The sequence below is a fragment of the Erythrolamprus reginae genome, chromosome 13 (genome assembly GCF_031021105.1).
Source record: "Erythrolamprus reginae isolate rEryReg1 chromosome 13, rEryReg1.hap1, whole genome shotgun sequence".
Taxonomy (NCBI): domain Eukaryota; kingdom Metazoa; phylum Chordata; class Lepidosauria; order Squamata; family Dipsadidae; genus Erythrolamprus; species Erythrolamprus reginae.
Genome location: NC_091962.1, coordinates 15,086,038 through 15,192,656, shown reverse-complemented (window position 1 = coordinate 15,192,656; position 106,619 = coordinate 15,086,038). Strand labels below are relative to the sequence as shown.

General features: G+C 46.1%; 6 protein-coding genes across 10 annotated transcripts; 1 reads left to right on the top strand and 5 right to left on the bottom strand.

Moving 5' to 3' along the window:
* Positions 1–926: 926 nt before the first annotated feature.
* On the bottom strand, positions 927–8,025 carry LOC139175566 (methanethiol oxidase-like). Of its 2 annotated transcripts, XM_070766725.1 has the most exons (12): positions 7,962–8,025; positions 7,775–7,819; positions 7,353–7,465; positions 6,222–6,407; positions 5,628–5,748; positions 5,211–5,393; positions 4,733–4,911; positions 4,414–4,492; positions 3,137–3,258; positions 1,842–1,934; positions 1,291–1,409; positions 927–1,086 (listed from the first exon to the last, which is right to left on the bottom strand). In XM_070766725.1, exons 1-12 carry the CDS (start codon positions 8,017–8,019, stop codon positions 927–929), a joined length of 1,458 nt encoding a protein of 485 aa, XP_070622826.1. In that variant the 5' UTR covers positions 8,020–8,025. The 2 variants fall into 2 exon arrangements, with proteins under 2 accessions (XP_070622826.1, XP_070622827.1); XM_070766726.1 differs by lacking the exons at positions 6,222–6,407; positions 7,962–8,025 and having other exon boundaries at positions 7,775–7,790.
* A 3,197-nt stretch (positions 8,026–11,222) lies between these two features.
* On the bottom strand, positions 11,223–16,721 carry LOC139175564 (methanethiol oxidase-like). 2 transcript variants are annotated; one of them, XM_070766724.1, is made up of 11 exons: positions 16,709–16,721; positions 16,382–16,494; positions 14,789–14,974; positions 14,124–14,244; positions 13,727–13,909; positions 13,226–13,404; positions 12,897–12,975; positions 12,424–12,545; positions 12,080–12,172; positions 11,627–11,745; positions 11,223–11,367 (listed from the first exon to the last, which is right to left on the bottom strand). In XM_070766724.1, exons 1-11 carry the CDS (start codon positions 16,713–16,715, stop codon positions 11,223–11,225), a joined length of 1,347 nt encoding a protein of 448 aa, XP_070622825.1. In that variant the 5' UTR covers positions 16,716–16,721. The 2 variants fall into 2 exon arrangements, with proteins under 2 accessions (XP_070622825.1, XP_070622824.1); XM_070766723.1 differs by lacking the exon at positions 14,789–14,974 and having other exon boundaries at positions 16,709–16,715.
* A 4,607-nt stretch (positions 16,722–21,328) lies between these two features.
* Positions 21,329–32,082, bottom strand: LOC139175515 (methanethiol oxidase-like). The gene is given in 13 exon segments (XM_070766653.1): positions 21,329–21,933; positions 22,074–22,192; positions 22,410–22,502; positions 23,092–23,213; positions 23,395–23,473; positions 24,370–24,548; positions 24,871–25,053; positions 25,264–25,384; positions 25,626–25,811; positions 27,991–28,103; positions 28,879–28,968; positions 31,978–32,043; positions 32,046–32,082. Coding segments are annotated over 13 exon segments (1,551 nt in total). The 3' UTR covers positions 21,329–21,770.
* Positions 32,083–38,588: 6,506 nt separating this feature from the next.
* On the bottom strand, positions 38,589–57,280 carry LOC139175339 (methanethiol oxidase-like). The gene is made up of 12 exons (XM_070766394.1): positions 56,839–57,280; positions 50,211–50,264; positions 49,881–49,993; positions 46,248–46,433; positions 45,937–46,057; positions 44,706–44,888; positions 43,229–43,407; positions 41,997–42,075; positions 41,421–41,542; positions 41,227–41,319; positions 40,714–40,832; positions 38,589–40,364 (listed from the first exon to the last, which is right to left on the bottom strand). The coding sequence occupies exons 1-12, from the start codon at positions 56,840–56,842 to the stop codon at positions 40,202–40,204; spliced, it is 1,416 nt and encodes a 471-aa protein (XP_070622495.1). The 5' UTR covers positions 56,843–57,280; the 3' UTR covers positions 38,589–40,201.
* A 5,673-nt stretch (positions 57,281–62,953) lies between these two features.
* POGZ (pogo transposable element derived with ZNF domain) lies at positions 62,954–91,444 on the top strand. Of its 3 annotated transcripts, none has more exons than XM_070766306.1 (19): positions 62,954–63,034; positions 70,953–71,076; positions 71,922–72,080; positions 73,921–74,096; positions 75,452–75,560; positions 76,249–76,428; positions 77,250–77,444; positions 77,961–78,070; positions 81,308–81,642; positions 82,076–82,230; positions 83,436–83,536; positions 84,106–84,252; positions 84,367–84,501; positions 84,979–85,151; positions 85,752–85,892; positions 87,242–87,301; positions 87,484–87,596; positions 88,201–88,225; positions 88,315–91,444. In XM_070766306.1, exons 2-19 carry the CDS (start codon positions 70,953–70,955, stop codon positions 89,936–89,938), a joined length of 4,062 nt encoding a protein of 1,353 aa, XP_070622407.1. In that variant the 5' UTR covers positions 62,954–63,034; the 3' UTR covers positions 89,939–91,444. The 3 variants fall into 3 exon arrangements, with proteins under 3 accessions (XP_070622407.1, XP_070622408.1, XP_070622406.1); XM_070766307.1 differs by lacking the exon at positions 62,954–63,034 and adding an exon at positions 63,550–63,675; XM_070766305.1 differs by lacking the exon at positions 62,954–63,034 and adding an exon at positions 68,574–69,882.
* Positions 91,445–92,695: 1,251 nt separating this feature from the next.
* PSMB4 (proteasome 20S subunit beta 4) lies at positions 92,696–96,900 on the bottom strand. Its single transcript, XM_070766311.1, has 7 exons — positions 96,710–96,900; positions 95,735–95,941; positions 94,531–94,677; positions 94,202–94,283; positions 93,205–93,321; positions 92,985–93,073; positions 92,696–92,834 (listed from the first exon to the last, which is right to left on the bottom strand). The coding sequence occupies exons 1-7, from the start codon at positions 96,838–96,840 to the stop codon at positions 92,822–92,824; spliced, it is 786 nt and encodes a 261-aa protein (XP_070622412.1). The 5' UTR covers positions 96,841–96,900; the 3' UTR covers positions 92,696–92,821.
* Positions 96,901–106,619: the final 9,719 nt, after the last annotated feature.

The following is a 106,619-nucleotide window of genomic DNA, read 5'->3' as shown; positions in this document are numbered from 1 at the left end:
TAGGATTTTTTGAAAATTATGCTTAGTGGTTCAGCTACAGTTGAAGAGAATGCCAGTGTAGTATAATGGTTAAAGGTAGTGGATTAGATGCTGGGGACCATAAATTTTAATCCTCTTTTTGGCACGGAAGCCAAGCTGGGTGACTTTGAGCCATTCATCTCTAAACACTTGGGAGAAGGTGTTGGTCATTAAGGGGCTTTTAAAATGTATCGTGAGAAAAATTCATAGACTTGGTCAATGGTTGCCGCCCTCATCTTCAAATAAAAGTTAACCTCAAGAGTTTGTATTATTGAGAAAACTTTATTGCAATGACAATTTCTCTGTTCACATCCTCCTCAAAGATGGAAATCTGTCCAGCAGGATTAAACTACTATAAGGTCCAGCTCTCCCCCTTATTCAAGAAAGTAAAGACTCTTGAAACATTTCAAAAGGAACCTTTTATTGAACAGGGGTGATAGTAGGATGAAATAAAAGGAGACTCTGAGGATCTCAAGCAACGTAAGTAAAATAAATGGAATTAGAACTGCTCCCAACAGTCAGATGTGTATTGAACCAATTGAGAGGTGTGAAAATGTTATTGTACCTGCCGTTCTGAGAATGGGATAAGGGACGTTTCTCTGGGTCATCTTCTGCCAGCTTTCAAATGATGCAACCCACATGACACTCCCTCCCCTTATATTCCCCAAAAGGCAGGAAAAATCCCAAGGTGCCTCGGCACCAGGCAAAAAGGTTATAAATCAGTACCATGCAGGATATAGGGTACCTGAGAAAGAAAGCAGTAGAGTAAATAATACAGACAAGGTTTCCCCCTTCCCCTGAAAAATGGCAGTTCCATGGATCTGACAAATACAAATCAACACCTCTCTGCTTCAATTCCCTGCTCACTAAATTCCAGCGTAGCAAAGGAGTAGGCTCAGAGGAATGTCTCAGATGCAAATGTCCGAAGTACAGTCTCCTGGGTAACTCATTTCATGCGCATGAGCGGGACCCCACGGCTCCTTTCCGAAATCCACCAGAAAATCTGGATTCACACAGAGACCCCCGTTCTCCGTGTCTACGTCAATCTGGAGCATGACTGAGCCTTCACTGCAAAGGGAGGAGAAAGGAAAGTTATCTGAGTAAGGAAGTATTTAGAGAGAAAGTAGGAGAGAGAAAAAATGAGATTCATTTGGCATGTAATACAAGAATGTAAAGACAAGATTCATTTTGCTTGCAATACAAGAAAGGAGGGAAGCCTACTACCTTGCAAATTTGGTCTGAATGTTCTTCGTCTGTTGAGAGATTTCATACCTCAATAGTTGTGGATAAAATTGCTCATCCCACTGTGTGTAGAGACTGTCAGTAACATAAAGCCTTTTTCCATCCGAGCTGAGCTTGAGCATTTGGGGTCCCCCGTAGACTCTCCTTCCCTACGGTGAAAAAATGCAAGGAGTGGTCAAGAAATTTAGGGGATCCAAGGAGGCTTATATATACAGTAGTTCCTCAGCCTAATCTGCTGCAGAAGATTTATTTGTGGACTTTCAAGAGGTCCCATAGAAAAGAAGCCATGCTCTCTGTTGAGAATGATTCCCTGCAAGTGTCTCAAAGCAGGATATTTTCTCGGTGTAACGCATGATCGTGGGGAAGCAGGAGAAGAGATGCTGCCTAGGAAACAGAGAAAGAAACGTAGGAGGGACATATGCAATGGATCAAACAATTAAAAGTGGCAGCGGGAATGTTATATTCTCAGACTTCCAAGATTCTTTTAATGTAGCCTTATATTAAAGTAGAATAGGTTCATCTAATTGTGTAACCTGCCTGGTTTTCCAGGGAGGGCTGATGTCCAGAAAACAGAGGCTTACCTGGATCACGAGGAGATCTGGTTGGCAGTCAAGCTCTTCATCCTTAATCACAGTCACCACTCCACCTTTGGAGATGCTGCCTCCTACGAACACCTGCAGGATCCAAAGGAAGGGTCAGTTCAAGCCAAAGGACAGTTTTCCCTTCCCCAAACGGCAATCTTCTTCAGCCCAGACTGTAGTATTTGGAAGTTCACCCCATCTGAACAGCTTTAGTGCTTTTCTTAACACGTCATTTATTTATTTATTATTTATTATTTAGATTTGTATGCCGCCCCTCTCCGAAGACTCGGGGCGGCTCACAACAAGATAGAACAAATCATAAATAATCCAAATAACATTAAAATATTTAAAGATTTAAAACAACCCCATATACTAACAGACACACACACAAGCATACCATGTATAAATTGAACATGCCAGGGGAGGTGTTTCAATTCCCCCATGCCTGACGGCAAAGGTGGGTTTTAAGGAGTTTACGGAAGGCAGGAAGAGTAGGGGCAGTTCTAATCTCTGGGGGGAGTTGGTTCCAGAGAGTCAGTGCCGCCACAGAGAAGGCTCTTCCCCTGAGGCCCGCCAAACGACATTGTTTAGTTGACGTGACCCGGAGAAGGCCCACTCTGTGGGACCTAATCGGTCGCTGGGATTCGTGCAACAGTTGGCGGTCTCGGAGATATTCTGGTCCAGTGCCATGAAGGGCTTTAAAGGTCATAACCAACACTTAGAATTGTGACCGGAAATTGATCGGCAGCCAATGCAGGCTGCGGAGTGAAGGTGAAACATGGGCATACCTAGGTAAGCCCATGACTGCTCTCGCAGCTGCATTCTGCATAATCTGAAGTTTCCGAACACTTTTCAAAGGTAGCCCCATGTAGAGAGCATTACAGTAGTCGAACCTCGAGGTGATGAGGGCATGAGTGACTGTGAGCAATGAGTCCCGGTCCAGATAGGGCCGCAACTGGTGCACCAGGTGAACCTGGGCAAACGCCCCCCTCGCCACAGCTGAAAGATGGTTCTCTAATGTGAGCTGTGGATGGAGGAGGACGCCCAAGTTGTGGACTCTCTCTGAGGGGGTCAATAATTCCCCCGCCCAGGGTAATGGATGGACAGATGGGATTGTCCTTGGGAGGCAAAACCCACAGCCACTCCGTCTTATCCGGGTTGAGTTTGAGTCTGTTGACACCCATCCAGGCCCCAACAGCCTCCAGGCACCGGCACATCACTTCCACATCCTGGTTCCAGTGGTGGAAAGAAGGGACTCCAAGCCTTCCAGGGCCTTTAAGTGGGAGAGAGCTCACCTGGCCCAATAGCCGAGGGCAGTGGGGATCAGCGATGTCGTACTGTCGAACGTCGCCATGAAACCAGTTGCTCATATACAGGAAACGGTCATCCAGTGAAATAATGAAATCAGCGTTGTATGCTGGAGAATAGAAAGTACCCAGAAATAAGATCAGGAAGAAAGTTGGATGGCTTAATTCTTTGGCATGCAACATTTGCAATAATTTTCATCACCCCAAAAACTGCAGATGACTTTCAGTTATGATGACACTCAGCTTGTTTGCAGCCCATTCTCTGCTAAAAATCCTTAACTTGAAGGAGAGGGTGAAAATATTTTATACTATTGTTTTCTCTCGGCAAAAGCCCTCCAGAGTCTCATGAGAGCAAAATGGGCAGCATATTTATTTATTTAATTAATTGGATTTGTATGCCACCCCTCTCTTCATATAGAGGAAGGAGGTAGAGGGTTGGGAGGTAAGTATAAAAACAAAAGCCCTCCTGTACTATACAGTGATACCTCGTCTTATCAACGACACTTCATACAAACTTTTTGTGATATGAACCTGGGGTTTACGATTTGTTTGCCTTGTCTTAAGAAACATTTTTGTTTTACGAACCTGAGCCCGGGTGTGTAGGCTTTTGTACTGCGCGTACACTTTCTGACTGTCACCGCCGGGATTTCCCATTTGATTACATCTCCCGCCGGGATTCGGCGCTCAGAAAAAGCGCTCTCGCAGCTGCTTCACTGGGAGTGCTTTCTCCAAGCGCTTCCAGAACGCCCGCCCCGCCTCTCCTGCAGCCCCTTCGCTGACAGCCCTGGACGAAAGTGCTCCCAGTGAAGGAGCTGCGATAGGGGTGGGGCAGGTGTTCCCGAAGTGCTTGGAGAAAACCCTCTCACAGCCCCTTCGCTAGGAGCGCTTTTGCTGAGCCAACCCCTTCACAGCTGCCCCTCTGTTCCAGCCCCGCCCTCCCAAAGGGTGGGGCTGCCACGTCTTGGCGGATTCCAACCCTCTTGCCAGGACAAGAGGATAATGGCGGTGGCGGCGGTTTCCCTTTCAGAAGCAGCAGCAGCGCCGGGAATGTCACATCCACCCCCCCTCACCGCCCCCCCCCCTCACAAGGATCCGAATGCCGGCAGTAATGGGCAAAAGGGGTGAGTTTTGGGCTTGCACGGATTATTCGCTTTTCCATTGATTCCTATGGGAAACATTGTTTCATCTTATGAACTTTTCACCTTACGAACCTCGTCCCGGAACTAATTAAGTTCGTAAGACGAGGTATCGCTGTATTTAGTTACCTGGCATTTCAGGTAAGTTCCACCCAGTCACCGTCTTGTCTGGAATCTGTATTACCTTCTCAGTGATCCATGTCCCATCCTGCAAAACACACAAGGTCGGTTGGGACATGCAGAGCTTTTAGTGGGGAAGTTTAGCTTAATAACCATATAATTCACTTAATGACCATGGTGGAGGACTATTGGTATTATGCACCCTCTTTAATACCGCATTTTATCAATTACTTTTATTCTGAGCTAAAGCCTCAGATGCCAATTCTTTCTGATGAAAAAGGTGTGGGGTCACGTTGGCAAAGGAGAAATAAATTCTACTTCTTTTCACCTCCGCCTTGTAAATATGATGCATGGAGCCATCTAAGACACAGCTCACAAAGCCGTGTGACGAATCTGGGTTGTGCAGGAAGCGGACATTGTAAGGGACTGAATCCTCCCCCATGTCAATGGACTCAACAAGGCAGTGGGTGGACCAGTCCCACACATTCAGCCGACGGCCATAGATGTCTGGAGAAGAAAAGAGAAGAATCATCTCAACCACCTCTGGTGAGTAGGAATGCCTCCTGCCAGAGGGTCTTTGGGAGGGTGTGGAGGTTTCACTAAGCAGTTCCTGAGAAGGGTGGTGGGCTTTCTCATGTTGGAGGTCCCACCTCTTGGGGAAGAGCAACTCTAGATATAGAAGAGGCTACCAACCCCCACTCCCCCAATGCCATCCTTTCACCAGGAGTCTTGGGTCCCACTTTAGGTAAGAGTCCAACGCCCCTCACTGATGGACCTTAAGCTCAGGTAATGTTCTGTTTTCTCACCTTTCCTCCGAAATTCGGGGTTGAAGCTTTCTACAATAAATTTGGGGATCCCCATTTCAGTGCTGAATAGGACGTTATGCCTTGGTTTGTACCAGAAGTTGAATCCTAGTGGAGCCTCATCCCCAGGGCGGTTCCAGGTACCCTTCACTTCCCATGTTTCCGTATCCACCAGAATAAATGCGCCTGTGGTTTGGGGTTCAAATGAATTGAAACAGGTGATTCCCAGGAAGGGTAGGGTGAAAGTAGTTTGTCCCATTCAGAATTGTCCAAGAGGTGGCACTAGCCTGGAAGAGAATCCAGGACTCAAATTTCAGGTTTTTGCAGTTTGTGGAGAAAGTTTCTCTCCCAACATCTTCAGAGCCATATCACAGCACCTCAATCTGAACCCCCTTTTGGAAAACATCTGCCCAGCAGTACCTTTTCCATTACCAAATAGGTCCCCTATAGAGCTGATCATGACTTCTCCATTGCCCAGACAGCGTGGGGCAAGTAGTGAAGCTACTTTGGTTTTACAGAAGACCTCTCTGGGCTCAATCACCTGTCAAGATTGTGGAGAGGAAGAGAAAATAAAAACTCTTGCACTTTGTTTTGTTTTTCTTAGAAACTCTTCCAATAGTTTTGATCTAAAACATCCAGAACCTACCTGCAGTCATTGAAACATGAGGCTGTGACAGGGTGAAATAAAAGATTTGAAAATTGGTGTGGGGTTCTTTGTGTTAACTTATTTTCCTTTTCGTTTAAAATCAACAGAATTTGTTGATTTTATTCCTTTCAATCTATACATAATTCTGCTCAACCATTTTGCAGACAGACGTGAGAATCCCAAAAATCGGGTGTATGCATTTTTTTAACCCACTTTCTATGGAATTGATTTTAGCTTGGATTACTTATAAAAAGGTCGAGAGCAAAACTAAGGCAAGGTCATGGGACCAACAGTGGTTATAATCAGAGGTTTAAAGTCCCTTGCACTTCCTCACAGAGACCTATGCAAGCCAAGATGGATGGGCCTACCATGAACAGGGAGGGAGCTTGGGGGTCAGTCTCGGTGTCCACAACATAAATCCGTGAAGAGTCAAAACCTGGAAGGACCAGCTTGTTGCGTCTCTTGGTGGTGTCTCCGAAGGCGTTGCAGCAAGTGTTCCAGCCCATGAAGTGAAGCTCATCGTTAATGTACGGCATTTGCAGCCGGTGAATAACCTGGTTGTGAAAGATTGGATAGGTAGAGATTAAATGTGCATTGCTTTACGTCGTCGGCTCTCGGTGGATTTCTCCATCTATTTTCCAAGAGTTCGTGACTTGCATATCTTTGGATGAAGAACACGGTTTGCAGAATAGAATTTTGTTAGTAGAGAGGTCTACTTCTGCTTGACATTTCTCTATCTGGGAACAATGAGAATCTAGCTGCTGAACTCCACATAGGCGACAGGAAGGGCACCTGGCACTCAGCCTCTTTCAGTTGCCCAGAGTCCACTTCGCAATATTTTTATCACTCAAAGATGATGATGAAAGGACTACTTCTGCTTGTGTTGGCTGTGGATTGTTAGTGACAGAATACAGGTCTCTCTCCCAACAAGCAAGCGGGACAGCGGAAAGACCAGTGTGCCTAAAACTCACAGCCTTTTTCTTCCCTTCCCAGTCTTTGATGCGCCCTCTGCGCAACAGCGCTCCACCATTCCAACCCTGGAGCTGAAGTCCTCACATGTGTGAATACAAGAGCACTCATTTGAGCATCGCCTGCTTACTTTTTGGATTGATAGCAGGCCCAGTGCATTATAGCATAGGAGTCTGCTCTCACATGATGGTTCCTTCCTCGGATGCACCTAGTTAAGGTGTCTTTGCATAGGTGGCAAACCTGGCTGAGGATTCCCATTAGATAAGGAGGAACAGAACGACTAGAAACACACCGGAAGGTGCTGAGCTTTGTTGGGCTTAGAAAAAGATTTACATTGTTTGTTTATAGTAAATTGTTCAATACCCTAAGAGCATGGGTGTGGAAACTAAGAATATGTCGGAACATGTTGGTATAAATTCTCCTCGACTTACGACCCCAATGGGAATGGAAGATATTAAAGAGAGGCCTAAGGAAAGGGAAACCAAGGAAGCGTTTGCAACATTGCCCCAAAGAAATGACTATCCTCGTACTTGGCAATAAGTGGGAGATTCTGGATCCACATCCACCGTGGCGAGATAATCAGGCATTTGGGTCCCCGTCCTGTTTAAGATGCAAACCACGTACATCAACTTCTCTTGAGGTCCTAGGGGAAAGGTCCACATTTTAGGCTCCTAGGCCTGAACCTTAAATCAATTCTGTATAAGCAACAACAGGTGTTACCCCATGCTGTTAAGGTATTGGAATAAGCCATGGTGTGGACTGAGTCATTGGTCAAGGTATTCCAATACCAGATCCATGGTCCCAAACCAAATGGCTCAACTGATTTGCTCCATACATCACAACGAAGCGGATTAATATGAGATGTGAGCCCACCCCTCATCTCTGCAGCTGGAGCTCAACATCCTCTTCCCAGCCCTGCTCTCCAGAATGGGAGGATATGACCCCTTCTTACCTTTCATGGCATCCAAGGGCGTTGGACAGCAACATTCTTCCCCCTCTTTAAAAAAGAAGAGAGAGATTTAGCTTCTGTGCATCAGGAGATAGAAGGGAGACACGGGTGTTTTAAGGAAAGTTGCTGACAGGCAGCATTGACGAAAAAGTCAGATCCTTCGCACCCAAGAAATGGATTGATTTCCTACCTTCGCTCGTCTTCTTCGGAGGCTGCTTCTCTGCGTCCCTTGTTCGTTGTTTGAGCATTTCTGTCTCTCTTGCTGTTTTGCTGTGCCTGTGCTTGCATATCTGAGGTTCCCCTGCTTTCTTACAGACGCTTTATATACCCCATGGGAGTTGACTGAGTTTCGCTTCATGTCCTTTGGGGCTGTTAAAGAACAGAGGCCCTAATATCTTGTTTCAGCTTTTTCTTGTCGCACTTTTGATCTTATCTTCAGAACAGGTTATCCGAACACCCATCACATTTTTCAGTTGTATAGGTTTGCTGACTCAGATCTGGATACCACGATGCAGTTCAGTACACATTGAGAATGACCTGTTGGAGATGGAAGGCCATAAATATCAGAAACTACATAATTTTGGGTGGATTGATGATTTGAGGGCTTTGCAAAAGGTACGGGAGCCTGCCTGCACGTTACCTGCACCTCAGGTTCAGTGAAAAGTTTTTGAATTGGTTTGCACCAAAGTTACTGATTCAGAAGACCAGCAAAAGTGAACATCTTTTAGTTTTTAAAGGCGCTTCATGAATTGAAATTGGAATTGCAACCAATTCCAATTTCTCCAACTTCCAAGCAAGCTCTGTGCCTCCCAACTGCGGTATCACCAAGCACCATCAGCTGTGGCCATCCATCACCTTTATTAAATTTTAATAGAAAATGGAGCTCTGACCACCTACATTCATGGGACCTCAAGGTAGCACCTTCCCAAATAAGGGACCAAGGACTTCCAGTCTGATTCATCTGCATTCCCACACCAGACAAGGGAGTTAGCCAAGATCAAGGCCACATCCAGACCTTGGGATGCTTAGATCTTGCCCGCAGGGTCACCTTGGAAACAATGAAGTACCGGCCTGTTGTGCTACTGACTGTCAAAATACAATTTGGGAGGACCATTTGTGATCTTCTCTAGCTACATTTTCACTGGCACAGAGGGTTGCAGGAGGCCGTCACAGCCCGTTTTGCTGGCAGAGCGCTTGGACCACCACAGGCACCACCAACATGAATGATGTTGAACTGGCCATGCCTATCTTGGCACATCCCCCCCCGTCCCCATCCCCCCGATGTCAATTACAATGCCGACACGGCCCTTTATGAAATTGAGTTTGACACCCGTTGTCTAGGTGATTTCCATTGGCCCTTTCAACACTGACATTCTATGGACTTGGACTGTTCAAAAATTGATTCAGGTTCTGTGGAGGTAGCCCAACTGGGCAATGGTTGTTTAATACAAAAGGCAGCATCACATGTTTCAAAGTCCCATCGCTTTATCAGATAAGATGAAAACAAACAAGCTTCATATTAAGGGTTCAGAAGGAAATTACTGCTTATGGTTGCTTTCATTTGTCTCAGCAAATTACATCTGGAGATTTCAGAGTTTAAAATGAAAGTGTGAACACTGCTAGCAACATTCAGGTTTCAGACCTGTCAGACATGCACATTGTATGAGAAAGGGTCCTTTCTCCTCTTTGCAGGGATTCTTAAAATTCTGGGATAGGGCTGCCACACAGCAAGATGGTGACTGCTTAGACGCAGTCTTCATGTGACATTTTGTGGTCAAACAAGACATGCCCCAGCTGGAGGGAACCACACACACAGGGAAGAAAGAAGTTGTATCTCAAGGAAAAAGCGATTCTACACATTCTTTTTGTTTCCATGAAAGACTTCTATCTGTAGACATTGATTTTTTTTAAAAAACATATGATTCTCACTATTCCTTAGTAAGTAAGCCTTCAGTAGGAGTATATCAGGCGCCAAGATGTAAAAGGAATCAAAGGTTCAGTGTCGATTCAGGGCTTCCCTAGCATCAGGTTAAATGGTTGGAATTAAAATTAATATTTGCAATGTCTAAAGTTGGGGAGTTTCTTAGATGCAGATATCAGAGGTAGTGTCATTGCTGGGAGAAGTGTTTTCAAATTTTCATTCTCTGGCGGAAAGTCCTCCCTTGGGACTTTGTTGTGAGAAACTGGTTCCTTGCCTTGTTGGTTGAGCTTCTGTTGGAACAAATACCTTTCATGTTATGCCTAAATGTCTGTGGTTGAGATGTGTATGCTACCAGCCTGATTGCTGTGGAACTTACATCCTGTGGAGTTGAATGTATTTTTCTGAGAGCTGACAACATCAGAACATCAGGGCCTATCGTGTCTTTCAAATGAAGCCCCCTGACAATGTTGTGTCCTCCCAATTTTGATGGATTTTTCCTCAGTTTGCTGAATTCCCTCTTCCCTTGTACAGAAGATGCATGAATTAAAAGAGCCAGCGTCATCTCTGATTGGTCGGCTGTGGTTATCTAGTAATGCTTGAGGATAGTTGGGTGAAAATTCTTCTGAGCTGACTAGCATTAATTATAGCTTAAATTATGGATGGAATGCCAATGTGGTGTAATGGTTAAAGGTGCTGGATTAGATGCTGGGGACCATAAATTTTAGTTATCTTTTAGGCATGAACGCCAAGCTGGATGACTTTGAGCCCCTCCTCTCTAAACACTTGGAAGAAGGCGTTGGTCATTAAGGAGCTTTTAAACTGTATTGTGAGAAAAAAATATACAGTTGCCGCTCTCCTCTCTAAATAAAATTTACACTCCAGGGTTTGTATTATCGAGAAAGTTTTTTATTGCAATGACAAATTATCTGTTCACATCCTCCTCTAAGATGGAAATCTGTCCAGCGGGATTAAACTACTGTAAAATCTGGCCTCTCCCACTTATTCAAGAAAGTAAAGACTTGAAACATTTCAAAAGGAAACTTTTATTGAACAGGGGTGATAGTAGGATGAAATAAAAGCAGACTCTGATGATCTCAAGTAATGTAAGTAGAATAAAATTAATTGGAACTGCTCCCTACAGTCAGATGTGAATGGAGGCATGAAGATGTCATTGTGATGCCACTTTGAGAATGGGATAAGGGACGTTTCTCAGGATCATCTTCTGCCAGCTTTCAAATGATGCAATCCACATGACCCTCCCTCCCCCTCCACAAAAGGCCAGATCAAGGCCAGATGCCTTGATACCAGGGAAAGAATTATAAATCAATGACATGCAGGATATAGGGTACCTGAGGAAGAAAGCAATAAAGTCAATAATGCAGGCAACGGTTCCCCCTTCCCCTGAAGAATGACAGTTCCATGGATCGGACAGCTATAAACCAACACTTGTGCTCTGCTTCAGTTCCTTGCCCACTAAATTCCACCCTAGCAAAGGGGTCGGCTCAGAGGAATGTCTCAGACCCAGATGTCCTAAGTACAGTCTCCCAGGTAAGTCATTTCACGGGCACGAGCGGGACCCCACGTCTCCTTTCCGAAATCCACCAGGAATTCCGGATTCACACAGAGACCACCGTTCTCCGTGTCTACGTCAATCTGGAGCATGACTGAGCCTTCCCTGCAAAAGAAGATGGATTCAAGGTTAGGAAGGAGGGTCCTTTGCTTGCCTATCATAATGCTGGAAAAAAACAATTAAGGAATTCTAGAGATGGGAAAACTTTGTGTGCAATTCAAGTATTAATAGAGACAATATCAACGTAGTAGAAAGTAGGAACAAGATTCATTTGGCATGAATTACAAGAAAGAGGAGGAGGAGATGAGCCCACCTCCCTGCAAATTTGGTTTGAATGTTCTTCGTCGGTTGAGAGATTTCATACCTCAATAGTTGTGGATAAAATTGCTCATCCCACTGTGTGTAGAGACTGTTGGTAACATAAAGCCTTTTTCCATCCAGGCTGAGCTTGAGCATTTGGGGTCCCCCGTAGACTCTCCTTCCCTAAGGCGAAAAAAAGCAAGGAGTGGTCAAGAAATTTAGGGGATCCAAGGAGGCTTATATATACAGTAGTTCCTTAGTCTAATCATCTGCAGGAGATTTATTTGTGGGCTTGGAAACAATCAGATGAAAGGAAGGAGAGGCTGGTGGCTTAACAGTCAGAGAAAGAAAACAGGTACTCAAGCAATTAAAAGTGGCAGGAGGAATGTTATACTGTATTGTCAGACTTGCAAGATTCTCTTAAAGTAGCCTCACCATAAAGTAAAATAGGTGCATCTAGTTGCGTAACCTGCCTGGTTTTCCAGGGAGGGCTGATGCCCAGAAAACTGAGGCTCACCTGGATCGTGAGGGGATCTGGTTGGCAGTCGAGCTCTTCATCCTTAATGACAGTCACCACTCCGCCTTTGGAGATGCTGCCTCCTACGAACACCTGCAGGACCCAAAGGAAGGGTCAGTTCAGGCTGATGAACAGTCTCCCCTTCCCCAAGCCGCAATCTTCTTTAGACCAGACTGTGGTATTTGGAAGTTCACCCCATCTGAACACCTTTAGAGATGCTTTGCCAATAACTGAGGGCAGGATTAGTGCTTTTCTTAACACATCATTCTGGTTCCAATGGTGGAAAGAAGGGACTTGTGCAAGGACCCCAAACCTTCCAAGATTTTAAGTGGGAAGGAGCTCACCTGGCCCAATAGCCGAGGGCAGTGGGGATCAGTGATGTCGTACTGTCGAACGTCGCCATGAAACCAGTTGCCCATATACAGGAAACGGTCATCCAATGAGATAATGAAATCAGTGATAAGCGCTGGAGAATAGAAAGTGCTCAGAAATAAGATCAGGAAGAAAGTTGGATGGCTTAATTCTCTGGCATGTGCAACATTCACAATAATTTTCATCTCCCCAAAAGCTGCAAGTGACTTTAGGTTATGATGAGACTCAGCTTGTTCGCAGTCTGTTCTCTGCTAAAAATCCTTAATTTGAAGATGGAGGATTCCTTAATACTGTATTTTATATTATTGTTTTATCATGTGAAAAGCCCTCCAGAGTCTCATGACAGCAAAATGGGCAGCATATACATTCATTCATACACATGAAGAATGTAGAGGGTTGAGAGATAAGAATAAAAGAAAAGCCCTCCTGTACTATATTTACCTACCTGGCATTTCAGGTAAATACCACCCGGTGACCTTCTTGTCTGGAATCTTTATTACTTTCTCCGTGTTCCATGTCCCATCCTGCAAAACATACAGGGTTGTTTGGGACATGCAGAGCTTTTAGTGGAGAAGTCTAATTTCGCTTAATAACCATGTAATTCACTTAATGACCACGGTGACAAGTGGAGGGGGCTATTGGTATTATGCGCTCTCTTTAATACCGCATTTTATCCATTTATTTTATTCTGAGCTGAACCCTCAGATGCCAATTGTTTCTGATGGAAATGTGCGGTGTCGCGGGGGCAAAGGATAAAGAAATTCTTCTTTTCACCTCATCCTTGTAAATATGATGCATGGAACCATCAAAGCAACAGCTCACAAAGCCGTGTGACGAATCAGGGTCTTGCAGGAAGCGGACTGTTAAGGGGACTGAATCGTCCCCCATGTCAATGGACTCAACGAGGCAGTGGGTAGACCAGTCCCACACGTTCAGTCGACGGCCAAAGATGTCTACAGAGGAAAGGGAAAGACTTATCTCAACAACTTCTGGTGAGTAGGAATGCCTCCTGCCAGAGGGTCTACAGGAGGTTGCGGAGGTTTCACTAAGCAGTTCCTGAGAAGGGTGGTGGGCTTTCTCATTTTGGAGAACCCCAAGCAGCTGCAGGTGCCACCTCTTGGTGAAGGACTAGCTTTATATAGACTATAGGGTTGGACTAAATAGCCACCCCACCCCACACTTCCACAGGGAGTTATGGGTCCCACTTTAGATAACAGTTCAATCCCCCCCCCAAACAGATGGACTTCAAGGTCAGATAATGTTCTGTCTTCTCACCTTTTCCCCGAAATTTAGGGTTGAATCCATCTACGAGAAATTTGGGGATCGCCAGTTCTGTGCTGAATAGGACGTTATGCCTTGGTTTGTATGAGAAGTCATATCCTAGTGGAGCCTCATCCCCAGGGCGGTTCCAGGTACCCTTCACTTCCCATGTTTCCGTATCCACCAGAATAAATGCGCCTGTGGGTTGGGGTTCAAATGAATTCATACAGGTGATTCCCAGGAAGGGTAGGGTGAAAGTAGTTGGCCCCATTCAGAATTATCCCAGAGGTGGCAACAGCCAGGACTCCAATTTCAGGTTTTTGGAATTTGTGGAGAAAGTTTCTCTCCCAACATCTTCAGAGCCATACCACAGCACCTTAAACTGAACTGGAAAACAACTGCCCAACGGTACCTTTTCCATTGCCAAATAGGTCCCCTAGGGAGCTGATCATGACTTCTCCATTGGTCATACAGTGTGGGACAAATATTGAAGCTCCTTTGGTTTTACAGAAGACCTCTCTGGGCTCAATCACCTGTCAAGGTTGGGGGGAGGGAGAGAAAATAAAAACTCTTGCACTGTAGTTTTGTTTTTCTTTGTAACTCTTCAAATAGCTTTGATCTAAAATCTCAGAGCCTACCTGCAGTCATTGAAACATGAGGCTGTGACAGGGTGAAATAAAACATTTGAAAATTAGTGTGACATCTGTTGTATATTTGGGACGTTTGTCAGGATTTCTTTCTATACTGCAATAAATTGCAGATGTGGGAATGGTAAACTGGTTACTATCCTATGCTGTAGGTAATTTTCTTGTAAAAGTAGGATCTTTTTTGTTAAATTATTCTCCTTTTCGGTTAAAATCAACAATTTTGCAGAAAGACTTAAGAATCATAAAAATCAGGTGTATGCATTTTTTAAAAATCCAGTGTCTGCGGAAATGGATTTTGACTTGGACCACATATAAAAAGGACGAGCAAAATAAGTGAAGGTCAAGAGATCAATAGTGGTTGTAATCAGAGGTTTAAAGTCTCTTGCACTTCCTCACAGAAACCTATACAAGCCAGGATGGATGGGCCTACCTTGAACAGGCAGGGAGCTTGGGGGTCAGTGTCGGTGTCCACAACATAAATCCGCGAAGAATCAAAACCTGGAAGGACCAGCTTGTTGCGTTTCTTGGTGGTGTCTCCGAAGGTGTTGCAGCAAGTGTTCCAGCTCATGAAGTGAAGCTCATCATTAATGTATGGCATTTGCAGCCGGTGAATAACCTGGTTATGAAAGATTGGATAGGCAGAGATTAAATGTGCATTGCTTTACGTTGTTGGCTCGGGTTGGATTTCTCAAGAGTTCGTGATTTGCGTATCTTTGGATGAAGAACACTGATTGCAAAATAGAATTTTGTTAGTAGAAAAGTCTACTTCTTGATATTTATGCCTAAACTCACAATCTTTTTCCTTTCCCAATCTTTCATGTGCCCTTTGCGCAAAAGCGCTCTACCATTGCCACCCTGGACGTGAAGTTCTCACATGTTTAAAGGCAAAAGCATTCATCCGAGCATCGCCTGCTTATTTTATGGATTGATAGCAGATCCAGTGCATTATCGTATAGGAGTCTGCGGTACCAACTGTTCTAGGCATGGCTACGTTTCCCACAAATTCTCCAAAAGATCCCCTTTTATTGTTCTTCATAGCAGTTTATATACATGGAAATATAGTCAGGTAAAATGCAAACAGCACACCTGGGGAATTCTCTCTCGGTGGGAAGCTAATAGTTCTTCTGGCATAGTTAACGTTCCATTCTGAATAGCTTGGAGATAACAAGCTATAAATCACTGCTTTAGGCAAAAGTTTATCGGACAACAGCAGACAGTTCAGCAAAGCATCTTTGGACTCATTTTGAGAAGCCTCTCATAAATCTTTACTCTTGTCTTTCAAGAAAGCCACTAAAATCTTCGCCATTGTCTTTCAGCGCAGTTGTCAGACCACCCCTACATTTCCAGCTAAATCGTGGAAGTGACGTCTACAAACCACAGAGCTAGTAAATGTGGATTAATACCTCTTACCTTGAACCTCTTATCTTCTTATTATTTTTTCCCACATCTTGGACTTAACCACTCATTTTCTAATGCCTCATGATCACTATCTGACAGGGATTAACTTCCCATTGTAACTTCAACTCCATGAGGCACCCCTCAATCACTGTCAACTTCATTTCCCTCTGATAACCTCCTTAACCCAGGATAAACTAAGGAACCCGGCTCATCGTCCTTAAAATCAGACATATCCTGAGGCTGACATGGACCACTCACAACACCAGCTGATGATCCTTTAGGCTCCCTTCAGCTCTCACATGATGGCTCCTTCCTCAGCTGCACCTAGTTAAGGTGTCTTTGTATAGGTGGCAAATCGGACTGAGGATACCCATTAGATACAGAGGAACAGAACGACTAGAAACACACTGGAAGCTGCTGAACTTTGTTGGGCTTAGAACAAGGATTCCTGTAATTTGATTGAAGTCAATTGTTCCTAGGTTTCCACGTCTTTTGGAAACAGAGAATGTGTCTTAACATGTTAGTATAAATACTCCTCAATGCAAGATACTAAAGAGAGGCTTAAGGAAAGGGAAACCAAACAAGCATTTGCAACATTGCCCCAAATATCCGAGTATCCTCGTACTTGGCAAAAAGTGGGAGATTCTGGATCCACATCCACCGTGGCGAGATAATCAGGCATTTGGGTCCCCGTCCTTGTTAAGATGCAAACCACGTACATCAACGTCTCTTGAGGTCCTAGGGAAAAGGTCCACATTATAGGTTCCTGGGCCTGAACCTTAAAGGGATTCCGATACCAGATCAATGGTCCCACGCCAAATGGCTCAACTGATTTGCTCTGCATTCCACAACGAAGCGGATTAATAGGAGATGTGAGCCCACCCCTCATCTCTGTGGCTGGGCCCCTTCCCAGCCCTGCTTTCCCAAATGGGAGGATAGGACCCCTTCTTACCTTTCATGGCATCCAAGGGCATCGGACAGCAACATTCTGGATAGCAACATTCTTCCTCCTCTTTAAAAAAGAGAAATATTTAGCTTCTCTGCATCAGAAGATAGAAGGGAGTCACAGGTGTTTTAAGGAAAGTTGCTGACAGGCAGCCTTTGCAAAAAAAAGTCAGCAGTCTCCCACCCAAGAAATGGATTGACGTCCTACCTTCGCTCGGCTTCTTCGGAGGCTGCTTCTCGGCATCCCTTGTTTGTTGTTTGAGCTTTTTTGTCTCCATTGCTCTTTTGCTGTGCCTGTGCTTGCGTACCTGAGGTTCCCCTGCTTTCTTACAGCCGACTTATATACTCCATGGGAGCTAACTGAGTTTCGCTTCATGTCCTTTGGGGCTGTTAAAAAAACCAAAAACCAGAGGACTTAATATCTTAAAGCTATTAATATCTTAATATCTTTGTTTCATCTTTTTCTCATCAAACTTGATTTTATCTTCAGAACAGGTTATCTGAGCCCCCATGGCATCTTCCAGTTTTATTGTTTTCCTGAATCAGAACTGAATAACAAGATTTTCAGGGGATAAGCCATTTGTTGAACATTTAGAATTACCTACTGGAGACAGAAGGCCGTAAGAAACAGAAACTATGTAATTTGGGGGTGGTTTCATGATCTGAGGGCTTTGTGAAAGGAATGGAGGCCCTCCTGCACATCACCTGCCCCTCAAGTTATGTGAAGGTTTTTTGAATTGGTTTTCACCAAAGGTACTTTTTCAAAAGATTAGTAAAAGTGAACATCCTTTTGGTTTTAAAGATGCTTCCTTTCTCATCCAAGAAGCATCCTCGGTTCTTTTGCAATCTTGAATTGAGGTTAGAATCGCAACCGCCGCCTCTTCTCCAAATTCCGTGAAAACTCTGTGCCTCTCGACATAGTCCCAGCAAGCACCGTCAGCTGTGTCCTAACCTAAATAACTTTCATTTTCAAAACTGGTGGTAACCTTATCCCAGCCTTTTGAAATTTTCCCAGTTTTTGCATTGGGAAGACTGGAAGGAGGGAGAATTAAGAGTTCTGCTGCTCTGGCGATCAAGCTGGGAAAGTACTATCCAAACATAAAAAAAGAGAACACTGGCGCTCTGCCCTGAGCCTCAGCTGCTTTTCAGAGGCTCAGCGCTTTTCATCTGGTGGGCCTTTGTTGTGGTTTATTAGCTTTCTTCTGGTTAGCATTGGCATCCCTTCTCTGCATTTCACCTGCTCAGCTCTTTCTGTTGCTGAGTGCGAGCTATTGGCTAAGGCTTTTGATGACTCCGCAGTTGGCATTTCAGGAGTGATTAACTGAGTCTGAACCTCCCATCTTGTCTGTCTTTCAATCCCTCCCTTCCAGCTCTGACTTCTTAGCTAGACTTTTACATCTTTTTCTTATCCCCTCCTCCTCTTCATAAAGGTTTTACCTTCCTGCCTATGACCCTCGTTGGATTTGGTAGAAAACGGAGCTGTACCCGCCAATATTCCTGGGACTTCGAGATAGCGCCGTCCCGAATGTGAGAAAAAGGACTCCAAGTCGTATCCCTTGGCATTCCCACCCCAGACAAGGGGATTAAGTCTAAGTGACCTCCAAAGCCCCTTTTTCAACTCTCTCATTCTGCGAACTTGGACCTTTCAAAGTTTGATTCAAGTTCTGTGGCGGAAGACCAACCAGGCAATGTTTAACTTCGCAAAAGTTAACTTCACACATTCCAAAGTTCCGTTGTTGTATCAAATAAAGGCTTGTTAAGCGACTGAAGGTGAAAGCAAACCACTTTCATGTTAAGGGTTCAGAGGGAAATTATTGCTTGGTTTGCTTTCGTTTGTCTTGCTTGTCAATTGAACTGCTTAAAATGGAAATGTGAACACAGGAGCATTCCGTTTTCAACCTGGACAGACTCACAAACTGAGAAACTGTCCTTCCTCCTCCTTTGCCGCCTGCCCTTAGTGTTGTGACTGAAGGTGTGACCTCCGATGGCTTATGGCTATTAGTTGGAGACGCTTAAAAGTCCTGGATTAGGGCTGTCCCACAGCCAGGGATATCTATGCTTGGGCACAGTGTGGGATCGCCCCCTTGTGTCAGGACAGGGCATTATTGCCCCATCTGGAGAAAGCCACACATAGGAGCAGGCAAAGAAGTAGCATCTCAAGGAGAAAAGCCTGTTTGTTAAAAAGACGCTGTGACTCTTGCTAGAATGGGTTAATTTATTAACCTTCAGACTAGGAGTGGAAGACCAGGTGCCCAGATGCAGAAGGAATCAAAACTTCCTGAACAGGGAGTTGGACTAGAAGACCTCCAAGGTCCCTTCCCACTCGGTCATTCTGTCGAAACCTCAGTGAGGATTTGTTTGCCTAAGGTTAAATGGCCAGAGTTAAAGTCCACCCTTTGGGAGTCTCCTGATGCTCAGGATTTTTCTACGAGAAGCTTAAGCTGAGTTTTGCTCCTCAATAAACTGACGTTGGAGCTTCTGTTCGAGCAAAGACCATTCATGTTTTGTCTCGATTTCGGTGGTTGAAATGCATGTCCTTACCAACCTCCTCTGCTGTGAAACCTGTACCTTGAGTCCACTTGAACTGGACTTAACTCAAGGGCATTCATTTTCAGAACCGATGTAATAGAAATGTAAGGTGCAAAAGAGTCTCCATGGAATTCCTTCCCAGGCTATTAATATCAGATTGATGTATTTAATAATTTGTCTTCCTTTTCTTGGCGGGCTGTTTGCATTCGCTCCTTCCCTGCCTTCTGGCAGATACCAAGAACAGCCTTGGTTCCTGTTTAACGCAGAAAAAGTTCTTTCCAGAACAGGGTTGCCAAAATCTGGGTAACCAGGAAAACTGGCAGAGAGCCAGCTGGTTCTTCTTTGATCCGTTGGCTGATTACCTGGCAGTGCTTCAGATAGGGGGAAATCCCTCTCCTGCAGCCAACATTAATTATGGCCTAAGTCGGAGCTTTCCAAACTTGGCAATCTTAAGACTTGTGGACTTCGACTCCCAGAATTCACTCTGGCTGGGGAATTCTGGGAGTTGAAGTCCACAAGTTTTTTTTTTTTAAATTATTTTATATGCCTTACAAACATTTAGACATCAAACAATACAACATTAAACATTTACACTTGATATATTTACAAGATTTATTTTTTAACAATTCTATTTACTATACCTTTTTCTTAATTTCCACCCAGTTGTAAATTTTTTCGCACACTTTGTAATAGTCCTTATTTTGTTGGTTTTGAATTTCGTATGTTAATTTGCTAAATTTCGCGCAGTCTAATATTTTTTTAATTACCGTTTCTTTGTTTGGAATCTTATCTTGTTTCCAGACTTGTGCATATGCTAATCTTGCAGCAGTAAGTAAGTGATTTATTAAGTAGTAATTTTCTTTGCTATGTTTGCCTCTAATTATGCCTAATAAATACATTTCCAGTCCACAAGTTTTAAAGTTGTCATGTTTGGAATTCCCTGGACTAAATCCATAAATGGAGGTCCAGTTTGGCATGATGGTTAAAAATGCTGGGTTATTATTTATTTATTTATTTATTCATTCATTCATTCATTCATTTGTCCAATACACAAATACATAGAAAGAAAAATAGACATGTAGTAATATATATAAGGGTAAAGTGAACGTAGAGGAGAGGATATATGAAAGAAAGAAAATATATATGATATATGAGATAAAGGAAAGACAATTGGACAGGGGACGAAAGGCACACCAGTGCACTTATGTACGCCCCTTACTGGCCTCTTAGGAACCTGGAGAGGTCAATCGTGGAGAGTCTAAGGGAGAAGTGTTGGGGGTTAGACAACAGGAAGCCCTACATTTTTAATCCTGTTTCAGGCACAAAAGTCGTTCCCTCTCAGCCCCAGGAAGGAAGCAGAGTTGGTCCTTCAGAGGCTTTCAAAATGCATTACAAGAAAAACACATAAAGATTTTTTTCCCCGCAACCCCCCAGGAGCCAAGATTGAAGCGAAGGATCATGTCAACATAGTTACTGGTTTCATCTCACCTTGCCACACCTATGGCGCGTGTTTGAGGATTATGTAGCAAGTCAGTCATGAGATGAGAAGGAAACGTGGGAGGTGAAGATGGAGATAATTGTCTATTGACGGTGTAATGCAAACATTATTTCCTGATTGAGTCGATTAGCGCATAGAGCAGGTTAAATTGTTCGTCTCTGTATTTAGCCTCCTTTTATTCAGGTCTGAACAGTTCAGGGTGGCAATTTTTACCTGGCAGAAGGCAATTAGGAGGGCTGGAATTCGTGGAGGTGGCTTATGGGTAGGACTGGGTTATAATGGGACCCCAGCTTTTCATGTACCTGGAAGATGTGGAGATTCGCCACAGATATTGAAGGAAATAATTTCCAGGCATTTGTTGTGTCAAATGCTTTTATAGAACCAGCGACAAAGGAACTTAATGAAGATGATATGAAGATATTTGTGAATTTACACACACTACTAGCTACGTGCTTGCAGGTAGAAGATTTCAACTCTGGTCCTGTTTTGAGTGCCATGGGGGTCAACCACTTGATGTTCTCTGCTTCAAATAAAAGATTATCCAACAAAGTCTGTATTACCAAGAAAAAATTTATTACAATGAGAATTTTAATTTCTCTGTTCGCGTATGTCAAGAACTGCCAGAAGAGGGGCCGAGAGGGGCGGCATACAAATCCAATTAATAAATAAAAATCAGTTCCCCACCAATTTGCAAGGGTTGCATCAGAAGGCTTGCAAAATATGTAGAGATGCGCCAGAGTTTTGCACCTGGCAACAGAATGTAGAGGAACTTCCTCTGAATGGAGCTGAGCTTGTAGCATCTGCAGCAAAGCAAGGAGAGAAGAACGATGAAGAAACAAGTGTGCGCCTTAGCTCTATGGCACTGACTGAAGGATGAGTGAGCTAGCTTATTTCCTGATTTTGCACACTGGTTAAGTGAAAAGGTGGAAATTGGTGCAATGGGATTAAGCTACAAATCACCATCCTGGGTTTGTGTTGCTCTTGCTCCATTTCCTGCCCTCTAAATGCTAGCTTAGTAAGACGGTGAGCTCAAAGGAGGATCTCAGACCCAGATGTCCGAAGTACAGTCTCCTCCCGGGTAACGCATTTCGTGTGCACGAGCGGGACCCCACGGCTCCTTCCCGAAATCCACCAGGAAGTATGGATTCAAACACAGACCCCCGTTCTCCGTGTCTACGTCAATCTGGAGCATGACTGAGCCTTCCCTGCAAAGGGAGAAGAAAAGAAGGTTATCGGAGCCTCAAAATAGGCACAGGATTGATCTGGAGGATAACGCAAGAAGGAGGGCAACTCCCTTGCCCCAATTTGCGCAGAGTTTTCTTCATCTGTCAAGAAAGCTTCGTACCTGACCAGTTGTGGGTAAAATTGCTTATCCCATGGTGTGTAAAAAGTGTTGGTGACATAAAGTCTTTTCCCGTCCAAGCTCAGCTGGACCATATTGGGCCCTCCGTAGACTCTCCTTCCCTAAGGTGGAAAAAAAGCGAGGAGTGGTCAAGAAATGTCGGAGGTCCATAAAGAGGTACATGTGGCTCCTTAGTTTTAGTCTGCCTCAGGAAAGTCATTTGCAGCATTTCAAGGTGTCCCACCAAGGAGAAAGAAGCCACACTGTCCGTCGACTATTACGTCCCACACATTTCCCCTAAGTGTCCAAAATCCTGAATCTGAGAAAAGAGACCCTTACCTGGAGCATGACGGGATCTGGTTGGCAGTCCAGCTCTTCATCCTTAATCACAGTCACCACCCCACCTTTGAAGATGTTGCCTCCAACAAACACCTGCAGTACCCAAAGATAAGGTAAGCTCAGGCCTTAAATGTGATACCGACGGAAGGAGAAGTTTTGAAGAAAATGTTGGATTGCGCAGAAATGAATAGACTGACAATGAAAGTTAAAGAAGATTCTGAATTTTACAAAAAGATGGATGAAATTTGATGATGGGTTAGATAGGAAGTTTTAGTTAGAAAAAGAAACAATTAAGTATAACAAGCAGTATTTAGAGGTGGACCCCAATAGAGTGGTGTGGTGGCCTAGAGGTGGAGCCTCTTGCCTCACAATCAGGAGAGAGATTTCTCTCTGGATGCAACAAATAAAACTCTGCATTGGCGACAGGAAAGGCATCCAGACATTAAAACATTCTGCTAGCTCTATTCAGATGCCCAGACTTCACCCCACAAGGGATTATGGGGTTGTTAAATTATGATGATTTGGAGATGGACCCCCTCGAAACATGGATGTTCTTCTACCACGTGCCAATAAATCAGAGCTGGATTAGCTTTCTGATTAACCCAACATCCTAGTTCTGATTCTGGAAGGATCCTAAGTAAGAAACCATGATTTCCCGATCTTTAGGTGGGAGGGAGCTCACCTGGCCCGTCAGACGAGGGCAGTGGGGGTTAGTGATGTCGTACTGCCGGACATCGCCGTGAAGAAAGTTGGTCAGGTAGATGAAACGATCATCCAGTGAAATGAGGAAGTCCGTGACGAATGCTGGAGAAGAGAAGTTGGCGAGAAATAAGGTTGGGAAGAGAATTCTATTACCGATTTTTCACGGATCGTCATTCTCCAAAATGTGTAGATCTCTCTCCGTTCTGAGGGTTCTCAGCTCATTCTCCAAAGGTTCTTAAAATCCTTAATTTAGGGACAACTAGACAGAACTTTATTTACTCACATGGCATTTCGGGGAAGAACCACCCAGTGACCGTTTTGTTTGGAATCTGGATGACCTTCTCTGCTGTCCACGACCCATCCTGCAAGATATTATGCAAGGCTGGTTGGTTGGGGAGTGCTAAGCTCTCCCACGCAAACTAATTTGCACCTCGCCTCCCACTTCCTATTCATAACTGCCTCCTAATTTGAAGACCTGATCTCGGTGGCATTTGAAATACTTCTCTAGTGTGCAAACTACTGAATTTTATCCCAATTCTGTCATAATTCTTTCTTATCTCTGCCAGGCAACTGTACCTATCGGCTCTGGTCTTCAGCAAATCTAACACAGTTTCTCTGCGGTAGAAACAAGATCAACTGGTAAGATTTAAGATTTAATTGGATTTGTATGCCGCCCCTCTTCAAGGACTCGGGGCGGCTCACAGCATATAAACCAGAAAACAGTAATAAGCAATCCAATTAATAATACATTAAAACATTCCTTAAAATTCTAATTTTAAAAAAACTATCATTTCAATTCATTCGACAATCATACTAAAAACATTCATTGGTCAGGGGGAAAGATCTAAAAACCCCGGGCCTGGCTGCAAAGATGAGGTTTTAAACTCTTTCGGAAGGTGAGGAGGGTGGGGGCAGTACGAATCTCTGGGGGGAGCTGATTCCAGAGGGCCGCCCCCCCCCACAGAGAAGGCTCTTCCCCTAGGTCCCACCAGCCGGCATTGCTTGGTCAACGGGACCCTAAGGAGACCAACTCTGTGGGACCTCACCGGACGCTGGGATTCGTGCTACGTTCGTTAGTGCTACATTCAAGTTCCCATTTTGTAAGGATTTCTTTATTGTGATCATAGCATACTCATGATTACATTATGTTTTGTTTTCAATGGCGCACTTTAACCTGTATTTTATTCTGAACTGAAGCCCCCGGACGCCACTTATTTCAGAAAGGGGAAAGGAGAGAGAAATTCTATTATTTTTTCACCTCCTTCTTGAAAAAATGGTGTATGGAGCTCTCGAAGGTGCAGCCCACAAAGCCATGCGCGGCATCTGGGTTGTGCAGGAAACGGATCTCCAGTGGTGCGGAATCTTCCCCCACGTCAATCGACTGGACGGGGCATTGAGTGGTCCAGTCCCACACGTTCAGGCGGCGGCCGTAGCGTTCTGCAGAGGAAAGGAGAAGAATCATCTCAACTTCTTCTGGTGAGTAGGAACGCCTACTGCTGGACGAGGGTACTCAGGAAGGTTGTGCTAAACAGTTCTATAGACAGACAGTGGGCTTCCTCATATTGGAGGCCTCCAAGCAAAAGCTGAGGTGCCATCTCTTGGAGAGAGGCTAGCTGAACAAGAAGATTGGGCTAGATGGCCACCAACACCCCATCAGTGTCGACAAGGTCTTTTCGACCCCTCCTTCGTTTGTAGTCCGGCCCACCCACCCTCCTGAATTTTGGATCCCTTAAGATAACACAGTGTTCTGTCCTCTCACCCTTCTTCAGGTCTTCAGGGTTGAACCCATTCACAAAGTATTTGGGTACGCCCCATTCGGTGCTGATTAAGACATTGTGCCTGGGCTGGTACCAGAAGTCATATCCTTGCGGAGCCTCATCACCTGGGCGGTTCCAGGTACCCTTCACTTCCCACGTTTCTGCATCCACAAGAACAAATCCACCTGCAGGTGGGAAGAATGCATATTAGTTCAGGCAGGTGCAGGGGGCTCCTGGGAAGAGTTGTCTGAAAGGGGTTTCCCTCACTTGGAGAGGCCCGAGAGGTGGCCAAGGCCTGGAAGAGATCCCAGGGCTCAAATTTCAGGTTCCTGGAGTTTGTGCAAAAGGTTTCCCTCCCAACATCTTCCAAGGGAAACAGATCTGCCCAGCGGTACCTTTCCCATTGCCGTACAGGTCCCCCAGGGAGCTGATCATGACTTCTCCACTGCCCAGACAGTGGGAGGTGTGTAATGTAGCCAGGTTGGTTTTACAGAAGACCTCTCTGGGCTCAATCACCTGCCAAGGTTGGGGAAGACAAGACAAGAGACAAGGAAGAGAAGACGACATTGGTTAACGTCTCTGGAAACGGACTTTGGCTTGAATATCTTACAAAGACAAGATCACGGAATCATTGGTGGTGGTAGTATCCTCACATCTGGAATGTCCCTTGGGTTTAACCCACTTCAGGGTCCTTTGTGATCCCTCTGCCACCCATTTCCCAGGCTTGCACCCTCTCACGGTGTGTAGGTGGGCCTACTTTAAACAGTGAGGGAGCCTCGGGGTCAGTCCCGGTGTCCACCACATAAATCCGCGAAGAGTTGAGGCAGGGAAGGACCAGGCGGTTGCGTCTCTTGGTAGTGTCCCCGAAGCAGCTGCTGCAAGCGTTCCAGCCGGTGTGATGAAGCTCATCATCAATGTAGGGCATTTGCAGCCTGTGAATAACCTGGTGGGGAAAGATTGAAGACGTGTTATTTATCTTTTCTCCTGGAGTTGGGCTTCTCCACCGGGGTCATGATTTGCGTGTGTCTGGACACAGAATGCCGCTTGCAGAATGGAATTTTGTTAGCAGAAAGGTTTCCTCCTGCTGGGCGGAAAGGGGTGTGGATTGTAGCTGGCAGAATGTACCATATTTTTCGGAGTATAAGACGCACCTTCCCCCCCAAAAGAGGCTGAAAATTTGGGTGCATCTTATCCTCTGAATGTAGCTTTTTCTAAGCTTTGGTTTTTTTTAAAGATCTAACCAGGTGTTAACAATCTTCCCAGCTCTCGGAAGATGGGTTTTCTTTCCAGCCCTAAATCTTTGCAGGCTTTTTTTCATTGCTACTTGTTCCAAATAATGTTTTTTCCAGCTCTAACAAGGTGCTAACAATCTTCCCAGCTCTTACTGGTTTGCAGGGTTTTTTTTTTTACTGTTACTCTCTCCTAAGGTTTTTTTCCCAGCCATAAGTCTTTGCAGACTTTTTTTCATTGCTGCTCACTCAGAATAAGGTTTTTTTTCCAGCCCTAACCAGGGGATAAAATAATGTGCTAAAGCTGACCAGACTAAAAATGCTAGCCAGATGAATACCTGGTGGCAGATCCCCCCCCCCCATTTTCCTCTCCAAAAACTAAGGTGCATCTTATACTCCAGTGTGTCTTATACTCCGAAAAATACAGTAGGTTTCTCGCTCTTCAAGGTGGCAAGCAGAACCTCAGCAGCATAGCCCATTAAATCCACGCAGCCTCTGCACAACGGTTCCAACCCTTAGGATCGGGACCTGCAGACACCATCGGGTCACAGGAGAGCGTTCTCGGCGTGTGTGATTGCGAGAGCCGGTGTTTCCAATTTTGTGGAATGCGAGCATTCCCAGTGCAGGATAGCACTGGTGCCTCTGGTTCCTGCTAATGACCCTCTCTTGCCTTGAGGCTTCCCATGGTTCCCACATGAGGGTTCCAGCTGGATCTAGGCTATGACCCTGCTGACACAGACATGTGAAAGAGGCAGATCCGCCAACAGACTGACTTGAAACGGTCCAGAAACTGAGAGTACCTGAGCTTTGCAGGGCTCAGAACAAAGCACTCTCTTAATTTGATTTAACTTAATTATTCCCAGGTTTTGATGTCGTGGGATTCTAGTAATTAACAGAAAGTCTTTTAGAAACCGGCAATGTGTCTGAACATGCTGGTAAATGGGGTTTTATTTTTCAGTTTCATAAACAGCGTCCCGTTTTAGGCCTCCAGCCTGGCTTAAAATGCTTGACATCGCAGTAATAATTATGCCTTCTAAGACAAGAGTCTCTTTTTTCAACCAAAGTCATTCAAGGAGACAATTGGCTTGAAACGACTAGTACAGTGATGGCGAACCTTTTTTTATCTTGGGTACTGAAAGCCCAAGCGCACAACCACAATACAATGTTTCCCCATCTGCCCCCATATACGCACGACCCCCGCTTCCCTGCCCCCTGTGCCTGTGTACATGACCCCCATTTCCCAGTAGGCCCATTTTTCAACCTCCCCAAGCTCCAGAGGCGTCCTTTGAGCCCGGGGAGGGCAAAAACAGCCTCCTCTCATCTCCTGGGAGAGACACCCAGAGGCCCTTCGGAGGCCGAAAACACCCTCCACAAGCCAGAAATCAGCTTGCTGGTGCGCACATCCGCGCTGGAGCTGAACTAGGGCAACGGCTTGTGTGCCGACAGATATGGCTGGCACGAGCGCCATAGGTTTGCCATCACAGGACTAGAATTTCTGTTCTTGTGTATTCACGCCTACCAAGAAGGGCATAAAGGGTCCTTCTTCAACCTTTCAAGCAGGGCTGGGGAATGATGGCCCTTTTAGGACGTGTGGACTTCAACTCCCAGAATTCCTGAGCCAGGAAGTTTGCCATCCTTCACTTTCTCTTTAAGAAGCTGCAGAAATTCACAAGAGACACAGTGCTGCACCACAGTTCATGATACGCTGTGGTACCCGTTAGCTTGTTCAATAAACTGTGGTTAAAACTAACCCCAGTTTAGCCTGAGGGGTTTTCATGCAGCTTTACTCCGCTCCCACCCACCCCCCAGCCACCAAATGTGACTTGCGTTCAAGGAAAAGGAAACCGAACAAGCATTCCCAACGTCGTCCCAAAGAACTAAGCAGACTCGTACTTTGCAGTAATTGGGTGATTCGGGATCCACGTCCACCGTGGCGAGATAATCGGGCTTCTGCCTCCCTGTGCCGGTTAAGATGCAAGGCACGTAGATCAGCCTCTCTCGAGGGCCTAGGGGGGTAAAAAATCCCTCACATTTTAGAACCCTGCGTCTGAAACTTAAAAATATCATTTGAACATGCGAGCCTGCCTGCCGGACACTTGGAACTGTGCTCAGAGCACAACATAAATAGGACCCCTATTTAGGAAAATAGCTTGACCCCCTTCTTCCTCTCTGTGGCAGCCCCACAAATATTGGAAGATGCTCTCACGTCTCCCCTGGTCCTCCTCTTCACTCGACTAGCCGTGCCCAGTTCCTGCAGCCGCTCATTGTGTATTTTTCCCTGCACTTTTTCCAAGAGTCTCAACATCTTTTTTATGGTGTGGTGACCAAAACTGGATGCAATACTCTAGGTGTGGTCTTACTAAGGCTTTATAGAGTGGTCACTTGATGTTGATCGAATCCCTCTGTTAATGCAATGTAGGGTTGCATTTGTCTGAAACAGGATAACATTTCCTGCCTGAACCTCCAGGGTCCCTTACAAACTCTGTTATCCTGTTAGTTGCATCAGATCAGATTGAGTGCTTTGGGTGTTAGTGGCTGCCCTGTGGCACTCTGAGTCACTTCCTGGATCTGTGGGATTGGAGCGCATTGGTTGCTGGTCACAGGTCCCCATACCAGGTCGGTTGTCCCTTACCAAAGGGCTCAACATCCATGTTGAGCTTATTCCACACGCCACGGTTCAAATGAGTGGTTTGATATGAAATGTCCTCCCTTTCTGTCTAGTCCCAACATCAGTCTAGTCCATCCTGCCATTCGGAAGGATGGAGGAGCCATGGTACTTACCATTCATGGCATCTATGGGCGTTGGATATCCAGGGCCATGGCAGCCACATCCTCCTCCTCCTCCTGCTTCTTCTTCTTCTCCTCCTCCTTCTTTAGAAATAAATAAATAATATTTAGCAACTCAGCATTAGGAGAGAGAAGAACTGCTGAGACTGACCAGAAGAAACCATTTTGGACCCAAAGGATCCTCCTACTGCCCCTCGGCAGGGCTCATCTTCCCTGCAGCTGGTACGTGGGAAAGACCTTGAGTGGGGAAGAGACACCACCTGCGGAAAAGTCTGATAAGAGACCGCATAGCCTCCAGCTGCATCATGGATGGACTAAGAGTCTCAAAGGGAACCAGACCTATTTTTTTTCTCAGACTGTAAAGACGACGGCAGGAGATCTGTATTTTCAGACCTGCAAAATTCTGTCAGTGGAGCCTCACAATGAGGTGAGGTCAGCTGATCTGTTGGTGTTTCCTACCTGATCTACCTGGTAAGGCAGGTATACCAGCTGAGCCATAGCGGCAGGGGAATCAAGCAGCTCAAGGAGGGCAAAAATGCAACCGCTCGAGCAGTTATGGGCCTTCCAAGGCATACCCATATTTCTCCATCACTCCGTGGACTGCATTGGCTGCCAATTAGTTTCCGGACACTATTCAAAGTGTCGGTTATGACCTATAAAGCCCTATATGACATTGGGCCGGATTACCTCTGGGACCGCCTTCTGCCGTATGAATCCCAGCGACCGTTTAGGTCCCACAGAGTCGGCCTTCTCCAGGTCCCATCAGCTAGACAATGTCATTTGGCAGGACCTAAGTGAAGAGCCTTCTCTGTGGGGGCCCCAGCCCCCTGGAATCAGCTCTCCCCAAAGATTCGCACTGCCCACAACCTCCTCGCCTTCCGTAAAAGCTTAAAGACCTATTTAAACCACCAGGCTTGGGGCCATTAGACCTCAGCCCTTTGGACGATGGGTGTAGTATGTTTTGCTGTGTGGATGGTATGAATGATTTTAAATCTTATTAATGTTTAAAAGTTTTTTACTTATATTAATTGGATTTTTTTTTAGATATGTATATGATATATTGTTTTTGATGTGTTGTGAGCCGCCCTGAGGCCTTGGAGAGAGGGGCGGCATACAAATCCAATAAATAAATAGACCACTTCTCAAAACATTCTTGGGGACAATAAATAATAATAATTAATAATAATTTATTGGATTTGCATGCCGCCCCTCTCCGCAGACTCGGAGCTGATTATCTCTTCTGGTTTGGCTGTGTCATCCTCCCCATTTATTTCGAATGCCGTGATGAGCCTGTGATCTAATTCATTGCTCACCCCTGCCTGGGCATTAATTATCCTGCTGTGGCAACTCATGTCTCTTGATTGCGTGCCCGATACTCCTTCCCGCTTGATGCTGCTGCTGCTGCTGCTGCTGTGGCAAAACACACACACAGCCTGGATGCTTAAAAGCTAGAAGCCGGATGGCCCTGGCACAGGGTGACTAACTTTTGATACGGCTGGCAATTCCATTAATCAGCTCCTCTGATTCCACACCCCTTCCTTTTGGTCCCTAATTAATTAATAGCAGGAAAATAACCCACCAATTTTCATACTAGTCTTCATTAGATATGTTTCTAGGACAGGATGTAAGACAACATCAATCAGGAAGCTGTCACATAATTTGCTTTATGACTATCGACAATAATACATTTCACAACAATGGACCCACATCGCCCACTGGACCCACGTCATGTTCGCCTTGGAAGACACAAACCAGTTTGACCCTCCTCTTTACAATGAAATGAATTCATCATTGGGAATTTGCTTCCCTCTTAACCTATGAGAAAAAAAAACATTTAGAAGAGGGGATGGTAATCAAAAAGATGATGGATATGCTGTCAAGAAAACTAGAAGGGAAGGAGGATTCAGGTTATTACAAAATATGGGAGAACTTTTATAATTGGTTAAAAGACATAAAGGGTAAAAGAAAAGAAACTATATAGAAAGACAGCCCAAGAGAATTAGAATCCAAGTTTAAAGTATGCAAGTATGTAAATACGCAAAGCAACACGTTAAGAAAAACAAGGTAAAAATATACATAACTCCAATCGAAATTCTGAATGAGAAGGGGATGTTTATCCCAAATTTATGTTTTATTTATGTTTTTCCCCCTTTTTTGTTTTTCATTTTGTTGGTCTTTATTATGTCTGTGGGAATTTATTTAAAGGTCAGGGTCTTTGTTGTTTTGGGTTGTGTTTCCGGTTTTTAAATTCAATTAAAATATTTTAAAAGGAGAGAGGAAAAAATATTTAAAACAAATCTGTGTTTTTCCTTCTCTCTCCTGCTTGGTTTTCCTTGTGTGCTATGCTAAACTGATCTCTAGTTTGGTTGATTGTAAGATTGTAAGTCTTTGGCTTGTGCAAATATTGATTTCTGGGAAGCTTCTTTGGCTGAAGAGTGTGATCAAATAGGAGAATAGGAGTCTTCGGAGAGGGGCGGCATGCAAATCTAATAAACTATAACTATAATATAAGCTTGGTTACCTTACAAAATAAGGCAGGAAGTGGAGCTGATAAGAATGGGATTTTGGAGGAGGCAAGAAACCCCTTTTTTTCAAGCATCACCCCCCAAAATCAAAGCGACGGAGTATTGGCAATAATTGGAAATCAAAGAATTGGGGCTTGGTCTTTCTTGAAACGGTCGCTACCCTGAGCTTATGCAGAAGTTTTGGGTGCTCCAACACCAGAGGCTTTTAAGAAGACATTGGACCACCATTTGTCAGAAATAATAATTGAAGATCTGCTGCTTGAGCAGGGGGTTGGACTAGAAGACCTCCAAGGTCTCTTCTGACTCTGACCTACCGTTATGTTATAATCTCAGATCAACTAGTTAATGGAATGCCTGCCCTCCAGATGTTTAGGAAGCTCCATCCCTGGTGATTTTAAAGAAGAGACTGGACAACCATCTGTCTGGAGTGGTACATGGCGACTGGGCTAAAAGACCTCCAAGGCCCCATCCAACTCTGAACCCCTGTGAGGTGTGACCTCTACCTTGGCAAGGGTGACATGGAATTGGGGCAGAAGTCGGATGTCCAAGAGAAGGGACGACTTCCTACCTTTGGTTGGCATCTTCACAAGGTCCTCCTCAGCATCCTTTGTTTGATGTTGGAACATTTTTCCCGCTCTCTTTTCTGCTCCGCCTGGACTCGCACATCTGACATTCTTCCAGGTTGCTTGCGGGCGGTTTATATAACCCAGGAGAGCTGCGGCAAGTCTTGCCCCAGAAGGCGTGGTCTCCGGAAGGAACTCGGCAGAAGAAAGAGCAGGTTCCTGAAACCCCAGAGGGCCAAATAACCCTCCCTCCTTCCCCCCGTCTCCTACCAGAGGAGCTCTGCCAGCCAATTCCACACCCGGGGGGGCTGTTCAGAGCCCGGGGGCCCCACCACACCTGCTTCGACTTCTTCCAGCCTTTTAATTACTCCTGATTCTTATCTGATTCTTATTTGGTTGTTTGCTTCTGCTCTGCCAATCTCACACTACTCACCAGAGCTTACAAAACCTTTGCCAGACCCATCCTCGAATGCAGCTCATCTGTTTGGAACCCATACTGCATCTCGGACATTAACACCCTTGAAAATGTCCAAAAATACTTCACCAGAAGAGCCCTTCACTCCTCCACTCGAAACAGAATACCCTACGAAACTAGACTTACAATCCTGGGTCTTGAAAGCTTAGAACTACGATGCCTTAAACATGATCTAAGTATTGCCCACAAGATCATATGTTGCAACGTCCGCCTGTCAATGACTACTTCAGCTTCAACCGCAACAACACAAGAGCTCACAACAGATTCAAGCTTAATATTAACCACTCCAAATTGGACTGTAAAAAATACGACTTTAGTAATCGAGTTGTCGAAGCGTGGAACTCATTACCGGACTCCGTAGTATCTTCCCCTAACCTCCAACATTTTATCCTTAGACTATCCACATTTGACCTCTCCAGATTTATTTATTTATTTATTTATTTATTTATTTATTTATTTATTTAATCAGATTTGTATGCCGCCCCTCTCCGCAGACTTGGGGCGGCTCACAGCAATAATAATACAATGTAAACAAATCTAATATTTAAGTTAATTTTTTAAAAAACCCAATTTAGAAACCAATCATACATACTAGCATACCATACATAAATTTTATAAGCCTAGGGGGAGGGAAAATGTCAATTCCCCCATGCCTGACGACAGAGGTGGGTTTTAAGGAGCTTACGAAAGGCTAGGAGGGTGGGGGCAACTCTGATATCTGGGGGGAGTTGGTTCCAAAGGGTCGGGGCTGCCACAGAGAAGGCTCTTCCCCTGGGTCTTGCCAAACTACATTGTTTAGTTGACGGGACCCGGAGAAGGCCAACTCTGTTGGACCTAACTGGTCGCTGGGATTCGTGCGGCAGAAGGCGGTCCCGGAGATATTCTGGTCTGGTGCCATGAAGGGCTTTAAAGGTCATAACCAACACTTTGAATTGTGACCGGAAACTGATCGGCAACCAATGCAGACTGCGGAGTGTTGGTGTGACATGGGCATATTTAGGAAAGCCTATGATAGCTCTCGCAGCTGCATTCTGCACGATCTGAAGTTTCCGAACACTTTTCAAAGGTAGCCCCATGTAGAGAGCATTACAGTAGTCGAGCCTCAAGGTGATGAGGGCAAGAGTGACTGTGAGCAGTGAGTCCCGGTCCAGGTAGGGCCGCAATTGGTGCACCAGGCGAACCTGGGCAAACGCCCCCCTCACCACAGCTGAAAGATGTTTCTCTAATGTGAGCTGTGGATCGAGGAGGACGCCCAAGTTGCGAACCCTCTCTGAGGGGGTTAGTGATTCCCCCCCCCAGGGTGATGGACGGACAGATGGAATTGTCCTTGGGAGGCAAAACCCACAGCTACTCCGTCTTATTCTAAGAGGTCAGTAAGGGACGTGCATAAGCGCACTAGAGTGCCTTCCGTCCCCTGCCCTATTTATCTCCTATATCTCCTATCCCTATCTTCTATTCCTATATCTTTTCTTCTATGCTCTCATTGATATATATTCTATTCCTATATTTTCTCCTCTATTCTCCTTGATATATTTCACTTTGGGTATATCCACTATAACCTTCATTGGGTATTATTATGTATTGGACAAAATAAATAAATAAAATAAATAAATTAGATTTATATGCCACCCCTCTCCGAGGACTCGGGGCGGCTTACAACATATAAAAACAATACAAAATGTCATAAATCCAAATAAATTAAAGGCAAGGAGGGTGGGAGCAGTGTGAATCTCTAGGGGCAGCTGATTCCAGAGGGCCAGGGCCCCCACAGAGAAGGCTCTTCCCCTACGTCCCACCATGCGACATTGTCTAGTTGACGGGACCTGGAGAAGGACGATTCTGTGGGACTTGACCGGTCGCTGGGACTCATGCGGCAGAAGGCGGTCCCGTCTTCTTATCCATCACTTCTTCTGGTCTTCTGGCTTCCCCAGCTTTGTGAAAATCCAGATTCAAAGAGTAGATGCAATTTGGGGCACGTTGACAATGGCAACACGTTAAACCGGTGCAAAAGATACCCCAGCATGCATGACGGGTTCTAAGGCCCCATCATGCCCTTGACTCCAGATGTTCACAAAACACATGAAGTCCGCTGGTGGATTTGATCTGTGAAGTCCACCCTCAGTTGGAGACAGAAGTTTAACTTGCAGCTTTGATTTCTCTACTCCTTCCCTTTTACCCAACAATGCAGCAGCATGAACCACAACTCCAGTGAAACATTTGTCCAGGCAGATGTGAATGTGCGTTTAATAATTTTCATATGCAGTTCAAGTGATGAACACTGATATTTGAAAGGTTAAATTAAATGGAGAGATTTGGAGAGAAAGGAATGGAGGCCTTGCCTTCACCTTATCTGCCCCTTGAAGTAAAACAAAGATTTCTCAGTTGCTTTGCAGTCTCAAAAACCTAGAATTGGCTTCATCAGCACGTTTCTTCTCCAAGCCCCAGGAAAGCTCAGAATTTGGGTCCGGCAGACATGGTGGGCCAAGCCTCACCCCAGATATTTGCTTACTTCCCAACTTATCACTGCATTTTAAAATAATACCACTTTTCTTTTTGCATGGATGAGAAGAAGGGGGAACCCAGCCAAGAAACTTGCTGTTCTAGAAAGTCAAGTCAGAAAAGCACCATGAGGGCATGAAACTGAGAAAATTGGAGGTCTGCCTTATGGCTCGGCTTCTTTACTGGAGCTCAGCGTTTTCATTCGGTGTCTTCGTTCCCCACCACTGTGGATTATTGGTTCCGTTTTGGCTAGGATCCCCTCTGCCTCCGACCTCTGCCGTTTGGGGATTTCTAACGATGGATGTTGCCCGACTGAGCGTCTCTGTGCCAACTAAAACGAAAAGAACGTCCTGCCACGTCAAAATCTAAACAAGAGAGTGGATGCCATCATTTGCTTGATTGCCTGTGTGAGTTGGGATGGTGTTTTATTCAGTTCACAAGCCATCCTCATTAGATTTAAGAAGAGCCATGCTGAATCCAGGGTGTCCAACAAACCTGGACATCAGGGAATTATCAGGGAAATCGGCAGTCCGGCAAATATCAATGAATTTATGAAAAAAATGGAATAAGCCGGGGAAAAACCAAACTATTAAAATGTTTAAAAGTCGAGGAAAATCATGTTTTTTAAAAAAAACGTATCGCGCTGCCTGGCAAAGTCAAGCAAAAATGAGCATAACTGTTTGTCCTCCAGCCAGTATCTTATTTGTTGATTCATCTAATCCCTCTGAAAAGCCCAACTCCTCTGGAGTCATGTCAATCGCGCACGCCTGCTAAGCTCTTCCTGATGCTGAGCGCCAGTCAGGTTGGTGTCCTTTGATGACTGAGCATTTTGGGATTTCAGAAGTGATCCACTGGGTCTTAAACCTCCCTCCCATCTTCCCTCTTTCGTTCGGCCCTCCCTTCTTAGCCCAGTGGTTCTCCATTATTTTCCGCTATGCACCCCTCCTAGGAAGAAGTAAACATTTCACCTGCCCCCAACTCTGCGCCGGGACGATTGTTTGCAATATTCAGCATGTTTTCATTGAAAAAACTCAGCATCATTGGGGTGTAATGTGTTTAAGTGACCCCTGAATTTATTTGGCTTCATGCTGTCCATTGCCAACATTTTTTAGACACAATAAACCTACCGGTCTTTCCTTCAGGTCGCATTGTTCTGAATACGGGAGAATGAGGGAATTTATTTATTTATTTATTATTTAGATTTGTATGCCGCCCCTCTCCGCAGACTCGAGGCGGCTCACAACAAGATACAGCAATTCATGACAAATCCAAATAAATTTAAAAGATTTAAAAAGAACCCCGTTTACTAGCAAACACACACACAGATATACCATGCATAAATTGTACATGCCCGGGGGAGGTGTTTCAGTTCCCCCATGCCTGACGGCAAAGGTGGGTTTTAAGGAGTTTACGGAAGGCAGGGAGAGTAGGGGCAGTTCTAATCTCTGGGGGGAGTTGGTTCCAGAGAGTCGGGGCCGCCACAGAGAAGGCTCTTCCCCTGGGGCCCGCCAACCGACATTGTTTAGTTGACGGGACCCGGAGAAGGCCCACTCTGTGGGACCTAATCGGTCGCTGGGATTCGTGCGGCAGAAGGCGGTCTCGGAGGTATTCTGGTCTAGTGCCATGAAGGGCTTTAAAGGTCATAACCAACACTTTGAATTGTGACCGGAAATTGATCGGCAGCCAATGCAGACTGCGGAGTGATGGTGAAACATGGGCATACCTAGGTAAGCCCATGACTGCTCTCGCAGCTGCATTCTGCCCGATCTGAAGTTTCCGAACACTTTTCAGAGGTAGCCCCATGTAGAGAGCATTACAGTAGTCGAACCTCGAGGTGATGAGGGCATGAGTGACTGTGAGCAGTGAGTCCCGGTCCAAATAGGGCCGCAATTGGTGCACCAGGCGAACCTGAGCAAACGCCCCCCTCGCCACAGCTGAAAGATGGTTCTCTAATGTGAGCTGTGGATCGAGGAGGACGCCCAAGCTGCGGACCCTCTCCGAGGGGGTCAATAATTCCACCCCCCAGGGTAATGGACGGACAGATGGGATTGTCCTTGGGAGGCAAAACCCACAGCCACTCCGTCTTATCCGGCTGGAGTTTGAGTCTGTTGACACCCATCCAGGCCCCAACAGCCCCAGACACCGGCACATCACTTCCACTGCTTCGCTGACTGGACATGGGGTGGAGATGTAAAGCTATCATCAGGAATGATCCCTCTGCATTCCCACATTGGACAATGGAGTTAATCTAGGGCTGACATGTGGACTTCAACGTCCAGAATTCCTGAGCTAGCATGATCGGCTCAAGAATTCTGGGAGTTGAAGTCCATAAGTCATAGAAGAGCCAACTTATTTTTATTTATTTATTTGTTTGTTTGTTTGTTTTGTCAAGCGCGTACTGGTGGTATACAAAGATATAATATTTACATACATGATACTAGGGCAAGGGACGGAAGGCACGCTGGTGCACTTATGCATGCCCCTTACTGACCTCTTAGGAATCGGGAGAGATCAACAGTGGACAGTCTAAGGGTAAAGTTTTGGGGGTTAGGATATGATACTACAGAGTCTGGTAGTGAGTTCCAGGCATCAACTACTCGGCTACTAAAGTCGTATTTCCTGCAGTCGAGTTTGGAGCGGTTTACTTTAAGTTTGTATTTGTTGTGTGCTCGTGTGTTGTTGTGGTTGAAGCTGAAGTAGGAAGGACATTGTAGCAGATGATTTTATGTGCTGCGCTTAGGTCGTGTTTAAGGCGACGTAGTTCTAAGCTTTCTAAACCTAGGATTTTAAGTTTAGTTCCCTAGGGTATTCTGTTGCGAGTAGTTGTTTCCCTATTCCTGGGCTAGGTGATCTCAAACGCCCTTTCTCCAACCTTCACGTTCTATGGACTTGGACCGTTCGAAGTTTGATTCATGGAGGAAACCCAACTGGACGATAGCGGTTGGGTGCAGTATTATCTACGGTTGACCTATTCAGATTCCTAAGAGGTCAGTAAGGGGCAACTACAAGTGCACTACAGTGCCTTCTGTTCCCTGTCCTATTGCTCTCCTATATCTCCTATCCCTTTCTTCTATTCCTATATCTCTTCTTCTATTCTTTCATTGATATGTTTTATTCCTATATCTTCTCTTCTATTCTTTCTTAGATATATTTTACTATGAGTATCTCCTCTATAACCTTCATCATGTATTTTACTATGGGTATATAGATATAGACCCACTAAAACCCTCATTGTGTATTGGACTAAATAAATAAGTAAGTAAGTAAGTATGCCTTTTAACACAAAAGGCAGTCTTGCACAATCCAAAGTCACAAAGTAGGTTGTTGAGCTACTGAAGGTGGAACCAAACCGGATTTCTGTAAAGGATTCGGGAGACAATTACTGCTTATTTGGATTTCTGTTTTCTTCTCCGTAGATTAAAGGGCCTAGATGTTTCATAGCTGAAAACGAGAGTGTGAACACCTCCAGGAGCTCTGGGCTACAGACGCTTCACACATTTCGTGAGAAACTCACCTTTGCTAACTGCCCTTAATGTTTATGACCAAAGGGGTGACCCCTGAGGGCTTGTGATGGGCAGGTGGCTTTTAATGGTTATCCCACAGTCAGATTGGAGAGAAAAAATCTGCATAAGCGAGAAAAACTTTGGTCTTGAAATTTATTTAATTTTTTTTTAAAAAAGAAGAGTGAGTAGCAAAGAGAAAGAAAGATATTATTCTATTTCTGAAGCATTATGCCAGAGGGAACATAACACATTTCAAGAATGGTTCTGTTGCTCATTAAATCACAAACAACCCGATCTTCCATGATTTCTGAATCCAAAGACTTGACATTTGCCCCCCACCCCCCAAAAAAATTTCCACGGGATGAGTTTTTATTCCTTCAAATACAGCTAGTGCTTGACTTACAACCATTGGTTTTATTATTATTATTATTATTATTATTATTATTATTATTATTATTATTATTATTATCAATTATATTTGTATGCCACCCCTCTCCGAAGACTCAGGGTGGCTCATAGGATACAATATAAAATAGTGAATACAAAACAAATCTAATTAATTAAAACACTATATAAGCTAAAACCCCAGTACATTAAATTCAATCAAACAATTCAATCACAGCCATACATCACATATATTGGCCAGCGGGCCTGAGATCTAATTGCCCCAAGCCTGGCGACATAAGTGAATCTTAAGACTCTTTCGGAAGGCAAGGAGGGTGGAGGCAGTACGAATCTCCGGGGGGAGCTGATTCCAGAGGGTCGGGCCCCCCACAGAGAAGGCTTTTCCCCTAGGTCCTGCCAAACGACATTGTCTGGTTGATGGGACCTGGAGAAGGCCGACTCTGTGGGACCTAATCGGCTCCTGGGATTCATATGGCAGAAGGTGGTCCCATAAGTAATCTGGCCCGATGCTATGTAGGGCTTTGTAGGTCGTTACCAACACTTTGAATTGTGTCCAGAAACCAATGCAGTTCGCGGAGTGTTGGAGAGAGATGGGTATATCTGGGGAGGCCCATGGCCGCTTGCAGTTTTATTAATGATAGTTCAAAGTTACAATAGCACTAAAAAAAGAGACTTATGACAGATTCTTGCACTTATGACCATTGTTTTATCCTGACGGTCAAGTGATCAGAATTTGGGCACTGGGCAACCAGTTTGAAATTACGATGGTCGCAGCCTCCTGGTTCATGTGATCAATATTTGCGACCTTCCTAACTGGCTTCCAGGAAGTAAGTGGAGGAAATCAGACCAGCAGTGGGTCGCTCCCTATTTGGCCCAGTTCTGTGAACTGGTAGCAGCGATGGTGGGAGGCTCCACCCACCCACCCGGGATGCTTTTGCGCATGTGCAGAAGTGTGAGACATGAGCATGGGCGCGCATTAGAACCCACGACTGAGTCAGACTCATCATGATTGACTTGAATAACCGCAGTGATTTGATTTCATGGGTTTTATGCCCCTAAGAAAATTGCGGGGACAATTATTGCCTAAAATATTTCCTTCTGGGTAAAAACGTGCAATTCCTTAGTTATGCGATGGCGAAAGCGGGGCGAAACTGAGGATGCGGAGATGCTTAAAGTCTTGTGTCAAAAGTGGCGGGGTCAAGACCTGGTCACAGCAAAGAGGATGCGGTAGGTGTGAGCGGCCTCTTGTGGCAGAACAAGGAATTTCCCATCCAGAGGGAACTGCACACAGAAGCAGGCAAGGAAAAAAACCTTAGTCGGCGCGACAGCTTGAAGCTGGGGAAACCATTAGATCCAGATATCAGAGGTGGTGTCGCCGCCCGGATAGCGGATCTCGTGGGCCAGCGCTGGCCCATTTGGCTCTTTCCCAAAATCCACTAAGAACTTTTCATTCACTTTCAAGCCTCCTTTCTTGCTGTCCACATCGATCTGCAGTATGACCGAGCCTTCCCTGGGAGGAGGAAGAGGAGAAGATAAAACAAAATTTTACCATGTGCTTCTTCTGAGGACAACTACAGTTGTGAAATTTGAAGATGGATGGATTCTACCTACTCCGGAAATCGACACCGAAGACACACAAACGTAACTCCCTAGGCTGAAAGAAGAAATGTCTTTTACATTTTATTTAAAGTGTCGTTTTAAATTCCACGCAGATGGCGAATTGAGGCCTAATGATTCTAGCAACCCTTGAAAACAGCACCGGGTTTTATTTCTGCCTGAGGATCTTCCGAGGAACTCGACGGAGGCTCTGTTTCTATTTTGAATAAACGGGGGGAAAAGCGAAGGAAAGGCTCACTTACTTGACCATGTCTGGGTAGAACTGCTTATCCCATCCGCTGTAGAGGGAGGTGCTGGCATACAGCCGTTTTCCATCCAGGCTTAGCTGGATCATCTGGGGGGCACCTTGAACTCTCTTGCCCTGCGAAGGACGAGAAAATGGGCATGACTTAACTCGGGACCCAAGAGGCAGAATTCCCCATGCTGGCTGGAGGATTCTGGGAGCTGAGTTCCACAAACCTTAATGTAGGGTTTCCTGCCTAAAGAGGGGGTTGGACTAGACCTCCAGGGTCCCTTCCAACTTGGTTGTTATTATTAAGTTGCCACGTTTGGACTCCCCTGGACTAGAAGACCTCTGAGGGCCCTTCCAACCCAGTTATGCTTTGTTCTACAAGCCATGAAACTTCCTGCAGAAATTTCTGAACATCCTCTGCACCGTTGTGAAAATGAAATAGAAGGAGACAGAAAAGTTCCCTAGAAGACAGTTAAGCCAGTGACCTAACAAAGAAAATAATCCAGGGGTGGAGAGGACCCACCTTGATGACGAATGCATCTGGCTGGCAGTCCAGTTCTGGGTCATCGATCACTTTGACGGGACCCCCTTTGACAATGCTGCCTCCCAGAAACACCTGCACGGGTGGAGACACGGCTGGGTGGAGGCTGTCCCACATCGCCTGCAGAGTCAGCGACTCTCGGCAGCCATGCACCCCTCCCCTGCCCCAGGATCTACCTGTCCCACCAGCTTGGGCTTCCGACGGTTGGAAATGTCATATTGACGGATATCTCCGTGAAGCCAGTTGCTGAAGTACAGGAAGCGGTCATCCAGGGAGATCAGGATATCGGTGATCAGGCCTACAGGAGAGCTTCGGGTTAACAGGAAGTGGCAAGTTGCAGGCGGAACCAATTTCATCCCTAAATTCCCAGAACCAGATTTGCAAGTATCCGACAGAAATATTGACTTGTTGCATAAAGACCACGTAGTTGGTTGTGTAAGATTGCGCTGAAAGTCATGGCTGAAACATTTGCGGCCTTTACGCAACAGGTCAATATTTCTTCTGTAGCCGCCACTACAAAATCCATGTTGTGTAACCAAGATGGAACCTTGCTAAAGTCACAGCGTTCGCTGAATTAATAAACGATCAAAGGAGTAAATTGAAGAACGGGAAGCATTGGAGATATGACGCTGAAAGTTTATAACAGAGTTTGAATTTAGTCCCAAAACCAAACTTTTAAAGTTGTTATTGATGGAGGAACCCAACTCAGATTGATTACAGAAACAAATCAATATAAAACTTGTTGGACTAGCCTGGCATTTCCGGAAGAAGCCATCCTTCGACTTTCTTGTTGGGAATTTGAATCACCTTCTCTGCTGCCCAAGTTCCTTCCTGAAGGGGGGGGGGAACAGCGAGAAGGGGAGGAGTTAACCTTGGTGTAGCGCAACCCACAGAAACACCTATGCCTTCAGGTCAGGTTAGTTAGCAGTTTGGCTTTAGAGCGTGCCAAGGAACCACTTGCAAAGGGGCAGGTTAGAGATAATGATTTACTCATTATATATATTAATTACCACTCTCTTGCAATTCCGGGCACCGCACGGCAGAGCAAAAACTAAGCACAGAGGTATTATTTATCTGATTTCTTTTGCATGATTTGCCAGTCGAGGTTTGGTGACGCAACGAAGGACCGGAAGGGGTGAATTTGAGGCACGCCTTGGCAATTTGTGTCTCAGGAACTCCTACTTGTGATACGATGGAATTTGGGTGGCCAACTTGACCTTGGCTGAGCTCAGGGAGGTCAGACCTTTTGAATGTTTAGATGAGGTGCCATCCCAAAATCCTAAGGCTGGAGGCTAAAATGGAAATATCCAGAAATATCTTTGGAAGTCAAGTTTGTCTTGAATACAGCGGCCGGCCAGGTCCCACAGAGTCAACCTTCTCAAGGTCCCATTGGCCAGAGTCTTTTCTGTGGTGGCCCCGGCCCTCTGGAACAAACTCCCTCTGGAGATACGTACCACCTCCTCCCTCCTGGTCTTTCGTAAAGCTCTAAAGGCCTAGCTCTGCCGGCAGGCATGGGGGCCGCGAGTGATGAGGTTGTTGTGAATGATGGAATTGGAAGAACCCCATGTATGTGCATGGGGTTCTTAGAATTTTGCTAATTTTCTATATTTCTTTTAAAATAATTAGATTTTTTTGTATTTATTATGTTGCACGCCGCCCTGAGGCGGCATAGAAGTCAAACAAACGAACAAACAGTTAACTAGGTAGCATTTTGAGGTTGCCTTTCTGCATTCCGAACTGCAAAGGAAAACCCTCCAAAAATATGAAAATTGCAAAAAAAAAATTGTGCCTGGCCGGTTTAGCAGCCAGTAGTTCTCAGGACTCTAAAAATTCTAGAGGGCTTACCGCACCCGCTAAGCTCCGGGGTGTTGGTTGTGTGCCTGTGCTCAGTTGTGGGCTTTTCCCACAGGCTTCACTCCGTTCTGCTGTAATTATTCCATTTTTTTTGCTGGTTTCATTTTTGTGTGTGTGTTTTTTTGTTTACCGGGGTCTTGTAGAAACGGTGGATGGCACTGCTGAGGGCACAGCCAATGTACCCCTCGGCTGCATCCGGGTCGTGGAGAAACCGGATCTCCAGCGGGATGGAGTTCTTGCCCACGTCGATGGTCTGGATAAATTTGTGCGTGGTCCAATCCCACACATTGATGTTCCCACCGTAGCAGCCTTTGGAAGTGGGCACGAGGGGAGAAAACAAAGATTATTTTGAGAAAGGAGGGAGAGCGGCGTCTGGTTAGTAGCATGTTTTCTTCGGTGCTCTCTGGCTTGGCTGTTTTCCTGCAGACAGAAACATAATCGGTGCTAGAAGGAGCATTTGTAACAAACCCCACTAGCCCTGAGGATGATACCTAGTTGGGTCGTGAGACGTCTGTAAGAAAACAGCCAACCTCAGAGAGCACCAAGGAGCCTTGGTTTCAATCCAGAGCTACAAATATTCTCCTTTATTGGTAAGTTTTCCTCCTCCATTCATTCCTGGTTGATAATAATATGTGTTTGAGCCACATTAATAGAATAGAATAATAGAACAGAATTGAATAGAATAGAATTCTTTATTGGCCAAGGGTGATTGGACACACAAGGAATTTGCCTTTGGTGCATATGCTCTCAGTGTGCATAAAAGAAAAGAGACATTTGTCCAGAATCAGGAGGTACAACACTTAATGATTGTCACAGGGGTCAATTAAGCAATGGATATATTGAGGAGATTGAAGCATGACGGCCTAAATGATCAGATGTAATAAGAAAAGAAGCAGCTAAAAGAAATTGCATTAGTTAATAGCTTTTTAAATGCATATAAGAAATTTGAATAATTAGCTTTTATCCAGATGTTAAAAGTACAGGAGGTAGCACTGGGACGGATTATGAACACCCAATTTAAAAATGTTATTGTATTGTATTTTAAGATTGATGGTATATTATATTGCATATGTGATTGGAGTGGAGAAAAAAAATTTATTGGTTAAAAAAAAAAAAGCAATGAGGAAACAATATTGATATTGATATTAAAAATCAATACAGGTCCTCAATGGAAGGCAGTTCCATTGGCCTGTGTAATTTCACAAGTATGTGTGTGTGCACACCACAACATTTCCTCTGGATTTCATACAGAGGCCAACTGGACAAACTCCACCGAAGAGCTAATAACTTAGTCCCACTGATTGAGAAATTGGCCTCCTTCCTTCTGTAGCTCTTGGCTGCTTTCTGGCCCCTCTTTGTCTACAAGACCCTATCACGGGTCTTCTTAAACATCTCATTGGTGGGAAGAGATGCTGCCTTGAGTCTCATTGGCCCTCAGACCTCAATTCCCGCCTAGCTTCGCCTCTTCTCCAATCCTTATTCTAGACCTCAACTCCGTCTTCTCGATCTTCCCTGACCCAACAGCCTGATCCGAGGATACTCGGTGCCTGTGGAACTCCTGGAAGAAGCCTCTTGGGAGCAGGGATAGCCGGGAGCTGACCTCTCACCTTTTTCCAAATCTGCTGGGTTAAACCCACCGGCGAAGCACTTGGGCGCTCCCCACTCCGTGCTCATCAAGACGTTGTGTCTGGGCTGGTACCAGAAATCGTAGCCGAAATTGGGGACTTTGGTGCCTTTTTCCCAGTTGCCCTTCACCTCAAAGGTCTCTCCGTCCAGCAGCACAAAGCCCCCTGCGAGGGAAAACAAAACGGGGTTTATTCAATTGATTTGCCACACATGAATATATCAATCTTAGCATTCAAGATTGCATTAAACGGACAGAAATTCTTTCTATGTTCTCGGAACAACAAGCGAACATCATAGTTCCTCCCGGAGCCAGTCAGCGATTGCAGAAAGCTGAGACAACTTCTGCATCTGATTTCTCCCACTCAAATGTTCTCCGATAGGGAGCGGGAGGCTGCTCCCCAAGTTCAGACCAGTTGCTTCTAATGGAATTGTCCATTTCTGCTGCAGAGAATTCAGCTTCATCCTCTCTCTCAGCCCTAGCCACCCACCTCACAGGGTTGTTGCTCAGGGGTGGGTGCTAACTTAATTTGCTGACGGTTTGCTTCCTCCTGCGCTGCATAAATGTGCTTCGTGGGCGCATGGGTGCTTTGTGTGCATGCACGCATGCGCAGTGCTGAAAAAATCCTCCCAAAATAAAAAAAGGGAAAAGCAAAATGGCAACCCATGCGCAGTGATGAAAAGTCGTCTTCTGCACATGCTCAGAAGGAAAAAAAAAAAAAAAAAGAAGATGGCAGCACCCATGGACCAGCACCAACCGAACTGGTTCCGTGACGTTATGGTGATGTCACCAAAGGTGAATGGGTCCCAACCAGGAGGAACCTACCTCTGCTGGGAAAATAGGAAGACAATGGAATGGAATACAGAACAGAATAGAATATAGAACAGAACAGGAATAAAACAATAATGGAATGGAAAGTAATGGAAAAGAGGAAGACAAAGGAATAGTATAGAATGGAATGGAATAAATAGAATAAGGATAAAACATGAATAGGACAGAACAGAACAATATGGAATGGAATGGAATAGAATACAGAACAGAAAATGGCAGGGGGCGGGACTAGATGACCTACAAGGTCCCTTCCAACTCTGTTAATCCAGAATACTGTATTATCCAAGTGTGATTGGACCCACCTAAAGAGCATCAGATATGTCAGCCACCTTGAGTCATTTATAATAAAGGCAGAATTAAGAAGAAACATGAAAAAGACCTGCCTTTCCCATTGCCAGAAGGGTCGGCCATCGTGCTGATCATGATCTCGCCATTCCCCAGGCAATGCGAGGTGTGAGGATTTGCCAAGTTACACTTCCAGTAGAGATCGATGGGCTCGACAACCTGCAAGGCAAGAGATGAGGATGGGCAGATGGAGCGTGGAGAGATATGCCCAGCCCTGCACCAGCCAAGCTTAGCGCAGTGTGAGAAACCGGATGTGTCGGTTCCGAGGACAAAGAGAAGAGAAGGAAGGTGGTTCTGCGAAACCCCCTTCGGAGGGGCCTCCTCAGCACCAGCTGGACCTGGCGTGTACCTTATGGATCCTGGGAGCCCTCAAGTCGGTCCCGGTGTCAATCACGTAAATCCTGGACGAGATCAGGCTGGGAAGAATTAGACGGTTGCGCTTCTTGGTGGTGTCTCCAAAGCAGCTGCTACAGGCGTTCCAGCCAGAATGGTGCAGCTCGTCGTTAACGTTGGGCATCGGCAGGCGGTGGATGACCTATGGGGTGGCAGAACCCACTTGGGACTTTGGACAGGTTCTCAAAGAGCTAGTGCCCCTTCCCCTGCGCTCTTTCTGGAGTCTTTTTTTACATTTTGGCGACCAAAAGTGTATCAAGTGAGGTCTTACGTAGCCCATAGTTCTCGACTTGTGTTATTTCTCGGCTTAACATCATGTCTTGCAATGCTTTATTCTTCTCTCCGCATCCCCCAAATTATTTTAATCAACCCCTTGGGTCTCCAACCTTGGCATCTTTTTAAGACCTGTGGCAGTGGTGGGATTTGAAAATTCAAAACAATGTTCTTTATAATGAAAATTCACTTAAACCAAGCCCTCTTTTGGTATAGCAAAGAACACTCGTCTCCAAACAAACTGGTAATTTGTACAAGTCCCTTATCAGTTCTGTGATACTTAGCTTGCAGCTATGAGGCAATTCACAGTCCTTCTTCTTTCACAAAGTGAAACACACTTTGCTCTGGGTTAGTTTCAAAGCGGGGAAAAATCAGCACACAAAAGGTCAAAGTCAGCAAGGCAGGCACGAAACACAATGATCAGATAATCCTCCACAATGGCCAAACCCACAGGCTGCTATTTATAGCAGCCTCACTAATGACCACAGCCCCACCCAACCACAGGTGGCCTCATTTTCTTTGATAATAATCTCTCAGTTCTTGCTGCCTATGCATCGCTCTCCGCATGCGTGGCTGTATCATTAACTCTTGTTCCGAATCCAAGGAGGAGCCAGATAATTGATCTCCTTCTGAGCTGTCTGCCCCACTCTCCTCCTCCCTGTCACTCATGTCTTCTTGGTCAGAGGAGCCTTCATCAGCAGATTCCACCGGGGGCAAAACAGGCCTGCAGCATGTGGATGTCTCCCCCACACCCACAGTCCTTGGGGCAGGAGCAGGGCCAGAGCTAACCACAACACACTGAGAAACAAGACTTGAAGTGAATCAGCTAATGGACACATGCACACAAGTAAACAAGTGAGTTAACCACGTGATTTACTGGCACATGTTGCTGGGCAGTAGAAGGTGGTTGGGGGTGGGTGTTGTGGACATTTTTCTTTTGCAACCCTGCATTATTCACGCCCCAACGCATGCAGTAACTCCTGCGGTTTTCCAATTTCTAAATTGTTTGAAAAAGGGTTGTTGGTCTTTGGGGCCATAACTATTAGCCAACGTTTTTAGGAATGCAGAACTTGGGGATAAATTGTAAGAATATATGTATTGTAGGACTAAAGTGGGATGGTAAATATAAAAAAAGATTACACGAGCGATTAAAAAAAATGTACTACCGATTTTTTTTTCTGACAGGGCTGAAGAAATGAATTTAATGGATGTGCAGAAGGCATTAAATCCTAAGATAAATATATATACTTTTTATTCAAACCCCCATAAATCCTTTTGGAGAATAGATATGATAAGGGCCAATAAAGAACTAAGTAAAATGGCAGATAAAGTCAAGATCAATCCAAACATATATGGGCAGACCATAATCCCCTGAAGATAACATGGAAAGGACAAAAAAAAGAAACGTAGAAGGTGGACCATGAATCTGCAGATACTACAGGAAGATACCTTCAGAGTATTAAAAAGGAATTGACTTTATTTCTCGATATAAATAAAAAACAACATAGCTCTTTACAAAATTTATGGGATACCCAAAAAGCTTCTACAAGAGTAACAATAGTGTACAGGTCAAAAACGAGAAAAAAAATATAAAAACAACAGGATATGTTATAACAAAATAATACCTTATATCTTAATAAAAATAACAGGATACCTTATAACAAAAGGGACCTTGGAGGTCTTCTAGTCCACTTTACACCCTACACTACTTCAAACAGATGGTTGTCCAACATCTTAAAAATTTCCAGTGTTGGAGCATTCACAACTTCTGTTCCACGGATTAATTGTTCTAACTGTCAGGAAATTTCTCTTAATGAAAGAAATAGATCAACTAGAAAAGAATCTTCAAATTAAACCAAGCGATGAGGAAATTGTCCCATCATTAGCCTTGAGTGAACACAAATTGAACTTAATAGAGCAAGCAGAATATGTAAATAACATTAAACAGATGAATCAACACCTTTCTGAAAACGCCAATAAGTTCGGAAGGCGGCTGGCATACAAATTAAGAAAGGAAAAAGAAAATAGGATAATTCAACACCTGCAAGATGAAGGAGGGAATTTGCAAATAAGGAAGAAGAAATTCAGAAGGTTGTAATTAATTACGTTGAGAACCTATACAGACAGGAGGAAATTGATTGAGGAAAAAAAATGGTTATTTAAAAGGATCCAAGATAATATTGGAAGGAGAAAAAAAAGATTATTTTAAAGAATCCAAGATAATATTGGAAGAAGAAAAAAAGATTATTTTAAAGAATCCAAGATAATATTGCAAGAAGAAAAAATTAATAAAGAGATAAAGGTAAATGAATTAAGAGAAGCAATGCAAAAACAGAAAAACAATAAAACGTTGGGCCAAGGTGGTATACCAAGCGAGATGTATAAAAATACACAGGAATGAATAGAACCAGCACTGATAAAACTTTATAACAAAGTGTTATTAGATGCGTGCATTAAAATACTGTACTTAAGAAAGCAGGTACAGATGAAAGTCAAATCCAAAACTATAGGCCAATTTTGAGGTTATCTCTCCCTGCCCCCCTCGTAAAGATAAATGTGGGGATTGTGAAATGGGTTTGCACGGTGTGTCAATCAAGAATGCAGGATCTCCAATAAGTAACCACAAAAATTCTCATCAGCAGGAAAAGTCCGCGGTTTAAGATTTAACAGCTGTTCGAATTCGGCAACTGCTGGGCCAGTTGTCCTGGGTAAATCCTGAGGGGCTGCAACCCCCCAGGTTGATCCAAGAAAGAAGGAAAGGAAGCGATTGGCATTTGATCCAAAAGGAGACCCTCTCCGCTTGGGATTTTAGGCAGCAAAAAAAAGGCAACTGCAGGGTTCGTCCCCGACAGATTGCAGGGAAGAGAATTGTTTTCTCTCAGCTTTTGAAGGAACCACCAAGTATCTGGAGATACTTTGCTATACCAGGCAGCAATTTCTTCCTGATAATGTGGAATTAAACCTTGAGAATTCTGGGTTCCCCCACACCCCTAAGGCTTGATGGACAGAGAGTCATTTAAAAGCCCAGGTGCACTCAGATTCTTTCTAAGATTTAATATATATTTTCCCCAAAAAGCAGCATTCGAAGCAAGGCGAAAACCAGCAGTTCACCTCTGTGAATCTGCCAAGCATTTAAAAAACAAGGCATCCTACCTGCGCTGGGTAGAGAGATCAAGTCATCCCAAAGTACCTTCCCCATCTTGGGAATTGCTTTGCTCAAAGCTTTCCCGTTTGCCATGATTAGGATACTGAGCTGTTGTTAAGATAAACCAGCTTTCAACTTAAGCTTTGAGCCCAAATACTGAATTAAACCTACTTGGCAATAAGTCTTGGATTTGGGGTCCACATCCACCGTAGCCAAATAATCTGGTTTTTTGTTTCCGGTGTTTCGGTAGATGCAAGGCAGATAGACAATCTCTTCCCGTGGCCCTTTGGGAGGAAAGGTTGAGTCAGTTGCAGAAAGGAAAAATTACCTATATGTTGCATATAACTTTGAACGATCGCTAAATGAATGATGGTAAGTCTGGAATTGCCTGTAATTGGGTCAGGTTCTGTGCAAGGCAAATATTGAGGGTATACAATGATTATCTGAGAGTTATTTCATTGTAGGACATACACACACACACACACAAAAGTGTTTCCTCACCTTTCATTGCATCCAGGGGAGTTTTGTATCCCGGCCCACACTCTCCGCATTTTGCTGAAATTCAAAATGGACAAGAAGAAAGTTTAAAGCACATAAGAGTTTTCGGAGAAGGGCAGCATACAAATCTAACTAATAATAGTAATAATAATAATAGTAGTAATAATATAATACACCAGACATTGTGATCATGGAGAAAAAGAAAGTATGGATCATCGACATTGCAATCCCAGGAGACAGCAGAATTGAGGAGAAGCAGCGAGAGAAATTAGTGAAATAAGAAGATCTAAAATTGAGCTGCAATGACTCTGGCATATGTCAGTGAAAGTGGTCCCAGTGGTACTTGGCACGCTGGGCGCAGTGCCAAAGGATGTCAGCGGACATTTGAAAACCATTGGAATTGACAAAATCCATCTGTCAATTGCAAAAGGCCGCTTTACTGGGATCGGCAAACGTAATTTGCCGCTACATCACGTAGTCTTAGGTGCTTGGGAAGCGCCTGACGGGATGAAATACGAAATCCAGCATAGTGATCTCGTTTGCTGTGTTGTATTGACATAATATAATTATTAATAATTATCTAATTATTATTAATAATAATATAATTATTAATTATCTAATAATAATAATAGGTACACATGCATATGTCAGCACGAGATTTGGTTTCTGCGCATGTGCTGGAAGCAAAATCTTATGCTCGCACGAGAGAGTTTTCACTGGTTTTCGCCAATTTTCACTGGTTTTCACCAATTCCTTTGCAGAAAACCCCACCAAAAATTGGCAAAATCTCATGCACAAGCGTGTCCTCATGCGAGATTTCACTTACAGCGCATGCAGAGAAGCATGCGCAGGTATGCATGTGCATGCATTGATGCGGAGAAACATGCGCATTTCCGTTACCACACTACAGGGTGCGTTTCAAAAGTAATGAATTTTTTAAAAAAGTAATTTATTGAACAGATTTGCACAAACACTTAAAATTCTTCAAAGTCCTGTCCTTGGCCTCTACACGTTTTTTCCAGCGACTCTGCCATGACCAGTACGCACCCTGGAAGGCGTCTTTGTGGACCTCTTGCAAGGTCTTCGTCATGGCTGATTGGATCTCTTCTATGGACGAAAAATGTGCCTTGCCACAACACGTTACGACTACGAGTCCGCAAGTTCCTGGCCAAACACCAGGTGCAAACGCTGCCCCACCCTCCCTATAGTCCTGACGTCGCCCCAGCAGACTTCTTTTTGTTCCCTCAGATTAAGGCAGCCCTGAAAGGAACCCATTTTTCATCCATAGAAGAGATCCAATCAGTTGTAATCCAATTACTTAAAAAGAGTTGCATTACTTTTGGAACGCACCCTGTATACTGTGGCCTGTGACTTTGGGGCCACCAGTGTGGGAAAGATGCCGTCCTTTTCTGGACCGCTCTTCCGTGTGAGTGGGGGAACTTTGGCTCAGGATTTGCCGCCGCGTGACTGTTCCACCTTCAACGCAAGGCAGAGAGGGGAAACGGCACGGAGGAGCAATTCCACGGGGACCTTCCGAATCCAGCCTCCCCCGCAGAAAAATTCTGGCCCTGAGCTGAAGTCATGGAACAGTCGTGGAATTTTGCAACAGATGCAGCCAGTCTTCAGAGGGAAGTTGTGCACTGCTGAACCCTCCCTTGTCATAAATTTTATTTTCGAGCGTAAATAGTGGGAAGAAGAACATTTCACAAGCCCGCTTGGGCAACTGCCCAGTTGCTGTTGCTGCTGCTGCTGTCACGCATGTGGTGGGACTGTCCCAAAGACCCTTTGGTGGGTAATTGCAAAACGATTGCAGTTGTCCGTTCCTCACGGAATGCTTTCTGAATGTTTGGGACTTATCTCTCTAAATTCCCAACAAGGACCCGGGGAAGTTGGTCATTTTATGACCTAATGGAGAAACTGCACGATATCCCGAGTCTTGAGACTGGACATTTTGTCCCAGATACAGACATGTACTTACCTCACCGGTCTATTTATATTGCATTGTCTGCTTTATTTCTGCACATCTGGAGGTCAGGGGCTGGGCCCTCACCTCTTGCAAAACCCTTCAAGTGACTGATGAGTCTTTCACACACTTTTTTTTCGTTCTGTTGATTCTGTTGCAACAGTGCAATATAGCCGTGATTTGCCATACTGGCCTGTTTGATTTAATAGGTAATATATTAAGACGCAGACAAAGAAAAAAAAATTATGACCCTCGAATGGCTTTATGGCCGTTGAGGATGGATTGAGATCATCACCAATGGGGATGAACTCGGCTTCATCGGTTGAGTTTACAGTTCATCGTGCTAAGGTTGCCTATGTTTTATTGGGCTTCAGCATCTGCAAAACAGTCAGTTAAGGTTCGTTGCACACAAACCACGAATTAAACAAGCCATTGTATAAACCCAGCCACCATATTTTAAAGGAAGCCAGGAGACCGTTGGCTGCAGACTTTGCATTCCATGCCTCTGTTCCTGTAATTTAATCTGCCGCCGCGAGTAAATTATGGTTTTTAAATTGGATGGACTTCCTAATCGAAGCTTATGCGAGATAAGTAGATGTTGCTGATCAATTTCTCTGGAAACTGAGTTAGAGGAGGTCTCCTGAGTCTATCTTGCAGCAACAGTAGCCATATTAATTGGCTTATTTGACGTGATTGAGTGGATCCCGGAGTTGGGGAAATGCCATAGCTGAAAACCTTCTGTCGAGGAGAATCAAGCAAATTTATGTGTGGGTTTGGCTGTAGAGTGTTGGGTGTGTTGGGTGGAAGCTGAAAGGATCAAAGTAACGGTCACTTTCTGATATACAATTATATATCCATTATAGAGTTTGTTAACCTACTGCCTGTCATACCTCTTTACACTTCTTATATCTTGGTCAAATGGTTTCCAGTCCATAAATTGAATTAGTTCATCTTAGGAGTTGGTGATTTTGTTGCAATAGAGCACACAACACATACAAAACATAGAAGGTTGATGGCAGAAAAAGACCTCATGGTCCATCTAGTCTGCCCTTATGCTATTTCCTGTATTTTATCTTAGGATGGATATACAGTGGTACCTCTACTTAAGAACTTAATTCGTTCCGTGACCAGGTAGAAAAGTTTGGAAGTAGAAGCAATTTTTCCCATAGGAATCGATGTAAAAGCAAATAATGCGTGCAAACCTATTAGGAAAGAAATAAAAGCTCGGAATTTGGGTGGGAGGAGGAGGAGGAAGAAGAGGAGGAGGACAGTTGCTTCCCAGAGCGAAGGGAGTGTTTCTTTTCTCTGGGCTCTGGCAGAGGTTTATTCCCTCTCCAAGCGCCCAGGGAAAGGAAAATGCTTCGTTCTCTCTGGGCTGCCAAAGTCTCCTTAAGCGCCACCGAAAGGCTCCTCTGGCAGCCCAGAAAAGCCCGAAATGGCCGGGATTAAAGAAGGAATGGCAGGAAACTGGCCGGGCTTTCGTGCCGCTCTCAAATTTCCTGGGAAATTTTTCCGGGCTCGGGTTTTTAAGTAGAATATGGTTCTTAAGAAGAGGCAAAAAAATCTTGAACATCCGGTTCTTATCTAGAAAAGTTCTTAAGCAGAGGTGTTCTTAGGTAGAGGTACCAATGTATGGACAAACTTAAAGTAAACCGCTCTAAACTCAACTGCAGGAAATACGATTTTAGTATCCAAGTAGTTGATGCATGGAACTCACTACCAGACTCTGTAGTATCATCTCCTAACCCGCAAAACATTACCCTTAGACTGTCCACTGTTGGCCTGATTCCTAAGAGGTCAGTAAGGGGCGTGCATGAGTGCACCAGCCTGCCTTCCATCCCCTGTCCTAATGTTTCTCTTACTAGAATCATGTATATAAATATTATTATATCTTTGTAGACCACCAGTACGTACTTGACAAAACAAATAAAACATTTTGTTTAATTTTTTAGCAACCCAAATTCTACCCATCTTGTGCAACACCAGTAGCACAGGGGTAATTTCTCCTTGTTTAAATTCATTAACAAAGATTTCTTATTGCATAAGGCCAAGATGTCAAGGTTAGCTCCCTTATCTCATTTTATTTACTCAGCTTATACACCCACTTTCTACGAAGCAAGTTCTCAAGCCAGCTAACAAAATTGAAAGAAAACCAAGATTCAGGAAAATTAGATGCATAAATTAAAAGCAACATGGGATCGATGTTCAGTGAGATCCTGTCTTTCTTTGAGCCAGGTGGATGGAGGGGCTTAAAGAACCAGGAGACTGGGAGTTCTAGTCTTAACTCAGACCCGAAGCCAGCTGGGTGATTTTGGGCCGATTGCTCCCTTTCACCCTAAGGAAGAAGAAAATGACAAAGCATTTTGGAAAATATTTCCTAGACAACTACGAGAACGTGTCCAGGTAGTTGCCAGATGTTAAAGTTGATTTGAAGGCCGCACGTTTAATTTGAATGGTTCAGCAACATCTGGAAGGACAGGTAGGAATTACACCAAGGATGTTTTTTCAATTCTTTGACCATTCATTTCCCCCCCTTATAATAACCCAGTGAGGTTGAGAGTGACCCATGGACCTAAAATCACCTAGTTAATTGCAAGATTGAGTATTGATAGCACATTGGTCGCTCATTCCCTCTATTGATGGGTACTTTAAACGAAATCCTTTTTCACCTTTATACACTACTTCTTTCTGCTTGACTGCTCATTTCTCTTTGCTAAAGGCTTATATAAACAGTCTTATATTTATTCAAAAGCCAATCGCAGTAGGTGTTTCCATGAAAGACCTTTTATGGCACAATTTCCTTCGCTTGTTCACCGCTTTGACGGTGGTGGTGGGATTGGGAAGAGGGCTAAATATTCTCTCCAGGTTCTGAAAGTGGCTTTGAATCATTTCCTAACACAAAAAGCAATCGCTCTTAAGAGGGAAAGACGGAACGATAATAGTACTCAGAGCTGTTTTTTAGACCAGCTTCTCCCATTCTTCTCATATGTTGCTTTGAACCCAACTAAGAGAGTTAAAAGGCAAAGTAGAGAGAGATTTTATACAATTTCTTGCTAAAGGCAGGGTCCTCCTGTCATTGTTTAGCCATTGCTGAAGGAGCTGTCCTGGGGATTTTGGGGGCAGAAGGTACAACAGTGGTTTGGAAATTCTAGAGGACACCAGACATCGGAAGTAAAGAAGTTAAATTTCAAAATAATAATAAAAAGACGCGCCAACATGCAGATAAACCTGTTTCAAACATAATCGGAACTGCGGGTGCTAAGCCAAAGTGCTTATCCAAGACAATAGGGGATTCCAAGCGTAAAAGCAGAGGATCAAATAGTGCAAAAACATAGTATCAAATCCCAGATTTTTTTTCTGTGCTGCAAAGAGCAGAATCCTAAGTACTAAAGTATTTTTTTTACTGAAAGAGTAGTAGATGCTTGGAACAAACTCCCAGCAGACGTGATTAATAAATCCACAGTAACTGAATTTAAACATGCCTGGGATAAACATAGATCCATTGTAAGATAAAATACAGGGAATAGTACCAGGGCAGACTAGATGGACCAGGGGGTCTCTTTCTGCCGTCAGTCTTCTATGTTTCTATGTATACATCTTTGGAAATAAACGTGTGAGTTATTGGGATCCTATTGCAATAAGAATGGATTTTCTTAGCCATAGCTTTTACAGCCCTCTCTTAAGTGGTTTACAGAGTCAGCATATTGCCCCCAACAACCTGGGATTTTCTTAGCAATTTGGACTTTTAAGAACTTTCCCTGGACAAAACACCCTCTAAGAAAGAAATGCTGCTAAAACAGAAGAAGTTCTGAAATCTCATCCGGCACTTTGCGTTTCAAAAGCTAAACTCCCTGAAGGTTGGGGTGCACTTTTTCTTTTTTTAAAATAAAGTTTATTAATTAACAAGGGATAAATGGGGGGAAGGAAAGGAGGGGGGGGGACATAAATTCGAAATGGGTAAGGGTATTTATCACATGATATTATATTTCATAATACATGTAACAAAATGGAACAGAATTTCAATATTCACATTTGTATCTTATTTCTATAAATAATTCATTTATCTATCTTATCGTATTAATTAAAGCTCATAAGAATAATAAGTATTAGTAAGAGTAGTAAAAGACTTATTTGTAGAAAGGTAAGTAGAAAAATAGGATTAGATTTATATGAAATATTGCGCAAAGGACAAGTATATTAAAAGAATGAAGAGGGAATCTACATAAGTAGCAGACATCAGGAAATACGACTAGGTGTATTGATATATTATTGGGTGTATCAGTAATATTTCGGTAGAAAAGGAAAAGAAGTGAATAGAGAAAATAAGATATATTTATTATCTATGTAGTAAGTGTTGAAAAAGAAAAGAGGTAAAGCTTAATTAATCTGAGATAAAGTAATGGTTTAAAGTATACCTGTATTAAAGTTGACACCTCAAGCCATTTGCATCTAAAACTGCTTTTCTGACGTTCCCCCCCCCACATGCATGTTAAAATAGTGACCATTATCTCTTCCTTTCCCACATGCACAAGTGTTAAAATAGTGACCATTATCTCTTCCTGAGCTTCTACACTGAGAAAGTCTGAACTATGAAGGAAACCCTACATTAATGACGGCTGTTTCTGTAGCTGAATAAAAGAATGTGGCCTCTGTCTTGTCTTGGCTTACCCATGGTGGTGGATTCGGATTCTTCCTGTTCTCTTCCCTCCAAATTCTGAACTCTGACCAACGGAGAGGATCCTGCAGACCAGAGGCAAGAGGTTTTTTTCCTGGAGGAACATATATCTCTCTATTTCAGTGGGTGGAGAAGAGGCGTGCTTGGTAGGCGGACTATTGCAAACCGCGGAGCAAATCCCAGATGGGGAGGGCTGTATTTTAAGTACAAAATTGATTGTTTTTCCCCCTAAGCTGTCTCGATTTCTTTCTTGAAAGATCTGGTTCCTTGCCTGGTTTATAGTTGATCGTCTCATCTTTTAGCTTTGCCAGACAGAAAATCCCCCTCTGTTTTCTTCTGGAGTGCAGAGAGAAGCAAACTGCTGGCTGGATTTGGTGTTTCCAAGAGCGTGTCGGAGCCCAGCATAGGCATGATAACAATTATAGCTTTGAAACTGACAGACAGCGGAGATCGGGCAACTCATTTGCTTTCCTGTCAAGTAGCTGTTGGTGGAGATAGTTGAAAGACCGAAAGCTTCAGCCTTTAGTTGAAAGTACCGTTAGGAACGCCTTTCTTATTTATTTTATTTATTTATTTTGTCCAATACATAATACACATTGAAGAGAAAGATCTGTAATAATATAAGTAAAGAAAAGAATAGAAGAAAAGATATAAAAGTATAGGTGAACATATTTGAAAGGAAGAAAAGATAAATGAGATAAGGAGAGACAATTGGACAGGGAACAGAAGGCACGCTGGTGCACTTATGCACGCCCCTTACTGACCTCTAAGGAACCTGGAAAGGTCAGTCGTGGATGGTCTAAGGGAGAAATGTTTGGGGTTAGGGGATGACACTACTGAGTCAGGTAATGAGTTCCACGCTTCGACAACTCGGTTGCTGAAGTCATATTTTTTACAGTCAAGTTTGGAGCGGTTAATATTAAGTTTGAATCTGTTGCATGCTCTTGTGTTGTTGCGGTTGAAGCTGAAATAGTCATTGACAGGTAGAACGTTGCAGCATATGATCTTGTGGGCAATACTTAGATCGTGTTTTAGGCGATGTAGTTCTAAGCTTTCTAGACCAAGGATTGATAGTCTGCTTTCGTAGGGTCTTCTGTTTCGAGTGGAGGAGTGAAGGGCTCTTCTGGTGAAGTATCTCTGGATATTTTCAAGGGTGTTGATGTCCGAGATGTGGTATGGGTTCCAGACAGATGAACTGTATTCAAGGATGGGTCTGGCAAAAGTTTTGTAGGCTCTGGTGAGTAGCATGAGATTGCCAGAGCAGAAGCTGTGTTGACAGTCCCTTGTGTGACTGTCAACTAAAGTCCAAATAAGCAAATATTTAATAAGATCGGGCGAGTAATCGGTCCGTTTTGCTCAGTTCCGAGTGAATTCTTTTTCTGTTCGATTTGTAAAATCTTGCCCAGACCATGAACTTTTCATGGGGAATGTTGGTGTTACAGATTACATGTTTTTAAAATGTCATTAGCAGCAGCGGTGCGTTGCTCCAGGTTCGGCCCGGTTCTGTGAATCGGTAGTGGTGGCGGGAAGCTCCACCCAACCCCCCTCCCCGGGATTCTTCTCAATTCACACATACGCGCAAACCGGTAGCAACGGGATTTATAAGCCACTACTGAATTTTTAAGATGTTTCTTTTTTCTGCGCAAATGACTTCAAATGCTCTAACATCTGTAGTTATGAAGACCTTTCTAGCTTTTATGGCATCTCAAGACCTAAAATGGACACCTAATACCAAAAACATCATAAAAAAAGCACAAAAAAGAATTTTTTTTCTGTGCCAACTCAGGAAGCTCGAACTGCCCAAGGAGCTGCTGATCCAGTTCTACAGAGGAATCATTGAGTCTGTCATCTGCACCTCTATCACTGTCTGGTTCGGTTCTGCAACCCAACAAGACCGATACGGACTTCAGAGGAGAATCAGAACTGTAGGAAAAAACAATGGCTGCCAACCTGCCTTCCCTTGAGGACCTGTAGACTGCACAAGTTAAGAGGGCCGTGAAAATATTTTTCATTTATTTATTTACTTATTTTGTCCAATACGCAACGAGGGTTTTAGTGGGTATATATATACACATAGTAAAATACATGATGAAGCTTATAGAGGAGATACTCATAGTAAAATATATCTAAGAAGTAATAAGAAGATATAATAGAACATATCACATCCTGGACACAAACTGTTTCAACTTCTACCCTCAAAATGAAGCTATAGGACACTGCACACAAGACTTAACTACACACAAGGCAGCTTTTTCCTGAATGCCATCACTCCCCTAAACAATAATTCCCACAACGCTGAAATTATTTACTAGGACTGTATTATTATTATTCTCATCCTTCCTTGTACCTATCACTTCTCAATGACTGTAACCATGCTGCTTCTATCTTTATTTCCTTTCATTTCCTAGTATGATTTGATGGCTTATTAGTAACCTATGACTATCACTAAAGGTTGTATCTTATGGTTCTTGATGAATGTATTTTATTTTTTATTTATGTACACCGAGGGCATAATAAGCACCAAAGAAAAATTCCTTGTGTGTCCAATCACAATTGGCCAATGAAGAATTCTATTTTATTCTATTCAAAAAAGGACAAATAGTTTGAAGCAAACCTGTTTCACACTATTATATGACGATTATTAAATCTGTGTAATTTTCATTGCATATGCTAACAGCCCCCAAAGTATATTACACGGATTTTCCAGTGAACAGGGTCTGTGAACCCTTCTATGCTTATCTCTACAATCAAACAGAAATGGTTAAGATCAATCTGGGTTGCAGCCCCTGTCACTAGGAAAATGTTCTGAAAGGTTCCTTGCCTTAGAAACAACTCAAAGGGCATCTTGGGGATTGTATGTTGCCAAAAATGCACAGCTATACATTGCATATGGCATCGGACCAGAATACATCCGGGTCCGCCTTCTGCCGCACGAATCCCAGTGACCGGTTAGGTCCCACAGAGTGGGTCTTCTTCGGGTCCCGTCAACTAAACAATGTCGTCTGTTGGGACCCAGGAGAAAAGCCTTCTCTTTGGTGGCCCCGACCCTCTGAAACCAGCTCCCCCCGGAGATCAGAATTGCCCCCACCCTCCTTGCCTTTTGTAAGCTCCTCAAAACCCACCTCTGTCATCAGGCACAGGGGAACTGAACTACCCTTTTCCCCCTAGGCCTATACAATTTATGCATGGCATGTTTGTGTGTATGCTTGGTTTTAATAAGGGTTTTTAAATTATTTTAAACATTAGATTTGTTACATGCTGTTTATTACTGTTCTTAGCTGCCCCGAGTCTACGGAGAGGGGTGGCATACAAATCAAATAAATATAATTACCCTTTAGAATGTATTTACTATGTTTGTCCTGCTTTTCAGAAATCCACTGTCCTGTAAAGAAATTTACATCTATTTAAAAAAACAAAAGACTTCCTTCAAGCTAAAGAATCATGAAGAAACTGGACTCAAGCAAAAGATCAAAGGAAAAAGGAGAAAGACCAGTTACGCAAGGCCATAATTCAGAGAACTCCAGAGGGGCATTTATTTATTTATTTATGAATCATGCTGGTGAATAGATAGACAGTTAACTCCTATTTGTGGGTGGATAGATGGGCAGCTCTTCATTTCTTCAGTTCATGATAACATAATTGAAACAATAAAACACATTTTACTATAAAGTTTCAACAATGGGCAGATTTTGAAGAAAGAAAATACTAGTCATATGACTCTGCATGAGATACATGCACATTAGCAAGGTATTGTTGGCAGTTTACTGCATCTCAGTATATTTAATTTGAGTATGTTACTCTGTTTACTAGTTAAAATACTTGAAAAGAAAATTGATCTAAATGAATGGGGGAGGGGGGGTTGCATGTTGACATCCATTAAAATTAAAATTTGTTCCACATTGCAGAGTCCTGACTGCATTTCTTTCTTGAAGTCTGATGATCACAGACTAAAATGTCACAGAACTTTGAAACTAAATTTTAAAACAGACTAAAATAAACATGTTTACTTTTAACAGTACAATATGTAACGTTTTAGTAGAGTTTATTTTTCCTAAACCAGTTTGCAATATTGTGTTCTTTTCATAAGGGGTTACAGGAAGTTTCTGGGTTTAAGAATGAGTTTATTTTTAATTATAATTTATATGTAAAATCGGAACACTTACTCATGAACTGAGTGTATATTACTAAAAATGTGGACAGCATTTTCCTTCTTCCAGCTGAGGAACTGTGGAAAGCAGCCAGCATATCCAAAACCTGCAGCTTCAAATGATTCATAAAAACATTGTGAGGATTCAGTGGTTCAACTCCAGGAACAATGCAGTTTGCTATCTTTAGTAACAGACAGCCCATGTGTAAGTATGGCTTGTCTGTAAGCACACATAGGGTGAGCAAGAAACTTACTACTTTCTCTCAATCACTAACGATTTTCAAAGCTTTGGTCCATTCATTATTGAGACCTGCTCCATAGTCCTACTTTCTTATGATTAATAATAATAATTTATTGGATTTGTATGCCGCCCCTCTCTAGACTCGTAAGATTAAGCTACCTAAGTGTAGCTTTTGTGCAAAAGCATGAGACTTTTTCTTCTAGCTGTCTGCCACTGGGATGCTTCCCTCTGTGAAATTGTTTCTCTTGTAATTGAGGAAGAAAACCAAGAACTTTTGCTTTCCAGATCTTTGGATGGTTTATTCTTGGCATCTTTGGAATTGAGTTTTAATGGGCATTTTCTCACAATGGTATTTTTTTTGAGCTGCTATGCTATCTGGCTTCATTATAATTGTGGATCACCTTGTCCACGCCAAGTGAATTGAAGGCAGTTTGGACCATCATTGCATGCTGAAAATATCTCATGGAAGAGTCATTGGTGAGATGGGCAGCATATAAATTGAATAAAATAAACAGAAGAGGAAAAAACAGGCCAACTCTCAATGAAACACACTCAAGTTTAATAAGAGTATGACGTAATCAGATACACATTATTCATCACAAAATTAAGATACATCGGTGCTTTTTTCAAGAGGCAAGTGGTCTTTCTGGTTTTTCTTTGAAGACGTTTCACTTCTCATCCAAGGAGCTTCTTCACATCTGCTTTGCATCTGTCTGGGTTCCCTTTGGCGCCACTCTCCGTGTCTATGGTCAGGATTTCCCCATCTGCAGAAGGAAATAAAAACAACGTTGCCAAATTATATGGAATGTTATGTATGGGTGTTGTTCGACTGATGGGATTATAGTCTTAGATTGTTTCATACTTGACTTCTTTTTTAACGTATTTCTATTTTTATATTATTGTAAACGGCCCTGAGCCCTTCAGGATTGGGCGGCATAGAAGTCGAATAAAACCAATAAAAATAAATAAATGTTGACTGATTCAGAAGACCTTTCCCCAAAAAACGACATTCACCCTGATGCTTCCTGGGAACCTCTTCCACTTGTTAGAAACCTAGAAGATTGACGGCAGAAAAAGTCCTGGTCCATCTAGTCTGCCCTTATACTATTTTCTGTATTTTATCTTGGGATGGATCCATGTTTATCCCAGGCATGTTTACATTCAGTTATTTTGGATTTATCTACCACGTCTGCTGGAAGTTTGTTCCAAGCATCTACTACTCTTGTTCACTTTCTGCTGAGGAGAATTTACCTCAGGGAGCCCCCTTGAAGAGGGTGAGAAGAGATGATGGAGGAAGAGGAGGAGAAAGATGATGATGGAGAAAGAAAAGATGGTGAAGAGGAGGAAAAAAAGGAAAAGTTGACGGAAGAAGACGGGGAGGAGGCAACCTCTCCCCTCCAAAGCCAAAGCCTCAGAAATTGTCAGCCTCACACAAACTTCACCCAGGCGGCCTCGCACACCTCTGCCGGTGACGTCACGCGCGCCGGCCAATCCTCGCCCCGCTCGCCATGCCGAAGGAAATGACGACGACGCCGTATCCCTCCGCCGGCCAGGACCCCCTTTTTGTGTGTGTGTGTGTTGTGTTGCCGCTTCTGTGTACCAACCCGCAACCCCTTTAAAAAAAAAAAAAGCAGCCGCGTGGGAGGGGGGCGAGGAGGCCCATGCGAGCCGCGCCGCCGCCGTCACCCTTCTCCAAGGAGCCGGCGGGGGGGCGCGGGCCCCTTTAAGAGTGGGGACGAGCCCTGCCTCGGAGCCCAGCGAGGGAGGCGAGGCGGCCGCCGCCGCCGTCGTTCTGGGGAAGGTGAGTCGGCGCCCTCCCCGTTATGTGGGGGCGGCGGGGTGGGGACTTGACGGGGGAAAGAGCCAGCGCGCGGTCGGCTTGAGGGGAGGGTCGCAGCGCGCGTGCGCGGGGCGGCCCTCCGAGGCGAGGGAGAAAAACCGTTGGAAACCGGTTCGAACCACTCCCGCAAAGGGGGGGCTCCTCTCCCGGGGTTGTTTTTTTTTTTGCCCCCTCCCCTCCATGGGGGGGCGAAGCTGCGGGCTGAGGGAACTGCGCGCGCGAGAAAGGAGGGGGGAGGAGCGCGCGCGTGCTACACAAAAGCGAGCGCGAGACGGTTTTTTTTCCCCCTCAGCCGAGAGAAGGGCGGCGATTGGCTGGTGGCGGAGAGAAAAGAGGCGTGGCTTCCCCCCTTATTGGTAGCCATCCGCTAGGCGGCGGCCTTGCCCCCCGCTTGGTTGGTGAGGCGAGCGCGGAGCGATACTTATATACCGGGAACTTTTTTCTCTCTCGCCGTGAGGGGCGGAGCGCGTAAAGGAAGAAAAAAAAGGAGCGAAGCGTCGTATCCGTCCGCCGGCTGCTTTCTACCCCTCCCCCTTTTTCTCCGGGCCCTTTTGGGGGGCGGCATTGTGGAGGGGAGCAAAAACGCCCCAAAGTGGAAAATAGTAAGAGAGGTGACGGGTGGGGGCGTCTTCTACAACCCCCCCAGTAATATTGTCCTGGGCAGGCGGCCATGTTGGCTGCAAGGGACTACTTTCTCTCCCTCCCCCCTTTTCTTTGGGTGCTGATTCACAACTCGTGGCTGGGGGGGAGGGGCTGTTTTGGGGTGGGGGGGAACATGTGTGAGGAGGGGCGGTTGGTTGCTGGATTCCCATTCTTCAGACAAAAAAACTAGGAGGAGGGGTCCCTCTGGTGGGGGCCCACACTGCCTCCCTCACAGGACACCCCCATATTTTTGGCAGTGGTCATTTTGGGCACCTCGGACCCCAGTTTCCATCACCCTGGCCTGCTTCGTCCACGCGGCACCCACGCATGCTGCTCCGGACACCTGTGGCCCACCTTCCTCCGTATAGTAAGCTGCCCTGAGTCTTGGGAGAAGGGCTGGCGTAGAAATCGAATAAATCAATAAATTTATTAATTGGATTTACATGCCGCCCCTCTGAGAGGACTCAGGGCGGCTTACAACATACAAAAAGAAACAACGCACTGCAATAGCTCTATCCAATTAATTAAAACTAAGCAAACAATCTAAAATTTATTGATTTATTCAACTTCTATGCCGCCCAATCCCAAAGGGATCAGTTGCGTTAAAAATCAGACATACCCGTTCATACAACCGTTAGTCGGGCCAGGGAGCTGAGTTCTAATGGCCCCAAGCCTGGTGGCATAAATGAGTCTTGAGACTCTTGCGGAAGGCGAGGGGGGTGGAGGCAGTGCGAATCTCCGGGAGGAGCTGGTTCCAGAGGGCCGGCCCCCCCACAAAGAAGGCTCTTCCTCGAGGCCCTGCCAAGTGACATTGTCTGGTGGATGGGACTTGGAGAAGGCCGACGGTGGGAGCTAACCAGTCGCTGGGACTCATTCGGCAAAAGGCCGTCCTGCAAGGAATCTGGTCCGATGCCATGTAGGGCTTTATAAGTCATAACCAACACTTTGAATTGTGCCCGAAGACCAATCAGCAGCCAATACAGTTTGCAGAGTGTTGGAAAAACATGGCCATAGCTAGGAAGGCCCATGACTGCTTGTGTGGCTGCATTTTGCACGATTTGTAGTTTCCGAATGCTCTTCAAAGGTTTGGCCGGGCACTGCCCTCCAACCACCTGCAAGGCATCCATGGGGCACAGGTGGGCCACAGAACTGCTCTCGGCCCCATTTCAGGTTCTCCTCATCCTTTGCCCTTGCTCTGAATAGACGTGGCCCTGCTCTGCCCAGATCCCATCATCCCCATCCCAGAACCGTGCAGAAGGGAGAGGTGGTACAGCGGAGTTGCTGTCCTTGTGGCCTACCTGCGCTTCGAATGTGGGAAGTGCTGACGTCCTTCGCTTGGCCGCTCTCTCCAGAACAAATCCATGTTATAAACTCCCGTTGTCCTTTTCCCAACTCTTAGGAAGCTCCATCCGGGGGGGGGGGGAACTCCCACGTGTCATTACGATTTGGCAACCAGGCTGTTGGATTTTTTACATCATTGCGCGGCGCTTGAAGCTCTCGTTGAACAAGCCAAGGTTGTCCTGATGTGCAGCGGCTGATGTGACTGCAGGGTGGTCTCAATCACCTCAGATGGGACGCAAGTGCATATCGTGGGGGTTCAGCCCTTAACAAATCTTTTCCCATTTATTCTGCTTGCATCGGTGTAAACGTGTGTGATTCTGGCCGGCTGCAAAGTGAGAAACAGACTAGTGTGCAGAGATTCTTTCTCTGCAGATTTTAGTGGATTAAGATGAATGTATTTTATTCTCCTTATGCACACTGAGAGCATCTGCACCAAGGACAAATTCCTTGTGTGTCCAATCACACTTGGCCAATAAATAATTCCATTCCATTCTATTCTACACATATACAAGAGATGAACATTTGTAGATCATGTTCTTAACAGCCTCTGCTCTCAACTAAAACATTTATCTTCCTGTACGATTCTATTCTTGCCTTTTCTGAGATGCTTAACACTATTGGATTGAATAGAATAGATTAGAATTCTTTATTGGCCAAGTGTGATTGGACACCCAAGGGATTTGTCTTTGGTGCAGATGCTCTCAGTGGACATAAAAGAAAAAGAGACATTTGTCAAGAATAGAATAGAATATAAAATAGAATAGAATATAGAATAGATAATAGAATAGAATAGAATTCTTTATTGGCCAAGTGTGATTGGACACCCAAGGGATTTGTCTTTGATGCAGATGCTCTCAGTGGACATAAAAGAAAAAGAGACATTTGTCAATCAAGAATGATTGTCCTAGGGTTCAAATAAGCAATTAGGAAACAATATTAATAAAAAATCTTACGGATACAAGCAACAAGTTACGGTCATATAGTGGGAGGAAATGGGTAATAGGAATGATGAGAAAAAAACTACTAGTAGTAGTAGTGCAGACTTAGTAAATAGTTTGACAGTGTGGAGGGAGTGATGGCGTTCGGGGGAAAACTGTTCTTGTCTCTAGTTGTCTTGGTGTGCAGGGCTCTGTAGCAACATTTTGAGGGTGGGAGTTGAAACAGTGTGTGTCCAGGATGTTAGGGGTCAGCAAATATTTTTCCAGCCCACTTTTTCTCTCGTGCAGTATATGGAAGGCAGGTTGGCAGCCATTGTCTCTTCTGCAGTTCTGATTCTCCTCTGAAGTCCGTGTCGGTCTCGTTGCTTCTTCGGTTCTGACCAGCTCAAAACATGACTGGCTTTTAAAAAAAAATATAACCTGTTGTGTTTCTTCTTTCTTCTTTACTTTATACTCCTAAACTGCCTGTTGTGAAGTACCATTCACCAACAATTCCCTGTGCCCTAGTTCATAGAAACATAGAAACATAGAAGTCTGACGGCAGAAAAAGACCTCATGGTCCATCTAGTCTGCCCTTATACTATTTTCTGTATTTTATCTTAGGATGGATCTATGTTTATCCCAGGCATGTTTACATTCAGTTACTGTGGATTTATCCACCACGTCTGCTGGAAGTTTGTTCCAAGGATCTACGACTCTTTCAGTAAAATAATATTTTCTCATGTTGCTTTTGATCTTTCCCCCAACTAACTTCAGATTGTGACTTCATGTGCTTGGTTTTTCTACCCAGGTCACTTAATAGCATCTTAGAACCAGACCCTTCGGAATTTGGAATACTCTTTCAGAAAACAGGTTGTGTTTTCTCCTATAGTTCTGCATTTTTCTTCCTTTTAGTATTTAAAAAAAAATAGAATAGTTTTAGAATGGCTCAACCAAGGTATCCTGAATTTATTTATTTATTTTGCAATAAATGCTGCATTATTTCATTTACCTAGCTTAAGCATTTGCAGTTAGTATTTTTAGGGTGTGTGTGTATGTTTCGAACTGTTTATTATGTGGCAGTTTCTCCCACCCTCCCTTCGCAAGGCTTCCGACAGGTGTTAATGAGGCCTTTCCTTCAAGCTCTATCTAAAACTCTCTCTACACGTCCCTCCGTCACCTATAAGGCAGAGCAGTTCACAAAACAGGCTTTCTGTTAATGTTATTGTTTAAGATGTCACAGGCTTTTCATCTGTCCTTGTTACAGTGCGGTTGACTTCTGTAATTTACATTGTATCTGGCGAGTAATCAGTTATACAACTAGGTCGTGGCTACATTGTAAGGCATCACAAACAGATTCCCTGTCTTATCTTGTGTTTGTTATCTTATGAAGGGATGAACAAACTTTTTTGTTTCTTTCTTTCATGGGGAAAGGGAAAAACAGAAAAATAGACCAGCTGCATGTTGCAATTAAAGTTTTACCAGATTTTATAGAGTGTTCCTGGCCATTCTTTGTCCTGCAAAATGAAATATTTTTATTTCCAAGTTGCATTGCAAACCAATAATCCAAAGCAACTGCTTCTGTGGCCAAGGCTGGGTTAAACTCTTTGCATGTTTTATTTCAGGTTGAATACTTGAATGGTTGGCTGTCTTCGGAAGGAAAATTGATGTCTTCTCCTAGACAGATTGACCTTCATTTTCTTTTGCCTAAAATATCTGTGGTTGAGATGTGTATCTTTTCCAACCCCATTTGACCGCTTAAGTCAAGTGGATTTTTATTAATTGCATTCTTTTCAAGAGCTGACATCATAGGAACGTCAATCCCCCACTTATTTACAGCGCAATTGTTACACAAAGTCCTTGTAGAAAAGAAATCAGTGTAGCTGCCATGGGCTTTAAAGTGAAGGAAAGAGAAAGAGGGACCAAAACATGAGATGCGTTTCTGGACAAATGTTTTGATCCTTGTAATCCTGGAGGTACAACACAAAAGCACAAGGAAACAAGTGTTGATTTCAGTTGCAATTGTGATCCCGTAATTGCAGCTGTAAACAAACACTTTCCAGATAAACTTTATTCTAGCTAAATCCCAAATGTCAACATCAGTCGGCAACTTGAGCAAAGACGACCACAACCGTCTTGGGAGACAGTCGGTATTAAACGGGCATTTATTGATTGATTGATTGATTTGTTTATTTATTTATTTATTTGTTTGTTTATTTTTTTATTTTATTTGATTTGTATGCCGCCCCTCTCCGTAGACTCAGGGCGGCTAACAACAGTGGTAAAAACAACATGTGACAATCCAGTACTAAAACAGCTAAAAACCCTTATTTATAAAACCGATCATACATACAAACATTCCATGCTTAAATTGTAGAAGCCTGGGGGGAAAGAAGATCTCAGTTCCCCCATGCCTGACCGCAGAGGTGGGTTTTAAAGAGCTAATGAAAGGCAAGGAGGGTGGGGGCAATTCTAATCTCCGGGAGGAGTTGGTTCCAGGGGGGCGGGGCCGCCACAGAGAAGGCTCTTCCCCTGGGTCCCGCCAAACGACATTGTTTAGTTGACAGGACCCGGAGAAGGCCCAGTCTGTGGGACCTAACTGGTCGCTGGGATTTGTGCGGCAGAAGGCGGTCCTGGAGATAATTGCCTCTCCTATTTTGCTGCCGAGTTTGAACAAATCCTGAGTGATTTTTTAGCGATGTGTTCGTCTTTTGGGTGTATTTTTAACATTCTGAGAGATTTTTTTCTGCGTGATGGTTAGGAGAAGGGAGACACGGAGGGATGGGAGCCTTTTATTGTGGAAGTGCAGAATATTCCAGGCTCCTTTGCCAGAATCTTGGAGGGGAAAAAAGACGAGACACAGCAATATCCACTGTGGAAGTCCAGTGGTGGGCAGAATCTGTTGTGTTTCCCAGAGGTGTTACTTTCTGGGGCGATCCCTGTGGGTACATTTCAAAGCCACAGGGCAGGTCAACCTTGTGAAAAGCCCAGAATGGAAGGGCCAGGGGAGGAACCAAAGATCCAGGCCGCCGTGGGTCTTCAGCATTCGTTGATTCTTGCAGTAGTTGCTTTGATTTGGGTTCACTTGTTGCCTGCACTTGTTGAAGTTGGACTTCTGGATGCAGCTGTTGCTTCCGAACAGATGAAAATGTGAATTATTGGATTGAATCCGTGCGGAGTGAACTTTGTAATTCCAAGGGTCCTTTTTTTTTGCTAACCATTTCTTAAAATCTCCCCTCCTCCCTCCCTCCCTCCCTCTCTTTTCTTTAGCAGCCATTTTGGTGATTCCCAACATGGGGTCCACGCCCTACAGGGGGCCAGTTTGATTTTTAATGGGGGCAATTGGAACCTGGTTTAAACCAGGTTAATGGCCTTTTAGAAACATGGATTGACGGCAGAAAAAGGCCTCCTGGTCCATCTAGTCTGCCTTTATACTATTTCCTGTATTTTCTCTCAAGATGGGTCTATGTTTATCCCAGGCATGCTTAAATTCAGTTCCTGTGGATTCACAAACCATGTCTGCTGGAAGTTTGTTCCAAGCATCTACAACTCTTTCAGTCAAATACTATTTTCTCATATTGCTTCTGATCTTTCCCCCAACTGACTTCAGATGGGGCCCCCTTGTTCTTGGGTTCACTTTCCTGTTAAAAACACTTCCCTCCTAGACCTTATTTAACCCTTTTAGGCTTCTTCCCAGTCAGTAGGAGTTCACTTCTTAAATAGTAAGAATTTTATGTCACTGGTGGGTGGGTGGGGGGCATCAGGATTTTAGAGATGCTTAGGTGGCACATGGCCAGAAAAAAGGTATAGATTGTATACTGGATGCCTGCAAGACCTTGTTTCCCTTTCACATTTTGGAGCATGCTGGCAAGAAGGGAACAATGCTGGTTTTGCTGTATGAAGCCATTGGTAAGAGGGTGAATTAATTCAACTGAAGTCTGTCTTAATAGAACTACCTTGACGCGTTTTAAATAAACGGCACTGTATATTTAGGGCCTGCTTTTCTTTTGTGAGAGAGGGAGCATCTGTCATCGGGCTAGCACAGAAAAGTAAATGTTAGCATATTTATCACAAGGGTTAAATCATCTTATTGAGCAGAATAGTTTCAATGCCCTTCCAAACATCCACAGTGGGAGTTTTGGAAGAACCTGATGGAATTGTAGAAAGATTCTTAGTTGAATGAACCGGTTACAACTTTGTGTTTTTATGTCGTGGATAGCAGTAATTTATTTATTTATTGGATTTGTATGCCGCCCCTCTCCGGAGACTCGGGGCTGCTAACAGCGACAATAAAACAGTGTACAATAGTAATTTTGTATTAGAAATGATTAAAAATCCATTAATATAAAAACCAAACATACATACATACATACCATCCATTTGTACTTATTTTAAAACTTGCAGGTGCCTGTTGTCTTATTAAAATGGAACAAAAGTTGTTGGTTTTTTTAAGTAAGAAACTGGTTGCTTCTAACAGCCCTTTCACTAAGGTGTAATTTATTTGTCGTGATGGATAAATGGATCACAGCTAATTGCACAGTAAAACTTTTTAGTGTTTATTTATTTATTATTTATTTATGGGATTTGTATGCTGCCCCTCTCCGTGCACTTGTGTTGTTTCTAAAGACTTCATTAAGGTTGAAGGCAGCATGGAAAAATTTGCAAGGCTACATTTCCTTTTTTTAATTCTGTTTTTAAGATGAGCAGGAAAGATACAGGAATTCTCGGCGTGGGCTTTTGGGCCCAACAGGTCCTTTTTCAAACAAGCCAGAACCAAAACCCTAAACCGAAGCGTAACTTACAGGAGATGCCACCTGGTTTGGGTTTAGCAGCTTTTTGGGGTGAGAGGCACAAACCAGAAGAGCACAGATCAGAACTGCTGCCATTTTAGGTGGACGGCCCCCTCCCCCTGCGGAATTCCCCCTCCTCCCTTGTCCCAAAGATGACCTCCTCTTTCTTCTCCCCCCCCCTCCCCAAAGATGGCTGACACGGACCTGTTTATGGAATGCGAAGAGGAGGAGCTTGAACCCTGGCAGAAGATCAGCGATGTGATTGAGGACTCGGTGGTGGAGGACTACAACTCGGTGGACAAAACGACTACAGGTGACGCCCCTCTTCCGAACTCGCATTTCGGCCGCTCTAATCCCTGACGTGCAAGAGAACAAATTTGCTATGTGTGTGTGTGTTTTTTTAATGGATTGGTTTTTTGGCTGCACCTCTGCATTTCCAGAGGGCACAGACAGAGCCCCCAGAGAGATGGGAAGCAGTCCTGTTAAGCCGCCAAGGGTCTCTTCCTCACGTGTGACGGGGCCGCGGATTCCGCTTCCTTTCTCGAACTCGGGTCCCTTTCCTTCCTCGTGATGGGTGGCCCTGTGTCTGCCTGGGGTCCCAAGCAGCCCCCACATTGGGGGAGTCCCAGCTGAACAGAGGGATGATCGTCTCTGGGTTTGTTTTTTTTAAATAATCTCTATATAATTCCTTCCCCCAGCTATTAATATCCTCGTGGGTGGAACAGATTGGCATATTTAATAATTTCTCTTCCTCTTCTTGGCTGTTTATATTTCCTCCTTCCCTGCCTCCTGGAACACACCAAGAACAGCCTGGGCTCCCGTCCTTTTTAGACCAAGGTTGCCGAAAGCTGGGTAACCAGGAAAGCCAGCTTGTTCTTCTCTGATCCCTTGGCTGTGTTCAAGGGAATAGCCACCCCCACAAACTTGACATCTCCCAGTCCGGGGCCTGCTTGAATAAATAAACAGCAGAATAAAAAGAAACCTTGTGAAATAAGTCCACAAAAGTGGCTAGTCCATAATACCTGTTATTGGGGAGCTCCAAAAGACATGTCGTTGTCCCCACCACCACCACCTATTTTACACTTGGGAGACCACCGGCGAAAACCTGGTTGTGCTTTCAGGAGGCCCGCTAACCATTCTGAGTTTCCTCCTCCACAGTTTCGGTCAGTGTGCAGCCAGCGTCCGCCCCTCTGCCGACCGCTGCCCACGCCTCCATCGGCGGCGGCCTCTCCACCACGCCCGTTAGCAGCAGCAGCAGCACCTCCAACAGCGACAGTGCGAAGAAGACGTTGGTGACCCTCTTTGCGAACAATAGCAGTAAGGATCCTGAAGGGCCTGGGGGGGGGGGGCAGCCAGGGGAGCTGAGAGAGGAGCCATTCTGCCCCCCACCCCTCCGGGCTCTGACATCCCCCTTGCTGGGATGAAAACAAGGTCCTCAGCCTTAGAAGCACCCCAACCATTTAAGGCTTGGAAAAACCCATGTACAGTGGCACCTCCACTTACAACATTAATTCGTTCCGTGACCAGGTTCTTAAGTAGAAAAGTTTGTAAGAAGAAGCCATTTTTCCCATAGGAATCAATGTAAAAGCAAAGAATGCATGTGATTGGGGAAACCACAGGGAGGGTAGAGGCCCTGTTTCCTCCCGGGAGATTCCTAGAGAGGCCCCATGGAGGCATCTCTTTGCCTTTTCCGGCCCTGTTTCCTCCCAGGAGATTCCTAGGGAGGCCCCACAGAGGCTTCTCCCTGCCTTTTCCGGCCCTGTTTCCTCCCAGGAGATTCCTAGAGAGGCCCCACGGAGGCTTCTCCCCGCCTTTTCTGGGCCTGTTTCCTCCCAGGAGATTCCTAGAGAGGCCACATGGAGGTTTCTCCCCGCCTTTTCTGGGCCTGTTTCCTCCCAGGAGATTCCTAGAGAGGCCACATGGAGGTTTCTCCCCGCCTTTTCTGGGCCTGTTTCCTCCCAGGAGATTCCTAGAGAGGCCACATGGAGGTTTCTCCCCGCCTTTTCTGGGCCTGTTTCCTCCCAGGAGATTCCTAGAGAGGCCCCACGGAGGCTTCTCCCCGCCTTTTCTGGGCCTGTTTCCTCCCAGGAGATTCCTAGAGAGGCCCCACGGAGGCTTCTCCCCGCCTTTTCTGGGCCTGTTTCCTCCCAGGAGATTCCTAGAGAGGCCCCACGGAGGCTTCTCCCCGCCTTTTCTGGGCCTGTTTCCTCCCAGGAGATTCCTAGAGAGGCCCCACGGAGGCTTCTCCCCGCCTTTTCTGGGCCTGTTTCCTCCCAGGAGATTCCTAGAGAGGCCCCACGGAGGCTTCTCCCCGCCTTTTCTGGGCCTGTTTCCTCCCAGGAGATTCCTAGAGAGGCCCCACGGAGGCTTCTCCCTGCCTTTTCCAGTTACAGTTTCAGAGACTCGGGTTTGTAAGTGGAAAATGGTTCTTGAGGAGAGGCAAAAAAATCTTGAACACCTGGTTCTTATCTAGAAAAGTTCGTAAGTGGAGGCGTTTGTAGGTAGAGGGACCACTGTAGTTTCACCTCTTTTCCCTGCTCTGTCTGTGCCCTGTCACTATCCTGGGATGGGCTCCAGCCCCGAGGATGGCGGTGCAGAAGGAAGCTGGGCTTTGCTGGGCTTTACTCACCTCGCATGTGTGAATCCTCCGCCCTGGTGAACTCCGGGGTTTCAAATGCAGGCGGCCCTCGACTTAATCACCGCCACAACCGAGCCCCCAAATCCCCATGGTGGAGACGTTTGTTAAAACGAACCAGCTGCCAAGGATCTGAATTTTGATTTCGTGACCACGGGGAGGCTGCGGTGGTCATAAGTGTGGGAAATTGGTCCCCATTCCCTTTTGTTCAGTGCCACTAAGTGGAACAGTGTTGTAAGTTGAGGCCTCACTGTATTTAAACCAATTCCACCGCAGGCCCATTCCTCTTGTAAACAAAGTGAGCAGCATTAACACACACACTCTGTGTCGCTTTCTCTTTGTGTGTGTGAGAAGGACGGGAATTAGTTTGCTGTGCTCCCCCCTTCTAGAGGGGTCCGGACTCCTCAAAGCCCCCCCCCCCCCCCTGGGCATGGCAGAATTCGAAGGCACCTTAGCTGTAGGAGGGTTGCCCCGCCCCCCTTGTGACTAACCCCCCTCTCCTCTTTCTCCCCCCACTCCCAGCTGGCACGCCTCTGGTTCAGCAAGGGGGCCAGCCCCTCATCCTGGCCCAGAACCCCACCTCTGGGCTCAGCACGGTGGTCACTCAGCCCGTTCTCCGGCCTGTCCAGGTCATGCAGAATGCGAACCACGTGACCAACTCTCCAGTGACCAGCCAGCCCATCTTCATCACCACTCAGGTGAGGGGCCGCTTGGCCACAATCGATGCTTCCCTGGGTGGACGTCCAAATCCTGTCGTTTTGTTAGAACAGTGTTTCCCAATATTAGCCACTTGGAGATATTGGACTTCAACTCCCAGAATTCTGGGAGTTGAAGTCCAGATATCTTCAGGTGGCCAAGGTTGGGAAAGCCTGGTTTAGGAGGCTCAGAGAACAGGCCGAGTGTAACTGATTGGCAGCTGACATTGCTCAGACTAGCCCCCGATTGGGCAGGGGGGGGGAATACGTGGTTTCTGAGCAGTCACCCTCCCACCCACCCGAATGCCTCGCAAGGCCAGAGGTGCTGGGGATAAACCGATTCTGCCTCTAGGTCAGGTGTCTCCAGGTCACAGTTGGATGTCTGGTGCAGTTTTGTAATGATTGTCTAGATCATTCATAGATCATCTATTCTGCCGTAGAATAACAGCGTTTCCTGTCCCCTGCAGCAAAAGCTTCGGCCATTTGTAAACTTTGACCGGGAAATCAGGGAATTATCAGGGAGTTATCAGGGAAATTGGCAGTTTGGGAAGTATCAGGGAATTTGTGGGGGGGGAAAACGGAATAAATCAGGGGGGGAAACTATTAAAGTGTTTAAAAGTTGGTGAAAAATCATGTAAAAAAAATGGATTGTGCTGCCTGGTAGAATGAAGCAAAAAGGACCATAACTGTGGCCACAACTTGCTTCCTCAGCTGATATTTCTCCATGGCTTAGCCATTTGGTATATGACGTCATCTATGACCGTGCCGTAACTCGATCGCAAGCGACAGGGAAATGTCAGGGAATTTCAAAATGCGTTTCCCCCCTGGACAGCCTGTTTGACTGATCAACAGCTATAAATGTTTATTTTAAAAAAAAAAAAAACCCAAAAACCCAACCTGATATTTTAAAATTTGTATTTAACTTTGAAAAACATACAAGGTAGCCATTTCCGTCCCGTTATGATCTGGAGACGGTGCACAATTAGTAGGGTGGGTTTTTGTCTGGAGTTCAGTGAGGCCGAGCGGTCTAAATCAGGGCTGCCCAGCCGTGGCAACCTTATGCCTTCTGGACTCCCAGAGTCCCTCCTCCTCAAGCCCATGGTGGCTGAGGGATTCTGGGAGTTGAAGTCCACCAGTCATAAAGCTGCCACGGCTGGAGAGCCCTGGGCAGTTTTCACCTCCTCTGCGTATCCCCCAGGTGTGTCTTTGGGGGGCTACGTCAAATTAAATGAGGCAACAAGCCTGACTCTAAGCGGGGGGGGGGGGGGGGGGCTTTTGCAACTGAGCCGGATCAGAAGGGCTTTGCTCTCGCCCGGGCTTGACCACCTAACACGGCTTCTTTCCCTTGTCCGAGAAAGGGTTTCCCCGTGCGGAACGTCCGGCCGGTGCAAAACACCATGAACCAGGTCGGCATCGTCCTGAATGTGCAGCAGGGCCAAACGGTTCGGCCGATTACACTCGTCCCAGGTAAGGCGGGAGGGGCGGGGAGGGAGGCCGGACAGAATCGGGGGGGGGGCGGGCTCCTTCCAAAACTTCCATTTATGCTGAGAGCAAAGGTCTTGAAAGCTGTAGAGTTCAATCTGACCGACAGATAAGTTGACACCATCTAGATAGGAATTTATCTTTTCTTTTCTTTCTTTCTTTCTTTCTTTCTTTCTTTCTTCCCTTTTTTCTTTCTTCTCTTCTTTTACCCCCCTTTTTTTCTTTCTTTCACTTTCCTTCTCCCTCTGTAGCTTTCTTTCCTTTTATATTATATGTTTATATATATTTATACATATATGTTTGTATTTTGATTTATAAGTCAGAATACAAGTACCGTCTACTCCAAACTCATATACGTCTGTGCCTATGTTCTCACAGTCCTCTTGCTATTTATCTTCAATAAAGATTATATATATATATATATATTCTTTTTAAAAAAAGATCCTCTTCCAGGCACACGGTCTAGGTCGGGAGGGAGTGGCCATGCAAATGAAGGAAGGAATGACCCAAGGCTCTGCAAGGGTCCCAAGGCAGGCAGCCTCCTCCCCGTCAGTCCCACCTCTCCTGGGATTTTAAAGCACATCGGGGTCTCTGCCTCTTGCGAGTTCTCTGCAGGATTGTGGCCACCACCGCCCAGGCCTTCCCTCCCTTCCCCTCTCTTCCCTCCCTCCAGCTCCGGGCACCCAGTTTGTGAAGCCCGCCGTCGGGGTCCCTCAGGTATTCTCCCAGATGGCCCAGGTGAGACCTGCTCCGACCATGCCTGTCCGGCCGGCCTCCAACACCTTCACGACGGTCATTCCGGCCACCCTGACCATCCGGAACACGGTCCCACAGTCCCAAGCGCAACCTCAAAGTGAGTCCTCCTTTGGCGTCTCCTCCTCCTCTTCTTCCTGCACCACCCTGTCCCTCTCCCTGGGACAATTCACTGTGCAGAAGTCCCAGGATGACCCATCCATGGTAACATAGAAGATTGACAGCAGAAAAAGACCCCTGGTCCGTCTTCCTCCCTCCCTCATTCCTCCCTTCCTTCTCTTCCTTCTTTCCTTCCTCCCTCCCTTCCTCATTCATAGAAACATGTAAGATTGACGGCAGAGAGAGACCTCCTGGTCCATCTAGTCTGCTCTTATACTGTATTTCCTGTATATTTTATCTTAGGGCGGATATATGCTCATGTTTCAATTCAGTTCCTGTGGATTTACCAACCACATCTGCTGGAAGTTTGTTCCAAGCATCTATGACTCTTTCCAGTCAATATTTTCTCACATTACTTCTGATCTTTCCCCCAAATGACCTCAGATTGTGCCCCCTTGTTCTTGGCTTCATTTTCCTATTAAAAACAAGTGAGGTCTCCAGAACTGGACCCAGTATTATTCCAAATGGGGTCTCACCACCAGCGCTCTATGCAGCAGGATCACCATCTCCCTCTTCCTGCTTGTGATACCTCCAGCTGTGCAGCCAAGCCTTCTACTCGCTTTCCCTACCAGGCCTGACCACACTCTTCACCCATTTGGAGCCTGTCAGGAATCACGACCCCTCAATCCTTCTCTTCTGGAGTTTTTGCTAACACAGAGCTGCCAATGCAATAATCCCATAATCCACTTCCGTCCCTTGACTCCTCCTCGTCTTCCACTTCTGAATGGAAACGATCGGCTCCTCTCCTCTTTTCCCCCTCAGTGAGCATCGCGAGTTTTGTGGCGGTGAAGAAACCCGGCGTGCTGGGGGAGAACAGCAACGAGGTGGCCAAGCTGGTGAACACCCTGAGCACCGTCCCGTCGCTTGCCCAGAGCTCGGGCCCCCTGGTGGTGCCAAACAACAGCCAGGCCCACGGTTCCCAGCGGACGGGCTTCTCGGAGTCCTCCTCGCAGAAAGGTGCGTCTCCTTCACTCGCTAAGGAATTGGGGGGGGGGGGTGTCCCAGAGATGCTCTTCCATTAGGAAAGGGGCCTGCCTGGTGCCCGCCCCTTCATTACTCCTCCCCGGGGGAAAGAAGGAGAAATAGAAACCTAGAAGATGGACGGCAGAAAAAGACCTCCTGGTCCATCTCGTCTGCCCTTAGACAATTCCCTCTGATTTATCTTACAATGGATCTATGTTTGTCCCAGGCAGGTTTAGATTCTGTTGGAAGTTTGTTCCAAGCATCCACTGCTCTTTCATTCAAATAATATTTTCTCACGTTGCTTCTGATTGTGTCCCCTTGTTCTTGTGTTCACTTTCCTATTAAAAACGCTTCCCTCCTGAACCTTATTTAACCCTTTAATATATTTAAATGTTTCGATCGTGTCCCCCTTTTCCTTCTGTCCTCCAGACAAATAACTTTTTATTATTATTATTTTTTGGAGCCTGTTGGAGTTTCTGCTTGCCAGCTGTGTCTCTTTTTTCTCCACAGTCAGCTCCTCCCCGATCCCGGCCTTCGACCTGCAGGACACCGGGCGGAAATCCTGTCCTCGCTGCAATGCCCAGTTCAGAATCACCGAAGCTTTGAGAGGCCACATGTGTGTAAGTAAAGGGCTCCTGGCCCAGGAGGGTCAGCCGTGAGACAGTAGCCGAGGGATGAACCACTGGAGACAACTCTTGTGCGCGCTGCAAATGTGGCCGGTCAGGTCCCACAGAGTCCACCTTCACCCGGTCCCGCCGGACAGACAGCGTCGCTTGGCGGGGCCTACGGGAAGAGCCTTCTCTGTGGCAGCCCCGGCCCTCTGGAATCAGCTCCTTCCCCAGAGCTTCCCACTGCCCCCACCTGCCTCGCCTTCCGTAAGAGTCTGAAGACTCACTTAGGCCACCAGGCTTGGGGCCATTAGATCTCGGGACCCCTGGCCGATGAATGTTATGTATGACTGAGGTCAGAACGTGTACGATTGATTTTTATCATATTAGGGATTTTAGCTTTGTAATTAGTTAATTAGATTTGTCATTGTATTTTATTGGCTTTTATTATATGTTGTAAGCCACCCCGAGCCTTTAAAAAATAAATAAATAAACAAATGGAGAGCGGCGGTACAGTAGTCCCTCGCTATACCGCGCTTCACCTACTGCGGCTTCACTTCATCGCGGGTTTCTGAGGAAGTCGATCGGCAGATTTAAACAGCCCGCCAAACTCGATCGGCAGGTTTTTCCCAAAAAAATATATATCTAAAATTGTAAATACTGTATTTAAATACTGTATCTAAAATAAATACTGTGTGGGAAGGGTTTATAAACACTTAAAACAATGAAAACTTACCAAACAATTACAATATAAATACAGTGGTACCTCAAGATACGAACCCCTCGTCTTACGAACAACTCGTGATACGAACCCGGGGTTCAGAAAAAATTTGCCTCTTCTTACGAACGTTTTTTGAGTTACGAACCGGCGTTCGGGAGGCTGCTGGGAAGCCCCCCGGCTGTTTTAAAAGGTGACAGCCGGGCTGGGGGACTTCCCAGCAGCACCCCGAACCCGGAAGTTCGGCAAAAGTTCGGGGTTCGGGAGCCTGCTGAGAAGCTCCCCAGCCCGGCTGTCACCTTTTAAAACAGCCGCGCGGCTTTCCAGGAGCCTCCGAACGCGGAAGTTCGGGTTTGGCGTTTGGCTTCGGAAGGCTCCTGGAAAGCCGCCCGGCTGTTTTAAAAGGTGACAGCCGGGCTGGGGAGCTTCTCAGCAGGCTCCCGAACCCCGAACTTTTGCCGAACTTCCGGGTTCGGGGTTCGGCAGGCTGCTGGGAAGTCCCCCAGCCCGGCTGTCACCTTTTAAAACAGCCGGGCGGCTTCCCAGCAGCCTGGGAAGGCCGGCGGTCTCCATTGCGGAGCCCAGCCATGTGGGCTCCGTTCCCCCTCTTACCAGCCCAGCAGGCAGCCGCCGCGGAGCCCTGCCATGTGGGCTCCGCCCCGTTCCTCACCGGCCCGACCAACTGGCCGACGGTCTCTGTTGCGGAGCCCAGCCCTGTGAGCTCCGCTCTCCTCCCCGCTGGGTCTCTGTTGCAGAGCCCAGCCACGTGGGCTTAACCCCACCCCTCTGTCCCACCCATCGCCCGTATCTAGAAGCTGCCATCCGAGCGCTCTAGCCCGGCGGGAGGCGAAGCATTGGGGTGGGGGGGCTGTCACAACACACACCCCCACCCCAGCACTTTGCATCCCGCCGGCGAAGAGCAATCAGGCAGCAGCTTCTGCCGGACACGGGCAATGGGCGGGACAGAGAAGCGGGGAGAATCAGGAGGCTCCTTTGGCAGCTGGGGGCTGCCTGGCTTTGTTGTTTTGGCTGCAGCGGGTGCCAGGCAGCCTCCAGCCGCCAAAGGAACCTCCTGATTCTTCCCGCTTCTCTGTCCCACTCATTGCCCGTGTCCGGCAGAAGCTGCTGCCTGATTGCTCTTTGCCGGCGGGATGCAAAGCGCTGGGGTGGGGGGGTGTCCTGACAGCCCCACCCCACCCCAATGTTTCACCTCCCGCCGGGCAAGAGCGCTCGGGTGGCAGCTTCTTCTAGATACGGGCGATTAGTGGGACAGAGAAGCGGGAAGAATCAGGAGGTTCCTTTGGCGGCTGGAGGCTGCCTGGCACCCGCTGCAGCCAAAACAACAAAGCCAGGCAGCCCCCAGCTGCCAAAGGAGCCTCCTGATTCTCCCCACTTCTCTGTCCCGCCCATTGCCCGTGTCCGGCAGAAGCTGCCTCCCGTGCCGATGTTCCCTGCCACGCCCGGCTCGGCTTCCCTGGCTGCTTGGCTGGGAGCTGGATGCTGGTGGTGGCGGAGGAAGGCGAATGCGGCTTGGAAGCTGGGAGGGGGGCAGAATATGGGAGGAGAGAGGCAGCCTCCATGCTTTTCTTTTGGCGGAGCGAGAAGCAGAGGAGCAGCTGGATGCTGGTGGTGGCGGAGGAAGGCGAATGCGGCTTGGAGGGGGGCGGAATATGGGAGGACCTCTTCCACGCACCCCCGCCGCCAGCCTCCGCGCCGCCGCCCAGCTGTCATTTTGTAGAGAAGCGAGAAGCGGAAGAAGAGCTGGATGCTGGTGGTGGCGGAGGAAGGCGAATGCGGCCCGGAGCCTCCCGAACCCCGAACTTTTGCCGAACTTCCGGGTTCGGGAGGCTGCTGGGAAGCCCCCCTGCCCGGCTGTCACCTTTTAAAACAGCCCCCGGGCTGTTTTAAAAGGTGACAGCCGGGTGGCAGCGGTTTTTTGCGGGGGGGGGGGGTTTGTTGTTGCACGGATTAATTGACTTTACATTGTTTCCTATGGGAAACAATGTTTCATCTTACGAACCTTTCATCTTACGAACCTCCCCCTGGAACCAATTAGGTTCGTATCTTGAGGTTCCACTGTACTTAAATAAGTACTATCAGTCAATAAATTCCCCATTGCGGATTTCACCTATCGCGGCCGGGTCTGGAACGTAACACCAGCGATAGGTGAGGGACTACTGTATACAAATCTAATAAATTATTATTATTATTATTATTATTATTATTATTATTATTATTATTAACAATTTATGGAGGACAGCCATCTAGAAAGGCAGCCAAAGCTCACCAAAACTCATATAATAATAATAATAATAATAATAATAATAATAATAATAATAATAGTGCTTGGGAAGCGCCCGACTGGTGATGAAATATGAAATCCAGCAGAGTGATCTCTGTGTTGTATTGTTGAAATAATAATAATGATAATAATGATGATGATGATGATGATGATACTTGTAGATTTCACCTCCTGGAGGCCCTCACGGGACGTCTCACTTTCTTCCTCTTCCTCTTCTTCCTCCCTGCAGTACTGCTGCCCTGAAATGGTGGAATTCCTGAAGAAAGGGAAACCGCTGGACTCGGAACCAAATATCCAGGCCCCCCGGCCCCCCTCCCCGGATAAAACGGCCGCCGTGGCCTCGCCCCCTTCCTCCACCCCCATCCCGTCCCTCTCGCCCTCGGTCAAGCTCTCGGAGCTGGGAGACGGCGCCAGCGAGGGGGTGCAGAGCAAGCTGATCATGTTGGTGGACGACTTCTACTACGGCCGGGATGGGGGCAAGGTCAGCCAGCTGCCCAACTTCCCCAAGGTGGCCACCTCCTTCCGCTGCCCGCACTGCACCAAGAGGCTCAAGAACAACATCCGGTAAGAATGACGGGGGTCCCGGCGGGGAGAGGGGGGGGTGGCCTGGAACAAGAGAGGACACTGCCCCCACCCCCTTCCTTGGCCTTTTGAGAAGCTCCATCTGCCCTGGGATTAAGACTGCGGAGTCTGCGGAGACGGGCGGCACACAAATCTAAATAATTAAATAAATAAATAAATAAAGACCCTCGGTGGCGCAGGGGTTATAGAGCGCAAGCTATTGTTGCCGAAACCACGTTTCCCAGCATGCTCAGTCTGGGGCGGAGATTCTTGGGCGGCTCCCTTCTGTATTTCCCCCCCCGCCTTCCATCCTTCCGAAGGGGGGGGACACGTCAAATGAGGCCCCGGGTTGTTGGAGGGGTGGGGGTGCAGAGGCTGCCCAGTGCTTAGCCAGAGGCTGCAGAGGCGCCATGAACTGGTCCGCGATTGTCTGCAGGTTCATGAACCACATGAAGCACCACGTCGAGCTGGACCAGCAGAACGGGGAGGTGGACGTCCACACCATCTGCCAGCACTGCTACCGGCAGTTCACCACGCCCTTCCAGCTCCAGTGCCACCTGGAGAACGTCCACAGTCCCTACGAATCCACCAGTGAGTGGGCAGGAGCGAAGCCCCCCACCCCAAAACAAAGGGGGCCATGGGAGAGGGAGGCAGGAGGTTCTCTTCCAAAGACGAGAGAGATTGCGACTCTCCTTGTGTGATGACACTTGGCATCGTTTAGAGCAGCCCCCTTCCCCCCCTCCCTCCGCAAACTGGGCCACTTTAAGACTCGTGGACTTCAACTCCCAGCATTCTCCAGTCTGCAAGCCTTAAAAGTTGCCCCCTGTGAAAGACCTCTTGATTTAGAGTGGGCCTTCTCCAGGTCCCATCCACTAGACCAGTGTTTCCCAACCTCGGCCACTTGAAGATATCTGGACTTCAACTCCCAGAATTCCCCAGCCAGCGTTTGCTGGCTGGGGAATTCTGGGAGTTGAAGTCCAGATATCTTCAAGTGGCCGAGGTTGGGAAACACTGAACTAGACAAGGTCACTTGGCAGGGCCCAGGGGAAAGGCCTTCTTTGTGGGGGCACCGGCCCTCTGGAACCAGCTTCCCCCCCGAGATTCGTACACGGCCCCAGCCCTCCTGGCCTTCTGCAAAAGTCTAGACTCATTTATGCCACCAGGCTTGGGGCCATTAGATTCTTTCCCCCCTGGCTGATGAATGGGTATGTGGGTGTGTTGATAGGCTTCTCCGTTTTTTAAGTGTAATTCTTAATTTTAACTTCAATTATCTTGGTTAATTTAATTATCTTGACAGAAGGAAAAGGGGGGGGGGGGACATGATCGAAACACGTGAAAGGGTTAATAAATAAGGTCCAGGAGGGAAGTGTTTTTAATAGGAAAGTGGACACAAGAACAAGGGGACACAATCTGAGGTTAGTTGGGGGAATGATCAGAAAATATTATTTTACTGAAAGAGTAGTAGATGCTTGGAACAACCTTCCAGCAGACATGGTTTGTGAATCCACAATAACTGAATTGAAACACACCTGGGATAAACCTAGATCCATCCTGAGATAAAATACAGGAAATAGTCTAAGGGCAGATGAGATGGACCAGGGGGTCTTTTTCTGCCGTCAGTCTTCTAGGTTTCTGTGTGTACTGTTTTTATATGCTATGTTTGAGAAACACTGATTTAGAGAGAAAAGCTAAGCGGGGGGGGGGGGGGATTAAAATGCCAGGTTTCACTACCGGCCTCGCTTTGGCTGTGGCTGGAGGGCTGCCCTCTTGACCGGGCCTCCCTCTCTCTGTTCCAGCCAAGTGCAAGATCTGCGAGTGGGCCTTTGAGAGCGAGCCCATGTTCTTGCAGCACATGAAGGACACCCACAAGCCCGGGGAGATGCCCTACGTCTGCCAGGTACGGCCGGGGGCTTCCGGGGAGGGGAGGGGGGCGCTTTCCTCTGCTCCGCCTTCTCCTGATTCTGGAGGAATCTTAACCAGGATAAACTTTAAAGGGGAATTCAGGGTGTTCAAAAGCTTGGGAGGAGAAGGATCCCCAAAAGCCCCCTTCCCTGACCAGCCCTAGGAAGAAAAACTCCAGACAAGGACAGTTCCTTCCCGAATGCCCTCACTCTGCTAAACAAATAATCCCCTCCACACGGTCAAGCTATTCACTGACTCTGCCACTACTGTTACTACTAGTTTTTCCCCATCATTCCTATCACCCATTTCCTCCCACTTAGGACTGTAGGACTTGTCACTTGTGGCTTGTATCCTGAAGATTTTTACTAATATTGTTTCTTCGTTGCTTATTTGACAATCATTTAAGTCTTGGACCTCATGATTCCTGACAGATGTCTCTTTTTCTTGTATGGACACCGTGTGTGCGATCACCCTTGGCCAATAAAAGAATTCCTGTGCTGTTCTCCCCTCTGGGAACGGGACCTTTTTTTTAACAAGAATGGTGTCCCCCCTCTCTCCCTCCAGGTTTGCCAGTACCGCTCATCGCTCTACTCGGAAGTGGACGCCCATTTCCGGATGGTGCACGAGGACACCCGCCACCTCCTCTGCCCGTATTGCCTCAAGGTCTTCAAAAACGGCACGGCCTTCCAGCAGCATTTCATGAGGCACCAGGTGAGGTCACCCCCCCCCCTCCCAATCCCCCCTCCTCCTCCTCCTTTCCTGGGTGGGGGGAGGGAAAGAAGGGCCCCTCCTCCTCCTACCTCCTTTCTTCCCCCCCCCCCACAGAAGAAGAGCGTCTACCACTGCAACAAGTGCCGCCTGCAGTTCCTCTTCGCCAAGGACAAGATCGAGCACAAGCTCCAGCACCACAAGACCTTCCGCAAACCCAAGCAGCTGGAGGGGCTGAAGCCGGGCACCAAGGTAGAGGAGGGGGCTGAGGGGGGGGCAAGGGGGGGCAGGGCAGGAGGCTTTCCCCCCTCCTGGCTCAGCGGCCTGGGGTGGAAGAGAGTCGCCCTGTCTGGGGTTCAGCCCTTGCAGACTGGGGAGAGGGAAGCAAGGCAGGACAAACACGCAGGTGCCTTGCGCCCCCCCCCCCCCCCCAATTTCCCTCCCTGCCTGTCTTTTCATGCCGGGAGCAAGACCCGAGTTCCAATCTGGGGCAGGTGGGGGGGTTATTTTTCACTCTGGGGAATGAAGGGTGGGATGACGTTGCAGGATCAAATCTGTGGAGGGGACACCAGGGGTTTAGACTTCTGAATCAGAAATGTTTCTTTCTTTCTTTCTTTCTTTCTTTCTCTCTCTTTCTATCTCTTTCTCTTCCTCTTTCTTACTCTTCCTCTCTTTTTCTCTCTTTCTTTTTCTTTCTTTCTCTCTCTCCTGTCACCCTTTGGGCCGCAGGTGACCATCAGGGCCTCCCGAGGCCAGCCGCGGACGTTGCCCCTCTGCACCAACGACATGCCCCCGGGCCTCCTCCAGGACGCGGCCTTGCTCTCGGCGTCTCCGGATCCCCAGCCGAACTTCTCCTACCCGCCCTTCCAGAGGAGCATCCAGAAGAAGGCCGTCCGGAAAATGTCAGCCCTGCTTACCAAGTTTCAGAGCCGCCTTAAAAAGAGTCGCCCCTCCCTTCCCTCCCTCCCTCGGGGGGGGGGGGTGAGGAAGCTTCCACAGGGGGGGGGAGGGTGGAACTCTCAGCCAGAGGGGGGGGGGCAGGTGGAAGACGGGCCCTCCTCGACTTGCAGCGCTTCGTTTGGGGAGCGTTCAAAGTTTCCACAGTGCCGTGTGACCCTTGCAGCACAACCATACAACCAAGTCAGTGGATTCGCTTAACGACCAACCACCGCGGTTCATTTAACAAATGTGACAAGGTCATCAATGGGGCAAAAGTCACTTGACCAAATGTCTCTCCCAGCCATCTAAATTTTGGTTCCAATAAGTCGAGGAGGGCTACCCGTACACGCCCCGAACCTTCAGGCGGGAGCGGAGAGGGATCTCCCTGAATACCGTCCGTCCGTCCAACATTCCCTTTTCGGAGGTCGGACGTGTCTCGTGTTTCCAAGCTTAATAATGTTTTGCTCTGGAAGCACACAAGACACTCCCCCCCCCCTTACTTGAGTCTGCCGGAGGGGACACTCGTGCACGGCCACTAATCCGCCCCCCCTTCCTCTTGGCAGGAGCGTCCTCGGCCGCCAGACCTGCCTAGAATGCAGCTTCGAAATCCCGGACTTCCCCAACCACTTCCCCACCTACGTCCACTGCTCGCTCTGCCGTTACAGCACCTGCTGCTCCCGCGCGTATGCCAACCACATGATCAAGTGAGTGCGGCCACCGGGAGAGGCTGTCCCGGCTGCAGGGGCAGGGGGGGCTCCGGGGCTGGAACGCAGCAGAGAGCCGGCTTATAACTTTAATCAGGGTGACCTGGAAAACTGGGAAATTGGAGAATTCTCAGGGAAATCGTCGGTTGGGGAATTATCAGGGGGTTTGTGAAAAAAACAGAATAAATCAGGGAAAAACCCAAACTATTAAAATGTTTAAAAGTCAGGGGAAAATCATGCTTTAAAAAAACCCCTGGATCGTGTTGCCTGGCAGAGCCAAGCAAAAATGAGCTTGACTGTAGCAACAATATCGATATTTCTCCATGGCTCAGCCATTTGGTATGATGTCATCTGCAACCACGTTTAACTAGATCGTAAGTTACAGGGAATCTCAAAATGCTTCCCCCCCCCTGGACAGCCTGTTATTAAATTAAATTTGGAAGGGAGCCGAGAGAACCTGGGTGATGGCTGGGTGGGGGGCATTCTTAGCACCTGGAGCTTTGTCCCCATGGCCTGGGGGTCCCCTGACCAGTGGTGGGTTGCTACCGATTCACCCTGGATTGGGGCATTCTAATTTTTTATTTATTTTTTATATACATATCTACATAACACAGAGAACAAAAGACATTTAAAAACATTGGACATTTGTGTAGGAAATCTGTGTTGCATTCCTTACTGTGCTCACAACCTATTACGTCACTGTTTTTAGCCTATTATTATTATTATAAACAAGATCTTGTTTCTATGCTCAACCCCATTTGTCACCAAGAAATCACTCCGGTTCATAATGTTATGACCCAGTGTCCATTTATTACTTTTTCCTTTTCTCCGGCCAGCAGTAGAACTTGGCCCAACATTCATAATATTCCGAGTCCTCCTCGTTTTTTAAATTCCAGTGTTAATTGCGCAGAAGCACCACACACGCACAGACAGTGAACTGGTAGTGACAGAATTTGAAAGTATTTGAAACTCACTACGGCCTCCGACCCACTACCAGGCCGCAGCCTGTCCAGAAGTGGGCCGTGGGAGAGATGGGCAACCAGCCCATCCCTCGCACAACTGCAGCGGGGTGGGCATGCACACACCTGCCACTCAACACAAACCCTTGTGCTGGAGTGGCTGAGGACGTCTCTCCTGGCCAATCGGATCCCGTTTTTTATCCCCAAAAGTTACTCAGAAGGCTCTTCGCTCCCAGGAGCCTCATCGACGTGGCTTCTCCTCCCTTTGGGGCACGAAGCTTTTCTCGCTGGGGGGGGGGGAACTGAGGGGGCGGGGCGCCTCTTGATGCAACTCAGTGATTGAAGCCTCGCGGTTGTCTAACAACTCTCTTTCCTTGCTCCTTCTTCCAGCAACCACGTCCCTCGGAAAAGCCCGAAATACTTGGCCTTGTTTAAAAACTACACCGTTTGGTAAGGTCCCACCCCCTTTCCTTTTGCCAGCCGGGTCTTCTCTCCAAAGGCCTGGGGAGGGGGAGCGGGGCAGCCACGAGGGTCCCAGCTGCCTTTCCCAGGGTGGGTTGGTTTTTTTTGGGGGGGGGGGAGGTGAGGAATCCCAGGCCGCAAATCTGACGCCCTTGGGGTTCTCTTGCCAGTGGGGTCCGGTTGGCCTGCTCCGCTTGCCTCTTTGCCACGTCGGAGGGCGACGCCATGGCCAAGCACTTGGTCTTCAACCCGTCTCACGAATTCAGCAACGTCATTCTACGCGGTAAGGAAGAGCCTGATCCTTTTCCTTCTTCCATTCGGGGGGCTTTGGCCGGTAGAAAGGGAGCCTGACGATACAGCTAGTCCTTAACTTTACAACCCATTCAAGGTTACAAAGGGGCTGGGGGGGGAAATCGTTTTTTCAAAGCAGCAGAATCAACCTTGACACCAGGTTCGCTGAATTGGCGGTGTGATTGGCTTTAAGAACCAAGGCTAAAAAAAATTGTGCAGCACTCAATGTTTGTATCAATGAGTGACAAATGTTTGTGTTCCTCTTGTGGCCGGAAGTTGAGGACTAATATTTAATATGTGACTTCTTCTTGCTATTGTAATTTTATATTGTTGTAAGCCGCCTTGAGTATCATGGGATTGGGCGGCATAGAAGTCAAATCAAATCAAATAATAATGAGGTTCACGGAACCAAGGTGGAAGCTGCCCCCCCTCCCATTGACACCCTGTTTTCTAGCTTCTCCAGCGGAGGGGGGGCCACTCGGGCTGGAGGAAAGAACTTGGGCCCAGCCCTAAGGTTTTTTGGGGGAGGGCAGCCTGTTTCTGAGGGCGAATGTGATTCTCGCGTAAGCTGACCCGCTTCTTTCTGCTTCCCATAGGTGCTGCTTGGAGTTCCAGTACAAGGTAAAACCATCGTCGTGTCTTTTCTGTTCAGACAGATGTTTGTCCTCTCTGGCCGAGGCCTGACCGTCTCCTCATCCTCTTTCCTCCAGGTCTCCCCAGCCCTTCGAAGTAGGCACGAAACCCTCCGTCTCCACCCCATCTCCCAGCAAATCCCCTACTGTGAACACACCACCTCCGCTGCCCGAGGAGGTGGAGGTGGAAGAGGAGGAGAAGGCCCAGGAAGCCCCGATGGTGGTACGCGAGCCAACGCCCGAGGCCAGCTGCTCTCCCGTCACGGTCCCGGAGAACGAGGGCTCCAGCGCCTCGAACGTCGACAGCCGCGAAGACGAGCCCTCGCCCAAGGAGACTCCCGAGCCCACCGGCAGGAAGGAGCAGCTCTCCGTCAAGAAGCTCCGGGTCGTCCTCTTCGCCTTGTGCTGCAACACCGAGCAGGCGGCGGAACACTTTAAGAACACGCCCCGGCGGATCCGCCGCTGGCTGAGGCGCTTCCAGGCTTTCCAGGAGGAGAACATGGCCTCTCTGTCGGAGGGCAAGTACCTGAGCCTGGAAGCGGAGGAGAAGCTGGCCGAGTGGGTCCTCACGCAGCGCGAGCAGCAGCTGCCGGTCAACGAGGAGAGCCTCTTCCAGAAGGCCACCAAGATCGGCCGGTCTCTGGAGGGGGGCTTCAAGATCTCCTACGAGTGGGCCGTCCGCTTCATGCTGCGGCACCAGCTCAGCACGTACAGCCGCCACGCAGTGGCTCACCCGCTCCCCAAGGACGTGGCGGAGAACGCTGGCTGCTTCATCGACTTCGTGCAGGGTCAGATCCACACCCAGGACCTGCCACTCTCCATGATCGCGGCCATCGATGAGATCTCCCTCTTCCTGGACATGGAGGTCTTCTCCAACGACGACCGGAAGGAGAACGCTTTGCAGACGGTGGGGACCGGGGAGCCCTGGTGCGACGTGGTCTTGGCCATCTTGGCCGATGGGAGCGTCCTACCCACCGTGGTCTTCTACCGAAGCCGGCTGGAGCAGGCCGCCAACGTGCCAGAGACGATCCTGCTGGAGGCGAAGGAGAACGGCTTCAGCGACGACGAGATCATGGACATCTGGTCATCCAAAGTCTGGCAGAAGCACATCGAGCACCAGAGCGGCAAAAGCATGCTGGTCTTGGACTGCCATCGGACGCACCTTTCCGAAAAGGTCCTCTCCATGCTGAGCTCGTCCAGCACCTTGCCGGCGGTGGTGCCGTCCGGCTGCAGCTCCAAAATCCAACCATTGGACGTTTGCATCAAAAGAACGGTGAAAAACTTCATCCACAAAAAGTGGAAAGAGCAGGCCAAGGACTTGGCGGACTCCTCCTGCGACTCGGACATCCTCCTGCAGCTTGTCCTGTGTTGGCTGGCCGAGGCCCTGGAGGTCATCAGCGACTGCCCCGAACTGGTCCAGCAGTCGTTCCTGGTGGCCAGCGTCCTGCCTGGACCCGACGGTACGGCTAACACGCCTGGCCGCAATGCCGACATGCAGGAGGAGCTGATCGCTTCGCTGGAGGAGCAGCTGAAGCTCCAGAACGAGCTGCAGGACGAGGAGGGCGACCTGGACGAGAAGGGGGGGGATCCGCCGGAGGAATCCGCTAACCCCGAGATCCTGCACCAGCTCTTCGAGGGGGAGAGCGAGACCGAGTCCTTCTACGGCTTCGAGGACGCGGATCTGGAGCTGATGGAAGTGTGAATGCCGGAGGGGAGAAAATGTGACGAATCCCTTCTCTTTTTTTAAAAAAAATAATTCTTTGTTGGGAGAGACCAATTTTTCCCCGCAACCTCCCGGTGGATTCGTGGCTGCGGGAGACGCGTGGGCGAAACACAGACAAGCTTTACCGATAGCCACGGACGCCGCTTCTTCAGAGAGAAAAAAACCCACGTGTTTCCTCTCCCTCCAAATCACTGTTTGTGGCATTTCCTGAAGATCTCTATTGTGGGTGGATTTATTATTATTATTATTTGGTTTTTCCTTTTGCATTTCCTTTACCTCACTGTATTATAATTTTCTGGGTTTTTATTTTGTGGAGGTTTCTTTTTTTTTTAATACTGTGCAAAACAAGTTGTTAATTATGCCACATTATCAATGTGACTTTTTAATTTTTATTTTTCGGAAGGCAAGGAAGAGAGCTAGGAAGCCGACGGGAGATTACGCTCAAATCTCGCTCTTTCTTTCGGCCGCAGCCGCTTATTTTTTCATTTTCCTAGTACACTCGGACCCGGAAACTTAGAATTTCTGGGCTAAATTTTTTTTTTTTAAGCTACTTTAATTTACTTCGGGGGGAAAAAATGTTCTAGAGCTGCCCACAAAAATAATTGGAAGATTGCTTTATGGAAAGGAAGACGAGTACGGCGATTAAACGCAGGCATTATTGTTGTTTAGGGAGAGGCGGAACCTCCCGTTTTTTTGTACGAAACTTGGACGTTGACATTAAAAGCAAAAGGTCACTTATAGAGAAATATATATATATATACATATATATATATACACACACGCACACACACAGATATTTCAAAGCAGTCGATGCAAAACCTTTTCAAAGTTCCTGGTGCTGAAACGTTTATCTGAACCGCTACCGAGAGAGTGCCGTGCAGAGGGGGGCGGTTCATACCCCACCGCGACCCTTTTTCTGGCGGCTGACGGGAGACGGATCCTCTCCCTCCCAACGTCGCCTTCTAAAGACCTCTGCGAGCTACTGACGCCGCCTTTCGCCGAGACACTACATCCCCCAAGTGCTACAAACCCCCGACCACTGACGTGCGTAAAAACAAGGGAGATTTCCCGTTTTTATTTTACACTGCCAGCATAAAACGAAAAGAAACAGAGACGTTTATAAAGAGAAAGAGATGGTTTTTTTCTACCGTTTGCATGTTTGAGAGGTTTTTTTAAAAAAAATTGTAACGTATTATTGGTCTAAATGACGGAAGAAAACATTTTGACACATAGAAAAAACAACACCCCGCCCTTCCTCTCTCCTCCTGTACATCTTTTTTTGTTTTTCCTTTGAGGTTGGGGAGGGGAATTAAAATCCTCCCTCTTCTTTTCACACTTCCCTCCCCCCCCCCCAGTTTCCCCCCCTTCCGGCCAAACTCGAGGGAAGGCAGGAAAAGTAGGGTGGCTTTGACCTGTAAATGGTTCGTCTTTAAAATGTACATATGTGGAACATTTAATAAAACCAGGGAAATGGATTTATAAAAATGTATTTTCATTCCAGAGGGGGGGAAAAATTCTTAATTTTTGGCAGGGGGAAAAACTGGGTTTGAAATGCAGCCGTGTCCGTGTCACAAATTGAACTGAGTTCGGTTTTGAAAACCCGCCCTGGTTTCATTTACTGAAACGAAAGTTGGTTTAAGTCCAACCATCCCGGTCTGTCGGCTCTCAAGAGCCTAGGGCCCATCCCTCAAAAGTCCCACAAGGGTAATGCTAGTTTCTTGTTGCCTCTCGCGGCGGTTAACCAAGTTTAGTTCCCTCTCAAGCTTAGCTCCCTCCAGCTGCAGCAGTGGTGGGCAACTGCCGGTAGGGCTAATTGCGCACAGCTCCGGCGCGCGAGGGCAAGATCGAGCGCAGTTTTGCTTCCCGCGTCTGCAGGGCGCAAAATCTCATTGGGACGCGCATTTCGGCGAGAACTTCACCGAAACATGCACATGCATGCCTCCCCGTGCAAGATTTTCCTATCTGCACAGGCGCGGAAGCAAAATTGTGCTCGGTCTCGACCTCGTGCGCCGGACGTGTGTGCAATTAGCCTTACCGGTAGTAGCCCACCACTGATGTGCAGGTACGGGAGAGCTATTTCTTACGCGCACCTGAAGCAGCAGCAGTAGCAACCTGCGACTCTCCTCCAGCTCTGGAGTTGGGGAAACCCAGGCAGATAGTAAGTGGGAAAGCCTCTCCCCCCCCAAAATCCACCCACCTGGTAAGTACTCCGGGTAGTTTAACCCCCTCCTCTTCATTTCCTCTTCAGATGAAGATTCTATATAAGATTTTGAGATACCTCTGGTGGTTCAGCGAGGTCATTGCATAGACTTTGCCAAGTTGCTACCTCCCTCTGGTGGCTTAGCACCGCCACTGCAGCTCCTCAAGAGACTGCTTTCTGATCCAGCTAGTTTGGCAGGAGAAGGCGTGTCTGAATAGCCCGCAAACCTTCCCATGCTTAAAGAGCTCTCAAACTACCTGGACCAGAATCCACAGCATACTTGGTGTTGCTGGGTAGACAATCCTTCTACAGATAATCCCTCCCAAATATAGTAAATGCCTTTCGTCCCCATCCGCATATTTTCGGGCCAGACCAACCAAAATAATAACCTCTAAGCTGGTTTGGAACACCAGCTGTGCTGGCAGGGGATTATGGGAATGGAAGCCCAGCCATTTTGGAAGACTGAACGATAAGAAATGAAGAACTCTTTTTTAAAAAAAATCCTCTTAAAACTGACAATTTGTCACAACAAAGGGTTATTGTACACAGTCAAACGCCTTTTATTCAAAAGTGGCTCCCCCCCGAGGAGCCCCGAACAGTATAACAAAGGATTTGGGGTCCCGTCTTCAACAAATAGAAAAACTTCCCAACTTTTCTTGTCGTCATTCGAAACCGCTGCAGGGGAAGACAAAAAAGGGCCAGCCACATTAAGAGGCAAAGATGACAGCACTCTCGAAAACAAACCCTTGCTAAAATCCACGTTATTGAGGGGGGGGGGAAGAGCGACCATCAGAGCCGGGAGAAGTTGGACGGTGAAGACCTTACCTGACCAGGTGTGCAATCTCCCAGTTGGTCTCCAATGTCAGAGGTCCTTCTACCTCCACGCCTTTCTCGGTGACGGTGGTGATCTCGTACTGAGGAGGGAGGACGGAGAGTTAGGGGAGGGGGGTCCCCCCTCGGCCTCTTTTTCAGGTGTCCATCTTCAAAGGGAGACCCCCCCAACATATCAGGTGGGGTGAGGGACGGCCGTACGGCCCTCTCTTACCCGGTTGAACGAGCGGGCGTCCCGGTAGTAGAGGATCTTCATACACCGTTCAATGAGAGCTCTGGCCGCCTGCTGCGAGAGGCTGGGGGTCTTCTCCAGCGCCTCCCTCATCAATGGCTGCCACGGGGGAGAAAAAAGGGGCCTTCAATTGCGCAGCCACACGCCGCGAGAGCCAAACCAGGCCACAAATAGCCACAACTCAGCACGCGACGCTTGGGAAAAACGAGGCTGGCTGAAACTGGCAAGACGTTGGAGGTGCTAATCCCGAGAGACGACACAATTGTTTACCACGAACAGGGGACGACAATTTGTTTACCCAGGATCCCAAGCGTTCTTCGTCTTGCATGGCTGCTGGCCGGTAATTAGCCCCAAGTTAAAACTCAAAGGTTTCAAGATGAACAAGAGACTATTTACAAAGACGTCGAACTGCACAAACGCAAAACAAAACAATGTCTTTCAACTGCCGAAATCCAGGCGGGAAGATAAATTCCCAAACAGTTGCTTCTCCAGCCAAAGTCTACGTACAAGATTATTAACTCTATAAACGTCCAAGGTTTGTCAGGCAAAAGCACTCTGCACATGCTCTTCTCCGGAAGGCATGAACGTTGTTTTTTTGCAAAGAGCACCTTCCAACTCCTCCCCATTATATGCACAGCTGTGCTCACTTCCTCCTCCTGAGCCTCTGTAACTGCTCCTGCCTCCCTTGCACCCTTCCCACCCATACATTCAAGATCGGGTCCCTTCTCTTCCTCCTCCTCAGACCCTGGCAAAGCCCCAGTTGGGGGTTCTATAGCCTCTGTAGGCTCCTCACACCCTGACCCCACTCCTCCGGCTCGCTCTCTGACTCCTCCCCCAGCCACAAAGGCCGACCAGACCCAGATGGCCCCCACATCCTCAGGCTCAAAATCCGTTGCCAGAGGGACTGGCTGCGAGCCAACCACACCACCAACCTCGCCTGCGCCCGATAAAAATGCCAGGGGGTTTACTCTCTGCTCACCTGTGCCACATAAGATCCGTATCCCGTGGCCAATGAAGGTGCCTCGTACGCCACTCCCAGCATGTCGACGTAGCCTAAAAAGCTGAGAGGGGAAGAGATTGAGGGGGCAGCTGCGGCCAAAGCCTCTCCACCATCAACAGCCCCCTGACAACCGAATTATAGGCAGTTGGTTCACGGGTTAAATTTATATGTTGCTTATATAGTATATGTTGTTATATATTAAAATGGGACTTTTAATTTAATTGACTTTTATGCCGCCCAATCCCATATTTTTTGAGAAATATTCGGCCGACTTCAAAGCTTTGCCCTCCCCTGGTTTCAGGCCTTACCCTTCGCCATGGGAATAGCCTCCGATGACCACCGTGTTCCAGAGGGGGTTCATCTTGGAGCGGTGGTTGTACATGATCCGAGTCAGCCAGGAGTGGATGGCCTTGGGGCTATAGCTGTGCCCATCGCCCAGAAGGTCCTCGTCGATCCTGCGAGACAAGCAGATGCCCAGCTGAGACGCAGCGCTCTTAAAACCGCCGATTTGACCCTCCAAGCACAGCATCCAACCCAGAATGTCTTTTATCGAAGCAGAAATGATTTCTTAAAGCCTTGTTCAAGCTCACCTCCCAGCCTCACGTCTCCTCCATTGAATAATGTTGATTCTCCACACCCCATTTCCCACAATCCTTTGCCTTTGTACTGCCTGGACGTGAGAACACACCTCAGAGAGGCTAAGGCTGTGAGCTAAAACCTTTTACTCTGCAACGCCTCTCGCCTTCTGAGCAATCTATAGCGAGGGTCAAACCACTGACTTTCCACTCTCGTGTCTTCCTCATCCTCTGACTGGGACCCCTCCCCCATTGTCACATCAGCCCCCTCTAGTAGTTCCTCAGGTCCACTCAAGTTACTTTCTCCCTCAATCTCGCTCTCTGCTTCACCTGGCAACCCCCCTGGCCCAGGGTCTCCAGAGGGGTCTGGCTCAACCTCCTCAGAATCTGACATGACCTGAGGTGGACAAGGAGCACTCCCAACAGAAGGTAGCCCATGGAAAGGGCCAAGGGGTTTCCCGAATTTTCAGCCCCAAGAAGGACTCAAAGGCCATCCTGCCTGTTTACAGACCCCAATATTTTTATTTACAGGATTGATATAGGAAGTGCGCACTGTGATGTTGATTTGGAGGGGTCCCACCTAGAAGTTCTCCAGAAGTTTAAACCTTCACGCTGATTTAAATTGGAAAGGCTCACTTGTTAAAGTCAATCAAAGCTGGATTGCATTGATCCTTTTAGGTTGGGGGATCTCCAAAGTTGGACACTTTTAAGACTTGTGCACCAAGGCGGCCTGAGGAATTCTGGGAATTGAAGTCCACGAATCTTAAAGGGACCAATGTTGGAGACCTCCAAGATGGGCTGGGGAATTCTGGGAGTTGAAGTCCACAAGTGGCCATTGTTGGGAGACCCCTCTTAGTTCCTCCTCCATTCATTGCTTTCAAGGCCAATTCCAGGGGTGGAGCCAGCTGGGACCCCCTGCCGCCCAGCCATCACTTACACCATCTGCTCCAGGACCTGCTTGAGATACTGGAAGTCAGCATAGTCCCCCGAGGCACCCAGGACGGTGCTGTCGTTGACCTTCATGATCCGGGAGAGGTTGCGGAATCGGGCCAGGGAGCCGTAGGAGCCCAGCGTGTCAGCAGCGATCATCACCCCTCCGTCGAACTTCAGGCCCAGGACGGAGGTGCCTGTCACCATGGGGCTCCTGGATGAGGGAAGAGGAAGGGGAATTAGCAGGCGGATGGGTGAGTGGGTGGGCGGATGGGTAGGTAAAGAAGAGAGATGGAAGGTAGATGAATAAATAGAAGATAGGTATATTACATAGGATAGGTAGGTATGGATGGGTAGCTTGAGGTAGATAGGTAGAAGGATAGAGGCAGGTAAATAGGTAGAGAGGAAGGAAGGAAGGTGGGTGGGTAAATGGAAGAAAGGGAGATGAAGGAAGGAGGAAGATTAATAGAAGGGATGAAAGATAAAAGGAAGGAAGGAAGATAAGTAGAAGAAAGAAAAGGAGATCCCCTGCCCCCAATCTCTCAACCTCCCCCTCCAAACCCTCCAGCCCCATTCAAGGGGGCAGCACCTAGGGAAAGATGCCTGCAGTCGAGCTTCCCTAGCTAGGGGCAGTCTACCTTTAAGACTCAAAGCCCTAGGATGTGTATCCATATTTTTATTTTTATTATTATTTCTATGCCGCCTCTCTCCCAAGATACACATGTGTGTATGCATTAGAGGGGCTCTTTAATTAAAAGCTTGTAGGGGATAGTTACCGACCCAACAAGGGGAAGCCCCCTCCCCTTCCACCCTCTCCCCAAATCTGAGCCCCCAGATTGAGCCCTGGGACTACAACTCCCATCCTATATATGGGGGGGGGAACCAAGTCCATCCCTGAGGCAAATCCCCCCCCCCATTTGCAGCCCTTCCCCCTACCCCTACCCCCCCCCCCATCCTGACGCCCCTTCCTCCCCCTCCTTACAGAGTCCTCTTGGAGGCCTCGCTTTGGGCCCGGGAGTCCAGGGCCGGGCTGCCTAGTGGGAAGAGCCTCCCCGGGGCGGGACCCCCGGCCCAGAGCAGCGAAGGCAGCGGCAGCATCGCGGGCGACTCCATATTTTCCTTTTCCCCTCAGCTTAGTCACGGAACAGCAAGAGGAGACTCCACAGCGCATGCGCAAGGGCGCGGGACGCCTCCCGATTGTCCGCCGCGGCGCCCCGTAGGCCGGGGAATGAGGTGCCGCCGCCATGTTGGATGTGGCGGTCATGAGGTAAATCGCCTCATAATTTACTTGGGCGAGGGAGAAATTTTCCTAGCGGGGCAAGAAGTGGGCAGAAACGGGAAAGCTGAATCAACTGCCGTTATGATTTTTTTTTGGAGGGGGGTTCGCTAAGGAGAAAACTATCCGTGAGAGGGCCGCCATTTTGAGCGCGGCGCCGACGACATAGAAACATAGAAACATAGAAGACTGACGGCAGAAAAAGACCCCATGGTCCATCTAGTCTGCCCTTTTACTATTTCCTGTATTTTATCTTACAATGGATATATGTTTATCCCAGGCATGTTTAAATTCGGTTACTGTGGATTTACCAACCACGTCTGCTGGAAGTTTGTTCCAAGGATCTACTACTCTTTCAGTAAAATAATACGTTCTCGACGATGCTGGAAGAAGCACTTCGGGGTCAGGCCGCGGCGGGAGGGGAAACTTCCGGCCTCGAGGGAGCTGCCCATTTCTAGGAAGGCGGATGGGCATTTTATTTAATTTATTATTATTTTATTTATTTTGTCCAATACACAACACATATAGAAGAGAATACGCATGAGGTAATATATATAAAGGAAAATATAAAAATAGAGAAGATATATGAAAGGAAGTATACTGTATATGATATACATTATTTTTTTTATTTATTTTGTCCAATACACAATACATATAGAAGATAATACACATGAGGTAATATATATAAAGATAATATGTAAAAATAGAGGAGAAGATATATGAAAGGAAGAAAATATATATGAGATATGAGATAAAGGAAAGACAATTTGACAGGAGGGACGAAAGGCACATTGGTGCACTATTATTATTATTATTATTATTATTATTATTATTATTATTATTATTATTAATTAGATTTGTATGCCGCCCCTCTCCGTAGACATAGACTTATGTACGCCCCTTACTGGCCTCTTAGGAACCTGGAGAAGTCAATCGTGGAGAGTCTAAGGGAGAAATGTTGGGGGTTAGGGGTTGATAATATTGAGTCTGGTAATGAGTTCCACGCTTCGACAACTCAATTGTTAAAGTCGTATTTTTTACAGTCAAGTTTGGAGCGGTTAATATTAAGTTTGAATCTGTTGTGTGCTCTTGTGTTGTTGCGGTTGAAGCTGAAGTAGTCATTGACAGGTAAGACGTTGCAGCATATGATCTTGTGGGCAATACTCAGATCGTGTTTTAGGCATTGTATTTCTAAGCTTTCTAGACCCAGGATTGTTAGTCTATTTTCGTAGGGTGTTCTCTTTCGAGTGGAGGAATGAAGGGCTCTTCTGGTGAAATATCTTTGGACATTTTCAAGGGTGTTGATGTCTGAGATGTGGTATGGGTTCCAGACAGATGAGCTGTATTCTAGGATGGGTCTGGCAAAAGTTTTGTAGGCTCTTGTGAGTAGTGTGAGATTGCCAGAGCAGAAGCTATGTAGGATCAGGTTAACAACTCTAGAAGCCTTTTTGGCGATATTGTTGCAGTGGGCTTTAGCATTTAGGTCATTCGATATTAGTATTCCAGGGTCTTTTACTGAGTGTGGGTTGGCTGTGATAATTTGTTTATTGGGGATTTTTTGCAAATCTATTTTTTTGCAAACGAATGAAGTGCGCGCAACAATGAAATCTGCATTTTGCATTTTGCATGCAAATGGCGTTGCAAGTGAGCAACAGCAACAATGAGGGGGAGCATGTGTGGAACACCCCCCCCCAAAAAAAATTGCTTTATTTGCTCACAAAACAACATGAGATATAGCACAATAATAAAAGTCCATCTTTCTTTCATTTGTGGTGGACATGCCATGTCCCAGAGCAAAAGGATTCTGCAAAACCATTCAGAAATGGCTACTGGAATTAATAGATATGGGCATGGGGTTCATTAGGAATCTGGAAGAAAAAATACACACACACCCAAAAAAATACAATATCTAATAACTCATATAATCAAGACTGCAAGGATATTGTATGCAGAATTTTGGAAGAATAAAGAGACCCCCGGCAGAAAACAATACTATAGACAAAATATACAGATGTGCAGAAATGGATAGGATCGACCGTGGAAATTAAGGGAAGAAGTAATTCGAAATATCATGAGATCTGGAATAACTGGATTGAAAATTAAAGCAAAAGATAGGGATGGAATGTGAAAGGATTTATGAAAAACAAGAAATATATAAATGTGTGATGTATGTAATTATATAGAGGTTATATAATTCAGATCGTGCAGAATGCAGCTGCGAGAGCAATCATGGGCTTTCCCAAAAATGTCCATGTCACACCAACACTCCGCAGTCTGCATTGGTTGCCGATCAATTTCCGGTCACAATTCAAAGTGTTGGTCATCACCTATAAAGCCCTTCATGGCACCGGACCAGGGGATCTACAAGACCGCCTTCTGCAGCACAAATCCCAGCGACCGGTTAGGTCCCACAGAGTGGGCCTTCTCCGGGTTCCATCTACAAAACAATGTCATTTGGCGGGGCCCAGGGGAAGAGCCTTCTCTGTGGTGGCCCCGGCCCTCTGGAACCAACTCTCCCCAGAGATTAGAATTGCCCCCACCCTCCTCACCTTTCGTAAGCTCCTTAAAACCCACCTCTTCCGTCAGTCATGGGGGAACTGAGATATTCTTTCCCCCTAGGCCTCTACAATTTATGCATGGTATGTTTGTATGTATGTTTGGTTTTACAAATAAGGATTTTTTAGCTGTTTTAGTATTGGATTTACATGCTGTTTTGTACTACTGTTGTTAGCCGCCCCAAGTCTACGGAGAGGGGCGGCATACAAATCCAATAAATAATAATAAAGAAGAAGAAGAAGAAGAAATTTAACAAGCATAAGAAAACGGGCATCGATCTGTATTAACTCATTAACTCATAGTGATATTTCTTTCTTTTTTAAAAAAAGTTGGGAAAACTAATAAAACTTTTTTTAAAAGTCCATCTTTCTTATCTGCTTGCAGCAAAGAAAAAACAGATGGGAAAGAGCAGATTTCAGCCTCGGGGTGGGGAACAGGCGAACACTTCAGGCGGCCAGCCCGGACCTTAGATTGATACACTTATCATTCAATTAAATTTGCAAAGATGCAAAAATTCAGACGCAAGGACATTGTGGAATGAGGCTCTCTTGCCAAAGGGGAATATGTTGCTAGCAGAGTAACAGAGTTGGAAGGGACCTTCAAGGTCGTCCAATCCAACCCCCTGCTCAAGCAGGAGACCCTTACGGAATGACAGATTTGGAAGGGGTCTTAGAGATCATCTAATCCAACGCCCCACTCAAACAGAAGAGCCTACACCATTCCTGAAAGATGGCAGTCAGTCGAGTCTTCAGAGAGGGGCAGCATACAAATCTTATAAATTATTATTATTATTATTATTATTATTATTATTATTATTACTACTATAATGTCAATATAACACAGCAAACGAGGATCACTATGCTGGATTTCGTATTTCATCACCAGTCGGGCGCTTCCCAAGCACCTAGGACTGTGTGATATAGCGGCAAATTATGTTTGCCGATCCCAGTAAAGCGGCCTTTTGCAATTGACAGATGGAGATTTTGTCAATTCCAATGGTTTTCAAATGTCTGCTGAGATCCTTCGGCACTGCGCCCAGCGTGCCAAGTACCACTGGGACCACTTTCACGGGCTTATGCCAGAGTCGTTGCAGCTCGATTTTTAGATCTTCGTATTTCACTAATTTCTCTTGCTGCTTCTCCTCAATTCTGCTGTCCCATGGGATTGCAATGTCGATGATCCATACTTTCTTTTTCTCCACAATCAGGATGTCTGGTGTGTTATGCTTCAGAATTCGGTCAGTCTGAAGTCGGAAGTCCCACAGTAGTTTTGCTTGCTCATTTTCGACCCCTTTTTCGGGCTTATGATCCCACCAGTTCTTTGCTACTGGTCAATGGTAGTTCCGGCACAGGTTCCAGGGGATCATTCTTATTCTTATTATTATTATTATTATGTCTCTTCTTGAAAGCCCCCACAACTTCCAAAAGTGACTTTTGTTCCATAGGTTGATTGTTTTCACTGTCAGAAAATCCCTACTTATTTCTAGGTTTGAGAATCTCTCCTTGATCAGTTCACGCCCCATTTATTCCTTGGCAGGAACAGTTGAGTTACTAATGGTCAGCTCGGGGTGGGAGAAGGGAGAGAGGAACAAATCCAGTAACAAAGTAGTTTTAAAACCTACTTGGGTCATGGGCAAAGTTTGTGGATATCTGTTTGGTGGGACCTTAACTCTTGGCGTGCTGTAGACATTTTTTTATCCATTGGAAATGGAATATAGTGAATGAAAATAGTAATAATAATAACAACAGTTGGAAGGGACCTCGGAGGTCTTCTAGTCCAACCCCCTGCTTAGGCAGGAAACCCTATACTACTTCAGACAGATGCTTATCCAACATCTGCTTAAAAACTTCCAATGTCAGGGCATTCACAACCTCTGGAGGCAAGCTGTTCCACTGGTCAACCTTACTGATTCTCGGGAAATTTCTCCTTAGTTCTAAGTTACTTCTCTCCTTGTTTAGTTTCCACCCATTGCTTCTTGTGCCACCCTCAGGTGCTTTGGAGAATAGCCTGACTCCTTCTTCTTTGGGGCAACCCCTGAGATACTGGAAGACTGCTATCATGTCTCCCCTGGTCCTTCTCTTTCTTTCTTTCTTTCTTTCTTTCTTTCTTTCTTTCTTTCTTTCTTTCCTTCCTTCCTTCCTTCCTTCCTTCCTCTTTTGCTTTGGAGAATAGCTTGACTCCTTCTTTGGGGCAACCCCTGAGATACTGGAAGGCTGCTATCCTGTCTCCCCTGGTCCTTTTCTTTCTTTCTTTCTTTCTTTCTTTCCTTCCTTCCTTCCTTCCTTCCTTCCTTCCTTCCTTCCTTCCTTCCTTCCTTCCTTCCTCTTTTGCTTTGGAGAATAGCTTGACTCCTTCTTTGGGGCAACCCCTGAGATACTGGAAGACTGCTATCATGTCTCCCCTGGTCCTTCTCTTTCTTTCTTTCTTTCTTTCTTTCTTTCTTTCTTTCCTTCCTTCCTTCCTTCCTTCCTTCCTTCCTTCCTTCCTTCCTTCCTTCCTCTTTTGCTTTGGAGAATAGCTTGACTTCTTCTTTGGGGCAACCCCTGAGATACTGGAAGACTGCTATCATGTCTCCCCTGGTCCTTCTCTTTCTTTCTTTCTTTCCTTCCTTCCTTCCTTCCTTCCTTCCTCTTTTGCTTTGGAGAATAGCTTGACTTCTTCTTTGTGGCAACCCCTGAGATACTGGAAGGCTGCTATCCTCTCTTCCCTGGTCCTTCTTTTCATTAAACTAGACATAAACCCAGTTCTGGCAACCGTTCTTCGTATGTTTTAGCCTCCAGTCCCCTGATCCTCTTTGTCGCTCTTCTCTGCACTCTTTCTAGAGTCTCAACCTCCTTTTTGCATTGGGGCGACCAAAACTGAATGCAAATATTCCAAGGTCTTATAAAGTGGTGTTAACCCTTCATGTGATCTTGATTCTCTCCCTCTAGAATTGTGGTGGCTTTTTCGGCAGCTGCTACACAAGAGTTGTGGCATTCTCCAGATGTTTCCGAGATCACAAGAAGTGCGGGAATAAGCAGCCTTCAAGTCCTCAGAGAGGGGCGGCATATAAATCCAATTAATAAATACATAATAAATTGGCAAACAAGCCCCAGATTGTATGGGCAGAGGGCGATGGGAAAGTGGCACCACTTTTATTGACCCACTTGGTCATATATATTTTTTTTTGTCCTTGTTTTTCTGCTTTGCCTGGGAAGAAAGAGCCCTTTGCAACATTGCCAACCTCGTTCCAGCTGCTTCCACTTCACAGCAGCAGCCGGAAACCAAAATATGACCTTGGCTGGCTTGTTGCTCGTTCGCATTCCCGCTCCCTCTGCGGGCTGCTGAGCTCCTTCGTCTTTCATTGAAAAACCAGCCCTTCGGCCCTCCAAAGCCCAGTTTGGGCGCATGTTTTTTTCCACTGCTTTTCACCAGCAGAAAAGAAAGTGACAGAGTCTGCTGATCTGATTTGACCTAACAAGCTCCTGATCGCCCGGCACAGAACATAATTGGGGTGACCCGTATGGGAGAATGACATTTTTATTTTATTTTATTATTTATTTATTTTGTCCAATACACAATGAGGGTTTTAGTGGGTATATATCAATATACACATAGTAAAAGACATGATGAAGGTTGTAGAGGAGATACTCATAGTAAAATATATCTAAGAAATAATAGAAAAGAAGGTATAGTAATAGAACATATCAAGGAAAGAATAGAAGAAGAGATATAGGAATAGAAGAAAGGGATAGGAGATATAGGAGAGCAATAGGACAGGGGACGGAAGGCACTCTTAGTGCACTTGTACTTGCCCCTTACTGACCTCTTAGTAATCTGGAGAGGTCAACTGTAGATAATCTAAGGGTAAAGTGTTGGGGGTTTGGGGATGACGCTACGGAATCCGGTAATGAGTTCCACGCTTCGACAACAGTCTGCGGAGAGGGACGGCATACAAATCTAAATAATAAATAAATAAAATAAATAAACTCGGTTACTGAAGTCATATTTTTTACAGACAAGTTTGGAGCGGTTAACATTAAGTTTAAATCTGCTGTGTGCTCTTGTGTTGTTGTGGTTGAAGTTGAAGTAGTCGCCAACAGGCAGGACGTTGCAGCATAGGATCTTGTGGGCAATACTTAGATCGTGTTTAAGGCGTCTTAGTTCTAAACTTTCTAGGCCCAGGATTGAAAGTCTAGTCTCATAGGGTCTTCTGTTTCGAGTGGAGGAGTGAAGAACCTTGTGCGTTGGGAGAATGGGGAAGAGAAGCAGGATTTTATTCGGGCTACAGAGAGGATGGGATGCTACTGTTTATTTTATTTTTATGTTATTTATTTCTTTTTGTAAATTATGGATTGCTGGTTTACAAAGATATAATGTTTATATACATGATCCTAGTAAAAGAGAAACATGAGGACAGGGGATGGAGGGCACGCTGGTGTACTTATGCATGCCCCTTACTGACCTCTTAGGAATCGGGAGAGGTCGACAGTGGATAGTCTAAGGGTCAGGTCTTGGCCGTATGCAGCAAGAAATCTTTGTTAATGCATTTAAACAAGGAGAAATTACCCCTGTACTACTGGTGTTGTGCAAGATGGGTAGAATTTGCGTTGCTAAAAAATTAAACAAAATGTTTTATTTATTTATTTTGTCAAGTATGTATTGGTGGTCTACAAAGATATAATAATATTTATATAAATGATTCTAGTAAGAGAAACATTAGGACAGGGGATGGAAGGCAGGCTGGTGCACTTATGCACGCCCCTTACTGACCTCTGAGGAATCAGGTCAACAGTGGACAGTCTAAGGGTTAGGTGATGATACTACAGAGTCCGGTAGTGAGTTCCATGCATCAGCTACTCGGTTACTAAAGTCGTATTTCCTGCAGTCGAGTTTACTTTGAGTTTGTACCTGTTGTGTGCTTGTGTGTTGTTGTGGTTGAAGCTGAAGTGGGAAGGACTTTGTAGCGGATGATTTTACGGGCTATGCTTAGGCCGTGTTTAAGACCTCCTGCCTGTCGGCAACTACTTCAGCTTCAACCACAACAACACAAGAGCACACAACAGATTCAAACTTAATATTAACCGCTCCAAACTTGACTGTAAAAAATATGACTTCAGTAACCGAGTTGTCAAAGCGTGGAACTCATTAGTGTCATCCCCAAACCCCCAACACTTTACCCTTAGATTATCCACGGTTGACCTCTCCAGATTCCTAAGAGGTCAGTAAGGGGCGAGTACAAGTGCACTAGAGTGCCTTCCGTCCCCTGTCCTATTGCTCTCCTATATCTCCTATACCTTTCTTCTATTGCTATATCTCTTCTTCTATTCTTTCATTGATACGTTTTATTCCTATATCTTCTCTTCTCTTCTTTCTTAGATATATTTTACTATGAGTATCTCCTCTATAACCTTCATCATGTATTTTACTATGTGTATACCCACTAAAACCCAGTTCTAAGCCTTCTAAACCTAGGATTGTAAGTCTAGTAGCACGAGTCCACGGAGAGGGGCGGCATACAAATCCAATTAATAATAATAATAATAATAATAATAATAATAATAATAATAATAATAATGTTCCCCCAAAGGAGAAATTTTTGGGTGCCCCTTGCAGCAGTTCCTAAGAGTTGCTTTGATCTTTAAAAGCTCTATGTACAAAGTGGGTTTTTTAAAAAAGGATTAGAGGTAGTAGGGATATGTTAAAAGACAAACTGGATCGCAATTTTCCAAAGGTGCAGTAAATAAACACCTTGGCAACTTGCAGAAAGCATGCATTTGCAAAAATGCAGTCGATAGATATTTGCAAGAAGGTTGCAACAGAAATCTTGTGCGTGAAACTGAAATCAAGATGGCCCACAATTTGCAATCAGGACATACTGAGCCAGGGGGAGTGGGTGGTGGCGGGAGCACTGACCTCCTTCAGTTGCTTCTGTCCTCTGCAGAAGTTGAAGGCTTCAATGGGAGCCTTTGTTATGGGTGGATAAGTGATCAGAAAGAAACTGGAGTTTCCTCTTAGACGGGGCATTGTTCTGCAAAGCGGCTGGAACCACAATGGATTCCGGGTCTATGCCGCCTTTGTTTCACCTCACTTAGCAAAACAAACGGAAGGTGGGAAGTTGCCTTGTTCTCCAACCCTGAATGAATCCACTTGGAAGTGCCTAAGACAGACAGACAGACAAAAAAATATATTATTAAGGGTCCCCTGCTGATGTTTGAACAAAATATTCAGGACAAGAAACGTAGAAAAAGTTGTATACAGTATAAGATTATCTCCGGGACCACCTTCTGCTGCACGAATCCCAGCGACCAGTTAGATCCCACAGAGTGGGTCTTCTCCGGGTCCCGTCAACTAAACAATGTCGTTTGGTGGGACCCAGGGGTAGAGCCTTCTCTGTGGCGGCCCTGGCCCTCTGGAACCAACTCCCCCCAGAGATTAGAATAGCCCCCACCCTCCTCGCCTTTCGTAAGCTTCTTAAAACCCATCTCTGCCGCCAGGCATGGGGGAACTGAGATATTCTTTCCCCCCAGGCTTCTACAATTTATGCATGGTATGTTTGTATGTATGGTTGGTTTTATAATAAGGGTTTTTAGCTGTTTTAGTATTGGGTTGTCGCATGTTGTTTTTACCACTGTTGTTAGCCGCCCCGAGTCTACGGAGAGGGGCGGCATAAAAATCCAATAAATAAATGAATAATACATCATATATACTGTATCTCCCAGAAAAAAATGTGGGAGAAACCTGTCTTTAAGAGGGACATATGACACAGTCAAACCCTTTTATTTATTTATACAGTATTTATTAAATTTACAGACTCCTCGCATCCTAGAAATAAAGTGTTTCAATTCCTACCTTCAAAATGTCTCTACAGAGCCCTGCACACCAAGACAACTAGACATGAGGACAGTTTTTACCCAAATGCCATCACTCTGCTAAACAAATAATTGGTCAACATGGTCAAACTATTTATTAAGACTGCTGTTACTACTAGTTTTTTCTCATCATTCCTATCACCCATCTCCTCCCATTTATGACTGTATGACTTGTTGCTTGTATCCTTAAGATTTTTATTAATACTTGT

Coding starts and splice junctions, on each gene's coding strand:
- LOC139175566 (XM_070766725.1), bottom strand. CDS start 8,019: ATGCTCAAACAACGAACAAGGGACGCAGAGAAGCAGCCTCCGAAGAAG. Junction 7,466..7,774: donor GCCCTTGGATGCCATGAAAG/GTAAGAAGGGGT, acceptor CCTTTCCCCTAG/GACCTCAAGAGAAGTTGATG. Junction 4,912..5,210: donor CCCCGAATTTCGGAGGAAAG/GTGAGAAAACAG, acceptor TTTCTTCTCCAG/ACATCTATGGCCGTCGGCTG.
- LOC139175564 (XM_070766724.1), bottom strand. Junction 11,746..12,079: donor CAGATCCCCTCACGATCCAG/GTGAGCCTCAGT, acceptor TTTTCGCCTTAG/GGAAGGAGAGTCTACGGGGG. Junction 11,368..11,626: donor TTTTATCCACAACTATTGAG/GTATGAAATCTC, acceptor CTTCTTTTGCAG/GGAAGGCTCAGTCATGCTCC.
- LOC139175339 (XM_070766394.1), bottom strand. Junction 42,076..43,228: donor ACCGTTTCTACAAGACCCCG/GTAAACAAAAAA, acceptor CCCCCCCTTCAG/GAAGGAACTTGGGCAGCAGA. Junction 41,320..41,420: donor AGCCCAAGCTGGTGGGACAG/GTAGATCCTGGG, acceptor CCACCCGTGCAG/GTGTTTCTGGGAGGCAGCAT.
- POGZ (XM_070766305.1), top strand. CDS start 69,796: ATGCCTGCAAGACCTTGTTTCCCTTTCACATTTTGGAGCATGCTGGCA. Junction 72,081..73,920: donor CCTCTTTGCGAACAATAGCA/GTAAGGATCCTG, acceptor CCCCACTCCCAG/CTGGCACGCCTCTGGTTCAG. Junction 84,502..84,978: donor GGCTGAAGCCGGGCACCAAG/GTAGAGGAGGGG, acceptor TTTGGGCCGCAG/GTGACCATCAGGGCCTCCCG.
- PSMB4 (XM_070766311.1), bottom strand. CDS start 96,840: ATGGAGTCGCCCGCGATGCTGCCGCTGCCTTCGCTGCTCTGGGCCGGG. Junction 94,678..95,734: donor CAGGTCCTGGAGCAGATGGT/GTAAGTGATGGC, acceptor CTTGTCTCGCAG/GATCGACGAGGACCTTCTGG. Junction 93,074..93,204: donor ACGCCCGCTCGTTCAACCGG/GTAAGAGAGGGC, acceptor CTCCCTCCTCAG/TACGAGATCACCACCGTCAC.